This window comes from Lycorma delicatula, chromosome 1 (assembly GCF_047948215.1).
Source record: "Lycorma delicatula isolate Av1 chromosome 1, ASM4794821v1, whole genome shotgun sequence".
Lineage (NCBI taxonomy): Eukaryota > Metazoa > Arthropoda > Insecta > Hemiptera > Fulgoridae > Lycorma > Lycorma delicatula.
In genome coordinates, this window is record NC_134455.1 from 176,676,614 (window position 1) to 176,820,792 (window position 144,179).

General features: G+C 31.6%; 1 protein-coding gene across 1 annotated transcript; it reads left to right on the forward strand.

Annotated features, from left to right (window-relative positions):
- Positions 1-6,455: 6,455 nt before the first annotated feature.
- Positions 6,456-88,338, forward strand: LOC142318223 (uncharacterized). Its single transcript, XM_075354786.1, has 15 exons — positions 6,456-6,573; positions 9,130-9,255; positions 18,469-18,588; positions 26,617-26,757; positions 30,214-30,336; positions 33,885-34,013; positions 40,866-41,003; positions 41,284-41,406; positions 45,596-45,727; positions 48,089-48,223; positions 51,989-52,111; positions 56,459-56,581; positions 65,152-65,271; positions 70,185-70,310; positions 88,014-88,338. The coding sequence occupies exons 1-15, from the start codon at positions 6,504-6,506 to the stop codon at positions 88,172-88,174; spliced, it is 1,890 nt and encodes a 629-aa protein (XP_075210901.1). The 5' UTR covers positions 6,456-6,503; the 3' UTR covers positions 88,175-88,338.
- Positions 88,339-144,179: the final 55,841 nt, after the last annotated feature.

A 144,179-nucleotide genomic window follows, 5' to 3' on the forward strand; every position in this document is an offset into this window, starting at 1 on the left:
CTACTCTCATGGGACTCACCCTTGAGGGCCTACCCACTAAAACCCCTTCTTCTCTACAACATGGGATGCTGGGCTCACCTTATGGTATTATCATAGCACGGTCCATGCCGTGCTGTGATAATACCGCTGCGATAATACCCTATTCACGGTCCACACCGCGAACTTGTCGGGATCCTGCGCTTTTTGTTTAAACTTCGATCTCTTGGGCCGGGAACGTGCTCCAAGGGAGACTTAGAGGAGTGATTCACCCTTGGACATCTTCCGCTAAGCTTGGTGTGGTGCGCATGATCTTAACCAACATCTTGGACACTGCGTGCCACGATCGTTCGGTCTGAAGCATAGTCCCAATGATAACGGGGTAAGCATGCCGAATTCTCCTCTGCGTGCTTCCCTATACTACAGGAACCGACCACGCACGAACCCCGTGTTCCCCACAGTAATCGCAATCCGTGGAGGGTCTCAGCATTCATGCACACGATTACGGGCGCGCCGGTAGATCAGCAGACCCTAGCGTGCACGACATCAACGACAATTTCCGTTAGGGGACGACACTAGTACCTTCTCCTAAAGGACCTAACTCTTGCGCGCAGCACGCTAAGGTCAGAGGCCCACCACTTTTTCTCGAGTATCCGCCTGCGTTTAACGGACGGCTCTTCGGAAGTAGTGGTCACGACGACTCTAGGCACTCTTCGATCAGCGGACAGGCCAGTAACTAAGGGTCCGTCCATTGGCCGAGGCTGCCGTAGGACCCTATCGCAGTCAGTCTTGATGGCCCGGCCGAATTTTTCAGTCATAAATTTTACCTCTTCCTTGTGCTTCATGCGCCATTACAACCCCTGCAAGGTAGCTGCGCACTCGCATCGCAGCCTGTACTAATCCAGACCCCTTTGTAATAGCGATCCGAATCTGGAGCTGTAAGACCGCCTCCGTAAACGATCTCCTAGGTTATAAGCCTGTGATCGCTCACACTGGTCTCGGGCCAGACAGTCCAACTACTTGTACTTCGAAGCAAGTCGCTCGTCACCAAAGTGACGTCGATGTAACTTTCCTTCGTTCGGAAGAGAAAGTTGTCGATTGTTCTGCGTCGTTAATCAAGTAGAGGTTCCTGGTTTCAAAGAACTGTTCGAGACCAGCGCCTTTAGGGTCTATGAGTGGTGAACCCCAGGCGGGAGACTTGGCGTTAACGTCCAGAACAAACAGCACTCTAATGCCCAGGAGACCGTCCAGAATCCAAGCTGTAGGATTCCAAGCTGTAGGAATAGTTCCGTCCAAGCTGGAAGTATTCCGACACTAGTACAACATCGAGCGTACCCCTCGTGATTCTCACGACGGTGATTTGCTCATCAGACCAATGGAGCATTCAGAAGACACCCAAAGAATCTGAGCCAACCACGATCGTGGAGAGCGGTCGTCATTGACGAGAATGAATAACATCCACCTCGCGGAAACCGACCAACTATCCCCGATGACGTACCGCTCCTGGACCAAGAGGACCTCACGGAGCCTCAAGGCTTCACTAGTGGCCGCCCGGAATGATGCAGGTTTCCCCAGCAAAGTCCGTTTTCAAAGGCTTATAGCAATAGTTGTTAAAGGTGGATGGCGCAGACACTGTCGGTGGGGGCTGACTGTGCTACCGAGGACATGGTAGTCCTTGCAGCCTTGAGGTGTAGCACTGTCTTGGCGAGGGCGGTCTTCAGGTATGATGTTTATAGTGGATGGTAAGATGTAGGTCTGAACTTCGTTGTTGCGTATAACACATTTTGAACGGTATGAGTTTAGCATTGTATTGACTCGTTACTTAATTGATGGTTGAGGCATTTAGAGTCTCAAGCGTTGGTATTAAAACTGGTCTAGGCGCGGGGTTCGCGTTTCCGCGGATTCGGGTATTTAGTTCAGGGGGTGATATTGTAGGAAAAGAACGGTCAAGATGCCCGAAAGAAGCCTAAATCGTAGGCGTTGGCTGAGCTAATAATTTTTACTGATGTAAATATCTGCCGAGGCATTTGCATTGGTGGCATCCCGACTGAGGCTTGGCCGATGACTGTGAAATGTAATCAATTAGAGGGTCTAAAGACGACCTACGGTAAAGCCCCTGGGGTGGTGTGGTGATCAGAATCGCCACAAGATGGGTGTTTTCCCCTACGGGGTTGTGATGCAGGGGTGGGTTGGACTATCGTGGTTCCAATCCTAGATGAAATGGGGATCAGCTTATACCTACCCGAGTCTTCGACTACTTGGGTCTTCTCCGGCGAAAGCTTAAGCTCGATCTCCTGCAGACCTGAAATAATAATGTTTATTGCTCGTCCCCAGTGTTCATCACCGCTGACTCTGCTGCCACCACGAGTGCCAAGTCGTTTGTGAATGCAGTAAGTGCTGCCCAAAACGGTAAGCCCGACGGATAGGACTTCGTCATTTCGCAGTGTTGGCCCCAACTCTGAACCTTTGGAATACCACAATTCATCCTGATTCGTACCTCGGAGGAAATACCCGTCGCCGATCTTTCGGAGAGGTAACACTGATTATCTTCCTTAGGTATGGACTGACGCCTAACTCTTCAGTGCCCGGAATATCGTGCCTCACTGGACACTGTTAAACGCGTTTTTTTTACATCAAACAGAATCACAGCCAGAATCAAACGCGTACGTCTAGAGCCCGATCTGTCCTCCCGGATATTGGTCATTACTCCAGATATGGCATCTACAGTTGACGTGTCCTTATAAAAGCCAAATTGAAGGTCGCTAAAACCGTTAGTTGTCTCTAGTTAACCAGCACCTTCTCAAAAAGCTTATTCAGGTAATTGAGCAAGCAGGATGGCCTAAGGGATGGTGGTTCGCTGCCTTGCCGCCCCTCCTTCCTGAGGGTCACAAGCCGGGTGGACTTCCAGCAGTCTGGGAACCATTCTCGGGTGATGACATAGCTAAATATATAAATCACGCACTACAAAGCAAGTTTTACAACAAGTTCGACCGCCTCCCAGGTCACGCCGTTCAAGCCAGAGCTTGATATTACAACTAGCCACCACGAGCTCTTCTGTGGTGACGAGTGCGATGTCGACAGCAGCCATTTCTTCTCACTGCATCTAGGAAAGACAACATCCCCACAACTCAGTAGGGTAGACCTGTCGAATACGGGAAGACGCCAACCAAATTTTCTGATTACAATTTTATAACCGTCTCCCCGATATTCACATCGAGGGCATCGCAGAGTTCCCTCCACTTCTGCCATTAGGTACTCGAAATCTCGTACTTCAGATCCTGCCTAGACCTTTTGAGCTCGTCTCGCCAGTAAATACATAGTTCGATATCATCCCTCCTATTGGCTCTCTCTAGTCTTTGTCTGGTGTTCATGCAAAATCGTCTTAACCTATCGGCTACGGCAGTCCACCAATAGGCACGTTTCCTATGGTAGCCTGTCTGACCACTCGGTTGAATCTCCTTCCAGGTATCAGCAACGATGCCCAAGAGACTCTCAGGGTCCGTGAGGTCGATATTGCCGAGACGTGCTAGGAATTTGGCCTGGAAGGAAGCATTTGTTAAAAGCATCGAATGAGCTGTTCAGCAGGATATAGCAAGAACAAGGCCGTTTCTAGCCAGGCATAGCCTGGGCCGCTACCTGGCCAAATTACCAACAAGGCATTAAAGAGGTAACGGCGGCGTTGCTGTCAGCATCGCAGACCCACTGTCTCTCAGTGGCCAATTTTATATTTGGCTCGCTGTACAGCATGAAGTCGGCTTTTTTCCGTCTTGCGATCTCTGAGACTAAGTTGTAGACCCTCTGTCTCCTGTTTGTATTTTATTTGGAGGACTTTCATTTCCTATTTTTATAGCACTCTTTACTACAAGTCTTGTGGCTGATCTTTGTGCTTCTTTGCACTCGGACCTTTCATGGTCGGGCTTCCACAGTTGAAATAAAGCGCCGAGCGGTCAATCTCTTGCGCTTAGAGCAAGAAGACTCGTATCTCAGTATTTAAGCACTTGGATTCTTTCTCTTTTCTTGATTTTGATCCTGCCCATAGCGTGGAGCTTACGAGCAGCATCAACAGGCAGCGCCACGGTCGCCTTCTGGGTACTGCTAAAAGCCGGCCTGAGAGGGGTAACCGACAGCAAGGTTTTGTCCCGGAAGGCAAGTGAGACGCACTCTTGCATCATGGGACGTGATCTTGGCGTCCAAGTCCTTCACGTGGACGAAAGACTTCTAATCGGCCTTCCCTCTGAAGATCAAATCAGCTTCCGCAACCTTTTCCTTTATCGTTTCGCGTAGCGACTCGGCAGCCGTTGCCGCGCTTTGACGCGAATTTGTACTTCGTCGTTCCTGTCCTATCTTATGTGCAGGATATCTTTCGTCTCGTTATCGGGAACTTCTTACTTAACTGACTCAGGAGTTCGGCAAAGGACTTCCCGCTAGATTTGATAATACCAGTCTTAGAGGCGCCTTGCAACTGTGAAATAAAAAGGATTAAAATCCTCATGAACATAAAAATACATGAAATAATGGTAAAGATGATAAAAGAAAATAAAGGTTGGTTTCTGTCTTTTTTTATTTGGTTCTAATCGGTATGAAAGAATTTTTAGTAATATAATTTATTTACTAATTTGGCAAATTTAAGTGCTTAATTATGTAATTTTTACAGTTAGTAGATTTTTTAAATCTATTTTTATTCTTTTGGGTGTAGCCCATTTATTTGAGCATAGGGTTTTAGGGTATATTTAGTTTCTTAGGGGTCCAAATAAGGTTGGTTATGTTAGTTTATTTCAGCCTTTTAGTAATGCATTGCAGTTATTTAGAAGGGAATTTTAGTTCTTTCTTTTGGTAATTATTTCATTTATTTTTTAGTTTTATTTTGGAATTGGTTATTTCCTTATTATTCTGGTTGTTGTTCCCTTTTAGTTTTAATTTTAATGGATTTATTTATGGTGTATTATTCTTTTTATGGTGTTCTGGACTGGAGTTCATTTTATTATAATTGCTGGTTGGTCATCTAATTTTATTTATTCTTTACAGGGTTGTATACGTAGAATGTCTCAAAGAATTTCTTATAAGTTGTTTTTTTTTATGTTGTGAATCTTTTAATTTAATTGACATATATTATTTTCAGTAGGTTGTTTGGTTTTTCCTTTATTATTTTTTATTTTTCTCGTTTGTGTTTTAGTTGAAACTAATCGTTCTCCTTTTGATTTTTCTGAGGGTGATTCTGAACTTATATCTGGTTTTAATACTGAATATAGATCTTTTAGCTTTTCTTTAATTTTTTTTCTGAATATAGAAATAATATAGAACTATTATATTTATGAGATTTTTGTCTTATTTTTTATTTTTTTTTTGGTAGTGATTATAGGGTTATTTTTGTTATTTATTTTCTTGTTTGAGTACGTGGCTCTTTTCCTACTTATCGTTATAATAAGTTATGCATTTGTGTTTCAGGAGTTATTTGTCTGTAGTTTTAAATTATATGTATTTTTTTTTGTTTTTAAGGCTTTTTTATTTTCAGTTTTGTTTATTGTAATATTTTCTGTGTTTAGTACCTTTCTTAGCTTTGTTTTTTCTTTATTAATCTTCTTAGCATTATTATTTCTTGACAATGGAGTGGTTCCAAAACAACAAGTAAGAGAAAAATGAAGCTAAGAAAGGTAGGCAGTACTAAATATAGAAACCATAGTGATCTTAGCAGAAAAGATAATAGTAATTATTAACTAAAAAAAAAAAAAAAAATATATTGTAATATTGTTTAATGCAATAAGTTAATAGAAGTTTTATGAATTTTATATAATTTCATGTTACATTGCTTAAAATTAACTTATATTTATCTCATATTTTTGTTATTGGGTTTATAATAAAGTTTTTTTAATTTATTTTATATTTTTTGTAGTATTGTAGACGGACTAATTTATTGGTTTTGTAATAGAAAACAATCATCTGTTTTAATTTTGTTTTAAATATTTAAAAAAAAAAGTAAATATGCCGCATGTTGTTTTGCGTAGATCTTATTTGACAGAAGTGAATAACCCCTTATTTTACAGGATAATTGATAACTTTTTAACAAAGTTAGCACATTAGTATAGACGCATACTTACGTTTTAGGAGTTTTAATTTGCTAATTATTTACTTAATGATTCATATTTCTAGAGCCTAAATATTTATCTCACAGCCCATTTTTAACTTCCGATTTTAAAGCAATCCCCATGATATAAAAGTGTATTTTAGACGAGAACATACTAAAGTATGAAATACTAAAATAGAATACAATAAAGTAAGGTTTATTTTAATGAATTACTGTTATCATAACAGAATTAAAACAAAACGAAAAATTAGATATAATCACAAATATTTCCAAACTTTGCTGTTTGCCCTTCTTTGCTTATCATATTTATTAGTGTCATCACGTAATAAAAAATCTAATACGGTGGGTATATATAGATATATAAATTTGGCATTCATTAATTTATTCTGAACAATATTAGTTAACAACCAAATAACAGTAGTGTTTCAAAAAAAACTCTACTTCTATGTTTATTATGTATATTCTACTAATTCCAGTTTTATGCTTCTTTTTTTCACATGGAACAAATGGGAAAGGTAATTAATAAATCACAGAAATTACTCGTTATAAGTATGTATGTAAAAAAGTAACAATTTTTTTATTAATTTCATTCATTTATTTAGTGATAGGCGGGATAAAGATCGTGTTTGTAAATTTTGTCAAAAAATACACAAATAAATTACGTTAGAGGAATAAGTTTATAAATAGAGAGCGCTGTTTCAAAAAATAGGACTAAAACTAAAAACATTAAATTGTTCCATTTAAGGTGTGTGTGTGTGTTTTTTTTAAACACTCTCCATTTGTAGGCAATTGGAAAATTAGTAAAGATGGAAAATAAATATAAATGTTAATAGAAGATATTTGCAAAAATTTTAATATTATAGGTTTTTTCTCAAAAACTGGTTTTACTTTTAGAAAAAAGTATTTTTGAGTTCAGGTCTCCGTTTATTACAAGAACCTCCTAAGGCCTCTTAATTAGATTTACTGCGAGAATTTGACAATGTTTCGCAAATTTTGTTCTGCCTTCAGATAAAAATTATTAACCTAGGAATTGGAGGGCCTCAAAATTTGCAACTATTTTATGTTTGCGCTTTAAAAGCTTTGAACTCATTTTACGGTTCAAATATAGCTGAATTTGCGTATTGTTAATTAAAGAGTCAGGTAGTTTCTGAAGTTTCTTAGGCCATAGGAGCAAAATCCTCTAGAACACCGATTGTTCAAGTTTTTCTATCGGTAATGTTAAATATATTTTGAAAAAGAACGTTTCAATTTTCTGTTTGTTTGGTAGATCTAGGCTGCAAGCTATTTTTGGGAAAAGGAGTAAACATCTTTTTCGGAAAAATTAAGAAAAAATATAAGAGAATACATTTGGAAAAAATGTTTTGTACAACGCTTTATTAAGTTTTTTGTTATTATTGTAAATGGAAGACGCGAGGCAATTGCTGGTCAAAGGGCCTGTAGCATCTTGGATGCGGTAATGTTCTTCAGATCTTTCTAAATGTATAACATTACCGTGAACAGATTCGGTTTGGTTAATGCAATATTTAAATTTGTTTAATAATTGTTGAGCAGAATTTCTTGAGAGCGAAGGAAAAATATTGATACTTAAAAACAACTGATTGTTTCAAAGGTTAGAACACATTTATAAAAGGAACGATTAAAACAGCGTAACACTTGTTAATCTAGGTGGGGGAAAAGGCTTGAACCAGTAGACGTGTTTGTTTCTTAGTTTTCTGAATTTAGGACACATTTTAAAAAAGAACAGCTTAAATTTCGCAAATTTTCACTATACAGATACTATTAAGGGAAAGGATTTGATCGGAAGAGTTCTGATGTTTGAAACTCGCATCTTCGGTGAACTGACAATTCTGGACCAAAAAGAAAGAGATTCAACAGTTTTGAGGACTTGGCATATAAATTTTCTGACAATCAGATTATATTTTTTATCAGTTTTTAATCACATTATCGAGAAGGAGATTATAAATGGGATAGAATTAAGGGGTTAAACGGTAAGTTGAATAAATTATAATTTATTCAACCAAGTATTATAATAAAAATTATCATAATACAGACTACGGCATTCGGGAAGGAGTAAGCTTTAAAAGAGAGTAGGTTTTCATATCTGCTCACTTTTTCTTGAAATTACTTGTAAAAACAAGTATACGAGTATACGGACTATTAAAAAAAATTGAACCTTTTACCTTGGGAACAGAAAAAAGAAGCGACCAAACGCAAAATATTAATTATTTTAAATGTTAAATTGTAAAAAAAAAATTATCTACATGTATATATTAATGTTTCCCTCGTTATGTATGGATTAAAAACATTTCTTTAATAGAAAATCTACGATTTTTGTTACTTTACAAGGTTAATACTACTTATAGCCTTTTACTATGGTTTTCACATTCATTCTGGCCTTTCACAATACTCTGCAAAAAGTTTAACGAATCAATTTTTTAAAATCTGTTGACTGATTTTTTAATGTTGCTCTCACACATCCTAATGAAACAATTTATTAATAAATTTATTCACAACGAGATAACAAGAACACAATAATTCTCAGTTCTTTAAACCTTACCTTAATTTACGTTTTGATTAATAGTAATATATGCATGTATTTACAAGTACAAATTATATAGAAGTTTTTAATTTATTTAAGTTTTGTTTATTTTTTATCTAATGTTTTTTGTTTTAAAAAAGTCATTTTACTTCCAGTTTTAATTTTGTTTTGCTTGTGGGTTTTGTAAATCTTTTTGATAACTTTTCTTCTTCATTTTTTCATTTTAGTTTTTTTTACTTGAAGATAAAGAGATGAAGTCTCTATCTAAGTATGGTTATTTTTTTGGTGTTGCTTGCAAAAATGTAATAGAAAGAAGTAGCTGTTCATTTATTTATTTTTATCCGACTACTCTAACTTCTTTTATAAAGTTGAAGATGACAGTAATAATCGCTAACAATAACATTAATTCAAATTAAAAACAATAAATGACAACAGATTTCATTCAAAAAATATATTTTTATTCACATTTATTACGATTAATTATTTTTGTAAATATACAGACAGTATATATTTTTTTCTTTGTTTTTGCCAGTGATATTCAACTGTACGAAGTTTGAGTTTCGTTGTGATAATGGTCAGTGTATTTCTTCGGACTTAGCGTGTGATTACAATGCCGACTGTTCTGACGGAAGTGATGAAAATTCTCTCTTATGTTCCGGTAAGAATTTAAAAGAATATAAATATACTAAATGTGTTTTTAAAAATTGTGTTAAATGGACTTTCTTCTGCTGATTAGAGCCAGTGTATGTAATTCATTATTTATGTATTGAAGTGGTGTATTAATTTTTTGATTTAGAGTGTCTATATCTTTCTTATGGCTGTAAGAATATGAGGCACCTGAGGAGGCGCCAGTCAGTCTCTTTTATTGAGAATATGATATTTATAAAACAAAGAAATCCTTCGATGATCAAAATGATGATCAAATTGTAGTTCTGAATGTTACCTTAATATTTGGTTCGCTTATATGCTGATGTGAAAATATTCAGGTCATTGAAGAAGACAACGGAAAACCGATTCAATCTTCCCGCTTCCTCACACACATAAGTAGGATGGTTTTTTGGATGGTTTTTTCGGATGGATGCATTTTCGGAGCGTACGTTTCCCACGAAAACGGTTAAAAATGGCTGAAAAGGAGTATGGGTATCATGTCAACTGGTGAAACTATGAGATTGCGTCATGAGATTATGTTGTTTGTAAATCGTTATTTTTCTGGTTACAGCATCGAAGAAACTGACATCACTACAAATTCCTCGTCATTTTTATTTTAATTTCTTTTAATCTCTCATAATTTATTTCAACAAATTTCTTATTCTTTTTACATTCATATTGTTTTTCATCCGTGTAAATAATTAAACAAAACTGGTGGCCAATTACACGCTTGACGCATTATTTTTGATGTACGAATCTCCATTTATATTTATTATGGCTTGTTGGTCTTGGTAGAATTTCTATATAAAAAAAGTATTTACAGCAATATTTTCAGTTCATAATGCTGAATGGTTTGGGTATATAATTAATCTGTAACAGAGATTCATTACAAGTATTGCGATTCATCGTCAGACTGTACGATTTTGTGCGTTTTACACAAGTAAACAATCTTTACACAATTAACATATTACAGATTTTAATTATGTGCATCCATTTTTTAACCGGTAATTGTTAATTACAAACGCTAATTAATAATAATCAAGGTAATTAATCAATAATTACAACAAATAACTTGAAGCGATTACACCTAATAATAATAAACCCAAATTATTTTTCTGTCATTTTATCTCAGGTGACTAAATAAGCTATATAAAAATCATAAAAAATTAAATTTTACAATCATTAATAATAATAAAATATTTTGCGAAGCTTGTACTCTTAAAATTAGTTAGAATTCATGTAACTGTCTTTAGAGATAATCAGGTAACTATTATCAAAGTGAATAGAAAGGAAATCCTATGATCATCTTATGATTCAAGTGAAAATTTGTAAACATAATTATTTTAATATCAATTAAAATTATCGTTTCAAAAAATACAAATTTGAACAGTTAAGATTACTGACTCTCAGGATATTAGGAAGGAAAGGCCTGAGATACTTCAAACTCAGAAACTAAAATAGATATATTTAGCAGACTGAGTGAAGATGTTGCTTGTGTTCGAATAACTGTGCCTAAATGCACCTTCCAGTATTCAAAACTTATGCCGCTGGATCATTAATGTTTTTCAACAAATACCTTACCCTTACTGTTACGTTCACTTGTGTCGCCGGGTGTTGCTACCTAGCGGGGGCTAAAGCTATGATCATACGATGGTTACACCATGTCCTACGTCATAATACCGCAAGGAGTGGTCATTATGATGTAGCGACCTTCTATTCGTTCGGCGCCAGAATCTGACCCAGAGCGGTTGTCTTGTACTTTCAGTCCGGATGAACGCTTATTTTATTAATACACTTATAAGTTGTGAAGTTTAATTATATTTGTTACGTTATACGTTAGAAGTTCAATAAAATTTTATCGAAATGTGAAGACGACAAGATATTAAATAACAATTCAATAAGCAATAAGACGTTGTTTCAGTTCATCACCTATGCATCTACAGTTCATACTCGCTCTAAAACCTACCACAAAGGTTTTATGGTCCTCCACATCACTTAATCCGGCGACTTGATCCGACCTTACAAATCCTGCCTTGCGAATCCTACGACTTGATGGTTAGATGTAGTGGCGAAATCCGGCACGGAGGACCATAAAAAGTTTGTTATGGCCTTTGCGATAATAATAATGTTGTAATGAAATATTATTACAAGTGGTAACATGAAATAATGTTATCTTTGTTTGTAATCTCGACAAGTTTAACAAAGTATTATTATTACTTAATTAACAAACATTTTTAACAAAATATGTATTGTACAAAGTAAGATAATAATCTAAGATGTTGTATTATTTAAGAAAAACTACAACTAATAACATGAAATAAATGATTTTAAATGTATATTGTACAATATGGTATAAATATCAGAGAAAAAAAATTAATTATACATATCGCCTACAGTTAAATTATTGAATCAATAGTTTCAAATTATGTTCATATCTGCTATGTATAATACAACAATAAATAGTAATGAATAATAATAATCATACAACTCGGATATATAAGTTGCTTATCAGCACTATTACCTTTGTAACAAGTCAGTGCATCTTAATAATAACTTTTCTAGTAAATCGGCTAATCTATACCGCTTATTGTAGCTAACTCATATAGATATTAGGATTTCTTTAAAACTGTTGTTTGTGAGTCCTTATGATGTCCAGGTGTATTCATTGGCAAGTATCTCACTCCAATGAGATTTAGTGTAAATAATGCATAAATATCAGAAATCTATTTTGATTGGGATAATAATCCTCTAAAATAAATAATACGTTAATATCAGAATATACTATGATTGGGATCGATAATGCGTTACAATGAGCATATGTATATATATGCTTTATGTTGTGCATGTTTGTACATGTATGTACTATAATAGCCAGTCTGTAAATCGTTTAAAAGTGTAGAGCAATATGAACATGATGTAATAGTTACATTGATATGCATCTATAGCTTGTAACAATAATACATTAATCAACAGATTAAATCTAACATGAGATTACAATTATAACTTGAAATCACAATAATAACATAATGTATTAAATCAAACAATAAATCTTGAAAATATCATCACTTAAATTATCTAATTATTTATTTAAATAATAAAATTTATGTTAATTGTTAAAAACACAATTTATGTATAGGTCTCTTTAGTGAACATCTGCAACTCTGACTAAAATGTCAGAACCCGGATGTTACTGTGTGAAAACACCATCTGTTGCGCTGTTGAAGATAGTACAGATAGTCCATCTCCAAATGGATTGTATAAATTTTTGGAGCAGTTGCCATCGACCTAATTGCATAATTTGATAATTGAGTTACCTTTTGATAATTGGGCTCAGGTAAAGATGGGAAAGAACATCCAATAAGAAAATGTCCTGGTGAAAGTGGTACTGGGTGTCTATTGGTTTGTGGAAATAACAAAAATAGGGTGAGAGTTAAGACAAGCCTAAATTTGTGTCAACATTGTATAAAATTCCTCGAAGTTGAGAATTGTTTTTCCTATTACACGATGTATATGATATTTGACACTTTTGATTGCACTTTCCCATAAATCACCAAAATGAGAAGGTGAAGGAGGAATAGATGAGCAAGTAATCCCTTGTGGTGTTGAAAAGGTTTGAATATTTGTTTTAAATTTGTCTGACTTTAAAAGTTGGTACAAGTTGTACAAAATGTTTCTAGCAGAATGAAAGTTAGCACCGTTATTAGAAAATATTTTGGCAGGTGTACCTCTGCATGAAATGAGTCTTTTGAAGGCGGAAATAAATGATTGTGAAGTCAAATCAGAAACTAACTCTAAATGAATAGTCTTAGTGACTAAACATATAAAAAGTGCTATGTAAGCTTTACTCAATGCTTTAGATCTCTGCCCACCATGATGAATTATAACTGGGTCACTATATCTACTGCACTGTATATCTACTATATACTATATCTACTGAGAATGTTTGAGAAGGAATCACTCTAACAGGCTGTAATTGATCAAATTGTTGGGATTGAGTTTTTGCATCAAACTTGAAGCAAGTTAAACACTGATGAATGATTGATGAAATGATTCTTTTTGCATTTATTATCCAGTATCCCTGTTGCAATGAATGATGTGTTGATTGTACACCAGAGTGTAAGAGTCTTAAGTGTTCAGAGTTGATAATTAATTTCGTAATGTTAGCACTAGGGTGTAAAACGATAAGATGTTTAACGTGATATTATAGGAGAAAACTTTGAAGTCTTCCTCCTACACAGATTAGACCTAAATCATCAAAGAATGGATCTAGTGAACTAAGCTTACTTTGTTTATCAATAACCTGATTATTTTTAAGATTCTTTATCTTATTATTGAAATACTTGGATTGTGATTGACATACAAAAAAGTGATGAGTATGATCTAATTCCTTAGTGGTTAGAGTAATAAAGTTATGTTCAGATGGCTTTGATTTAATATTGTGAATGAATCTGAAACAGAAGCTAAATGTTCGTAATAAAGCATGTAAAGATGAAAACCTTTGTGACTAATTACGAACAACATTAGATACACATGAAATTAATATAATTTTACGCATTTCTAATAAGCATTCAGAATTTAAATTACTATCATTAAACGTAATATTACGATCTGTTGGCCAATGGGAAGAAGATTGTAATAGCCAGTGGTGACCATGCCACCACAGTGACATATCAAGTAATTTACTTGGTGAGTAACCTCTAGACAATACATCTGCTGGATTATCAGAGGAGTTGAATGTAATGCCAATTTGTAATTGAAGCGTTTTGTTGAATTTCAGAAACTCTATTACCTATAAATACTTTCCAACTCGAAGAATGTCCATGAATCCAGCAAAGTGCTATTGTGGAATCTGTGTGTAAGTGTATCTTGTCAAAGTGTATCTTTAATGTTGTAGATACCTTCATGAATAAACAATCATGAAAGTAGTAAACAACCACAGAGTTTAATTCTGTATAATGTTATATGTTTTAAGGAGGCAGTTTGGATTTAAACATAGTTGATTAGATGTATTTATATGGTTGGTGAATAAGGTGCATATAAAGGCAATAATCATAGCCCTTAATATAGGCATCAGAAATCCATGTAATTGAATAGAATGAATTTTACTATTATTGTTAAAATTAATGGATCTACAAATTAAATGACTCAAATATAATTGATTATACAGTGATAGCCATTGTATTATTAGTTTAGGTAATATTTAGTCCCAGTCAATTTTGAGTTATCATAATGATTGCATAAATTGTTTGTATAAAAATATGATAGGGCCAATGAGTCATAGACACCTGCTATGATGGAAAGATTCCTTTCGGTATAAATTTTAGAATTTTTGTGATTAATTTTTTAATTAAATTTTAGTACACATCTTAACTGAATTGAATTAATTAAAAATAGTATAATAAAGACAAAATATATATTATAAAAAAACAGCTGTTGAACTCAACTAGATTAACATATTTATATGCTTACATAAGTAAGAAGAAAAAAGTTACATAGTTTGTTTCATTAATAATGTGGACGTGAAACTGAACATGTAGAGAATATCACCTGGATTTTGGTGAACTTGGCCTGCTGATATGCGTAAGTATGTTTAATGAAAAAGCCAACGGGACACCGCAACTCCTCACTTTTAATATTTTTGGCATGGGAAGCTTTTAAGTTTGGAAAATCGTTTTTGGAAATGTTTTTAAAAATGTCGTTTTTGGAAGAGATTTGTGATTCATGTCAATTCTCCTACAACCATTACAGTTAAGGTTCTCAACATACATACGCCTGCTTATCCCAAATATTTCCGGTTGGTTGTCGATATTAAAGCTCACTTTATCAATGAGAATAAATTGGAATATATTGAAAATAGATCCCTATGCAATTATTCTACTTTTTGCTGTTTGGATTAAAGTTTCTCATTGCTCCTCAATTATGAATCTATACTTGTATACTTATGTAACAAAATTTCAGATCTTTCTTAAAAATCTCTCTGAGTGAGACAAATATATTAACCACCTTAATACCACCATGAGAGGTCAAGATGACAGAGAAAAATCTTTTGAAGAGGTAACCGTTCTGTTAAATGAAAGTCGTCTTTATATACAGAAATATACCTTTTCAAGAATTGCAAGATACAGATAAGTCAATAAGTGAACCTATTAAACAACTAGACATTGTAAAATCTAAAACACGAAGTCCTTAAAAAAATGGTATTATTTTTATTAAATTCATTTACTCAAGAAAATATTGGAGGATAATTCTGATAGGCTAATGAAATATTGTGAATTAGAATACCAGAAAGCCTCAAATTATCGATAACGTAGTTTTTTCTGATTAAGCCATTTTTGTGCAAATTAAATTGTTAATCGCCTCAACAATCACTAAGTCGATTAAAATTCTCAATGATTAAGGGAAAAAACAATAATCAATTTTCCGCTAATTTTTAAGCAGTTATCAGTGAAAAGTCTAGTATAACTTACGCTAAGTTAACATAGTTTATTTATCATGTGTTTTGGAGGTTTTATGGCATATTTAAAAAAAAATTAAAAAATTAATCTTTTCGCAATTTTGTTTATCTTACAGCTGATTTTAACAAGATACTTTATGCTTTTTAGTAAACCTTACTAATTTTAGTACGTTTCAACTAATTTTATAGCTTACATCGTTAGTGCTAATAGTTATTACAAAATTTTAATTTTGGCGGCCATCTTTAAACGATGACCGATGCCCGATCACTTTGAAATTTAACTGATATTTTTAATACAGATGTTTTTTTCGAGTAGTTGCTGCATTATTCACCAAGACATTTTTTCAGACATTTAGTTAAACTAATGAGGGTCATTTCTGGTCAGTTGTTAATAAATTTAAACCTGACAGTTTCAAAAGACAGTGAATTTTCTGTTCTTCAATAAAACTGAGTCCTTTTCGTTATTTGTATTTCCTAACATCGATTTTAATAAATTTTAACGTGAGGTTCCTAAAAAACGGATATCTCTCGTAAGAGAGAGTTATTAAATCAATTTGCATGTGGGTGTGGCCAGTGAATCTTTTTTTATTTAGAAAAACCAATGAGCTTCTATCTTTCAACATAATTAAGTCTTCAGCCAATAAGGAGAAAAATTTGACACATTTTTAATAGTTCTGACTCTTTGAGCGCCATCCCATTCTTGTATTTTAACATTAGTATAACTTGGGAATTGTGAAGTGAAGTACGCATACGTTCTGCCGGTACAATTTATTACGTTATTGTGGTATGTTATACATTCCACATGTTATCAGTATTTTTAAAGTGAAGTTATTTAAATTATTAGATATTATTTTAACATAATATCTAGTACAGTCTTAATATGGCTAAAAGGCGAAGAACCTACAGCTTTAACACTGAAGGGGAAAACCGATATTGTTTTATTGAATAAAAGGAAAAACCTGTGTGTTTATTACGTAATGCTAGCGTGTCTGTTTCTAAAAGTGATGTAGAACGGCATTTTTGACTAATCACTGTGTAATAACGAACTTCGTTTAATTTCTGAACTGACAAAACACAAAGTGAAAGACCGTAAATCTAAATTACAATTGCAACAATCTGTGTTTACGAAACCTGTTCAGAACACCATTAACTTGAGAGAAGCTTCTTATAAAATCAGTTACGTACAAGCGATGGGGAAGTAGTAAAAGAAGCAATGATCAGTGCCGCTGAATTTCTTCTCGAAGGTCAAAAAGATAAATCTGCACTTATGTCTTCCTTTAAAGGACTACAATTGTCTCACCAAACTATTGCTAGGCAGGTTGAACACATTTTCAATAATTTGGAATCTCAATTACATCATGATTTGCAATTATCTGAATATTTTTCACTCTAGTTTGATGAAAGTACTGACTGATATTGCCGAGTTGTCTGTATTTATTAGAATTGTTTTCTATGATTTCACAGTAAAGGAAGAGTTTGCCAATCTGTTGCCATTTCACGGGCAAACTAGGAGAGTAGACATATTTAATGCGTTCCTTAAGTTTGTCAAAGATTTTTCACTTTCAAAGCTTGATGCTATAACAACAGAGCCTTCCATGACTGTTAGGAGCAATGGATTTCTATCTCTTTGTGCTAAGGATGAATCATTTCTAAAATTTGTTTCTCATCATTGCATTATCCACCAGGAAACTTTATGCGCAAAGGTTTTAAAGTTTGAATATGTCATGAAAGTTGTAACTCGTGTGGTGAACTATATCAGATCGTCTTCTGCACGTCATCGATTGTTTCGAAATATTTTGTGTATATCAGATACTCAGTACGTTGACGTAATTCTTCATGCAGATGTAAGGTGGCTTATTAGGGATAAAACACTAGAATAATTCTGCTGTCTGCTAGATGAAATAAAAATTTTTTTGAAGTCATTTCCCGGACGATATTATCACGAACTTGATGATACTCGTATATCATAGCTACTAGATTTATATTTCCTAGCAGATATCACCTCAAAATTAAAAGAGTTAAAACTCGAATTATCATAATATTTTAGATATGATAAGTGTTACAAATGCGTTTGTAAAGAAAATGAAGTTATAGATTACACATTTAAACAGAAATTCCCTTTCACACGTTCCAAATTTCAAATCAATTCTAGAAACAGTAGATGATGGCGAGTTTGATCTTTCCTCTTAAGTCAAGCATCTTGAAATTCTTATATTTGAATTTGACAATACATCTAGCCAGTTTTCAGTACTTCAACCAGTGATCATGTTTGTCAATAATCCATTCGCCTCCGCTGAAGTTAGTGAACTTGGACATAGGGTGTGTGAAATATTCGGAAAGTATAAAATTGAAGAACTAGAAATAGAAATTTTAAATTTTCAAGAAGACCTTTCTTTGAAATCCTCTTATGCAAGGTGTAGCAATATATGGACTCTGGTGGACAAAGAAAAATACCCCATTCTTCTTAGTGTTGCACTGAAAATGTTTTCGTGCTTTGGTTCAACGTATTTTTGTGAAGTTGCATTTTCATCAAAAAAAAGATACAACCATTTTGCACGAAAATGGTTAAAAAGTGACTGTACTTTAGTTTAAGTCCAAAGTGATGAAACCATGAAAATTGTGCAAAACGTTTTTAGTTTTTCTCATGTTTATTTTTTAAACATATACTTTAGAAAAACAGAGAACTATTCATGAGATAGTGGGATTTCTTAATGTAATTATACTATTTTGATGTGGTAGTTTGATAGTCTATTTTGTTGTTGATTTCAGGAAAACATTGTTTTAAGCCTTTTACAGTTTCATGTAAAACTTCAGAGAAGTGTATAAGCTATTGGAATTTATGTGACGGTAAGAAAGATTGTCCTGATGAAAGCGATGAATTTAACTGCGGTCAGTATAATTGTGATTTATTTACTTTATGTTTAAATTTGTATGAAACAATGTTTTATATAAACTAAAAAATCAAAAAATCAGCAAACCATATCATTTTGGTTGCTGGGGTTTATTTTGCCTTTGATTTTTGTTATCTTTTCCTACATAACTTTAAAAGTAAAGGAAACAGGGTACTTTCTCTTTTTTTCATTTTGCACACTTATTACTGCATTACTGTGTTATTGTATTTATTTAATTATAAATAACTCTATTTTCTAAATCTCTTTTTTTTTAAATATTAAAAGTGCTGTCTAATTTTGAATTAGCAAATGCTCTTTCAAGATTTACTAATATTTTTCAATCAGTCTTCTAAAACTTAATTTAAAGGCTAAAATTGCTTCTCGTATTGCCATGTTTTCTTTTGAAACTGAAATGGTATAAATATAATATATTATCTATTTCTCAATCTATTATTCTATGAACTATTCCAGTGAATAACTCAGAAGCAACAGCTTTTAATACTTACTGTGCTTAATCTGATCAATTTTCTCACGTTTATCTGCTCCTACTTTCTTTCTAGACTATTACTCTTATCTTAATCCTTTCTTTTCGTGATGTTTTTACCTTCTTTCACATATAATTTAATCACATAAAAAATAAAGGGAACAGTTAATTTGTCAAGAAGAAAAGAATTAAATATTCTAGCATTATGCCTACCTATACTGCAGTTTGTCTTTTTCAGTACTCCAGTAAGCTTAAGTCCAGTAAGCTTAAAGTTATATTTGTGGAAGCTGTGTCAACCATCGACAAAGTTGTGTCAGTTGGCTTCGGAAAGGATTGCTGTTTTTTTATCAGTTCATGTCCTAAGTTTCATTTGGAAACCTGACCCAAGTCTTTTCTACTCTTATGGTATTTTTAATAGAAATAAGCTTTTATTTCGTGGAAGAATAAATTACTCCCTTATCCAAAGGTAGATGGTTAAGTATAAATTCAGAATAGTCTTTTCACAAATTATATGAGTAAAAAATAGTCCATATTTTTATAATGAAAATTTTATAATTATAAAAAAACCATAGTTATAAACTACGTCTTTTAATAGAAAATCGCATTAGCTGTTTTTTTACTTCCTTGTACGAAGTAAAGGAAGTATTGTGATCGCCAAACATTTCGGTTTTCATATTTCAACGGAAATATCCATTTTGACCATCCCTGAATCCATTTTGACTAGTTTCGGCGTGACTTCAGTACGTACGTATGTATGTTATCTCACATAACTCAAAAACGTTTAGCCATAGGATGTTGAAATTTTGGCTTTAGCACTGTTGTAACATCTAGTTGTGCACCTCCCATTTTGATTGCAATCGAAATTAAAATTAAAATTTTAATTAATGAAATATTTGGATCTTAAAAAGAAGGCACATCGGTTCAATTAGACTTCATCTCCTTTTATTTTTACCTTTTTTTTTTTATTTATTTTTATTAACCCTTGATCGTAAAAAAAAAAACTTACAATAAATAATAATTCAATGATAAAAAAATGAAATTAAATAAATTATTAGTGAAATAAAATGTTATGTACTTTTAAAAATGTGTAAATGTCATTTAATAGGCATTACATATGTGTATATGTAATAGATGTGGTGAAACATCTGATAATTTAATATTAATTGAAAATTATAATTTAGAATTGTATTATTTTTGGATTTCCTAGTTTCATTTTTGTTTAATTTTATTTAATTATTCTGGAATTTCTATTTAATTTTACCTAAATTAAAGTTAACTACAGTAAACTATAACAACATATACACTGAGGCATGCATGCCCGATCTTTAATAAAGTGCAAAAAATTCTTATCTTTTAGTTCATTACTCCTCCTCTTATATTGTCGGACAATAATTCTCCCTAAGTCGGAGTTGGTCATCATTTCGTTTATTTGTTTTTTGTTGACAATCTTTTAATCGCTCTTTGGTTTGATATAATTCTTCTTATCTTAATTTGTGTAAAAGTTCTCTAGTTTTCAAATTTTCTCTCTCTTTATATTCATCATCTTGTCAATCTTTTTATTCTTTCCTTGGTCTTAATGTCTTCTTTCTCTATATTTATCATCCTCTCTTAATCTTTTTATTCTTTCTTTGGTTTTAACATTTTCCTCCTCTTTATATTTATCATCTTCTCTTAATTTTTTTATTCTTCCCTTGTTTTTAACATTTTCTTCTTCATATTCATCTTCTTATCGTTTTTTGAGATATATTTCTTCAGGTTATCTTTCTTTTCCTATATGATTTTTTATTTTTTATTTTTGATTATTCACCAAATAATTCAATAATAAAAACTGAATATTTTACACCGTTAGGTCGAAATTAACATTTGTAACCAGTATACACGAGTTCACTAAACGGAGTAGTTTAATTACTATTAACTTTTATTTATACAACAAACCAGAAATCTAAAAATTTTGTTAATCAGCAACTCAGGAAGATACGAATAATACTGTTCTATTAATACGTGTATTAAAGGGGCTTTTACTCTATTCTAATATTTAATGTAAAACTGTTGAATTAATAATTGTATAAATATTTGATGTTAATGAAAACTAATATTTCAGCAATTGTGTAACTGTCCACTTTATTAAAAAATTGGAGGATCGTACTTCACTTTAAAATGAAATTAGCTTAAATGAAGTGCAGCAAAAAATGAGTATATGTAATTTAGTAAGCGCACAATGAAGTCATGTGGTATCCACATTTTTATGATAGTTGATTTTTATGCTACAGATTTTATGATACAGAACTTATATTGATTGTTATAATACAGATTTTTATGTTAGTTGCATCAAATTTTAGTTTTACTTAAATTTTTATCTTTTCTCATAACACAGTCTATGTTGAGCATCTCATGAAGATTTTGATCGTTCTCGGTAAAACAAAATCCTGCGTCATGAAAACTTTATTGTAATTTTGATGAAATACAATTGTATTCCAGATCTTATGATTTTTATGTAATTCTATATCCCTACTTTTAAAATAGCTTTCCTGAAAAAAAAAAAACATTATTCGATAATTTAATATTTAATTTTTTTGCAAAGGTACACCATAATTAAATTAAGGAATTAATTACAATTTTATTTGGCTATAACTCTGGAACCAATTAAAATGAGTACCACTTATTGAAAAACTCTCAATTAGGACTTATTACTGCAGTTAAGAAAAAGCCCAAAATCCAATTTTTTTTTGGATTTTGGGCTTTTTTGGACACTTTTGGTTCAGTCGATTGCAATCAAAATGGAAGGTATACAACTAGATGTTACAACAGTCCTAAATCAAAAAATTTCAACATCCTACGGCTAATCCTTTTTGAGTTATGCGAAATACGTACGTAAGTACAGAAGTCACACCGAAACTAGACAAAATGGATGGTGAAAATGGATATTTCCGTCGAAATCTGAAATCCGAAATTTTTCGTTATAATACTTCCTTTACTTCGTACAAGGTAAAAAGTACGTAATTAATTTTTTTTTTTTACCTCCGGGTTCGCAGTCAAGCAATTCATTCCGCAGAGGATGAGATGAATGTTTTGTAGCCTGTGTGAAAAATGCAATGCCTGACCGGAATTCGAACCCGGGACCTCCGGGTGAAAGGCCGAGACGCTATCACGTAATTTAATTTTGCCAACGATCATGTAGAGAAAAGATTGCGGTATGTAATTTTAATAATAAAATATGTAATATTTTTTTATTAAGATTTAAAAAAATCAAAATGGTTTCTAATTTTATTGTAGCCGTCATATTTTGAATTAATTTACCGAATACCGTATTTGCTTGAATCTAAGCCGCTCCCGATTCTAAACCGCAATGACATTTTCAAGAGGTTTTTGTGAAAAAAAACTTGTTAAATAAAAATAAGGATAATAATAACATTTGTTTACAATGAAATTTTTTCAAAAAAAAAAAATAATAATAAGAATTATTTCAAAGGACTGTATAAAAAATAATTTGATAAGCTAATTATTAGTAAAAATAAACTGAGACAATAATAATTATTTAAAAAAAATTGAACCGACATGAAGTCCATCATGTAATGCGATGCACGTATTTAGAGTTACAAGATTCCCGCTGTCCCTACAGATGACAGATGACAGATAACAGATATTATGAATATTTGTACATTGGGTCTGAATAGTTTAAGTCGAGATATCTCGACTTTTGATGATTTTATTAACAGTGCTTACATATCTTGTGCTGAAACTCACATTACCTGCCCTACAGAAGACCATATACGAAACATCATCTAACGCGACGCATACATATAGAATATCAAGAATATATTAGAATACCCAAGAATAACATAGAAAATCACTCGCCGGACGCCGAAAACAATTTGTTTTAAATTTTCAGACCGATTTTTTTTGTCTAAATAATATTTTAAATATCATGTTTAAAATATTATTTAATGATAACATATAATCAGATAAACACTCACTTTGATTATCAGTACTGTCTCTAGAAGCAATGTCAACGTCATCATTATCCTATATTAGGTCATCCATGGCAATTGTGCATCGGTTTTATCCATGGCAATTGTGATACATTTTTTAAAGGAGTGATATATTATTTCATTCGGGATTTCATTAAATCGGAATCATTTTGCTTTTATTGAAGAAATTGCCTGTTTTATTTTCCTGGAGGCGGTTAGAGGATGGTTTCAGAATGTAACCATTTTTCGTATTTTTTTGTTACGTGTTCTTTGAAAGGCTTATACTAGTATAACACAAACTTCGAGTGGCTAGAGTTGGCTGATCATACCTCCCGGGATATCACCAAGTCATAATTTTCTTTCTTCAATTTATTTTTTACTGAATCCGCTAATTTCCTTTAAATTCATTCATTGCAAGCATGTTTTTAGGTTTTCGAAGAGTTCCTGGCCTTCTATTCCATACGGCATTCAATAATTTCGGAGTAATCTTAGAATTACTGTGGGTAAGCATTATCACATCATTGGGGAAATTTTCGGTTTTTTTGGACAGGGTTTTCTATCTAATACTAACATCGGCGATAATTTCTGACCGACTGTCGTAAATACATAGATTACAGTTACACGTTTTTTTTCTTATCCTGTACTGTTTTAAGTTCTCTATCGCCCTTCGAAGTTACATATAATTATGCACCATATCAAAGTAAAAGTTGTATCATTACCGACATTCTTAAATTCGTATGTTTGTTTAGCACCAAGTCCAAAATATGGCCGGGCTCCTTGGCGCGAGTGGTAGCGTCTCGGCCTTTCATCCGGAGGTCCCGGATTCGAATCCCGGTCAGGTATGGCATTTTCACACACGCTATAAATCCTGCTCTGTAGCATGCCTAATGGTGGACCCAAAGATATGTACATGCCAAGTCCAAAGATATAAACGGGCTTATCTTCAAAATCCGCAGGAAGTTTCTAGCAGATTGAAGTTCTCCGTCTAAAAGAAAATCCCTTACTTTTCATAAATTTTCTCAATCAGCCTCTTGATACATTAAAATTTTCAATTTTTAATTTATCGTGGATTCTCTTCTCTTCAATTGTAACATTTTTTATTGTTAATAGTAATGCTTTAAATCGAGCAACTATTATAATTAACTATTGTAACCATAATCAACTACTAGAGCAAATCTTTTTTTTTGATCGTGTAAAACCCTTTGTCGCAGATTTGTAAGTAAAATCAAATCACGTTGTTTACGCCATCGACAACATATTTTTCTTCAATGTCAAACTTTCTGGTAGCTGATCTATTTCCGCTTTCTTCCGCGTATAAAATTACCTTTCCTGTTTACACTGGCTTTGTGGTGAAATCTTCTTTATTCCATTGCTGGTATACTGATGATAAGATTGATAAAAATATGAACGATAAAAAATACAATATGTAAAACATCAAACAAACAAAATTGGAAATAGGTAGGCTAAATGAGATAGAGTGAATTCCTTTTGAATGGTAATTTCAGTACATTTTGAATGATAATTTTTCTGATCATTATTAAAAACTAAAGAGTTTTTAACCTCTAAAATAAAAAGAAAGGATTCATTGTGTTTCCTTTCTTGCATTAATGATCCACGACCTACTTTCAATGAAAAAACTTATTAACTCTAGAGAGAGAACGTTTTTATTTTCAGTTGTTAATTTTTTTTTAAATGCTAATTTAAATCATAATAATATGCAATATTAAAGGAACTGAAAAAAAAACTAAGAGGATTTAAAAAAAATCAGTAATAAACTTTCTTTTCAAATTAAAAAAAAAAGTTCGAATCTAAGTCGCACCGGATTTTTACTTCCTTGTACGAAGTAAAGGAAATATTGTAATCCCAAACATTTCGGTTTTCAGATTTCAACGGAAATATCCATTTTGACTATCCCTGAATTCATTTTGACTAGTTTCGGCGTGACGTCTGTACGTACGTATGTATCTCGCATAACTCAAAAATAATAAACTGTAAGATGTTGAAATTTTGGATTTAGGACTGTTGTACCATCTAATTGTGCACCACCCCTTTTGATTGCAAACGGCTGAACTAAAAGTGTCTAAAAAAGCCCAAAATAAAAAAAAATTGAATTTTGAGCTTTTCTTAACTGCAGTAATAAGCCCTCATTGAGAGCTCTTCAACGATATACCATACGTGGTACTTACTGTCGTTGGTTTCAGAGTTATAGCCAAATGAAAGTTTAATTAATGAACTATTTGGATCTTAGAAGGGGAGGGCACATCAGTTCGAATCAGACTTCATCTCCTTTTTTTTAACTTTTTTTTAAATTTATATGTATTGATTAATTAATAATTATTAACCTCTGATTGTAAAAAGAAATTTACGATAAATAATAATTCAATAATAATAAAAAAAATATATGAAAAATTATCAGAAGTTATTAATGAAATAAAATTTTATGTACTTTTCATTTTAAAAATATGTATGTATGTGATTTAATAGGCATACAAGGAAATCATGTGGTGCCCCCATCAGAGTTTTTGGATATTAAAAAGAGGAAAAAAAGTGCGGCTCATATTCGAGCAAATACAGTAATACTGTAATCTTTTTCCAGGAATTATCCACCTTAGGAATACGTTATATCAATCACTTTTTATGAGTTCTGGCATCGTTTCTATTACATTCATTCTTTTTTTTAGGTATTTCTTTCTTTTATTTTTGTGTTTTTGTGTGTTGTCCACTTTTTGAATTCGCTCTCTCTTTTGAATCTTTGGTTTTCATTTTTTAATACCTTCCTTTGTCTCCGTCTTTAATAGTCTCTTTTTTTTATGTAAAAAAAAAACGATTATATGAGTATTTTTTAAATTCGTGTAATTTTTTTATTGATCGGTCAGTGACTGAAATTTTATTGAATTATTTTTTCTAAATAAAAATGTATTTATTCTTAAAAGAGAAGAAGGTGATGATGGTCAATTAAATTTATTTACTGAATATAGAATGAATTTTGTAGGTTGTAAAAATTACAACTCGTCATCCATACCCGAAATTTTTCAGATGAAAGGCAAGAAGTTAACTTCGTTATTGTAATATTTTTGCAATTTTGAAATAACTTTCGCTTTTTATGCTGAATTATAAAAAAATTTAAATAACTATGTGAATCTGTTCACAAAACTTTAATAATATGTTTAAAAAAATATTCTTGTCGTTTATTTTTGGCGGTAAGGTTTTTTAACTATTGGATTAAGATTCGCTGATTATTATTTCTGGACTTTGGGCGATATTGATCTCGTTGGTCTTCTCACTTGAGAAAAAAGAATTGGTATAGTGTACACGTTTTCTAATGTACACTTATTTTATTGCGCACAACGTCTTTGGCGTGTTGTTTTTTTTACCTTCGTTTTTATGTTATAAATATTTCTGACTTTTTCCTAATCTTTTATTTAATTAGATTTCAATGAGACTTTTTAAACTTTTACGTACGAAACTTTGGCAATAATTATTTTGTGGTTACGTGAATGAGTTATGAATTCTGTTTAACCATTCTTTTGTAATTTTACAAGTTATTGAAATTAATTTATTTTATTTTGTGTAGGTAACTTTACATGTCTTCAAATTAGAGGTGATACACCTCAGATGTTTCAGTGTAAAAATGGGCAATGCTTGTTACCCGATAAAGTGTGTGACACCATTCAAGATTGCCCGGATGGAGGAGATGAAGATCCTAATATGTGCAGTGAGTATACAACTATGTACGTACATACGAGTACATATATATATATATATATATACAGAGTAAGTAAAAAAATATGGAAACCTCTCAAAAACTTTAAAACTGTTTCAGATAGAGTACTGTAACTTTCAGGATAAGGTATTAGTCAACTATCTTATCTTTTGATGAGAAATAAAATTTTAACCTCTTCTTGGGGAGAGGGGGTGGACCAGGGGATGTAACTCAAATATTTTAAATAGTAACACAATTACAACATGATACAACATTTTAAAGATTAATTTAAGAGAAAAATGGTGTAAATGAAAAGTTGGTATGATGTTTGTAACCAAATTGGCGGCGGAATATATTTTAAGACCGGTCAAGTATGGTTAAAGTCCCGTGTGTTTTCGATTGAAAATAAATCGAGCAACGATGTGAGTTACTTAGTCGATTCCATTTTTTCCTATAGGGATCCCGTTTCAATTTGAGACATATTGTTTTTATCCTACAACTAATTCTACAGAATGAATTCAGTAATATACGAAACACAATTAAGAATACTACTTAAAAATAAGTTGTGATGCATTTTTTTCATCACATATCTTTCGTTGACATCTATTATATAAATGGTTTGCAAAAAACATCACCTCAACATAAATATGTTTAGGCGTAGAGTTGTATGCAGGAAAAAATGTCTTATATTGAAATATAAAAGAAACTTCGTATAGTAGTAAAATGATCAAATAAAAGTTTAAGATTGACAGAATGTGTTTTGATTTCATGTTTTGCATTGAGTTGACGGAATTGTCCATAGAGTTCCATGTATATAAAGTAATACTTGCTCCTATAATCTTTTTTTGCAAAAAAAAATTATCACTAATTTTGAAAGCTAATTTCTATTTACACTCAGATTTTTTCGTTATCTATAGTAAACGCTTTTGCATCAACCTCCTTCTTCCAGAATTTACTTTTGTAAGAAAAGATAAAACTCTATCAGCTCCTATATTTTTATCTTGTAAAAATTGAAAAAGAAAACTTGCTGATTCAACCTTCAGTCATTTGTATTAATGTATCTTATTTCAAACCTCTAACTTCTACTTACTTTTAAAAAAAAAATGTTAAACTTAAAATACATGTTCATTATTGGGAATAACATTGCATCCGCCAACAAATTAAAAACAAGTATAAAATGAATTATAATGACATTCTTGTTTTCTACTATGACGCTTATGAATTGTATAATTAACAGAACGAAAAATTAATTTTAAATTTTAATTATTTAATACGAGAATTTACTTAATTTTATTTAAATTTATGGCTACTATGCATTAATATGTCTTGTAATTGGGTTCAATGAACTGGAGAGATATCAGATTGAAAAACGTTTATGGTAATGCAATTTTTAACAGAATGATAATTTATAACATCATTTAAAAAAAACTGAAATTAATCGTTATTGTTACCTAGCTTCTGTAATATAAGAATTATATATGGTGTCCTTTCTGGGAAAAAGGAAATAAGATTTCTTGTTTCGTTTCTGACGTTGAGGTGATATGGCCAATGCTACCGGACAGCTGATTTTGAAGGTATCTTTTCGACTGCACTCTAAAGCTATTTTCCATCCGGTTCTTTGATCGACTAAACTGTAGAATTGAACACAAAAATTAATTGAGAAGTGTGTAAACTATAAACCGCAATATATAAATTGGGCTGAATATAAATCTGCTAAATGTGGTTTCAAGTAATTTTGTACGTCAGTGATAAATCCAACGCGATATTAGTTTACTAAATCAGTTTAATAAATGGATAGTTCAATTTTAGTCTTTTTATATAAAGGGTTTTACCAATTTTTATCTGAAAAACGCTGTCTTTCAGAATGTATAATTAATTTTTCCCAATTCACTTAACTTATAACATACTAATCACTATTAGTGTGAATTCACGTCTCACCAAAACTAAAATTGATCGTACAATGTTGTTGCAATAGGCTCTGTTCTTTTTTTGTTTCAGACGATGCTTGCTAGCCTACTGATATTTTCGTACTTTTTACAATGTTTATCAATGTACCGTAATCTTTACATATAATAGTGTAATTAATAACAATTTAATTTTAACGTACATATTTTAATATTAATTTTTATTGTACAAAAAATAAATAGAAATCAATTGAAGATTTTACCTGTTAACTTTTTCCCCAAAAATTACATCATTGTCATTGTTCGCATCTTCGCGAGGGCGCGTCATATGCGAGTAAATGCGGTAAGTGTTCATCACTTACCGTACGAACGCTTGTACTCACATAAAGATAGCATCGATCTATGTAAATAGATTGCTAGCCAGGTACTGTACAGAATGCGGTCCGGTGCTGAACGGAGTTTCTTCCACTCTCATATGTCCAGCCAGACAATAATTGATACAGGCCTCATTAGAAACTCAATTTTTTACATCATTTTTCTAAAATGTGCGCGTTGTGTAAAGACTTCCATTTATGGAGTATAATTATGTAGTAATTTTGCCTAGTTTAAGTTTTAAATATCCAGCAAACCATTAAATTTATATACCCATTAACTTATAATTGAATAAGTTATTTGCATAAATAAGTACATAAAAAAATTAATATGAAATTCTTACTATGGTTTGAGTATGTAAATAACCTCACAAATTTGTTCAATATAGTCTTTTTGAATAGAAATTAATACAAATAAAAATGAATCACAGATGAACACTTAACGTATTTACTCGCATACGACGCGCCCTCGCGAAGATGCGCACCTGAAATTTAATGGTGTAATTTTTCGGGAAAAACGATAACGCGTAAACTTTTCAGTTGGTTTCAATTTATTTTTTGTACAGTAAAGATTAAATACCAAACTGTGTACTTTAAAATTAAATTTTCATTAATTACAATATTATATACAAAGATTACGGTACGCTGATAAACACTGCAAAAAGTACGAAAATATCATCAAACTAGCAGGCATCGTCTGACAAAAAAAAAAGTAATAAAGAGCCTATTGTAGCAACACTGAACACTTATTTTAAAAGATTAGCAAGTTAAAATACTAATATGGTACATAAGAAGAAGAAATCTTACCTGTTTTTTAATCTTCATCTCCAACTTGAGAAGGGGCGTGATCGTCTTCAACGTCCCATACCGCAGAGACTTCATTTCCACCTAGGCAAGCATTTCTTGAAACTCTTATCAACCAAATCATTTAAAGTAAGATCCCATGCAGCCAAGATCAACCCGCATATTAATGTCAAACTAGTGGAAGACTATTACGTCTTCCTGTATGAGTCGTTTCATGGACTGTAGGCCCCATCCAATCTGTATAAGAATATTTCAAATAGGCTTTGAAAGGCCGATTAAGTTCATGTCTATTCATAAAACGATTTTCGAATAATAAAACGATTTTCTAATTAATAAGCTACAAAAATTTCAAATTTCATTTTGTGTGGTTAAAATAATATTTGTTCCAGCAAAACATAAGTGTCCAAGACGTTATTTTCAATGTAACAGTGGCCAGTGTATAAAATACGATATGAAATGTAATGGTGTTAGAAATTGTGTCGATGGAAGTGACGAATTAGCAAGTCTATGTGGTAAGTAAGACTGTTAAAGTATCAAATCTGTAAAACATTTTGAAACTTTAAATGACATAAATAAATCCTTCTAAACAATAATTGATTGAAGTTATCGCATTTTTTCAACTTATGGAAGTTCCGGAATTCAAACTCGGAACTCCGCATCACATGCCGAGCGCTACTTACTTTACTGGTACAGTTACATAGACTGATAAGTCGCTAATGACTTTAATTGTTGATGCGACAATAAATAAAAATATTATATTATTAAATGAAGTGCAGCAAAAATGTGTACATGTAATTTAACAGGCGTACAAGGAAGTTATGTGGTGTCCACATCAGATTTTTTCTGATGTCACGGATGGAAGTGACTCGTCAATAATGTAGTATACCTATATTGTAGCTACAGAAATATTTTGACGGTTGAAATGAATCACCTTTTCCTTTTTACCTGAATGTATAGTATAGTTCTTGTTTCTCTTAATCTTCTTTCTGTACCAGATTACTGTAAACTGAAGCAGCCACATTCAGTTGTTATTAATCTTTTACTGTAAGCGTGTCATATAGTGCGTGTATAGTATTATATTTTACGTATCCCGTGTAATTGATTTAATAGTGAAATGATGTTTTGACTTCGTGAAAAACATTCACGATAGAGGAATAGGCGCACATTATCTGGCGGTTAGAGAGTGGTAAAACTAATAAGAACATTGCCCAAGAATTATGCGTAGGTCATTCGACAATGTTGGTGATATGGAAGAACCGTGAAAAAATTAAGAAAAATTTTGAAACAAATTCTATGAAATCAAAAAAATTACGGCCTAGTCAACATAATCATATAGATCAAGCTGTTAAAGTGGTTTAAATACCAGAGAGCCAGTGATATCCTTATTATCGGCCCTATATTGCAGACTAAGGCGATCGATTTTTCTGAAAAATTCGGTAAACCACGTGAAATAAATTCAACTTGGATACAGCGGTTCCGTCAGCGTCACGATATTGTGTCGGGGAGAATAAGCGGCGGGCCCGCAGCAACTCCAAACGGTGTGTCAGAAAAATGGCTAGAAACCATTTGGCCAAAATTAAAAGAGGGCTATTTGGAGGAAAAAACGTATAATGCTCATGAATCCGGTCTTTTTTTTTAACTGACGCCAGAAAGAACCTTTCGGTTTAAAGGCGAAACGTGTTCGGGGGGGGGGGGGGAATTATCAAAAGAATGACTACCAGTACTAATTGCTACAAATATGACGCTGACAAAAATCCTTTTCGTTATAGGGAAAAGTGCTAAACCCCGATGTTTTAAAAATTTGAAATCGCTTCCTGTTATGTACGAAAGTAACAAAACAACTTGGATGATAAGTGACATCTTTACGTCTTGGTTACGAAAATGGGACTGTGAATTAAAGATTGAAAATAACAAAATACTGCTTTTCATTGACAACTGTCCGGCTCATCTACACATTGAAAATCTTTCGTGATAAAGTTAATGTTTTTACCACCGAAAACAACAGCAGTCTTACAACTCTTAGATCAAGGCGTGATCCACTCTTAGATCAAGTCGGTAAGAGTCCACTACAAAAAACACCTAATTTTACAAATGATACAGGATTTAGATCAGAGGTTCCCAAACTTATTTTTCTCATAGAGCACTTTCAAAATTTTGCTAGTTCCGGTGGACCCCCTGCAGCTACATTTCTACCATATTTCCAGTCGACGGAAAATGTGAAGATTAGATCTAACTATGAAAATTTGCGTTACGGCTGAGTTCCACGAACTAACAGCTTCCGAAAAAAGTAGGGACAAAAAGTTCAACCTTTCTCGGCTTTCTGTTCTTTTAGGGAAGTCTCTAATAATGGCTCTGTTCAGTATTTAATTTTTAATACGTACCTACTACACGCAAACATTACAAATATACTTATTACAACATAAATATATCTTTATCGCAGGTGGGTTGGAAGAGATTTCTTTTAGGAATAAGCCTCGCCTTTTGTACCTACGTATTTTTTGTAATTTGTGCAATTTTTGTTTACTGACGTGTACAATAAATTGTCAAATAAATAAATAAACAATAAATAAAATAAAAGTAAGTATAACAAAAAAGCAGGTAAGTACTTACTACTTTTTCCGACACTGGCAAACGCTAACATCTATTCACTTTACTTTTCTTTTCGAAATTCCGGAAACAAATGAGTAACGTTTATCCTTGGCAATCGTATTTATATTAGTGAAGAATCAAACAAGTTCATGCAAGATTGCTAGCACACACACCACAAGTCGTATTTCGTCCCTTTGCACGTCTGAACAAGCGTTGCGGACGGCGGCGGCGACAGCGGCGGCGCTTTGCAAGTCTCGACACGTTCGTTGTACTGAATATGGAATATGCAAGTTTTTACAAGTAACAGTCGCTGAGCTTCTCAAAACATTATTTGCCTAGATTGATACGCAAAGTCAAGCCAACATTTTAGTTCTTCACTATCGAAACCAGATGAATTTTCGTGAACCCCGCTTACGAATTGTGAACCCCCATTTTTTTGTCACGCCAACGTAGACCCCCGTCGAGTCTCCCGTGGACCCCTGGGGGTCCACCTGGACCACTTTGGGAATCAGTGATTTAGACCAAAAAAAGGATTTATAAATAACTATTCTGGATGCTATAATTATGTTAGAAAGATCATGGATGAGGTTTCTCTGCTGATTATAAAAAATTGCTTTCCACATGCAGAATTTTTACCACATGCTGACGAATTTACTGACATCGCATCCGAAGAAAAATCTTTAGCGGAATGAGGCATTAGTCTGCAAAACCAATCCTTGTTAAATGCATTGTTTCAAGATCATCAAGAGGTTGACGAAGATTCAGAAACGCATGAAACTGTACAGATGATGACTTAGTGGCTTCAGTACTAGCAGAAATAGACGGGGACGTAGGAAATGATAAGAAGATAATGAAGCCAAATCTTTACCCGCCAAATCTTCCAGAAGTTATACTGGCCATGAAAACCGTTTGCCGGTTTTTCAGTTTTACAGAAATTGCTTATGAAGAAACAAAGAGTGTTTGTTTTGATTTAGAAAAGAACCTTCAAAAACTGTATTACAATATGAAATGATCGAAACAAAGCAAAATAACCGACTTTTTACAACTTTTCTCTGTCTTATTTTACTCTACCGTATTTGTATTTATTATTGCATATTTTTGTTTTTTTTTTAATATTGTTTTATGACGGAAATAATTTTTTTTTTTTTATTTTACTGTATTATAATACACGTATAGATGGCATATTAAAGTAGTACCACTAAGCTACCTAAACAACGGTTATTGTGATTATCGGTTATAATGACCTAAAATCGTCGGTTCCTTGAAGGTATTTATAAACGATATTTACTGGTTGTTTGTACTGGTCTGAATCTTCTTATTTCAAACAGAACGTGAAGTTAAATAAAAAGGTTCTGATGATGAAATCCTTTAGAATTATTCTATTTACTCATTTTCATTAATGTTTTAGTTTTGCTTTTTTGTTAATTAGTTTATGATTTTGGCAAAGTAAATGAGAATTTTTATTTTTCAGAAACTCACGTATGTAGAGATCGTGTGCATAATTTTCAATGTAAAAATGGCACTTGTATAAATATTGGATTAATGTGCGACACTAAAACTGACTGCATTGATGGAGAAGATGAAAATCTATCTACTTGTTGTAAGTGTTTCATTCAATTTTTGTTTGATTGCTAATAATAAAAATGTAATAACTGTAATTTATTATACCATTTGATGATATTTTTGCAATAATGAAAAATAATCTGTCGAATTGATAACTATATTAATCTCCAGCAAAACTTAATTTTGGTAACAGATAAAACTCAATGTTATCTTTCTTTACTGTGAAGAAATATGACATATAATGCTTAGGAAGTAATTTATTTTTTTAATAACAAAAATTATTTAAATTTTATTAATTAACTATTAATACATTAAATTCAATTATTAGTGAGATATACGTTTTGGAAAGGATTTGTAGATAATAAACTTTTTTAACCCACCGGGTTGGTCTAGTGGTTAACGCGTCTTCCCAAATCAGCTGATTTGGAAGTCGAGAGTTACAGCGTTCAAGTCCTAGTAAAGCCAGATATTTTTACACGGATTTGAATACTAGATCGTGGATACCGGTGTTCTTTGGTGGTTGGGTTTCAATTAACCACACATCTCAGGAACGGTCGAACTGAGAATGTACAAGACTAACACTTCATTTACACTCATACATATCATCCTCATTCATCCTGTGAAGAATTATCTAAACGGTAGTTACCGGAGGCTAAACAGGAAAAAGAAAGAGAAGATAATAAACTTAAAAACAAAAAGTAAAATTAACTTTAAAAATATATAAAATAAACACTTTATATCTTTAAACAAAATGTTTGTTCTATACGTTATCTATTGATTTGAAAGCTAAAGAAAAGAGTTGATTTTAGTTGAACAGAATTTTCTGGGCCAAGTGACATTTTTATGTTGAAGTTAGCTTTACTGTATGTATTTTATGCAATGATCTGGTTATCTTGCGTTGAAGATTACGCCAGATAACTGTGTTGAAGATTACTGATTACTGAGAAATTAACTATTAACAGGTACTGTTTGTGATGCTGCAGAAAGACTAACTGCTGCATCATATATACAGTGAAGGGTGCATCTAATTAAGTTTACACCGTAGTAAAGATTTATATCCGAACTCCCAAAACAATAAAATTATTAAGGTTTCGGCGAGAGTTTGCCGTCAATTGAAAACATCGAAAATCAAAATACCACAATTTATTTATTTATAGTTCTTCAAAAAGACATTGTCCGAATAAAAAAACTACAATATGTATGAAAGGCGAGATAATAATTGTTATATAATTTTCCTTCTTCAGTTTCTCAAACACAACAATATGCACCGTTAAAAAGTTTAATCCTATATATTGAATATTAAATATTCATAAATATTAAATATTTTATTCCTCTACTAATATTGTAACTAAATGGTATAACATTTTTAAAACAAAACAAATATGAAATCATCGAGAAATAATTGGAGATAACAATTTTTTTTATATACTTGTATGTATACTTAATAACACAACTCATAATAAATATTTCGTCAAATTTGCTCAAATACCGTATTTATTCGAGTACCCCCCGCCGCCGAATAAGCCCTGCATCACGATTTTCCGGACCGAAAATCTAAAAAAAAATCGAGATATACCGGTATTTTAAAGTGCAACAGATATGATAAAAAAAATACGTAAATACGATAATATTCAGAAAGTAAAGCAATTAATTCGTTCATTTAAATTACAATATTAATATTACATTAATAATTAATTACCTTAATAATTACCCTAATTATTACATTAATAATTAATAATTAATTAGTACTAGTTTAATTCAGAATCAGTAGGCCAGTAAAACGAGAAGAAAGTATCATGTTGAAAAGGATCATTTCAATACACTTTTTAATATGGGATTTTATTTTTAATTAATCACTGTCACTGTCAGTGTCTGTAAAAGAGTTACCGGTAGTCTCCACGTCGCTCTGCCAAAGGTGATCGTCTTCACTAACATCAAGTTCATTAGATATTTCGCATTTTTTAAAACTTTTCCTTACTAATTCCGTGGAAATACCTTCCCAAGCATCTTTTATCCAAACACAAATCTGGTGGTTAAAATCTGGTGTTTGATTCTTCCTGTAGGCGTGAGAAAGAAATTTTCATCAGCCATCCATTTACTGTACAGTTATTTTAATGCAGATTTGAACGGTTTATTAATGCAGACATCTAGTGGTTGCAATAGAGATGTCAATCCGCCTGGAATTATTACTTGGTCTGTCATACCCTTTTTTAAAATGTCTTTCACTTCATCAGTCGTATGCCTCCGATAACTATCCATTAATAGGATACTGGTATTTTTTTTTTATTAAGTAAATCTACTGATTGCTTTTGCCATACACTCCTGATCCAATCTAAAATTAAAGTTTCGTCCATCCAACCTGATTCCTGTGCTCTGATAATAACTCCATCTACCTGTACGGTAGGAAGAGTTTTTCTTTTAAAAACAATGCACGGAGGTAATGTTGAACCATCATAAGTAATGCAAAGCATAACACTACACCTTTGATTTTCATTACCACCATTGCGAGACGTAACATTTTTTCACCTTTTTTGTTTGCGGTTTTGTCAAATGGCATTTCAAAATATACAGGGGTTTGATCAGTGTTTCCTATTTGAGAAGGCAAATAGCCTTTATCTTTTCTAAGATTTATTATATATTTGTGAAAATGTAAAATCGTTGAGAAATGGTCGTCTTTCGTCTTATTGACAAATCATTTCGTGCAAAAAATCGTGTTATCCATCCACAGCTTACTTTAAAATCAACTTTATTCAATGATTTAGCGATTTCACGAGCACATGATTGACACATTTTTGTCGTGACAGCATAACCGCATTTCCTTTGTTCTATAACAAAGTCATACAATTTTTTCTATGTCTGTGAATTTTGGTTTTAAGCCACGAAAAGCCCTTTTATTACCAGTTCCTTTCACCAGAAGTTGTTTCTTCTTACTTCAGTCTCGAATGAAGATTCACCTACGTCAAATTTTCTTCCTGCCGCCCGATTTCCAATTTTTTCAGCCTCTTCTATAACGCGGAGTTTTTCATTTACTCTAAAAGATTGTAGACTCTGTTCTTTTGTACTCATTTTAATGCCGTAATTAAAATAAATCACCGTATTAAACTTTACAAGATAAACTAAACAGATAAAATATACAAAACCGTCCACATATACAAACAGTACAATGACTATGGCAAATAGACAAGACGACGATGGGTAACTGATACTGTAACTGTAGTGTCATTAGAACCGGATGCAGCCTATACAAAATGAATCAGTTTATAAAAATACCGTAACTTCGTTCCCATCGATAATATGAACAGGATGTTAATAATTAAGATGTATTCTGTATAAGCGGCATCCGGTATTGATAAACGAAGCCTAATGTAACTATATTTAAGTGATTGAATAGAAAACGTTTACTTTACATAAATTATCCTGGCTAAAAGGCTATGTTTCAAATAAGCCCCGCACCCTTATTTTTTCTCTCCAATTCCAAGAAAAAAAGTGCGGTGGGTACTCGAATAAATACGGTATGTTGATTGAAAATGCAAAAACTCTTGCCGGCCCGATTTCATACTTTAAACTTCATAAATCCTAATAATTCATGATCCATAAGTGAGTGTTCTACTTCTTTACTTGCTTTTGAAAGACGATAATTCCCAATGCAAATCATATGAGTGATCATTCTAGTTCTAAATCCTAATTAGTCATTTATAAAAACTTCTATGGTATAAAATAATTTGATGTAATTCGGGAGTATCATGCAAAATAATGTGCATCTTACTTTATAGAATTATTTTCGAATTTTTCTTGAAAATACACTTAATTTCTTATCTTTGAATTTTTGACAATGTTTAAAGTTAATGAAACAAAATTTTGATCTATTATTTTTAATTCATGACAATATCAAATGATTCAATCATTGAAAATAATTATCTTAAAAAATATAAATGGTTCCGAATTTTCATGGTTTAAAAAATAAATTGTATTCTAGAAAATACTAAATCTGAAATCATGCGATTGGTTGATTGGACGATATATCAAATAACTATTCATCTGTTAATAATAAGATTCTTTTTATTTTTATGAAAAAACAACTTAAAAATTCTCATCAAATAAAGCACTCGATCTTCAAAAATGAAAATCTTTTTTTTTTTTTTACAAAAATAAAAAACTAGTATAATCTCTTTTAAATTTTACTCTCAAGTATACTCTAGCTAGTACTATCAAGTACTGCTGTCTAGCGGCGCGATTCGAAAACGGGTTAAGAAAGAACTCAGAGTTAAAACAAAAATTGTTTAAAATTGAACATTTTCAATTAAAAAAACTCGAAATAACAAAAGATTATCGAAAATAAAACCTATATTCATTAATAACATCTATTTCTGCGATGTAGCTTTATTTCATAAAAATAATTTTTTTTTTATATTTTCAACAATTTCAAAAATTTTGAATTGTCGATTTGTGAGTTGGTCAGAGTAAATAAGTCTTTCGGAAAGTTTCCGCCGTCGGAAAAACTCTCGCCGGCGTCGTTCTACGGAACGACTTGATAATGACACTAATTAAAAATAAAAAAAAAATGCATTACCTGTATTATTAAATATTTATTAAATTAAAAACATTATCCATTTCTAACTGATTTTGCAAAGTAAAATTCAAAAATAGTTGCAAAATACTGAATAAGTTTAGTTATTTTGTTATGGGCAATATTGCATGTCATAAAAAAATGGAAAAAATAATAATTGGAACATTCTATTTATTAAGAATATATATATTTTTAACATAAAATAATGTCTTATTCAACTACATAAAAAAATATATTAAGCAATATACAAAATAATCTACACTGATGTTATATACCAATAATATAACATTTTCTTATTTTTTACTTTTATGTGGAATCAAATCTCCATATACCATTGCAGGGTTCCAGCATCCTTAGCATCAGGACTCCAAGATTCTAATGTTCTGAGAAATGTATTCGACATTTTTCTTTAATTTTACATTTCTAAACATCACTACATCACTAAAATCTTGTTTGACAAGATTTTTCCTGAAATAAACCAATATGTGAATATAGAAAATATACTTTTAGTAACATTCAACATCTTGGAAGACCTTAAGAAGTTCTCATAATGGAGTTTTATAGTTCCTCCTTGTTTGTTACCACTTTCACAAATGATTTTCTGAAACAAATACTGCTAATTTTGGTTGACTTTACTTGTAAAAGTTGGTGTTTGGGTTATAAATCACTTTCCTAATATCAAGCACAGTGAATATACATTCTTAAGTTTTGGCTTCTCTTAATTGTGGAAAAAGTTATTTTAAATATTTGAAGTTTTATATTCTTTATCCATGGGCTTTACAGAATGTTTCATCAATCCTAACTTGATGTGAAGCGGAAGAAGAAGAAGGATAAGAATCTTCAGTTTAACAATAACAAAAAAATTTGATTATCTGGTCAAAACGAGTTCTTTTTGGTCAGTCTTTTTTACGAAAAATAATCACAAATGTTCTCAGGAAAATTTATATTTACATCATTTCATGTATCATCAATGTCACTAAGTTCAGAAATTTTAACACCCATTTCAACAGTAGAGTTAGTATCAGTTAATCTTCTTCATAATTGGTCAAGAATGTATTGCACGTTCAGGTATTCAATTGTATGGTCTTTTAAATACCGTTCTGTGTTTGTAAAATAAAAGTAGTAATCATCAAAATTATTTGTAGCCTTACGCCACACTATAGGGACAGCAAACAGCACACAGCTTCTGCTGCTTTTCATTCACTGAACTAGTTACATTACAGCTTATAAAACAAACATGAACAGCCCAGTTTTACAAGCAATATACAAAATTAGCTATTTTCACTCCTTTTGCTTTAGAACTACCTATAATTTTAATACAAAAAGTCCACAAATATGAAATACTTATCTGGTGACATTTTACAAAATGTCAAAATGTGTGAGGTGAAAATTGACATTTTGAACTAAAATTGCACTTAAAAAAATATATACCCAAACAAAAACAAAGGCTGTCTCTCTACTGGTAGTAAACACAGAAGAAAACATTCCTGTATCCCAATCATTAACCTGTCGAGTTGCCAGCTGTGACTCAGTGAAAATATTAAATTATGGTAAAGTGGCAATTATATAGTAATATAAAAATGTAATGAGCTGGAACCTTTTAATGATTGATATTTAAATAAAAAGCAAGATGAATTGTACAAATTTAGTTTGTTCCATCTTATCAATACATTGCTGACCAGTCTAATAAACTAAACTGTATTTAAAGAAAATATGATTAAATTTTACATGTTTATTTTTTATCTCTCCTTATTAATCACTTATAGTCATACCACTAATGCATATACACTTCAACTGATGGACTAAATTTCAACAACAAATGCACACACATGGCAATCAAATATTTCCATGCTTTAAAATTCTGCAACCTTATTTGGAAGTTTCTTAAAACTGAAAATTGTTTTTACTCCATTAAAGAATTCCTTCTCTTACTGTAGGTCGTTTCTTTAGAAAGCTTTAAGTTAAGGTTTAATTTCTGAAATACTTATGTTCAATATCCACTTACCAGGGACTGGTACTTAAAAAAAATAATGAATACTTTTTCACAAAATATTGTTTACTGACAGAGTTAAATTATTTCACTGTAAGTTATTATTACCAAAAATTTACTTTTTATCGGTTAAACCTTTTTTACCTCATACAAGTTGTCCTTTGATTTAACTTTGGTGCTTGTTTTATAGGTTACCAATCTGATTTAAGAAAATTAACTTTAGAAAAAGAACATTTGCACTTCATATAAATAATTTAATTTTAGTTTTAGTATTAACCTAATTAGTTCTTAAAATAATTATAATTTCTGAAACATTTGTTTTTGTTTTACAGCAATTCATAAATGCGACAGTGGAAGAGACAATATAAAGTTATTTCACTGTAAAAGTGGCCAGTGCATCAACGAAGAATATGTCTGTGATGGTAAGAAGGACTGTGGTGATGGTTATGATGAAGATAATGAAATGTGTTGTAAGTAGTTTTATCTGATAACATCTTCATTAAAGATTATTTTTTTATTATCAAATTTCTACTGTTACTATCTTACTTAAGAATTTTTTTTTTTGCTTGAAATTGTCACATAAGCTTGTACCTGTTAATAATCAAAATCAAAATAACCCATAAATCCAAAAATAAAAAAAAAAGAATAAAGTAACAGATATTCTTCAGAAAATTTATTTTTGTTTAATCCCTTCAAAAAAATTTTTGTATTTAACAATGAAATATTTTTAATTTAATTTTACTGTTTTAGTAAATAGAACATGTAATGAATGGGAATTTAGATGCCAATCTGGTCAATGTATTTGGAAATCTTCAAGTTGTAACACTAAGAGAGACTGCACAGATGGTAGTGATGAAGATGATATATTGTGCCGTAAGAATATTTATTTTTTATTAAATTAATGAATATAAAAATAATATATAATTCTTTTTATTATTTTAATTTAGGACCAGACCTATGCAATTTAGGACAGACATGTGTTTTACAACACATTTCAACTGAACTTGTCAGATGAAGATTTCACCAAAGATAAAGAAACAAGAAAGGTAACAGAGAAAAGTAAAATTTCTAGTGTGCATTTTCTTGAAGTCACGCATAAAGAGAAAAGTAAATCTTGTACTAAAATTTTTCTGTTTCTTATAAATAAGTGCATTGCAGCAGCTTGTGGCTCACCGAAATCAATTAAACAACTTAGGAGTGGCACCCTTCTAATTAAGGTGAGTAATGAATGATAAACAGAGCTGGAAGCTATGTACCTAGATGCATATAAAAGAACAAAGTGATAGTAGAGCCCCACAGTACACTGAATTCCAGCAAGGGAGTGATTTTCTGCCATGACTTGGTTGATATTGAACTGTCACAAGAGCTATTGCCACAGTCAGTGTACTGCAGAGGATCATAAGGAAGGAGAATAGTGTTGATATGCCAACATCTTCACTTATCCTAACCTTTCCGACTCCAACTGTTCCTGAGTGAATAAGAATTGGCTACCTATCTAACCGTGTGCTACCGTATATACCAAAACCAAGACGCCACTTCCAGTGACAGGGTTTTGATCATTACAAAGATGGTTACACCAAGAAACAAGTTTGTGTGCGTTGTGGATGTGCGGGGCATGATGATATCACATGAACTGAAATAAAAAAAATTTTTAATTGTAAAAAGTAAAAATCTACATTATGCCAGGTCTTGAGACTGCCCCCTTTATAAGGAAGAAAAAGCTATATTAAAGATTTATACCGAGCAGAAAGTGACCTAACCTAATCCTATTAAAGGAAGAAAATCTCTTAATACTGTGTCTGCAAGAAACTCACCTCCATCCACATGATGACGTATCCTTTCGCGGTTACGTCTGCGAAAACTCTGTCCATCAAACTAAAGGCAAAGGACGTAAAGGTATGGCTGTTTTCCTGAAGGAAATATTGTACTAGCTGCTCGTGTTTCGCTCGCGACAAACATCCCTGCAGTCTCAGTGAAGATAGTGGGGCCATTTCAAATGAATATCTGCAATTCATACCTTCCGCCAAATTCCGGTATCAGTGAGGATGGGCTTCCAGTCTGTTTTCACAGGTACCTTTACCCTGCCTAATAACTGGCAGTTTCAACGCCCATCAGAATTAATGGAGCTCATCTTCATGTTTTTCCGAGACATTATAGTTGAACTACTACGGCAGAACTTAGGTCTCTGTTTTTTGAATGGTGGGTCGTACACGTTTATGTCAGCTTCATCGGGTACATTTTCGTGTATCGATCTGCCCTATGTTCAGCATCCCTACTCCCATATCTTACCTGGCGCGTTTCCAAAACCTTATTTGGAAGCGATCACAGACAGGTTATCTCAGTCGGTAGTAGTGATTTGCATCTGAGTCAACCACGCTGATGGGTGGTTCGGAAAGCTGTTTGGATCGGATACAAGGATTACTTTGTACAATACAGGAGTGGTAGCTCGATCCACCAGCTTGCCAAGTTTACACACCTGATAATTGATAACGCAATTAAATTTATTCCTCTAACATCTAGAAAGTCAAGGGGGCCTACTGTTCCTTGATGGGACAAAGACTGCCGGAGTGCTCTAAGGGATCTTCGTAGGGGTTTACATAATTTCAATCTAAGGCCTACCACAGAATTACTCTGCGCCTTCAGCAATGCGAGGTCATTTGCCGTCGAGTATTTCGGTGAACTAAATAGATATCACAGCTGAATCATGTTGGTACCATTTCTCGGACAACTTCATCATTGGTTCTGTAGCGAAAACTTCGGGCCATGTCTGGATCAGGACAATCTCCGCTGCCGACTGTGCTGAAAAGCAACGGAAACCTCGTTACGCGCCAATGGATGTGGTGAACCCTTCTGGAAACTCGTTTAAGTCAGTTTCACTTAAATCATCATACAGACGTAAGTTTACGAGATATAAGTTGCAGGTCGAAAATATCCCGTTTGTCATCGTAGACTCACGAAATGAATGTTATCAGGAGCAGTCAAGATCAATTGCTTCACTAGGCATCAGAGCTTAGTGCCTTATCTTAGTTCTAAATATTCAATTAACCTCCAGTTTTGCTGTTACGCAATGTTACCCAACTTAGCGGCCTTCTCTCGTAAATTATTGCTTTAGTCTTCGTAGATATCGTAAAAAATACATGAATCTTATAAGAAGAATTTTATGCAAGGCACTCTTTCCATGAGTGTGGGTATCGCCTGCAAGGCACTCATGTAATAAATGCCTTGCAGGCGATTAGTGACGTGTGCTCCAGACACCCTGTTGTCCGTGATATACAATCTATTATTTTTTAAATAACTCAGCAAAACAGAAATATGAGCTTTTGCTGGATCTCAACCCATATTGAAATTTCAGGCAATGAACGTGATGATAGTGGGGTCGGTAAAAGAGCCTTATTTGCAGCCTCCTTTCACTAATCCCGTTGTCTTCTGATGACCTTGTCTGTTTTCTTAAGAGTGATCCATGATGAGTGGAAAAGTGAATGGAATGCTACTATCAACAATAAATTTCGTCCATTTAAGAACACTGTGGTACTGTGGAGCTTCTCATGCAGAAATAACAAGAGGAGGTTGTTATTTGCCGTTTGAAAATAGGACACTCTAAAATTACTCATGGATACCTCATGAATCAGATCGATGCACCTGACTGTGCTCACTACGACTACCAAATAACGATACACCACATCCTTGTGGACTGTTACTGTTATGCGGCATTACGTCTAAAGTTTAAACTAGGGGCTAACATCCGAAATACCTTAGGCAACAATGAATCGATCTGATGTCTTACGATTTCTTAAGGACGTGCATCTGGATTCAAATATTTTATTTTAACTGTAATGTGTTTCTCCATTTATGCCTTTTGACGTATGGCAATTTTGTTGTTTTTGTTAGCTTTTTAATATTGCCTTTATTTCGGTTTTATTTTGGATTTAGCATTCTGCATAGGTGTTTTACATCTGTTTAATTTTTAAGGTAAATTTTAATTGTTCATTTTTAATTATTTATTGTATTAGTTTTATATCCGGGCGCTGTTAACGGTATGTCGTTGCGCGCCCAAGAAAAAATCTACCATAACGTCCACTACATATGACCTCTCACCCAAATTCCACCACAATTTTGAATATTAACTCTCATTCTGCAACTTCCGTGGGCTGCATGTAATAATTTAAATACTTTAAAACAATGATTACACCAGTGTAAGCCAAAAGTACACAATAGTTCTGCCGATTGGCAAGATACAATACATCAAAAACCTTCCAGTTTGATTAAAATCATTCATAGTAATTAGAACGCTTACAAGAGACTTTCATTTCATTATTTCAATCAGTATTTCTGCATTGAAGGATAAAACAACTATGGCAGTCATTTGATTTCTGTACAATCCATAAAAAATATAATAAAATTGGAATCTTTAATAAGAGGCTCTTTTAATAACCAATTCAAAGAGAACCTTATTTTTCATATCTCTTTGATATTGAGGTCACCTTAAAATGATAAAAATGATTTCTTTTATTAGCTAAGTAGGGAATTTGACATCAAAGAACAAATCATATGTTAATATCACATTTATAATAATTAATTGTAGAATAATAATATAATTTCTAGTATAAAATGAAGTAATTAAATACCTTTAGAAGTCATATTTTCATTTACCACAAGTAAATGAAAAATGATGTACAAAAAATTATGCTTTTAGCTGATTTTTAATGCAAGCTGAATTACCTGGCAAATATATTTATTTTTTCAAATTACATAAAACATGTAAAAAGGTTTCGCATCACTAAATTTTATTAAAAATAATAACTTGATGATAAAGTTAATTTAAACTGTAAAAATCAGCTTGCTCGGTGTTAGTAACCTACTACCAATATATAAGGTGGGCTTAAAGTTATAGTAATATTTGTATATTAATTTTTGCTTAATTTTTTATACACGTGTAGCCTACTTAAAGTTCATGGATTTGAATTTAGTTCAAAGAACTTTATTAATTAAAAAATTAAGCAATAGAATAAAATGTTGAGTTACTATTCATCTTGTTAATAAAATTTTTACTTCTTTTTTACAGAAAATAAATCATCAAAAGATACATTCTGGGCACATTTTCAATGTAAAAATGGTTTTATTATCAATTCTCATAAAGTTTGTAACTTTATTAATGATTGCCTCGATAATAGTGATGAGGATATAGCTTTATGCCGTAAGTTTAGAGATTTTTCTACTTTGTAAGAGGTAAATATTGTTATTACTTTTCATATTAGGCATTGCCAATAAAAGCAGTTGTATTATTAAAATAAATTTTGACAGAGTCATCACTACTAGAAATGGATGAGCTACAGCTACAGCTGTGTTGATTAGCTATTAGGGATTTCCTGAAACACAATAAAGCTATAAAATTTGCCAATAAATAAGTAATATCCTTTTGGAAAAATAATAAACATCTCACCTCCATATACGAAACACAAAGTTGCATCATAAGTTTTTTGTTTATAAAATCATGACTTATTGTTTTTTATTTAATAAAATGTATTTTATAGTATTATTTTTACTTAAAAAGATACAGCTGTTGAAAAATTCAGTTAATGAATTTACTCTAAATGAACTAAGTAGTTTGTATGATTGGAAAAGGAAACTTCCAAATTGGTTTTTAAAAAGACATACCATTTTAGATAGTAATATTACATGATTAATAAAAACAATATAAAGAGGCCAGCAATATTTCTTTATTAGTTTCTTAATGATTAGTACTGACTGTAAAATTAGGAAAGTAATAATTTGCATCAGATTCAATGAATACAGAATGAACAGTCAATTTTCAGATTAAATTCCCAGAGCTTGTGTGTGAACCAGATTGTAGATGGAAATTTGTTGTACATATTTGTTATATTCATTTATTTAGAGTTCAGTAAAACATCATTAGCATTTTAATTTAATGTCATGGAATGTAAAAAAAATGAGAATTACACAATACACTGAAATGAAATTTGCAAAATTATTAAATCAAAATAAATCATTACAGTTTCTTAACAGTCTATAATTTCACACAGTTCTGTGCAGAAAAAAACAATGAAGTGGTTCATTGTAACATTCTGCACACTTATTATTTTCTATTTTTAACTGGAATTACATTCCAAGACTGTAATACATTGAAAACATTCATCAGAAACCAAATTGTATTTTTAATTAGCTTTGAATTTAAACTTTATTTTGTTACTCATCATCAATGATTCTCCAGAATTGAACATAATTGTCATAATCATTAATAAATTATTTGTATACTGTATAATTCTTCTTGAGAGATCATTTCCATTAGTAGGCAACACCTTACATTAGTGAAAGTATAAGCACACCTTCTGGTTGAATTCTTAGATTTATGAGTCAAAGAAAGGTCAGCACTGCTTAAAGTTATTAATACATTTTTTTACAAATTACTAAATTTCAAACAAGCTTTCAAAATTTGAACCCTTAAATTAATACATTTTCAAATTAAATAGAATGCGTACTTTCAAGTTAATGAAACTTTTTCTTCCAAAGGTCCTAACTATCAGGTCCCCCTCAACGGAGTACCTAGTAACAATCTATCTTAGAAAACACTAAAAGATCTTAAAATATCTGAAAGTTAACATGCACTTAACAAAACAGTCCAGAATTATACAAATTAAACTGTAATGTTTGTGATAAACATTACATTATACAGAATGGTCACACATAAATCCACAAGTAGAACACATACAGGCATTGTATAATATAGAATAAAAAGTTGTAAATCATAGAAACAAGTACAAATAAACACATTAATCGTATATGAAAATTTTACACACAGACATACGAACCAGTATAATACACTTGAACAACATAAAATTAATATATTAAAAAATCTGACAAAAACAACATGCTAAATGAATAAGCACATCACATACATAATATGTTATTCATGTACATTTTTAATAAATTTTCTAACTTTTTAAAAGTAGGATGACAATGATAACAATGTAGTTAGATAATCCACCAACCACTGTTGGCTACTTCGAAGAAGCCAACAATTACATTGAAAAGGCATTTGGAAGAAAAATTCTATTTATTTCAAATAGAACCATTTATTATTTTGTAATAATTTTAAAATAAATCATTATCAGTAACTGAACAGCTTTTTCACAACAGCACCTATCCTTATATGATTTATAAAATTAATTATAAAGATGTTAAAATAAATCCCCAAAAAAATTTTTTTTAAACCTTCATCATCTTACATGAAACCAGTTGTGAAAAAAATTGATCAAAAATCATTATAACATATTGTTACTATATTAAAGAAACTGTCATTAAAAGTGCATATGACTTTTGTACTAATTATTTAAAAAAAAAAAAAAACATTGGATTTTGAAATATGAATTGTATTTTAAATATGGATTTTATGTATAAGGTTAAGTTTTGTATTTTAGATTGAACTGTTTTTATTTGTAAAAATCACAAAGACAGTTTAAAATTACTAATTAAAAAGTGTTTTACTTTGAGTTGTTATTGAAGCCAGTTTTATATTTTAATTTACTATGTGTTACAGAAAATAAAACTTGTACAAATTCTACTGATGAATATCCTTTTAGATGCAAAAGTGGTCAGTGTTTAGACAGTACTAGTGTATGTGATGGAGTAAAGGATTGCACTGATGGATCTGATGAAGAAATAAACTTGTGCTGTAAGTAATATGTTTATAAGTAATTGACTCTAGCTTATTGTTATAATAAACTTATGAAAAAGGATTTTTATTTTTAATAACTTTTTATTATATCTTCACTATGATAGAAAATGTTTTAGCACAGGTATTCTTTGGCTCATATTTTTCCAAGTGCTTCATATTAAAATATTTATGAGACAATTTTTAAACAAACAAAACACATTTTCATAGTAATATGAAAAAAAATTTCTTTAAAAAACCATTACATTGAAAAAGAGTATGATGTCATGAATGCCAACTCATGAGATTATTATGTTACTAGCTGGTCGAAGCAGCAAATAGGGAGATTCATTATCGTGATCTTTGCTATGTGGGGTGGATTGAGCCATGCAAGTAGATAGAATGATCATTAGTCTGGCTTATATCATGTATTGACTTAAATAATCAGTAGTTTCTCTTTGCTGCAGGCCACAGCTATAAAAAAAAAACAGTGTGCAACCAAATGATATCTCAACAAAAAGAAGATGCTGAGTACAGCTCAACATGCAGGAGTTTGGCTGCTTCATTGTAGCTGACTTCTCCAATCAGGTCTATGACTCCAGTTCCTGGGGTAGTAAGCTAAAATGGATTTTTAAGATCACCTAAATCTCATAAGTTTTGGACTCCTGGTGTGATCCAGCTGTTTTTGTTAACTTTGGGAGCTCACAGACCAAATAGCTCTTTCAAAGCTAACCTAACATAGTTGATCCCTATCTTAGTCGCCACTGATGTAGCTACAAATGGCCTATCCATCAAAAGGACACTAATAAATTCACTACCTCTTGCTCTCTCCTCAGTGACAGTAGCATCTTCGTAATGCTATTTTTGATTTTTTCTATATATTTTGTCTTTTATAACATTGCAAAATGAGAGTAAATGCAATTAAAATTGTTGTATTTGGTGTATGTTTCTATATCTCATTTTCACTCTTTATCTTTTTATTAAAAACATCATGAATGCCATCACAAAAAGCTAAACTAAGCCATTATTTTCTCTACCTACTGATAAAAAAAATTACTGACCATATATTTATATAATTAATTTAGATTAAAGCTAAGGTAAGCTAAGCTGTGTCTTGCTAAACTAAGATACTTTATTCAGATTGCTGATAAGATTATTTTCCTCCTCATTCATCTTACATACCAAATTCCAGTAACATGGGTTTTTTGTTTATAGGGGGGAGGAAACCATTTATGTACAAACTGTCAGACTTGCTTATAGGTTCTGCAAGATGTTATTGAGTGCGTATGCATACCTGTGCCCTACCAACTAAACCTCCACCTCTGATAGTCCTTCCCCTTTCTGGAAACTGCTGTGTGGCATTATTTCAGAAAGGGGGACTTGCCATCCTGCACCGGGCATCAGAGTAACCAGGGGAGGCCCCTGGACACTCACCTGCAGTCCTGTCCTCCACACCAGAAGTCTCAGGCGCCTGTTTGCTTTCTTGATTCTTCCTCCATCTGGAGCATCTCCATATGGACTAGGCAATATTAACCACAGCAAGCCAGAGTTCTTCTTTGGTTAGCCGGGAATCCATAAGTTCCTTGGGCGAGAACATAACCTTCTTACCCAGGAGTAATTCAAGTTTTTTTTTTTTTAATTAGCTCCAGAAAGTGGGAACTTACCTTCCTTCTCTGAGCATCGTAGTTACCGCGGATTCACTGCATCCAGGCAACTTTTTAAGCAGATGGAGTGCGGTGTTATTGAACATAAATCACACATGTATTAAAAATAATGTTTGCAGTTTGTTTGACACGTATTTAATTAATTCTATATTTTGGTTTCAGACACCAATAAAATTTTTATCTTATAATAGAACAAATCTAACGCGTAAAATATTCTTCATGTTTATATAACTTAAAATCAGTGGATTACAGAAAGCAATCTCAGAAGAACAACGCACATTTTGAAGTACTCTATAAATAAATTTAAATAGAGCAGAACAGAAATAACTTTGAATTGAAGAGGGAGAAAAAAGGAATCGTAGCTTATTAATGGTGCAAAACAAAACATAAATTGTTAACTAAGTTTGCTTTAAAATTCTATGTGAAACTGACTAGTCCAATGAACGAGCAGCTTGACCAATATTTCTGAAGGTCATTTGACTTAAATAAATAGTCAGACGATTAAATGATATTAGTCAATGCTAAATTTGTTAGTTTCAATTCAAAGTGCATAATAATTTCTCATGCTAGTATTAGTACCTGATGTTATACATCGTGCCACTAGTTAACACGTTCAGCGACCCAGAAAAAAAATGTATTTGAATTTATTAGTAGTTTTATATGTTTGTTTGAAGCAACATTTTTATTAAGAAAATAACATAATTGCCAAAATGAAAAAAAGAGTTATTAATACTGTCTTCCGTTTATATGTATTAATTGCAATCACTTTACATTTTTTAATTATTTTTTTTTAGGTCATCATTAGTTCTGATCAGCATAATCGAAATAATATTTCACATTAATATTATTTTAATAATTTTTTATAAAAAAGAAACAAAGATAAACTTTGAATAAATAAAAGAAATATGGAAATGGCGAGGATAAAATGTGCACTTTAAAAAAAAGTTAAAAATTGTCGGGGTGAGTTATCCATGGGCTACTTTAACAATTTTTTTTTTGTCTTCAATCATTTGACTGGTTTGATGCAGCTCTCCAAGATTCCCTATCTAGTGCTAGTCGTTTCATTTCAGTATACCCCCTACTCCCTACAACCCTAACAATTTGTTTTACATAATCCAAACATTGCCTGCCTGCACAATTTTTTCGTTCTACCTGTCCCTCCAATATTATATTCCAGGATACCTTAATATGTGGCCTGTCTCTTCTTCTGGCCTAGTCTGTCTCTTCTTTTAACTATATTTTTCCAAACGCTTATTTCTTCATCAATTTGCCAAAACACCTCTTCATTTTTCACTTTAACAATAGGATTGAAAAAACCTTTTCAAATAATGGTTCAACAAAAATTAACCTAAGTCAACTGTCTGAGCTTGAATAATAGGAAAATAAAATATCGTAGGGATTTAAAGCGTCAACGCGTCATCACTTGCAATGATGAGATATCGAGTCATTAGCGCTCAACATGTTAAGCAAATTCATTGGTTGCAGTTTTTGAGAGTTTGTTAGAATTATTCTTGCAATCTCACATGATTGGCCAAACCGTTTGTGATTTTTTACATAAGATAAAAATTATAAATTTAGGAAAAAATAAACAATAATAAAATGGAACCTTAGCACATAGTTTGAAAAAGATTGTTTGAGATCAGTAAAGTAATGAAAACTATTAAAAATGTATTTTACAATTTGTACAACGAAATCAGTCAAAACATTTTGGTAAAGAACCATCAAGTACAATAAAATGTCTGTCTTTCTACATTATTTCATGTTGTTCACAGAAATGGGCTTGAAGTAGCCCTCGACCTCAAACAAATAATACTTTTAATAGTCATTATGAACACATTATTTTTTTGTATTAAATAATAATGTAAATAAATACTCTAATGAAATGCTAAGTATTACTAATTATAAATTAAATAGATCGCGTAATGAATGGTAGCTACATTCATATTCTATAGATAATAAAAACACTGTATATCATGGACTGTAATACAGATTGGAAATACACGTGCTTACAGAGACATTATTTGAAAGCATTGTGTTTTAGTTTTAACACGTTTATTTTAATTTTATCATGTATTTTCATATTTTATTTTTAACAGTATTTTTTATTTGTTAATTACAACAGTAAATCGACAGTGTCCAGATGAAATGTTCCGTTGCAGTAGTGGAAAATGTCTCTTTAACGAAAGTGTATGTGACACAATAAAAGATTGTGATGATGGACAGGATGAAAATAATGAATTTTGCAGTAAGTGTTATGACAGATTATTAATGTAGTCTACTTTATAGACTAATTATAAGTAAATGAATATTTTATTCTGGTAAGTATATAATTATTTATATAAATAATATAGATCATATCAGGAATAGGTAACAGCAGGGGTGCACTCATAGATTTTCCAGCACTGCAACATTTGATTTTGTATGATAGCAGACTGTAAGAATATGGTCCACTGCCACAGGCAGCTGGCTTTATGTTGTGAAGATTGCACAATATAAAATATATCCTATAAGCAAAAGGATTGATATCCTCCAAAGTGATGGATTTTGTTTGTTTCATTCAAGTCTTGTGTTTTCAGAGCAATGTTTTTACATATGGCTCTAGATCCTAGTCATTCGAGTTTGGGTCTGCTAGATATAAAAAAACAGGTCATTGACTCACAGATCATGATCGGAATATGTTTAGGCAACAGCAGTGTTCTTCGTCACATACCATTTAAGGAAGTGGTAATATCTTTCATTAAAAGATATAACAATGAATACTTAATATTAAAATAAAACATAGGTCAGACCTTTTAGTTAAAACAAATTTTATGTGAAAGAACAATTTTTATTTTTCCCAGTAAACAGTAAGGGAAGGCATTCCGGCACCAGGACACCCCTGGACACATATTTCCCAGGCAATTATTCTTTCCTTTCTTCAGAAGATATAAATCAATATAATTTAAAATAAATATCATTTTTTTTTTTATTTTTAACCTTCTATTCAAGTATAAAAGGGTGAAGGTAAAATTTTAATGTGAAAAATTTTAGATGGTTTTGCTTTGATGGAATTTCAGATGGTTTTTGTATGATGGAGTTTTTTGAAGCAATTTAATTATCTTATTTGAAATAACTCTGTAATTTCTTTATTCAAGTTTACATTAAACACAATACAATTAGGGTTCATCAATATGTATACTTTTATTTCCTTTAATGATAGCATATTATGTTATTAGTATTGTTACAGTCTTTGTCTAAAGAGAAAATAATAGAAGTATACATAAATCCTTGTATATTACGTTGAATTAAACAGTTTTAAAACATGCACAAAAATAGTGAATTGTTCTGTCACTGTCTCACACACACATACATGGGCATATCCAGAGGGGAGACAAGGGGGGCAGCTTCTCCCTTCCAAGATGGAAAAATGAAAAAAAAGTATATAAATGACAAATTTTTGAAAAATTTTAAATTAAATAACATTTTGAAATAAACTAATTACAAAATAGGGATACCCGCACCATCTGTGAGAAGGTTTAAGAACTACTGTTACACGCTGGCACCATCTTAATTCTGGCAACAAGATTTTTCTAGAAGTTTCACCATTCCTGTCTTTCACAACACGATTGGAATATTCCAGAAGCTATTAACCAAGTATATAAGAGTGTATATATTTTTGGTTAGTTGGTGCAGTTGTTACTTTCACACAAGAGTGTAAGTAGTGATGCAATTTTTTGATGACTAAAGTTTGTTTTTTCATGCTGGTCACCTGCCATCCACTTTATTATAATGAATGGATATTAGAACGTTTTTTGGTTAGTAGGTTACAGTGATCTTTATTACATGCTTTTATTTTATTTGGAATGTATGTACTATAAATTTACATAAGTGGAACTCTTGCTTTAAAAGGATGTAACTTAAAATTTGTTATTCTTCATTGTTTCCTTATCTTTGTATACTTGCAAGAGTTACGCCACTAGGGATTCTTTTGGATCTTTCAACATAAAGTTGAGTTTTATATTTAAGTTTATAATTTTTATTAAGTTCTTTTAAATAATCAATTCATTTGATGGATCATTAAAAATAATTCTAAACATGGCCTAATTATCAATATTGTTTTTGACAATTGCTCAGATTTTATATCAGTAAAATCAGTTTGTTTCTAGTTTATTTTGAATTTGTCAGTAAAGAAAGGAAAAAATTAACTACCTTGTGACAAATTGTTATGGATATATGGAAATATCCATCTTGGGGTCCCTGAGTCCAAAAAAGTAGCTTTAAAAAAATGTCTGTGTCTGGTAAACTTTTTATTGATGCTTCTTCTGTAAGTTTTTAATGAGAAACTGAAAATTATTAGTCATAAACTTTGAATTAAGCTCAATTAGTCTAGTCGTATACTGCGTAAAACTCAATTTTTACAAAAATTTCAATTAGAACCTTCATTGTCAAACCAATGCAGCAAGATGCCATGTCCGCGTCCACAGCAATGTTTGGTCAATTTAAATTTCTTTTTTGCAGTGAATTTAAAATGAAAAAAATACTAGCAGCAGTGATGAGGATGAGGACAAGGAAGTTCAACCATTCTCTGGATCTAACTCTTGTGACTGCAAGGCCTTCTTCTATGTTTAAAATCAATGTGCAACACAGTGAAAGTGAAACTGAAGACGACAGTTGTCATGAAGATGATACTGAAAAATTCATCTGCCTGGTGATCATTATGCTGGTTGATAAGAAAAACATCTCTTGGAAAACAGCTGTGTACCTTTGAAGAACTATGATTTTGCGGCAGATACCAAACACCACAAGAGGAAATTCAATCACCAGTGGCTAGATGCATATTCACCATGGCTAACTTAGTCAAGGTGACTAAAAGGTGCTTTCTGTAAATGTTGTGTGTTGTTTCTGTCGTCAGCTTGAACAATCAGAGGTGGTTGGGGTATTTTCGATCAGCATTTCTTTTGTTCTTTTTCTTTCAATAAGTACAAGAATGTGCTCAATTGTTGCAAGGCACATATACAGTCTCAGGGACATCAGACTACAATGAATCTGCAAAATCTTTCATGGTGGATGTTTCAGTGGACATCCAACTTCATCAGTCTTCACAATAAATTAATAGAAAAAAAAGAAGTACTCTCCTCAACTGTTTCCTGCGTCATTTTTTCCAGCACACATTTATCTCTCCGAGGCAAAAATCTGGATGAAGACGTGATTGTCGACTTATGCGTCGTCTATGCCGTGAGTATTGCTGCCAACCCCATTGAAAAGTGTGACAAAAATCTGGATGAAGACGTGATTGTCGACTTATGCGTCGTCTATGCCGTGAGTATTGCTGCCAAAACCATTGAAAATCTTGTGACAAACTTACACCTAGACTCTGAAAAGTGTGTGAGGTTAGGCATTGACGGATGTTCCACCATGTTTGGGAAAGTGGGAAAGCAGGTGCGCAGATGATCTTGATATAAAAGTACAAAAAAGCCTTCTACTTCCATTGACCGTCTCACAAGCTTAATCTTGTTGTAAACGACTTAAACCTTATCCTAGAAATTCGAAACTGCTTTGAAACTATCAAGGAGATAATCACATTTTTTTTGCGAGTCTGTTTTACAACGCAAAGTTATTGTTAGCATTATTAAATTGTATGAGACTAGGCGGTCAGAGAAATACAAGAGCATCCGTCATTTTAAGGATCACTTCGTTGACATTGTTAATGCATTATAGATACCTTGACTGAAGAGGAAATTGCAGCAACAAGAAAAACCGCTAATCAAATGCATGCAGCGGCGTGTAGATCTTCATTTGTTGTCAGTAGCATTAACCGCAAAGTATTCCACTACATTAGAACCCGTAGCAAATGCTCTTCAAAAAAGACACTTGACATAGTCAAAGCCAACCAGCGCATTCAAACTATTCTTGTCATGCTACGAGTTCATCGGGAAGATGCGGAGAACCTCATGACTGCCGTTTAAAAAGAAGTAGGCGGCATTGCAGTGCACATGAATGTTAATATAACCGCCATTCGCATTGCTTGGTGACAGTAGCATAAAAGCAACCATCCAGTCAAAAATACATCCGAAGTTTGGAGAAGGTCTAATAATTCCTTACTTGGATTCCATCATATCGTCTTTAGAAATCAGATTTTCTGCAGAGAGATCTGTCAGCATTTTTATTGATAAATTTTCACCCGAGTAATGTGAGAGGTGTTTTTCATTGGATGAGCGGAGTAAAAGTACTTCATCTCGTGAACTTTCTACAATTTAGAAGGAGAAAGGGAATTGTGGCTCAAAATGTGGAATGAGGTACAGGAAGCGCCAGAAATAATTGAGGTTTTAGAAAAGAGAGAATCATTTTTCCTGACTATTAGAAAGTAGTCAATTTGCATCTAATCCTCAAACTATTGTTACAAAATTAGTTTTTTTTTTAAACAAATATTTTATTCTTCCTTTGGTATTGTGTATTTGCATAGGACCCCTCTCATGGACTACCCTTCGACCGTGAAAGAAGTTGCATTCAAAAAGCTGCCTTCCCTTCCGTTTTGATCTGGATACGTCCCTGCACACATACATTTAAGTGTAGTTGCAATGTGGCATAAGATATGATAATAATCACATTTCAGGAAATTTTACGTGCCTTGATTACCACTTTAAATGTAAAAGTGGTCATTGCATTGGTGATTGGTTAGTCTGCGACACAGTTATTCAATGTCCTGATGGCAGTGATGAAGATGCCGATATGTGCTGTAAGTATAATCTTAGATTTCTTTTTTTTAGATTACATTTATCTGATGTATCTTTTTTGAAAGAGGTAAAAGTATTAAAGGTAATTTAAGAAAATATTCATAAAATTCCACGTGCAATATAAACATAAAAATTTTAATAATTTTAATTTACGAAGTCTATTGTAAAATTTAAGAATTTGCTATATGCTTATGATTATCAAATACGGTAACAGTTTTGGAAAGTATTCATTCTTTTAAACTGAAAACGTTATTAGAAATTACATATTCTAAATGATTAGCATTCTCTTAGGTAGAATCTAATTTGAATTATTTGTGGTATAAGACTGAAACGATTTTCAACAATCGTAGCATACTTCTGTTATAACACATTTACTGTAATACATTTATTCTGGCAGACCAGATAGGCCGCTACAATATTCTACAACAGGATCATCGCTGTCACTCCCATCACTATAACTCATCATTACCTTCCTCATCAGCAAGTCTTATAATAAATTCATCAATCGCATTCTCCATTATCCAGTCTTTTTCCCAGAAATCTTTTTCTATTTTCTTTACGTGACTGCAATAACTAATCCGATCTTCTTTAGACAGTTTTTATTCCTTTCTGAAGAAGTCGCTGCAATTTCTTTATTGAAATATCGTCAGAATTGTTAGCTGATCAAATGTAATGTTTTAAATTAGGTCATGCTAATTCTATTGGACTGGGCTCACATATGTATAGAAGAAGGAGCATTGTGATCGTGATCAGCGAAAAGTTTATCGACCCGAAATGGTCTTTCTTTCGGTTTTATTTTTTCAACTAATTTGTATAACGTAGTTTCTCTTTCACCTTTCATATGCTTCTCGTTCTCCGACATAAGCCAGGATCAATCGATAAGAAGCATTTGTAGTGCTCATAACTCCATAGCATCCTAACTTTGCCAGCACTTTCTTAAAGTTATATTTGTGTCTACCCATAAACATAAAATATTAGCACTACTTTCTGATTTAAATTTGTTGTACCTCCCTAAATCTGGCATTTACAACATCCTCTCGTTCGATAAAAATCTTGTTAGATTTGCACGTCTTCGTCCACTTCAAACCCATTTCTTTCAAAATTTGTCGAAGAGTGCTGGAATTCCATTTAAAATCAATCCTATTTTGTAATGCAAGTAACAACTTCACGGAGGTAGTAACAATTTTCTGCATTAATTGAAAATCGTCTATTATTTCATTTATTACATCTTGATCAAAGTCATCAATTTCATTTTTATATAAGGGTGTACACTGTTTCTTCCTGGAGTCGATAGAGTTCCATCATCATTAAATCGAGCTTCCTTTCGTAGACATTTGATTGGTGATATCGAAACATTACATTAATTTAGTACTCTTATTAAGAGGAAAATTAAAACATTTTTGTTTAGTTTCACAATACTACTCTGCATTTAGAACATTTCTTTCACACTACGAATTGTGTTATTCGTCCGCACCGTTTTTTTACAATCAAAATTGCATTTCACTTGAAATCTAAAACGATATCACATAAAATATGACAATATTTATTCAAGTAATAAAACGAATTTATACAAAGATACAGACAGTACTGCATGCTGATAGAAAGGTCAGTGACCAGACCAACCACTTATTTATGGTTGGCCCATGCACTGTTTAAGTTATCCCCCTTTTACACCTCACTTTAAACAGATTTTTTCTCTTGACTACTAACTGCATTTGATAAAATTTGATTCATGATCTAAATTGTTAATACTCAATTTACAATCTTAGAAATTATATCAGTGTCTCAAAATATAAAAACGTTTTTTTGTAGTTCAAACAACAAAGATAATTTATTCAGGTACTGAATAGCATCAATATCCAAAAAGTGAAGTTTTTATGCCTCTAAGTCTAACCGTTAAGAAGCAGAAAAAATTATGGAGTTTATAAATAAATCTCCCAACCCAAACAGTAGAGAGCGTCTGTGGACTTAAAACGGTCACAACTCATTTCACTTATCTTCGAGAGTGTCCATTATCGAGATTTGTTTCTCTAAAACAAAAATACTATTTATTAACACATCAGAAACTTAGCATTGATATATTTCACTCAGCGCGTGAGAATAGGAATAGTGGAATGTACGTACTGTGTTTCAGCTCGCTACAGACCCAAGCGAAATGAGCATACTAGTAGTTGTATCTAATAAAATGAGACCTACTCTTTTGAGCCACATTTTAGGTAGATTCATAAAAATGCAATTACTGCCTGATTTTAGCGAAACATTGATTCGGAGGATGTTTTTAGCAGTTTATTTAATTGTTTGTAAGTTAGTTTGTACGGCTTTTATTAACTATGAAACGTCATTTTATTTGGTAACAAAGCAAGCCATCATAATTGCATTATATAACCAGGCTGTAAACACAACCTACACAAACTTGCTGCAGTCAATATAGGAAGAAGCAAAAGCTACCATCTGTGTCAATGAACAGTAGAGATAAATGTATAAAAATCTCTACGACAAGGCGACACTACTGTATATCAGCCATGCTCTTCTCAGCCTGCCTTGAGGAGGTATTTAGAAAGCTGGATTGGAATTTAATTACTACTTACTGTCTTTCATCAAATTTTTGTTCAATAATTTTTAAAACACGTTCTTTTAGCTTAAAGTGATTTTAATTACTTTTATTTGAATTTAAAAACATATTTAGCAATTTAGAAAGCTGGACTGGAAAAATGAGGGCATACGAAAAAATGGCACATATCTTAACCACCTGAGATTCGCAGATGATATAGTTCTCCACACAGGAACGAGAAGAACTACAAAGACACACACAACAGGAACTGTAAGTGGCTGTTGAAACCTGTGGTCTAAGGAAGAACCTTAAAAAGTGCCGGGTCATTCCAGCAAGTTTGCTGAGAAAAGAAAACTTTTTGACTGGAGAAAAACTCGATCATTATATCTTATCTTGATCAACTGAGGGTGATACAATCAAAGAAGTTTAACGACGAGTTAAGCTTGGGTGGCAAGCATTCGGAAGACTTAACATCGTTTTCAAGAACAAACTCCCCTTTAGCCTTAAAAAGAAAGTGTTCAATCAATGCATAATATCAGTTTCTTAGTTATAGAAGCGAAATTTGTACATTAACCGTTAAATCATACAGAAGCCGTGGGTTGCACAAAGAAATATGGAACGATGTATGCTTGGAGTTACCAGACGGGATAGGAAGACCTGTAAATGGATCAGAGCAGAGACGAAAGTATATATCATAATGAAAATTAAAGAATATTAAAATGGCGGTGTGCAGGCCGTGTAACAAGAAGAACTAATGACAGACTAAATTAGCACTTAAATGCATGGTACTTATTGTTAAACGATCACGAAATAGGCCTAAGGATCATTGGATTGATGATATTATCAAGTACATTGGACCGAATTAAAGAAGATCGCACAAGACCGTATTAGGGGTAACGTGCTGAAGAAGCCTTCATCCTGCAGCAGATAAAGGCTGACATGATGATAATGAAGAAGTTAGTTTTATTATTTATGATTACATTGTTATTTTTCTAAAATATTTCGTTCTTTTGTTTTATGATAATGAAAATTTTGTTTCGCTTAATAGCTAGTTAAAATATGCTACATTTAGATATGTTTTGTTTTTAATAAACTTCAAATTTTTCGTTTGTATTGGGTTTCTGAGAACTTATTTCATACCATTTTACTCAGAATCGAATTCTCTACAAGTTATGTTAAAGACTTTTATGTGTTTATTACCCAATTAAGAAACTTATTTTACCTAAATATAAAATAGTGTGTTTTTTATCTCAATATTTTGTCTTTTACTCTAAATTTCTTGAAAACTACTAAAAATAAAGTTCTGGGACCTATTTGCTTTTCATTCAGGCTTCGTATAAAACTGCTAATTTACCTCTTAATTTGGGTTTCAAGAACTATAGACTTGCTTAATTTTTCGGAAGACGTAGAAATGAGAGCGAAATCTTACGTCAGCCGACAATTGCTAACAAAGCGTTTCTGAACGTATATTCATATAAACGTTTTTCTCTATATTCACCAGTAGAACATTTCCTGAAAACTTGTTACATTCTTCCTGATTCATTCTATCTATGAATTTTTGTAAGATTTAAGGCATCGACTGCTGTGTTCATTAGCACGATGGAAATGGAATCTTTGTAGTTATGAAAAATTCCATGCCTGACCGGGATTTGAATCCGCGACCTTTGGATGAAATGCCGAGATGCTACCACTCCGCCATGGAGATCGTGTTGCGTGAATACTGTTGATTTTCTATGTGCTTTATAAAATTTTATTTCTTATTTTTTATGGAGCATATTCTCTTCTGTTGCATTTTCTCCCTGTCTAGGTCATTCCAGTTTCCCAGTATTTTATTTCAATGGTAGGTTATGATGGTTAAAGGCGAGATGTGGAGGTGATAAAAAAATATTATTATTATTGTTAACTTAAAGAAAGCTCTATTTGTGACGCGAATTGAAGACACTACTGAAGTTCCTGCTGAACAGAGGTTACTAAAAGATACTACTCAGATTACAGACTTTGTTTGCACTAAGAGCTTGCTACAGAATGTATTTGGGTTGAAATGTGATTGAAGGATGACGCAAACTTCTTGGTTGATAATCATTATTTAAGCCCCGAACTTAGCTGTTGGTATGGGTTCGGTTAATCAGTTATTTAGTATACTAGATTGGGAGCAATATAGAATTGTGATACTAGGCAACTTCAACGTGCCAAGAGTTAATTGGGACAGTCACTTCCTCAACCCTAGAATTTAATATTATGCAAGAAAAAACGCTTTCTTTTCCCTTTTTTTGAGATTTTCTCTTTTCCCCAAGAAGGAGAGGCTTTCCCTTTTTGAGGAATGATACTAGACTTGATCAATGTAATTTCCATCTGCTGGAGGGCCATACTTTGACCTTGTATCTTGTTTTAGTTAATGTTGATGTGAATATGGGCATGGATATTGAACATCTTATTTATTTTGATGTCTCGCATGACGCCCTTGCAGGGAATGTCAAGGTTGAGAAAATTGTAGACAACAAATCTATCAGGAAAGCTTTTAACTACTCTAGAGATGACTACCTTGGTCTGCATAATGTTCTAAAAGTGATGGACTGGAGTGTAGTTCATTCTTCCTCGAATATTAATGATACTGCCTATTCATTTTGTGAAAGTCTATCTAACAGAATTAGATATCATGTTCCTGTGAGGAGAACAAGGTCAAATTTCTTTCCTGGATAGTTTTCAGACAACTCATTAAGTGTCTTAAACGTAAGAAAGTAATAAATACGCCGAAACATCAAGTTAACTTCAAAACTAAGTTTATCGTTTAACAGCTTATCGTGATGAGTTCTCAGTTAAGCAACTGCTACGGAGGGATACTGTAACGAAAAGCAAGAAGATAGAGGAAGAGCTTAAAGTAAAGCCAGCAAATCTTTAAAGTAAATACGTGAAATCTTTCACAAAGGAAGCTATAGAGGAGTACGTCCAATTAAAATTCGGTAGAAAGTTATTAAGGACGTCAAAGTACTTAGCGAGAAATTTTTAAAGTATTTCCAGTATGTTTACCAACCTGCAAATAGTAGGCATATATGAAATTATAGTGAGAATCATCGCATTACAGATACAGTAAGTATTCTTCACGTAGCTGAGGGAAACGTTTTAGAGTATATTGTGAGTTTAAGTCTGAGATCTGCAGCTGGTAACGATGGCATCCCGTGTTTCATTATAAAAGGTATTGCAAAGTTAATGCCAGTTACATTAGTATGGATTTTAGTCTTCTTTCTAATGTTTTTGCAGATTGTAAGAAAAAGGCACTAGTTACGCCTATTCCTATGAAAGCTGATCATCTAATCGTATATTATACGCCTGCCACTGTTTCAAATATGATAGCAAAAGTATTTGAGAGTTGTTGATGGCCACCTCTACAAATTTTTGAATTGAGACCCAAGTGACCTTCAAGTTCTGTTTTTAGATTCTTGAAACAATATAATAATTAACTGTTTTACATACTTCTTCGAATTGATTGGATAATAATTCAACTACTTCGTTTGATGAATCTATTAAATTATCTTCAAAATTGAAGGCAAAGTTTTTACGCCTACAGATGGCCTTCACTTTCTTCCAAATGTCTGCTGCAGTCGTATTTCTGCCAATGAATATTACGTATTGTTACCAGGATCATTTATAAGTCTTTTTGCATACTCTATTTTTTTTTTTTTTAAGGCAATTCAATTTTCTAATGTCGAACGTTTTTTGAAAGTGTTGTATACTTTTTCTTCCTTTTTATCGCGTTGCTAATTCATTATTACATCGTGGAGCGGACGGTTTCCTGCATTTTCTGGGAGTATATCTTGATGCTGAGTCAAATATGACATCAGTTATTACATCGACATTGTTTCAACGACTCTAGTTGTTTCAGAGATTTCTATGTCAGCAGAGAAACTCGTCCATTCTGCCTTATCAATCAAGCATCTTTTAGAGATGGGCTATATTTTCATTGAAGCATCAGTTGAAATTTGCACCAGAAAATGGTCACTTCCGTGAAACCTTCGCAAAACTTTGAAAGAGTATTTTGTTGGAATCGATGCCTTATAAATGTTAAATTTATTCAGGACGTTGATCCATCTATGGCATCAAAGTAAGTTCCTGAGCCGTTATTTAATATATCTAGAATTTGAAAGATACTTTTTCAACTTTCTTTTGGGATCTGTTATATCCGACCCCGAATAGTCAATCATTAGTATTATGAATATAGAAAGCTGGACAGTTAATCACAGTATGACATCTTCTTTCCAATTAAGTTTCGGCAAGTATATGCTGTAAATAGTAATCTGTATTTCATTATGATTGTGATTCCTTGCAGTTCTATATTTATTTCAACTGTTTTTGTGGTAGCCTTAGTTGAATTTAATATGGCTACATCACCTTCAACTCATATCAGGCGGTTAATCTTGCCAATAAATATTGTAATTTTTTAATTTAAAATTTTCATTTTGGTAAGCATGTGTTTCTTGCAGACATAAAAATTGTGTCCACATCGTACACCAATCAACATCAATGGATGTTTAAACATCCATTGATGTTGGGCTTCAATGTCGTTGATAAAAGTGTCTCAATTTTTATCCATAACAAACTGATAAGAATTGAGATGCTTTTATAAACTAGATGTACAAATGCATGACTTATTTTTATAACATGATGATCAATTGTTATAACTTATGGAAATTTATTTTATTTTAATTTTAATATACATCAAATTAATATGTGAAGTGAATAATTATATTCAAGTTTATCAGATGTTCCTGAAGATGGAAAAATAATTCCCGAAAGCATAAAACATAATAATAATTAATTACATTGGTTGGTAAGCTGAATTATAATTTATATTTTTATATATATATATATATTTTTAAATTAAGTAAATCTCTGCATACAATCACACTTTTAGAGCAGTCTAAGATGCCATGAGAAACTACTTCAACATTTTTGACTCCAATCATCTTCAATTTCAACAATTTGGTAGATTGGATTTCATTTACAGTTTCAATGAAGAAACCACAATATGTTTTTCTGATTTATTTAATAGGGCTTCTAGCAAATTCAGTTGCAGCTCTTGCAATGACAAATAGCTTCTTTCACCTAGCAAATCTCATACACAGATATAAGTTCCTATTTAGGCTTAGGCCTCCTTACTGTAACAATTTCCTAGTTGGATTTTCACTGCTCTTTCTTATTTTTTCTCTTGAACTGCAAGTTCTTCTTCGGAACTGTTTATGGTTATTCCTTGAATTGTAGAAAGGGTTGTAGCATTTATTTATGGATGCGTTCTTTAACTTTCATCACTGTAGCTCCCCACCCTACTTGGAGACTCAAATGAGATGCCTCACTGAGATTCCAACCAAAATAGCAAGTAGGAAAAGCAAGGGTTGAACCAGGTCCAACCTACTTCAGAGACCCCACGACTTACTAGCCAACCAGTTATAAAGCCTCAGTTAACAAGACGATTGACTGGCTGCCTGTATACTTAAAATAAGAGCCAAAATACAGTGTTGGTGGACGGTAGGTAATTTTCCAGGCTAAGCCACCAGAGAAATCCTCAAATACCAGAATCCAATCTTCAAAGGAGACAGGTTGCTGCATACTGTCAACACACCAGAGAGGTAATTAAAATGGAGACTAGTCGTGATCAGAATTCTCATTGATCACATAAGTAGATCCAGAAAGATAGTAACATTGGAGTTGACGCTTCAGCTACAGGATTTACAAAAAGCTGAAATGTGATTACTTAACATATAATATTTTAAACCTAACAAATAATTTTTATGAAGCAAATTTTAAATGATGTGAAGGCATCTTGGCTACCTGAATAAAAATCAAAACATTAGTCTGGCTCATAAGTAGTTAGTACTTTAAGTATAAGTATATAATTATTTGTATTGAAAGTTATCAATAAAATAAAAATAAATTTAGTTTATTAATAAAGTTACAACACTTAAGAAGGTAAATGCAAATATTCTCAATCGCAGGACAATAATAGAAAAGATCAAAATTTTATTTCAGTGAATAGTAATTGTTCAGAATCTTTCCGATGCAATAGTGGGCAGTGTATTGAATTGAATAAAGTGTGTAATGTTGGTCTGCACTGTGTTGACAAAAGTGATGAAGACCCAGAGATGTGTAGTAAGTGTCTTCATTTACAACATTAATTTTAACAACACTAGAGCGAATTATGCTATTTAGTAATGTGGATAATTTATATATCTGCATCAGTTATCATGAATGCAGTTATAATACTACATATCTAATCATTTTAATTTATCTAAAAATTTGTAGTACACTAACAACCAAATCAAATGATAGTATAATACCACTTGCCTGATCTTCATGATGAAGTGTAATAAATTTATTTTTTATGTGGATTTTTCTGGATTTACCTTTTCATCAGGTTTTGCACTTTTCACATTCTAAAGCTGATTTTTCATCATCACTGTCAGTAACTGTTATTGAATTTAACCTATATGTACTATATGTACCTATAATTACTTAAGGAATAAATAATTAGATTTTTACAAATGCATTTAATCCTCTAAATTTTGTTATATTACATTTTTTACTAGCAATGAATAAATAAAAGTCTTTTGTTACTGTTCTAAAATAATCATACAATATTTGAAAATAAAATCTTTTTTTATCATTACACCATTATTAGAAAATTGCAATAATGTATAAAAAAAAAAAAAAAAAAAAAACCAGCTGACTATTACATTAGAGTTGGTCTCTTGGTCTCTCTCTTCCATTCACAAGTTACCGAATTCAAATGCTTTAAGGTGACATTTTATCAAAGGCTATAAAAGTTCATTTATTGTCTTAAAAAAAATTAAATCTGTTACTTCTAACTGGGCAGATGCCTATCAGGGAGATAATCTACTTAAATTTGATTTTTAAATTTGAATTGACTAAAAACTTAATGCATTTGAAATGTTTTTATGATTCTAGTCACTTTAGCAAAAAATTCATTTTACTTGTAACTCTGAAAGTAAATGTTATAATGTTCCAGCCAGTAGTTTAATTATTGTAATTCACTACTGTATTGAGTGATTTATAATAGTAAAACAAGAAGCACAAAAATAACAAATCTTATTGCATTTGACTAACATGTAATAATACAATTTGAGACAAAGTTCACAATTTGTTACTCTTCTTGACTATATACTAAATAAATACTTGAGAAATTCCCAATCATAACTTAAACTGGATCCATTGCTAAAATAACTTCTCGCCCTTATATAATTAATGAAATATAAACATAATGCTACGGATAATAAATTAAAATAAGACATATAACTAGATATACTGGTCAAAAATTCTTTGTGCACTTTATGTAATAGCTTCCTTCTACTAAAAGATTTTACAAGAAACCTAGTTCTGTCAAGAGAAACCTGTCTTGGGATGCTTGTTATTCTTGGAAATGATGTATCCTTTTGTTAGTGACTGATGTCTCATGTTAGATCATCCACAACAATTAGATAATGGCATCTAACATATATATCTTACTTCATTTCAAGTATATCCCTTGTCCTGTTGATCAGAGACTTCTTTTTGTTGCTTTTTTGTAATTTAGAAAAGTTTACAAAAATGTTTGAACTTGTAAAACAATTGGGGAAACTTTTTACTACAATTTCAGAATTATAATTTTATTTATTACTTATTTGCATAAAGACTTCTGAAGAACACTTTCTATAATCCAGATAAACTTAAAACTGGTTTGCTGTTACATTCTAAGAGTACTTTGATTACTAAAAATTTGTTTGATGATCCATAATCTTCTATTACATTTTTTTTGGCATTCATGGACAAAAAGTGAAATAAAACTGATAAAGTGTTAACAAAATTACCTGAGTTTGATCTATTATAATTTTGTAACTAATCATAAGGAAATAACTTAATGTATATTAAATTGAATGCTCTGCTGTTTTACATTATTCTATTCAGAACTCATTTAAACAGAAATAAACATGTTTAGATTTTAAGAAAATTTTATACCATTGTTAGATCAATACAATTTCCAAAATATTTTGAATTATTTGTTAAGATATTTTTTATTATTGGCTTTTATCTACACTCTTTTCAAATTTCACATCATTTCCATTATTATCTCAGTGGTAGTGAGAGTTTTTTTCTTAAACTGGTATGTGTCTAGTTTTTATGTCACAAACGCAAAAACTATATCTTACATGGAACCTCTCATTATAGTATTCTTCATTGTTTCCCTAAACAGCTTTTTTATCACTCTCCTGTTGCAGTGTAAGAACTTGACTCTCAAGAACAGGTGGTTCTTCATCCCTTACCCTGAGGTTTCTTGTGTAAAAATCGTATAAGAAGTATCATCAGAAGAAATATCAAAAGATGCACACAGAGAAACTTTTCTTTCTTATTAAAGCAGTCATAAATCATGCTAACAAGCTAGTGAAGTGTTGTCTTTTTGGAAAACTGATTTCAATGTAATTCCAATTACCACCTTACAAACAAAAACAAAGTTCACCATCTAAATTATTATAAATTCCAACCAGGTTGTATTTAATTAGTATAGATAGCACTCTCTGTATACTTTGCAATAAGCCTGAACACATTTAAAGTTATATAAAAGAACACATCACTCGTTCTACTGCTTCAACATAACCTAGTATTATTTACATGTAAAATAGCCAGTGGAATTAGGCTACATTACTCTATTATAGTTATTAGATGACTAAAAAATATATAAAACTAAATCAGCTTATGCTGAAAAGTTAAGAAAAGTAGATGAAAACAATGTATTAATAATATATAAACAATAACAAAGTTAATACAATAAATAATAACTAATCAAGCAATCAAGTTTGTGATTAAAAATTAAATTATCTGTTAAGGATTATGGTGATCCCTAATCTGGCTCAAATATAACAAACTTTAAATTTAAGAATTCATCAAGTATTTTTCTAGTAGATTTTTTAAGTCAGCAAAATTAAAAAAAAACACCTTTATTTTATATTTTTGGTTTTATTTTTATTTAAAAATTTTTTCGGCCTACAAAAAACTCTTCCTGCATGAAATGCAGTAATTTGCAAAAACAACAAGCAAGAAATCTGCACTTTAATAAAAACAATAAAGAACACAGTAAAAGAGTGTAGTAATTAGTGGTACTACTGCTAATTATTAATAGCAGTGATTAAGTATCTTAATGAAGAAAGGATGCATGGAGTAGTGTAAATGTGAAATATAATTTTCAACAGTTGAATGTGAACAGAAAATTTTTTTAAAACTGTGATTCCAATTCCCAAAAAAATGATACCAGTAAAGTGTAAAGATCACAGGAGAAATTAGTTTAATTTAACATCCAAAAAAGATTCTTCTGAAAATTCTGAACGGAAGAATAAATTGAAAATAGAGTGAGTGGTTACACAGAAACAATATGGAATTAGGAAGGAAGAAGGTATGAAGGGCTAATAAGAACTATTGGTAACAGGAATATAAAACAAATAAATGTATTTTACAGTTGTGAAAAACTCATTTGGTTATGTCAAATGTAATAGACTAATGAAAATATTAAAAAGCCAATGAATAGGTTGGAAAGATGGAAAGCTAGAAGATTAATTGAAGAATGTATGTGAATCAAAAAACAGTTATGAAAATTAGTACACAAAGTTGTTTGACCTAGAGTAATACTGATCACCAGCCATGTTGAAGATATGTTCAAAATACTCTAGAAAAAGATGAAGAAGTTAGTAGAGAAGGAATGAGAATAAACTATATAAGACTTGTTGACTGACATGTTTCTTTTAGGAAGTAAAATACGTGGTATTCAACAGATGATTTCAAAGTTAGAAAAGATTATTACAAAATGAAAATGAAGGTTAGGAAAACTAGAGTAATAAGTATAACAGACAAAAATATGCCAATGGATCTGCAAAAAAAGGAAGAATTGAACAAGTGAAGTAATACAGATAATTAGGTACCACATTAACAGAAGACTGCAAAAGTGGATAAAACATAAAAAATTATGACACTGGCTAAGGAAGCATGAAGAGAGTTACACTGTAAGGTGGAATTAGATTTTAAGCATAGTGTGAAATGTTTTGTTTGGAATGTACTTATGTAGATGTGAAACATGAACACTAAGTATAAAAGAAAAAAGGTGAAAGAAGTTAAATTTGGAAGTGGAGGAAAATGGAAAGATTATATGGAGACAAATATAAAAATTAAAAGTTAATGGAGATAGCTATCAAGAATAGAAGCTTAAAAAACAGAATAAATCAGAATACGAAAATTAACTGGCAGAGATATATCATGAGAGGAGAAGGATTGATTAAACACATTCGAAAGCTCAGTGGAAGATGCGACGAATAGAAGCTGAAAAAGATTAAAAAATAAAAATGATTTAAAAGGAAATTGGAACTAACAAGAACTCAAAGGTTTAATTGAAAATAGAAGAAGATGGAAATGAACAATGTACAAAGAACCTGTCTCAGACCAGATTGAAATATATGATGATATTACATTATAAAGTTGATTTTATTGCAGCAGTGTATGTGAGAAAATAAAAGAGAAAAATAATCAGTCAATTTTTATATAGTCACTTTTAAAGAATAATCACTTTAAAAACCCCACCTTTACTTTGTATTAATAGATAACAATATATTTAGCATTATGATTAAAATGATCAGAATTTTAAGAAAATCTTGTTTCATGTACTGAAAGAATTATATTGATTAAAAAAAAAATTAATTAAATTAAGTCAAGTACACAAAAGGGTAGTTGTTTATAATGGTTAAAATGTTTGATAATACATGAACTCATGTGAGGAGGAAACAGATTTTTTAAATTTGAAATAAATGGCAATGACTTTCTGAAAGAGAACACTAAATTAAATAGACTAAATATAATATGTTACTTAGTAAAAATACAGGGGTATTTTCATAAACAAGTCATAATTTAAATATAAATAGTTACACATTTATCATTGAACAAGAATTTAATTTTAACAGTTTTTAAAATAACTGTGTATTCTATTGAAAATTACTATAAACTACATTAAAAATTGCATTTTGTTACAGAGAAATATGAACATGATAAAGAGAATGAATTTCAGTGTGGAACTGGTCAGCGAATCAGCAAATCCAGGCAATGTGACCTCATAAAGGACTGTCCAGATGCGCTTGATGAGGACCAAAACATGTGCAGTAAGTATTTCTTTTAAATATACAATCAGTATTAAAAAAAACATAATTTTTCTGAAAGGAAAAGAAAGATATTTATTTCACAACAGGAATTAATTCTTAACATTAATCAGACTGAAGCATAGATTTTAATCATACTGATTTTCTATTCATAATTGAAATAAGTCTACTGCGTATTTTATTTTTTAAATGCTTACAACTTTATGTTACAAAAATAAATAAATAAATTAGACTAAAAAAAAAAAATTAAACATAAATACACTATTTTTTTTGATTTAAAGAAACTATGTAAATAAAACAATAGAAATTACAATTTATTAAATATCATTGTCAGGGCCAGATTTACATGTTTTGTGCCTCGGGCCATGGCAAAATGGCCATCCCTAACATCTTCCATCTATTGTGTCCCTCTCCCCAGCTGTCCTCCAGGATCCAATTTTTAATCAGTACTATCCTATCTATTCTGCTAAATCAACTTTATAAATCATAAAAGTTTGTAATCATTTTCTTTCAAAATTTTGAAACTACATAGCCAAGTTAGCACCAGTACATCCTGCTGTATACTTACTACCTTAACTTTTTATACTTTACTACCGTAATTACAAAGGTGCAAATCAACCTTTCAAAACAAGATGTAAAAGGCATTTACAGATAACAATTTTCAAGTATCATTTAGATGTTATATCACCTAAAAAGCTAACTTACAAACATGAAGTTTCTAAAACAAGTGAAAGTGTAATAACATCAAAACTGCTATGTCTTGCTTTGATATGAGCAAAATCATTAATAACCTCCTGAAAAAAAAAAAAAAATCAAATTTGATAGTCAAATCTTTTTCAGTTGTTAAAAAGCTAGATCTGAGTAAGAGTAGATCTCAAATAATTTTCGATTCTTGACAATGTGGAAATTGTTCTTTCAGCTTCTCAGTTTGTTGCTGGTGAACATAAATACACTTTTAAGATAAATACTTAGAGATTTTGTAATTTTAGAACCCTGTTAAGCTGCGACAGTTGACATATCTTCAGCAGTGACATTGCCTAACTTGTCTTGAGTAAAAAGTACTTTTAAATGAAGACAACCAATGACAGATGATTGTTCAATGTCAGTTGCCTAAAGTTTCTGCAAAGAAGCCACTGCTGTGGTGATTTTCTCAGAATTCAAGCTGCATACATTTGTTAAGAAGGAGAATCTGCTGAGAAACTCAATATAGACAACAATTCTCTTGTCCAAGTAAGAAAGAAGTTTATTAAGGTTCATATCAAAGTGTTCTTGAAAACTACAGTCTGTGTTTTCTTCTTCCTCCTCATCTTCTGGTTCAGATGAGATAGATTCATCAAAGAACTTCTTCCTTTTCTTGGTCTTTTAGGCCTATCTTCTACACATTCACCATTGCATTCAATTTCAAGAACAGTTTGGACTCTCTTTAGTTTTTTCACCAGCCATCTTACACAAGTTAAACTTTCAGTTCATCCACAAATGCAATCAGAGATTTATACAGCATCATGACTCTAGCTATATTCATACAGTGTGATTGTACCTTTCACTTACAGAGTTAAATTTATTGAGAACATCACCCACGAAGTTTCAGTGCAAACATGTTTCCTTAAAAGCCCTATGACTTTGTTCTTTGTTTTTAATTTCCATCTTGACAGTTAATCATACTTTACAGAGCTTTTGCAATTGCCCCAATTTCTCTGTTGAGGCTTTTGTTTGCCTCTTCCCTGACCAAACATCTTATTATGCTCAGAGATTATATGGAGAGGCTCTTATCACCAGGCTTGAAAAATGATTTTAGCATTTTTTATTGATGGATCAATGAAAAAAAAAGATTGCAGAGGTCTTATAACAAGTCAAAGAATGATCTATAAAGATTATAGCATTCTGCCATATTATATCCCACTAAATTAAGGAAATTGGCAGAGCATAGCACATAAAATATCAGTGGATTTGCTTCTTTTAGTCTAGTTTGATCCAGAGTATATCACAGACGTATTTGAAGCATTAATGAATGCGTGACAATTCTGAATGTATAATCTGTGATCCTTAAAAAATTCAGAAACTGAATCAACAACTTCTTTTTCCTGTATGACCTTGGTTTTTAAAAAAAATCTAAAAATCATTCTTCAGGATATCAGGATTCGTTCAAATACAATATCAGGTGATATATTATTTTGCACCACTGAGCCTTTTGCACACATCCATTTTTTTTGTTAAAATGACATAACTAAAATTAACTTTAAACCAAAAGTATATTAAATGAAATGAACTGAGTACTTACAAAAATGCTTTAGAATATATTAGGAATACAATTTGAATTAAAGTAAGTATGTCTTTTTAAATATTGTAAACTTGTAAATATTTGTAAACTTTTTATCCACAACAAAAACTTCACTGAAGTTTCCGGTAAGAATCCGGTAAACACACTGAAACAGCAGAATAGAGGGAAAATCGTAATGATTTTTTTTTTTTTTTTTGAGGGCGAAAAACGCTTGCGCGTTATCATCGCCCGGAATCTTTTTTTTTTATATAAAAAATTAAAGGATTTAAAACTATTCTAAAAGATGAATAAAACTTACAACTAATATCACAGATAAAAACTAATATAAAATCAAGAGTAAATAGTATTTTACAAAGTCCAAGATGGGTGTAAAGGGCCCATTCTTGGATAACAAAAGACTAAAAGCCATAAAGAATATAAAACTTAACTATAAATATAAAACCATATCCTAATATAAAACTTAAAACTAGGTTCAAAACTAAAATAACAAATTAAATAAAACTTAAAACTAACACAAATTATATAATTAAAACTAGGTTAAAAATAAAAAATTAAAAAGGTGAAATAAAACTTAAAACTAACATTACTAAAATCTTACAACTAATATCACAGACAGTCTTTAAAATATTAAAAAAAATAACATATAAAATTTAACAAATTCCAATAAGGAGTGCAAAAGGCTCCTAATCGGATAAAAAAATCAAAAACTCAGAAAAAATAAAAAAAAATTATTAAAAACTCTTTCAGCATTAAAAAATATACGCAACAATATTAAATTTTTTGCATTAACCCAGCACTACGCAGAAATAGAAACATCCGGGTTAAAATTTCATTATCATTGCACGAGACACCACGGATGTTTCTGGGTAGATTAAATTTACGACGCAACGCCGCATAACATATGCAATCCACGAGTATATGGTGCACAGTCATGGGGCAGTTGCATCTTGCGCATAGGGGTGCTTATCCTCTTGTCATCAGGTAATCGTGTGTGATCATCGTGTGTCCTATCCGCAATCGACAAAGGACTACTTCCTCACGCCGAGTTTTTTTGTATGAGGAGTCCCATGGTAACACAGAATCTTTAATCTGTCGGAGTTTATTATCAACGGTAGCCGTCCAGTCACCTTGCCACCACGCTCTCAGCGATTGTTTTACACAATTAATAAAATCAGAGGTAGCAATTCGGTTGGTGAAAGGAGGCTGAAAACATGCTTCTTTGGCAACAGAATCTGCATGTTCATTACCTGGAATTCCTACGTGGCTAGGGACCCAGCAAAAAGTTACTTCTGTGTTGCGATTATTCAACTCTGCGATTGCGTTGTAAATTTCAATGACGATAGGATGTTTGGAATAAAAGTTTTTTTAAGGCTGGAGAGCACTACACGAGTCACTGCAAATAAGAATTTTTCTATATTTAGGGTTAATGATGTTTAGAGCCTTATTTATAGCGTATAGTTCAGCGGTAAACACACTCGTAATACCGGGTAGACCAAACATATAAGTTCTATCATTGACAACAAATGCACAACCAACGGTATCGTTTTGTTTCGATCCATCAGTGTATACAACCGCGTCTGGTTTCATCTTGGAGAGAACACACTGAAACATTTGCTGGAAGATAATAGGTAGTGTTGATTGTTTATTGTATGTCGTAAGGTCAAAAGTAAAATTTATAAGGTTTATTCTACACGGAGGATATGAGCAAGGATACGTAGGAAAGAATGACGGTGTGTCAACATTTATATGCTGCAGCAGATGCCGGGTAGCAGACCTACAGGTGCAGTACGACGTGGATGGTCCTAATACTTTCCTAGATTAGGATTTCTAAAGACTGACTCAAGAACCGGGTGATTTGGCTGTCCTCTGAGACGAGCAAAATAACATAATAAAAGCTGGTCTCGTCTATTCCAAAGTGATGGTTCACCACAATCTACAAGTAAGCTTGCGACAGGACTTGATTTAAACGCGCCTGTGGCAAGCCGAAGGAAGGCATGATGTACACTATCCAGCATTTTAAGCACGGTTTGACGAGCTGAAGAGTAGGCGACACAACCATAATTTAAACGGGAGCGAACAAAGGAATAGTAAAAACGTATCATACATGACCTATCGGCTCCCCAGTTGGTGTTAGTAAGGACTCGCGTCATATCTAGAAGTTTGGAACATTTTGTTTTTAATTCTTTTATATGTTTGACCCAAGTAAGTCGGCTATCAAAAAATAAACCTAAAAACTTGACGTAGGTAGAAATAGTAGTAGTCTCTCCGTTCAGAAAAACTTGCGGAATAGAAGGGTTCCGTAGCCGAGAAAAAACTACACATTTTGTTTTTTCGGATGAAAATGTGAAACCAGTAATCCTGGACCAAGCTTCAAGGTGAGATATAGTGTTCTGCAGTAGTCTCTCTGCTGTAGGTGTTGAACGGCTTGCAATGTAAATAGCAAAATCGTCAGCAAATAGAGAACATGAGACAGGAGCCTGCACACATTTGGTAATACCGTTTATGGCTACAGAAAATAAGGTGGCACTTAATACACTACCTTCGGGCACTCCATTCTCCAAGATGACACTATCTGAGAGCGTATCATCCACACGAACACGAGCCGTTCGGTGATTTAAGAATCCCCGGATAAAAGCAAGCATATTGCCCTTGCTTCCCCATTCTTTGAGAATGTTAAGAATACCACGTCGCCAGACTGTGTCATACGTCTTTTTTATATCGAAGAAGATAGCGACGAGGTGCTGGCGATTGAGGAAAGCGTTTTGTATGGCTGTTTCTATTGACACTAGATGGTCAATGGAAGATCGTCCTTGTCGGAAACCACACTGTTCTGGCGATAGAAAGCCATGTTTCTCCAAGTACCATGTAAGCTTGCGGTTTACCATTCTCTCCATTATTTTACTCAAAACGCATGTTAATGAAATAGGGCGGTAGCTTGAGGGGTTGATTTGGTCTTTACCAGGTTTTAGTACTGGTATAATAAATGCTTCTGACCAGCCGGGTGGGAAGACTTATTCGGAGAATAAACCGTTGAAAATATTCAAAAGTTGTTGTAGTGCCGAATTAGGAAGGTGTGAAAGCATGGAAAGGCGAATGTTGTCCGGTCCAGGGGAAGTGTCCCGTGAGTTTTGAAGTGCATGTAACAATTCCTTAAATACGAATGGAGTGTTTAATTCACCAACCGAATCACCAATGTTTAACGATAATACTTCTATTTGTATCTTGTACCTTTGAAAATCGTTATTATATAATGAGGTGAGAGACCCGAGCGGAAAGATTTTGCTAGACTATTTGCCACTTCCGAGGGTGATGAAAGGAGTTCCCCTTCATCAATAAGACCGAGAATAGATTGTTTCAGTGATCCGAAAATTGCACGAATTTTCTTCCATACAGTAGACGTGGGAGTAGTGCGTGAGATAGTGCTCACGTATTTCGTCCATGAATTCCTCTTAGCATCCAAGAATACCCGACGGCACACCGCTCTAGCCCTGCGGTATAAATTTAGATGTTCTGCTGTAGGCCTACGATTAAATTTGCGTAGTGCCTGCCGTCGATTTCTAATAGCATATTTGCAATCATCGTTCCACCATGGAACGAAAGGACGTCTAGGATTACCCGATGTTTTTCGGATATATCTGTTGACATTCTCAAGTATCATGAACGTAAAAGAAGAATATTGGTCGAGGATATTCGCTCCATCGTCATACTGCGATTGGAATGCTTTATGGTATCCATTCCAATCTGCCTTTTCAACAATCCATCTCCGTGGCCTTCTTTTAATCTCGCAGTCTACACCGAAACCAATAATAATTGGTCTATGATCACTGCCGTGAAAGTCAACACAAACAGACCAATTAAAATGAGGGAGCACATTCGGTGAGCATATGGAGAGATCAAGGTTAGATGCAGTACCAGATGATAAGGACATGAATGTGTGTGATCCATTATTCAGTAGGCTAAGGTCAAAGTCTTGTCTCAATCTGTTTATCATATTTCCTCGAGTGGAGCAGAAGGTTGAGCCCCAGGAAATATGATGGGCATTGAAGGCTCCTACTATTAACGATGGAGATGGTATTTGCGTGAGGAGATATGAGACATCTAGAGCACTGAACTCAGTGTTCGGTGAGAGATACAGGTTGCAGATATGCAATTTGAAGGGGATAGAGACCTTTACTGCAATAGCAGGAATGACAGTGGTTAGTTGAATTCTTTTAGCCGACACCCCATTCTTCATGAAGATAGCCACTCCACCACTCTCCCTGCTGTCTACTAGGCAGTCGCACCTCTCACAGAAGTATCCTCTGAGTGTAATTGGGTCATGTTGTAAAAGGTGAGTTTCTTGGAAACACATGATTAGTGGATCATGTGCGTGCGCCAGTACTCTAATCTTCAATGCGGGACCGAATACCTCGAACATTCCACGGAATAATGCTCATAAGTGTAAAAAAAATAAATAAAAAAATTAAATTTCAGAAATTATATAAAAATTAGCTGTACGTGATTCGGTTTTTCTTTTTTGTATTTTTTATTTTAAAGAACTCTGATACCCTAGGGTCGGTTGGTTCTTCAACCATATCCTAAAGTATATGAGATGATGGTGGAGGAGATTTATTTGAATGGGATGCTGCAGTTGACATCCCAGAGGAGATAGTTATGTCGGTTCCCTTTACGGGGAGCTTATTAGTTGGCTTACTGCCAGCTGTGATAGTCGCTACTCGTGCCGGTACGACTTTGGGAACAGGAACTTTCATATGTATCACACTGTTGGATTCACTAACTACGACGGAGGAATTTTTATTCATTTTTGTCAGCTCTGAGATAGTGGCTGTAAGTGAAGTAACTTGATCAGAAAAGCATCTGAACAAGTTTTTTAAGCTCATTGCAGGATCCGCACTGCTGATTATTCACATTTGTAGAAATTTGTTTAGATGTAGTGGTGGCAAAAGATACATCTGGTTTAACCAGGTTCCGTGAATTGTTTATCTTTTTATATTCTCTACGTGCAGTCGGAAAAAGATAGTTTTTGCTCCGTACAGATTTTGAGAATTGCCTTTTTTTCTTTAAAAGTTGGGCAATCTCGGGAGCGGGCTGTATGTGGACCACTGCAGTTTGCACATTTTTCACTTTCTTCGCAGTTAGTGTCGTTATGGCCTTCTTTACCACATCGAGCACAGATCTCAGTTTTCGTGCAAGATGTTGTAGTGTGACCAAAACCTTGGCATCTGAAACATCGCCGTGGGTTGGGTATGAATGGTCGTACCCGAACCGAGAGGTAACCCACTTTAATCTTCGCTGGTGGAACAGGGAGATTGAATGTTAGTATAAGAGACACACCGTCTCTTCTGTTCTTCTGTTCCGTTCTGCCGTTTCATTATACGTTTCACTTCAACAACATCTTGGTGGCAAAGCTCATCAACTATTTCAGAGATATCTATATCTAAGAGGTCTCGACAAAAAATTACACCCCGGTTCGTATTTAACGTTTTGTGGCTTTCTGCACTTATATTTATACCACCCATATTACGGAGACGTAAGATAGATCGACTCTGTTCATCGTTGAATGTTTCGATCAGAATCGATCCGTCACGTAATTTCCTGATATTTTTCGGGGAGCCACTTGCACCTGTTATGGTTTTGTTTATTAAGAAAGATGAAACCTTTTGAAGGGAACCACCTTCCTGACTATTTCTTAGAACAACGAATCTAATATTTTTAGAATTCGATTCTAATAAGTTGTGGTTCTCTTCAGTAGGACTTTTATCCTCGTCAGACAAAGCTGACCGAGGTCTCTTCACAAGACTGGATTTGGTGGTTTTTTCAGATGGACCACCAACCAACAATCATTATATTTATTATTGGAACTGAAATTTTGGTCCCACGAGTACCGGCGAAAAATGGACCACTCCAGCAGAGCGCACGCGTACTGGAGCTAGAGCTAAATACAACTGGGTTCGCCCTGGTGCCCAGAGGACATCGTTCGAGACTCACCTCGTAGAGCCATTCACCCATCGGCACGATTTGTTCCCACCTTGGGTTACGGTTGCGTTTCGTAAGATGTCGCAACACCACCGAGTGTTAATGTAAGAAATATCAGTGTAGGTTGTTGTGTAATTGTGTAAGTGTGTATGTTATAATTTATGTAGTGTTCTTGGTGTAGTATATGTGTATAATGTAAAGTGTTAATGCAAAGTGCAGCTCATTGTATAGTGGGAAGAAAAGCTGCAGAGGCTAGGCCCGTGGGGACGCCAACCCCCAAAGTCTTAAAGAATAAGACTCCCCGTCGGGGAAATCGTAATGATGCAACGACGACAGGACACCAGACTTCAGCAGCATTCTGGTTGGTTGAGGCGCTCGGCTTGTAGAATGTAAGTGATGAGGATCAAAGTGGTAACCCATGCAGGCGCAAGCACACATGCACCCAAGAAAGCATCGCCCTCTGTCTATGGTACCACGCTGCCCACACAGTACATCATCTGCTGTCACCCTCTACAACAATGTATGATAGATTGTACACTGACTTCACATGCTTGCTGGTAAATGACAACGTAGTGTGACAACTGATCTGCAGCTATTATTGTGATTCAGACTACTTTGAAAAGGACACATGTAAAATTTTTTTTTTTTTTTAAATTCACATTTTTACCCAAATTTGGGTAAAAATTCACATTTTTACCCTAATTTGCCACCTGGGCCTATGTGGCTTGTGATCTGGCCGTGATCACCGTCATGATAAAACTGATCATTTTTATCATGCTAACAATTTTTTCTCTTCTATGTTCTAAATGCACTTTACAAACAAATCAAAATAATGAAAATTCCATATTTCACAATGAGAGTAGTGGTTTGTTTTTTTTCCTTCTTCATTTACTGCAACAACCTGTAAAATATTTACATCAACATATGTAACATAGTTCTCTGCAAACCAGAAAAAATACTCTTGATAAACACATTGTAGCCAAGCAAATCACAAAATAACAAGATTAAGACAATCCGTGGCTGAATGCTAATTTCTCTGCCTTTCAATTGCAAAGGTGTGGCTTCAAACCAGAACCTCCTTGATAATCGTTTAGGGCTTGTTATTTTTTACATGGTGTAAAAACTCATTTATATTAAGAAAATCTAATTGGATGTAGTTTGTTGTCTGAGGGATGAATAAATAAATAAAACCGGTGTTAAATGACATTATAAAAGTGAATGTCCAAAAAGTTTCAGGATGGCAAATCGTGCTTTAAAAAATGTAGAGAAATAAAAAGTTTGACAAGCTCTTCACATCAACACGTGATATGAAGAATTAACTGTCATATTTAACCTGATTCATTAGATTTTCTCCAGATTTATTATCCCTGGATTTCTTCTAAAGTTACTTAAAAAGCAAAATGTATTTAATAAAACTAGTTTGGATATATCTGAAAATTAATAATTATGTCATAAATCAACATTTCTCTAACTGTTTTTAATTTACCACTTATGTGAATTACAGATCAATAGTGTACCACTGAACTATTAAATATGAAATATATCATAAGGATAGCGATAGAGTTATATCTCAGAGTAGTAAAACAATAAAATATTACAAACTCTTTTGAAAGTCTCTATCCATTTCATAAAAACATCATATATTACAAACAATATTTCTAATTATTACAAATTTTTTAATCATTTTTCATAAAAACATTTATTAGTTTCCAAAGAAATGATACCTTATATAGCTGCTGCAATTAACCAACCTTGAAGCCTGGATTATGACAGCTAATACAGTTCCTGTTATCAAAATTGAAAACATTCAGTTAAGTTTTCACGCACAGAAGCTTTCTTGTAAATACTACTTATTATTTTATGTTAGTCGATGATATTATGAGTTACTTTGAAATTTTTTCTAATTCTGCTGTTTATACTTTATAATAAATGATTAAGTATTTTGTCGTAAAAAGGAATATGTGTATTTTAAATGTTATAAAAATGTAGGCTTACTTTCAGCAGATTATAATTATGTCAGCAGACTAAAAATTAATTAACTAAGATTATAATTGTCTGACGTATATAAGCATAGTTTATCATTTATAATGATTTCATTTATTGTAAAAATAAACACGAACAAGCCAAGTACTGCATAACTTAGGAAATCAGTAACCTTCCTTGTAAACATATGTAGCTACATTGTTTGCTATGTTCTCATAGTTTTCAAATGCAGCGAAGCCAGTGTAAAAATAAATAATTACCCATAAGATTTCGTTATTGAATGCTTGAGTATAATCCAATTAACTAGTTGGTGGAGGAAAATCGAAAATAACAGGAAGGTTCTCAGTGAGCGACATGACTATTTGTTGATTCTGTATGAACATTTGTACAAATTCAATTTTTTTTTTTTTTTAATTCAAGTCTTGACTTGAGGAAAATAATCACATTTTATAATTGGTTGTGTGTTTTTAGTGTTTTGTAATTATGAGTGAAGGGGACAGAACTATTAAATAATCCACACCATAAATAAATAAAAAAAAAAGGGCAAAACTAAATAGTGAGAATGAGTTTATGAAACAAGAAGGTGATCGATTTCCAAAATTGATAAAGAAGATAAAACAACTGATTCACATTAAAAAAATCTGAAGAAAGAACAGCAGCTCCGTATGGGGTGTCACGGTCCCCTAATCCATAGAGTGAGAAAAGATAAAAAGCAATTGCTAGGGAAATTAGCTGAAATTCTGGTGGAGACTTCTTTCTTTACTCCTATAAAATACAAACTCTAAAAAGCCTGCAACAAGACTAGACTTTGGCAAGTGTGTGGTGAGATGGACTATAAACAAATTTTTACAAAATTCAACTGCCGACATGAAAAAGATAATGTTAATGCTTAAAGATGCCATTGGTTATTCAGGAAAAGAGGCGATGATTTTGAGAAAAATAATAAAAGAATTGGGCTTGAAGAGGAGAAAAACCAAAAATAACAGGAAGATTTTCACTGAGCAGCATGATACAATTTTAAGCATATTCAGAATCAACTGCCGTAAAATATTAACCGAAAATAGGCCAATACTGTACCTCAAGGGTCATATGTATATTATCTTCTGACATTACAACTAAATCGTAGTGTAGTGATTCAGGTGACGGGCTGGAAGTTCTTATTTAAAAAGGCAGCTGGCTAATTATAGTGTACGCCGGAGGAGAAATGGGTTTTATACCAAATGCTTTATTAACTTGGCGAGCAAGTTTAAGAAGCGGCGATTACAAAAGTCAAATGAAAGTGTAAAATTACTTAATCCAACTACTTAATACTTGATTCCAAATCTTCCGATAATTCTGTGGTCAATTGCAATGCACCCTATTACAATGCTGTTTTAGAAAATTCATCAATTTTCAATTCCAGAAAAGAGGATATGATAAAGTTATTGCAGAAGCATTCTGTTCCTCATTCTTCCCTGATGCTGAAACCATAGTTGTATGAATTGGTAAAAGCAAACAGGGAAAAGTTTACAGTTTATGTGTTTGATGAACTTTTACAAAAAAAGGGCATCAGGCATGATGTTCTCAGACTACCTCCATAACCTAGATTTAAGTCCTACCAAGATGATTTGCTCAGAAGTTAAAGAATACATAGCCAATCATAAAGTAACTTTTGATATCAAAGATGTTGATGTGCTATGTGAAAATAAAGTGGACATGAATGAAAACGATTGGAAGGTGTATGGTGATAAAGTTAAGTTAACAGAAGCTGAATGTATGCGACAGGAACACATTTGGTCAATACTACGGAATCATTTATTGTTTCTTTACCAGAAGATAGTGAAAGTGACAGTGATGATTACAATGATGATTCTGATGACAGTAACCTCGTAAATTCTAATATTTCTTGCAAAGTGGATCACACATTTAAAATTAAAATAATTTTATTTTGCTCTAACATTTAAAGATATTAGTTTCTGCTGTATTTTCCAATTTCATTATTTAGAATATTTAAATCTTATATTGCATTAACTTTTCAATATTTGTGTGAAAATAAATGGAACACCAACACTCAATGAGTATAATACATTTTGATTTGCATGTTATACCATTTTATGTGTAGACCTAGTATCATGTAATTCCTAGCTTCACATAACCGTTTCTGTAATTCTTTTCACATTTACAATTTTGAAAAATACATGAAAACAATTTTTCGCAGAAAATTGTCGTATATTATTAAGAATTGGTGAGCCAATTAAATTTGATATAATATACATACAAATAAATAATTAAATAAAATTTTTTAAATTCCCTTTCAGCACACCGGAAGGTGGAGATAGATTTCACTGGTGCTAAGTAGTGGATAAAAAAGATTTCCACCTTACAGTTAAGAAAAAATTTTAATTTACTCAATATGACAATGGTTGCATGAGAAAAAAGTTTCATATGTTTAGCATACGACATCTTCTTACAATTCCAGCAATATTTTGGTCATCCCTTGCCATAAGGGTTGGTCATATAAAAAATTATTTCAGACAAAATGTTTAGGTAATGTTTAGAGAACTAAAGATCACTTTAAACTGATTTGATACTGTATGAATTAAAGGAGATATGATTTTTTTTCAAAACCGCATTTTTTCAACCCCTGGGCCAATGGTTGGTGATATCAAAAAACTTTACTAGATAAGTTTTAGACCCTTATCCAAAGAATAGTAGGAACTTTAAACGAATTTGATATTTTACTTAATAAGAAAGTTACAGCGATATTTTGTTTTTTCGAAAAAGCCCCCACCATTTCTACCCATTTCGTTAACAAAATCAACTGAGATTTTGGGATGAGTTATCTTTAAGGAACAATTTAAAAGTCATCAGCGCAAAATTACAGCAGTTATCATGTCCACAAGAAAGTGAAATATATATATATATATATACAGAATGTATCTATAATATTAGGCACACATTCACACACACACATACACATACACACACACACACACACACACACACACACACACAGAGTGTTTCTAAAATGGTGGGCTGGCTATACTTTTTCGTATTCTACTTTTAAAACTAAACAAAAAATATCCTTAGGAAAAATGGCGATTTCTCCTTCGTTCTCCCCTGTCAAAAAATAAGGATATTTTTTGTTTAGTTTTACAAGTAGAATCCGAAAAAGTATAGCCAGCCCACCATTTTAAAAACACACACATATATATAAACTTTTGAAGTGACAGTGGTTTTGGGGTCTGGCGGATGTGAAATGTGAAGATATGTCAAAATTTTCTGGAAGTTGAATCATGGGTACCCATTACAATACGTAGCTTTCTTGTGAAATTTACCTAAAAATGTAATAATTAAAAATGTTACTTATGCATTGATATGATTAAAATCTCAAAAAAATTGTGTTATGTGATCCAATACTAACACTACAATACATATTACGAAGGCCCATTATTTGTTAGGTAATGAAACAAATGTTATGCTAATGATAGAATGATTTGAATTGCGGCTGTCGCTGCTGTGGCACCAAGCAGCAAGATTCGTTGCGCAGCCTGTACATTTAATTACGTTACTGATTACAAAAGTTTTGTCTAAAAATTCAATGAGAAGGATGGTACTGCATGCTTGAAACAAGTGAAGAAAAATCTGGTTCAGTTGAACTATACGCAAATTTGGGTTAAGGTTCATTTTATACCAAAATTTATTTTTTACTGTCACTATAGCATAAAATCCATTTCACAAAAATATGTGGCAGAAAACATTTTCTAACATGTGGTGAATGTTATTTTCCACCTTAAGAATTCCTAATTAAATTTGGACAGTCTAAAGGGCCATGGTCTACTTTCGGGACATTTAACTGAAAAAAGTCTCCTACTGCAACCGATTTCAGTTTCATTCTACAAGTTTTTCCCCCTGCTCTCTTCTGGTACTTCATATACTTTTTGATGCTCTGTTACGATTTTTTCTTTTCTGTTGCAAATATCACAGAGATAAACCTTATTATCTCTGAGTATTATCCTCAGAGTTTGACAGTTTTAACTGGAAAATGATTTTTATTGATAACAATTTTTCAAAAGTGGGAAAAAATTATAAAAAAACAGAAATTTTTTGGTATTCAGAACTAATAAAAGAAGTGTCTAAATAAATTATTTCATACAGGATAGTACTGTATCAACGATCGTTATAGTGTATTTAAAAAAACTATGATTTTTGTTTAAATCAAATTAAAATAAGGAACATTTTTTTGGAGAAATTTTCATAAGTTAGCAGTACAATAAGAGTTGTCCAACAATTGGTTTTTTTTGAATTGTAATTGTGTTATTTTGCAAGCTTACAGTTGAATTTCTGTTCAATAGTGCAATTTTCCTATTAGTACTAGTATACAGCTGTATTACATAACCACTTTGAATCTGGTTGGTTATTAAAATAATAATGCCCTACTTATTTTTGAATGAAGAATATACTGATATGGTGTGTGTGTGAAGGCGGTGACAAAAGGCTGTTTAAGAATAGCAACAATGTTATTCTAATTGCAGGATTCCAAATCCAAAACTATTAGTGTGGTATTTCATATTTACAGGAAACAGGATCTCTTTCTAGCAGTAATCGTAACCATTATGTTCATTCTCTCCAGCATGATGTCAATGTCAATGAAAGCATTATTGTTGCTGTTCAGTGTAATCCCGGTGTCAGTACAAGACATCTTCTAACCAACTGAGTTTTACAAACTAAAATATAGAGGACACTTAAAAATTACAACCTTTATCTGTATCATAAACAAAAAGTACATCTGCATGCAAGGGAACCTGCCCTTCTCTTGGGATTCTGCACTTGGTTAAATACTCACTGACAACTTGTACTAAATAACACTAAAAAATACATTTTATTTACCAATGAGTCACAGTTTGCTTGTGATTGCATAAACAACATTAGAAACCAACACTCAGGCAGAAGTGAACCTTCATGCAACGGTAGACCGTAACTTTCAACAGTGATTTGCCATTAATCTATGGTGTGGGATTATTCATAATCAGTTGATTGAACCGTTTATTTTTCAAGAGCGCTTAACTGGTGAGGCGTACTTACAGTTTCTTCAAGAACAATTACAGCTATTACTTTAAAATGTTCCTCTTGCAACATGACGTCGGATGTATTTCCAGCATGTGATGAGTCTCCACATTTCTCTCATATTGTTTCCACCTTCTTAAATCAGCAATTCCCAGATTAATGGATTGGTCAAGATGGTTCCTCAGATCACCAGACTTATGTCGATGGATTTTTTGAATGGGGTTGGATGAAATATGTTTATAAGTTGAAAGTAAATAACCGAGAGGAGTTACTTGCCTGTATTACTGATTGTTTTGCGCTGTTAAAGAACAGCCCCAGTGAACTAAAAACAGCAGCACGACCAATCCAAAAACATGCAGCAAAGTGCATTGAAGTAAATGGAAACATTTTCAAAAATTTGTTGTAAATTTTATTTTTTTTTTACATTAAAAGTCATTTTCCAGTTAAATCTAGCTTTGTATTGCGCTAAGTAAAAGTCCATTTTATTTAATTATTATTCGCTTTCTATTACTTTATTTATACCAATATGTTTAGAATTAAATTTCCTACAACTTTTATTAAAGAGTTTATGTTTATTGACAATTTAACAAAGTTATTACAAGTCAAATGTAAAAAGTGCATTTTTCGATTCTCTTTTTTTGCTGGTTTTCTAAAAAAATCTACTGAAGTTACAATTCTCAGACTCCAATTTCATACAAAACCATCAAATTAGCTTACATTTTTGCATCCCAAGAATTTCTGTGTAGTATCATTTCAATGGAGGAGATGAAATGTGGGCGAAATGTTTTGCCAGTTCGTTAACAAAGCGTTTCAGAACCTACTTTTATATGGAATTTTTCTTTATTTTTACATGTAGAATGAGCTGCCCAAGTATCTGCATAACCTGGTAAATCATCCTGTAGTACAATAAGGCCAGATAGTTGAAAGCTTCTTGAACACGCTAGTGGTAAATTCATGCCAGTCACTCTGCAAGATGTGAGGTGCACCAAAGTTCAATAATACCTTCAGCAGTTCCAACAGTTTATTTTCAAAGGATGAAGAGATAAAATTTTGTTGCATGATCTTTGTATTTCATCAACCATTTGTAATCTCTAGGGGAATTGATTGAAAATCAACTACATCAACTTGATTTCGAAGAACGAAATCTTTTGTATTGATTGATCGTGCAACAATGTTACAATATTGTTGAGATTTTTGGTATTTCACATTCTACAAAAATTTCAATTGCTGGTTTAGGAATATAAAATTTATTTTTCAACGCAAACAGCATTCTATCTCTTCCGCCATGTCCAGTGGCACAATGATACTGAAGAAGCATGTCAAAATATTCTTCAACAGGAATTATTACTACAACAGGATCTCATTACTTTTCCTTTGTTTAATTAAAATTCTTTTTTCACCTAACTCCGTTGTGTTGTATTTTCTTGTCAATCAATATTCCCTTCCAGTCTTCTTTTTCCGGGATTATTTGAATCTAAAATTTCATGGGTAAAATTTCTACAGTTGGTTTAGCTCATGCGTTACTGTATTCTTCCATTTTTTCATTAAAGTTTTCCTTCAAGTTATAAAGCTTATCTTTAAAATCACTTCACCATTATTGCTGTCTTGCGATTTATACTCCTTACAGAATTCACATTTAAAAAAAAAATGATCGAATTGAATGACTTCACCCAAAAATATGAATTATTACACAGTGCCATTAGGTTATTTAATAGGTCTGCTGTTCCACTACAATATAGAACTAGAACATGTACAGAATTTTTTATTTTTTTAATTGTTAATTTTTGATTTTTGTACTTATATATATTTTTGATCTCCATATTTTCAGCCAAAGTATTACATCTAAACTTTGTATATTAAGTATTTATCTCAAATTTTGCAACCATAGTACAACAGGCTTACCATCACAACTAGTGTACCATACCATAGCATTTAGAAAAAAGTGAGTTCTTTTGAGAACTCAATTTTAGTACTCTTAAAGTAATACTTCTTTGTGATTTGAATTACTCAATTTTTTTAATAAAGATTAGTATGATAAAATTGCCAAAATTCTTTTGGCAATTTTATCCAGCTTGGATTGTAGTCCAGCTGGCAAGCTGCAGCTTGACATGCTGAGTCACTCTAGCTTGACAGCTAGAGTGACATGGCAGCATGTCACTCTACTCTAACTGGACTGTAATTTTTAAACATAGTGAATCACTTAATTTGTGAGCTGTAGAATACTAGAAATAAGAGACTTAAGCAACAATAATCTAATTTATGATTTCAGAATTTGTGATTTAGCATTCAATCATTGCTTAATTAAATTATTTATTTTTATGTTTTTAAAAATTTTAATTTTTTTTTTTTTTTTTAATTTTAATTTTTTTTTTTTTTTAATTTTTAATTTTATTTTGTTTATTATTTTTTGATTTTATGTTCAGATAATAAAATTTGTAATAATACAGAGTTCAGATGTAAAAGTGGTCAATGCATTACAATTGGTTATTTATCACCTTTGTGCGATGAGAAATGGGACTGTACTGATGGAAGTGATGAAAATGTACTTCTTTGTGGAGTTTCTAAAAATGCTTTACAGAATTGATTATGAAGTTCTTTGGTGGTAACAATGAAAATATACGGGTAACAAAAAAAAAGTGATATAGGTACACACACATCTTCATAAAAAATGACTGTTATAGATTGATTTAATATATTTAAATAATTAATTTATTGAAAATTCTGCTTCATTATGTATAAGAATATCAAGATGACAGAAAATCAAATTAAATAGTACTTTATTTTATATACTATATAATCAATTAATCATCTTATTTTTCTGTTTTGCATATCAAAATTACCGCCACATATTTTTTTCATACTTGTTAATGATATATTTACATTTATTATTTTATTGCATATTTTGTTATTATAAATTTTTATAATTATTACTTCTATGTGTACTTTTTATTCCATTGTGATACCTTTTATCAAGATACTTTTTTTATTCTATATGAAACCTTTAAAAAACCTTTATAACCTTTGCAATGCCTTCTTCAGTATTTGACGTGCGGTCAATCTTGATTGGGGTCTAAGACCATGAGCATTCTGTATAAAGGATGTGCGAGGCTATTATGCTATACACGGTGCCTGTTTGGTTGCATAGGCTAAAATATAAAAAGTTATTATAAAGTTATTGGGGCATATTATTAAGGGCTCAACGCCTATTGTTAATGGTAATGGGTGGTTACCATACTATTACATGGGAGGCAGTCTTGGCAACTGCTGTTGTGAAACTGATAGAGACTTGGTTGAGTCTGAAAAGCAGCAGTGATAGGTTGCTAAGTCTGATGAGTTGACTTCGAATAAAGTTTGAGAAATTGAACAACATGGTAATGCCTTGTGGCAGGGCAGTTGGTATGCGACAGATGGTGGGATGATCTCTCTCCAAATACTGTAGGTTTGCAGGACGCCTCTTGGGTTCACCCTAATAAAAATATGTGATACAATTTCATTCTGGCCACCGTGCTTTTAGGGACAGACAGTAGAAATTCAGCCTGGTAGATTCTGGGATGTGTCGTCAGTGTGGACAACTGGATGACACCTACCATGTTCTTTATGAGTGCTCAAAATACGAGTTAATGGGCACAGAGACCATCTGTCAGCTTGATCTTATCAGGTCAGTGTTTGATCTCCATGTAAACTGGAGGAGCCAGGCCGAATGGACAATAGTGAAGAGTTTTGTAGTGTACTTAGCAAAGAAAAGGATTGCTGAGGGGATCTAGAACTCTGCTTAGATTTCTCTTTTATTCTATTTTTGTTGATGTTTTATAAATTATGTTTTTGTTGTCGTTCTTGTCCTTTGTTGGGTTTTGTTTCAATGTTACTGTGTTGTTATTGTTCCGTGTAATATTTATATATTTCGTTTTTATGTTTTGTGTTGTTTATTGAACTCACTTTTATCTTCTACAGGTAGGTAGTTTAATTAGCTAACAAATACCTAACTAACAAAATTCCTTTGTTAGTTAGGTATTTTCAGTCTTGCTTAAGACTCAGTGAGATGTGTTTTGTTTTGAGTCATTAACTAGTAGTACACCGATGGGAATTTCACTTGTAGCATTCGCAACCTGGCTGAGGCGGACTGGAATATGTCAAAAGTTGAGGTTTCAAAGATGACCTCCAGTTAAAGCCCATAAGGGCTCAGAACATAGGGGGTGTCGGACGGTGTCTTCCCTTATGGAGTCAGATCAGTACATGTCACTAATCACAATGCCCTCAGGAAATCTGAATAGACCTTATAAATAGCATACAGCTGTGTGATGAAAACACTGATGATAATGGTCAGGCCAAACATGTATGTTCTATTGCCAAACACAAAAGCACAACTACCAGAATTATCATGTTAAGAGCCATCTTTAAAAACTATAGCATTGGGATTCACACTATTTACAATATTATTCATTTTTTCGATATTGACAAGGACTCCACAACAAAGGATAAATGGTTTGGTTCCATTTTAATGTACCCCACACAAGAGCATTTGGTTTCATCTATACCAAAGAGATGGATGGCTCACCACTGTCCACTTGTAGACTTACCAAGGGGGCATGAATGAAATGCATCGGTAGCAAGGCAAATACATGAATTGAGGAATATATTGAGCATTCTAAGAGTGGTGGTTATTGCTAATGACTAAAGTACACAGCCATAGTCCAAACAGGTGTGGACCAGAGCTTGGTAGAAGCATAACATGCATACTTGATCAGCTCTCCAAGAAGTATTTGATAGAACTCACAGCTTGTCTAATATTTTTAGAGATTTTACCTTCACCTCCTATAAATGTGTTACTCATGTCAGTCGTTGGTCAAACCACAATTCTAAAAATCTAACCTTCATGCATGGTTCAACTGGTTAACCATATAAAAACAGTTGTGAATCACCATATTCCCTCAGGAAAAACAAATTCATTTAATTTTCTCAAGGGAAAAGATGAATCCAGTCGTTTTATGCTACGATTCCAAACGGGTTACTGTAATTTGGAGCAGCCTCTTGGCAGTAGCTAATGCAACGTAAATTGCAAAATCATTTACAAATAACCAATATATAATGGGTTTTCAGAGCAGTTTGTTGTACAATTTATGCTACAGCAAACAAGGTAAAGGTAACACTTAGCATTTCCCAGTGGTATTCAGTTTTCATGTGTGAAACTTTCAGATACCATTGTTCGACTGATTCTGGGATTGACACACAACCAGAAAAAACTTAATTGCTCATTGCAAAGAAGGATGTGATAGGCTCTGGCTTTTTTTTAACATTTTTTAAGAGAGAGGTTGACAACACACTTGTAATGTGTGAAAGATTGTAGCGTTTGCTCATAGATATTACTTTTTCTGCCTTGGTTAATATCTAATCAAGCATCATATCTGTCATAAAAAAATAAAAAGATGTTACACCAAAGTTGTTACTTCAATTGTAGACTCTAGAGTTGAAGGTAGGAGAACCAAAAAATAGGAAATTATGCCACTTTTGCCTATCATGGATCATCATGTGAATAAAATTAATCAAGGGACAATAAACACAGCATCTATGTTACAATTGTAATGAGACAGTTTGCAAACACCTCAGTGTTGTAAGAATATTCTATGAAATACATTATGAATAAGGCTGACAAGAAATGTGTGAAATAATCCTTTTAAGATTTATAAGTTATAATTTTTACCATTTTTTCAAATCATTGTATAATAGAAGTTTATTTTTTAAATAAAAGTTATAATATTACAAATTATATAACTTATACATAGTGGCTTACGAAAAAACAAAAAGAATTTCATGATGTGTTCTACAAATAGAAATAATGAAAAGAATTTATATAAACACAGCTCTGGAAATGCTTTGTAAGTAATAAATTAAAGATTTCACCCTGATTTCTGCTCCAAAAATAGCAGCCTGGGGTTTAGCATTAAATAAATTTTCAATTGCTTTGGTTTGGCATGTATGTAATATGGTTAATACGTAAAGAAAATATCTGTCTGTACCAATGAAACTCAGCTACGGTTTGGCGCACATTGTAGTGTGAAGTTATCTTGCAAAGATAGTCTCTCTATCCATACCAATGAATATTCAAAATTTACTACCTAGAGACCTACTACCACTGTGGGTAAACTTCTGTCACTGACTTCAAAAAAAAAAAAAAAACTAATATAGTAAGTCCTATTTTATTTAAAGATGAGGCAATTTTTTATGAGATGGTCATAATAGTTTGTGAAATAATCATCATTGGTGTTTCAAAAATTCACCAGTAGGAAATAATTTCTACCGTGTCATATGGATTTTTTATACAAAAATAATGATTTCCCAACATAGAAGAATTAGTAACAAGAATCATTTCAGTATTTTGGAAAGTATCTAGAAACCAAATCAATTATAAAAAATAAATACAACAGTATTACAAATTAGTTGTTAAATAATAGTTTAAAATGTGGTCCTTCACTGTTTACTCAATACTCTGTTTGATTAAAATCCTTGGGTAGCTTTTTGTAAATTTATCAGGATTGAACATTTTTTGTTACTAATTTTTTTATAGCTACTTTCTGTTCGTGTAGTAACATCTTCATATGATCCTCACATTCAATAGACCATTGGTGTTAGGGTCACATGACCTGTGAGGGCAATTCGTTTGTCTTTGCTCGATCCAGTTGTTCATAAATCTTGTATTCAAATAATTCCTAACTTCTTAACAAAAATGAAGAGGAGTTCCATCATGTTTAAAATAATTTCTTATCTTGTTAATTTGAAGATCTTTTAAAAAGAAATAGAAAATTATTTTCTAAGAGATTTTTGTGTACATTTCTCATAAGGTGATTTTCAAAAATAGATAATTTAATAATATGCTTATCAGTAATAGCACACCAGTAATCACTAGACTATTAATTGTGCTTCTGAACTTGGGAAATCATATCTGGAAGATATCAGAAAGAATCTTGTAGATACTCCAAAGATATTCTGTATTCAGTTACCTTTTGACAGGTAAGAGAAACACTAGGAGACAATTCTATCACCTACACCCTGAGGGAAATTATTTTTTTACTTTTTAATTATTGTGTTTATATATTGCATTTGTTTAGTTAGTTTTTGTGTCTTTTATAATTATGTTTGTGTTTTCTTTGCCTAATTGTTTTTATTTTTGAGAATGTCTAAAAGGTAACCTAAGTTTCCTAGGCCATCTCTGCTCATTTTGATTTAACTATTGGTGTTTATTTGACTATTGATTCATAGCTAATGATTGATTAATTGGATATTTTGTACCAAATTGTGCCACTTGATTACTATTATATCAAGCTTATGTGTTTAAGGACTTTTTTGCTGTATTTTGTACATTTTGTTGGTTGCTAAGGACTGTTTATCCATTTGTTTACCTTTTTTTTATTGCATGTTTATTATTTGTTTTTTGTTATTTTGCACAAGTGTAAAAAAAAATGATACTACACATCTTAGTTTTAGTTTAGCTATGGGTCTCTACCTCTTTTAGTTTGGTTCCTTTAATTTTCTTGACCTTAGCTAGGCAGCGTGGGTGGTTGTTCTCTATGTGACAAAATCTTCTTTGGGACGCTTAAGTATTTCCAATGTAAGGTATGCAAAATTTAATCTCATCTGAAGTGTTTAGAACTTTCGCAGAGGAAATAAATTGTATTCTCAAAGCAAGAACTTTAAATGTAAATTCATTATTCAGCAGAATGATGAATCTGATAATTGTAATGTTAGTGATTCTGTTCAAGAAGATATGCTGACTGTTGATGGTGTTAAGTGTATACTGAATAATACGAATCTTGCACCGAGTCGAGCCAGGGTGGTTGGTGGCAACTATTGTAAGCAGAGTGGTATAATTGCTGATGAAGATTTACTTTAATCCGTAAGGTATGCTATTGAGGAAGGAGTTCTGGAAATAAGTCATACTCTTTAGTCTGAACTTAGTGAAGCAGCTGAAATTAACCAGCTTTGTTATGAAAATTACAAATTTAAGTCTTCGCTAAATAAGGAGTGTAGTCATGAATGGCAGTGTGGGCAAGTGAAAATTTGCACAAAGATATTATTTCCTCTGATTTTTCTTCTCTTTTGCTAGTTAACCTTATTTCTGATCCAGTTGCACCTCGTTGTAGTAATGAATTATCTACCTTTTCAAATAACATTATCCTTTTTTTTTTGAAAGCGAGTGTATGCTTCATTTTGATTAAGCCTAAAACTAAAGCGCTTTATGTTTTGAGAATTACCTTTTTAACTGGGGTTGATGATATTACCAAGCAGCTTCAGGAACACAGCTTTTAACATGTTAAATGAGTTTTTCTGAAGACTAAGTATGTTCGTATAATTCGTTTTGAATTAAAGTCTGTGCTTCAGATATTTATAGCTTGGTTCACCCTGAGGTCTGGCCTGTTGATATGCTGTTGGTTCTATTTTATGGCCCATTAAGGCCTGATGCGGTGTTTGTAGATAAGGATCCTTTGGAGGATGGATTACAGCTCGGTAGCAATGGATAAGTTGAGGATGAGCTATCAAAATGGGTTGTGGTCTGAGGACTAAACAGGATGAAATATTTGCGTCCTAAGTTGATTTACACTTTGACATGGTTGCCTTGACCGAGACTTTGCTCAGTAATGGGCACTGTGATGTCAGTCTGTTTCCAAACTGTTACCATGTTTTTCGAGCTGAGCGGGATTATGCTGCTTCTTCATTTCAGCATGGTGGTGGTGGTTCGGTTATTCTTCTAAAATCAAGCATAAAATGTACAAGGAGGTGGAACCTCGAGACATTTCCTAAAGCTGTATGGATTGGGCTTATTCAACCACACATGAAGAATTTGTGGATTTGTATTATGTATGTTTTATGATTATTATGTATGATTTGTATTAGGCTCCGTTTTTGGCTTTATCTCCTTGATCAGTATTTTGATTTTCTGTATAACCATACAGATATTTTATGTTTTGATATTTGTATTTTGGGCGATTTTAATGTATCTTGAATACACTAATCTACTAGAAGTCTTCTGCAGCTATTGGGTTTTATGCAAAATGAAAGGCACCATCAGTTTTTGATTTCGTCGACATGATGAATTCAAAAATTTTTACACATATGACAACAAAACCTTCCTTCTACAATAATGGTTTGAAATTAATTTTTACTAACTGTATGATTTTCACTACGGATGCTGACGCTCTTGTTTATCCTGATAAGTTTCATCCTCCATTTGAAATTGGATTTTTTGAGGTTGAAACCGTTAATGTAATGGAAACGATGCTGATTTATCATAGTTACTGCAGCGATTGACAAACATGTTCCTCCTGCCTTTCGCTCTAAGTCAACCAAATTTCCTATTGTTATATTTCCTAAATGTTTCTATTGAACCAAGATGGAAATGTGAAATGAGTTATGTCTGCTTGAACCAGCATTGTAATTTCTGCATTCAGAGTTTAAAAAAAAAACAAGGGGCCCTGTTATTCATCGTCACCTTTAAATTGCATGCCATTTGCTTGTTATTTGCAGATATAAAGGAAATTAAATGAATTATACAGTTTTTCCAGCACAGTACCTCAAATTGGTAGTACTGACTACTGATTGTTATATTATTCTGAAACCTTGCTTCATCCATGAAAATCATTACATATAAAAAGCAAAGTCACCTTAAATTTATTACAGTTTGTCACATACTCCTTACTTATGTAAATTTCACACACACACACACACACACGCGCGCGCGCACTGTTCATAAAGTAAGACAATCATAACTACTTTTCAACAGTAAAACATAGAAAAATTCTTCTAGCTTGCAACAATCTATTTCTTCAGTTTGAGACCATCACACCAAGCATTTGTACAGTAAAACTAGTAGTTGTAGAGAACCAATTTTGATAAAGTTAGTAAATTTAAGTGGATAAATTTATGAACTGAATTTGCCTGGCCTGATTTAGAAGAGAGGAGAAGAGAATTATTAAGAAAGGGTTAACACGGTATGTTTCAGGTAAACAATTTAAATATGGTGTAAAGCTCAACAAACTCCGTGCCCCTGGGAGTTAAAATTGAATTTCAGATGGTTGAAGGGATTTAACATTCTACATAGTGTTGGAACTTGTGGGATCTCTAAATTCAAAATGCACATTGTACACTGATGTAATTTTTTACGATGGTAGATCCAGAAATAAGGTTCCCATCAATTTTACAAATAGACAACATTGTTTATTCTCATAGAAATTTACATCGTTGGAAAGAAGAAATTTTGCTCTATTTTTCTATACAATCGCCATATTTTACTACGCATTTTTGTAGACGGTGCTCCAATTTCTGTATCCCGAAGTCGTAGAACTCCGCCGCCAACCCGTTGAGGAAGCGTTTCACCTCTTCTTTGACTTCATCGTCGCTGCGGAAGCGTTGGATACTCAAGTTTTCCTTTAACTTGAGTAATAAATGATAATCACTAGGCGCGAGGTCCGGACTGTAAGGTTGGTGGGTCATGACAGTCCACTCAAAGTGTGTCAAAAGTTCCTGGGTTTGACGGGAGACGTGAGGTCGGGCGTTGTCGTGAAGCAGAGTTACACCAGCTGTCAGTCGTCCTCGACGGCGGTTCTGGATAGCTCGCCTGTGTTTTCTTAGTGTTGCACAATAACTGTCCGAGTTGATTGTTATCCCAGCTTCCATGAAATCGATGAGCAGTGTCCCCTTACGATCCCAAAAAACTGAGACTGGTAACCCAGAGCGACGCCACTGTTTGGATTTTTGTTTCGTTTCGGGAGTGAAATGAAACACCCACGTTTCGTCTCCAGTAACAATGGAGTCCAACAATCCTTCCTTATCTTCTTGACACTTTTGAAGAAACTGGCGAGCATAGTCAAGGCGTTTCTCCTTGTGTTCTAATGTCAATAACCGCGGTACCCATCGAACACAACACTTGTGATACCTAATTTTTTAGTCAAAGCTCTTTCTACTGTTGTGTAAGAACTCCTAGGAATCCGAGCAACAAGTTTACGGACGGCGATTCTCCTGTTTTGAACCACTTCGCGCTGGACCATCTCGATAACCGCCTCTGAAACCGACGATTTTCCACTCCGTTCTTCATCGTGGACTTCCTTCCGACCGGCACTAGACTCCCTGCACCACTTTCGGATGTGTTGAACGGACATATACTTGTCGCCATACACCTCTGTCAACTGACAATGAATATCCACAGATGGAGTCCCTTTGGCGTGCAAAAAGCGAATTACGGAACGAATCTCGCATTTGTCGGGATCAACGACTGGAACCTCCATCTCGGACGGCTGCTGAGCCAAGACTGAGCGGCGCAGCGAAGCGCGGCCGGGCGGAATCGAGAGTGAAGGAACAGCCGTGCACGGTGGTGTTGCCGGATTTCGCCTCGCCCCTTCCCGTGAGGCTGAAGCTCTTTGGGAACCTTATTTCTGGATCGATCCTCGTATACAAATGTACAACTCGCACATTATTTAGTGAACAAAAGAATCCACCTTGTGAGAATATTGCATACCCATATCAAACACAATCTTACAGTCATTGTACAATGTAAAATTAAACAGGAGGAATGCATGCTTTGCAAAGCAATAAATTTAAAATATTAGGTAAATAGAAAGAGAAAAGGGATGTTTTGTTTTTTCTACAAAATTTGAGCCAGAACTCCTGACAATGTTACTAGAAAGTAACAATAAAAGACCACACGTAACTATAACTATGATAATAAAACCTACATAGATTTATTCTGATCAGAAAAGGTCATATGCATCACTAGAACTATCAGATGGTAACAAAAACTAGCATAGAACTGATATGAAACATAACAATCATCAATGCACCCTTTCTTTTTGAAAGAGTAATAATAAAATTTAGTGTCATCAAATTCCATGAATCAATAAACAACTGCTTTATTCAAGTTTCATGACGATAACCTACCACAAAACATTCAGTTATCTAATCACAGATTACTGGACTGAAAAACAAGATAAAAATAAGGAGAGTAATGTTTGTTATGCTACAATTACTAAAAAAATATGGTAGCCTGTCAGCACTGAAAAGACAAAACAAGTTTCTTTGAAATGTGCCGGCTGTAATGAGTAACAAAAAATTAATATTCATAAAGTTTTGTTATATTTCATTAACTAAACGTTTTTTATTTATTATTACACTACACAATATATTTTGCATTTTATATTATTATATCTTTATTTTTATTTTATCATGTAAATTTAGTTCTGCTACATAATTATCTTTTTTACTGAACAAAAATCTCATTTTCAGTCTTTGATGTAATTTACATATTTTACCCAAGTTTTCATCATCTGATATTTACACAGCCTAAAATAAACATAATGTCTACAATATGATTAAAATTGGTTACATGTATCATCTAAAAAAGCAAAAATAAATTAAAATGCTATTAGGTAATGGTAATAATACAAAATTTAATAATTTTTAATCAAAAACATGGGGCTAGCCTGACTGGAAAATTTTGAAAAACTGGTACTGCGTTCAAAATATTAGGCTTAATTTTATTATAATAGTGATTTTTTTTTACTTTGAATAAAAATTTTAATTTTGGAAATAAATTTCTCATTTTTACATTACTAACTGTAGTGTTATATAATATGTAATTTGTTTAGTGGTATTCTATAATAATATATAAAACATTCATTATACATAATCTTATCATAAAAGTTACCATTATCTTATCATTAATTATCACCTAATTAATAATATTACTATTTATAATTGAAGTGTTATCAACACAAATATGTCTGTTATATATTCATTATTGCTATTTATTAGTAACATTTTATACAGTTAAATTTAATATTTCTTTGATGACATATTTAAAAAATTTTTATGTACTCAAATAGACATTATGTTCTGACAATTTACTTAACAGAAAAGAGAAATATTAAAATCTTGAAAAAAAGAATTTAGAATGATTCATAAAATTTTTCTATACTTTAATCCAATTTCACTGACTATGTAAATGTGTTGCAGTGAAGGACATCAAAAATTCTTTTCAAATTTATTTGTCATTTTTGTCAAAAGAATTTTTGAATATATATATTGAAGGTTTGATTCAATTATGAACATTGTGATTATTATTGAGCTTTATATTAAGTTTGAACTTTTATTATTATTTGCAAAATAAATGGTCAGAATTGCCAAACAGAAAAAAAAAATTTGTCTGAAAAAACATATTTAAAACAATAATGATAAAAAAAAATAGTTACCCATAATAATAAGTTTAATAGTTCATTATCTTAGTATAATGTGTTGGTATTTCAAATTAGTAAAAAATTTATTTTAAGGAATTTAATAATTTTTATCTTTATGATGTAAGTAACCTCCTACATTACCTATTTAAAATCGGCTTTTTTGGTACCATTTTCACACCTTTTATTAGAATACTTAGTGAAATAGAACAATTAGGTTTACTATCTTTCCTGTGAGTTACATCATCTTGCAAATAGTTCAATACGCTAATACAAACAGGTCATATTACATATTTATTTAAATGCTATAAATTTTTCAAAATCTCCTTTGGATAAAAATAAAATTTCCAAGTTGTCTGTACTTTTTCAATTTAAAATTATTTAAAAATTATTTAAAAAAAAAAAAATAATTTTATGATTATGTAAGTGTCTGTGGTAAAGATTTGACTGAGGAGTAAAGTTGTAGCTTACTATCTATTCTTCACTGTTATATGCTGTTGCATATTAGTATGATTAAAACACTAAATGGTACTTTTGCCAGCAATACCTTTTCTCTATTCACCACAGGTATTGGTTGAATAATAAACATCATTAATTTCAGCATAAGCAAATTGAGAGAGACCTCACCCATAAGAAAGACTATTACAGGTGGTGTAAACTAAAAATTAATGTTACTCTTTCTGATAAAAAAAAATTACATTATATACACTGTAAAAAAAGGATAAAGAGAAGCATAGGATGAAACAAAACTTGAAGCTGTTTGCGCATGTGCAAATATTACACCATATTTCCAAATACAGCTTGTCAATAATAAAATAATCAGCTATAGTATAAAATAGTTCATCATTTGTAGGTGAACTGGCAATGTCAATAAAAATTTCTTTGATGCCTTTTTAAAAGAATTTCAAATTTCATAGAGTTTTTGAATTAACTGAACCATTATTTATGATAAAGTCTTCTCAGTAATTTTAAAATTATGTTTTAAAAGAATGAAAGTTTTTTTTTAATAAGACATTTTACATATGTAATATGGCTGTCTAAGGAGCTGACAGAAAGATTATCCTTTCTACTTAGGAAGCCTATTTTCATACTTTCCACGAAACACTTTTTTTCATTCCCTTTTTATATTGTTTCGTTCTACTTTTTTTTTTTGATTACTTGGATGCAGTTTGTTGTTAACTTCTTTTGCCAAAGGTTCTTAATCTGTTTTGTTAACCTGTTATTCATTCTATACAAATGTCCAAAGAAAATCAATCTTCTTTTTCTCATTGTTAATGAAATTTTTTGTATGTTCTTATATACTTCACCATTACTTCTTATAATACAGGCCTGGCTTAAATTACTTGCTGATTTAGATGTTAATCTGTGGGGGCATACAAAATTGTCATGAGCAGGTTTGGAAAACCTGTTGCCACCCTAAGCAGAAATGATGCGCTTCATACTATTTTGAAACTGTTTCCAATGGTTGAGTTACCTTGGAATCAGATTCATTTGGCTCATAAGCATCGATTTACCATTGAGGAGGTGTGCAGAGCTGCTTTGCGGCTACATCCAGACAAAAGCTCGGGCCCAGATATGGTCTGTTTTAAGGCACTCTTGGAAGCTTGTTGCTTCCCTGTACAGTGGAAAGAGTCGTTGTTGATTTTAGTTCCAAAGAAAGCCGTAATGAAGATGGTGCCTATCGTCCTATATTGTTGCTGAATACGATTGATAAGCTAATGGAACAGTTAATTGTTGACAGGCTTTGAAAGGAGGTGATCTATGACCCACATCAGGCTGCCAACTGTTTTGCTTAAAAAAAATGATATGATCAATATTGTAAATTATTTAAATATTTATTCACTATTATGCAATAGATGGCAGTGAACATGCCCTACAATGAAATGGAAAAAATTATAATTAATTTGTTATATATTTATTTCCAAAAACATTAGAATTTTACTGACTCTGTATTGATTTCTTTTTTTCATGACATTTAATAAAATTTATTTCAGATTTACTTAGTATGCATTCTATTTTGGTAGTCGAAGAACTTCTTTCCTATATGGAGCTGATCCTTTCTTAATATAATTAATTATGTCTTCTTTGTTAATAATATCACTGATTTCATTAGAGTAAGTCTTACTTGGAATCATTTCAACTGAAATATTGTTTCTTTTAAGTTTAAAACTACCTCCATCAGTTGTTTCTTTCAAGGTAATAATATTTTTTTCAGATGCTAAAGGAAGTTTATTAATACCAAAAAGTTTAATTTTATTAAGCTCATCATTTTCATTTTTACTAATTATGCTGTTTTTTGACATGTTTTCCCAAAAACAGTAATTTTTTTTAATTTGGTCGGAAGATGTTGTTATGCTTCCTTCTTTATCAGTAGTCTCTGTTTTATTTATGGTAACAGTTTCAGAACTCTTATCCTTTAAATTATTTATGTTATTTTTACTCTTAACACTCTTATTTGCATTTTTTAATATAATACTGTGTTTTGTATCTTTAATATTATCACTTAAGCTAGACAAAATTTTACTGTCTGGTAAATGTGTGGCACTAAATTTATTCCCTCTTGTAAATGCTATCTTCCTGTTTTCTGACAAGTAATTTTTATTAATTATTCTAGTAACTTCATTATTGGTTTTTTTACTCATAGAATTTTTACTACACCTGCGATCTGCACTCAAGTGCTTTTCTTTAAAAATGTTTGGTAACAAAAGATTTTTTCCATTTTTTGCATGAGTATTAATACTTTCCTCTACATGATTCCTTGAAGAATTGTAATCTTTGTTGTAGAAACAATCAGTTTTTGGATTTGCACCAATATCCTGTGCACATTGTTCTGCAACAAATGGATTAACTTCACAACAATTATCATCACTCACACTCCTACTACCAGTTCCTAAATCAATACTTTTTATTTCTACTTCATAGCTATCACTTGAAAAATTATGAGGTAATGATTTTTCATCAGGTTTTGATAACTTGCAGTCAATAATTGCTTTTAATTTATCATGCTTATGAATATCACTGTTTTTTGCTTCACTAGCCCTTTTAATAATAATATCCTTTAGATTAAAAATTAAACGAGACAGTCTTGATGAAGGACTTTTTAAAAGAACAGAAGGCTTTCCCTCCTCAACAACCTGTAAAAAAAAAAATAGTAACATGAATTAAATTTATAAGAATGATGTATTTCCAGATAAATGCCATGAAAAAACTTAAGAGCTGGACTTTTTAACCTTTAGGACCAACATTAGATATTGCTTCAGAAGATGAGGTGAATGATTTGTTGTGTGTGAAAATGCCATGCCTGACTGGGATTCGAACCCAGGACATCCAGATGAAAGGCAAAGGTGCTACCATTCATGTCACGGAGTCCATTTCTTGATTTCCAAATCAATAAATGCACCTTCCTTGAGTTTACCATCATTCAATTTAGGAGAACTTATTTTTAAATGATTCCTGGTCCAGCTTTATCTAGTGCCTTTACAAAATTTTTCATGAGTCCCAAGTTTTATGTGAAATGGCGACAGTATGAGTTTACTGCTCTCAATTAATGATAAAATGCTTAACATTTTTTTCACCAGCCACAAAGTTCTGTAGCAATAGCCAATTCTTTACATGGTAATGACTTTTGTATCATGACTGTTTCAAAGACAAAGAAAACTGCAGTATTTCTTAAACCCATCTTGTAAACCAAGACGTAATGAAACAACTTTCAGGTCACTGCAAACTTGCTACATATGCTTTTTGTATTTTATTGCTTTTAATATTGATGCCTTAGTTTCATAAGTTTCTTTCATGTTGATTGTACTAGCTAATCAAATGGATGGCTGTTTGTTACCATTATGCAATAAAATTGCATTCATGCTGAATAGTGAATAAAAAGTTGCAATTCTTTAGGAGTATACTGAATTCCAAACTTTCATCAGGCCATCAATGATGGTACAAACAGATAATGAATTTGTCATTGTAAAATAAGTTGAAAGAAAGAGTTTCATTTTGTGTTCTAAATGTAATAACTTTTTTTTTCATTAAAGATTCTACTCTTGCAGTCTAGACACCAGAAGTTCAGCTTGCTTCTTAGATGACTTCAAATTGCAAACTAAATCATTAAGTTCATGTTGTTAAATTATTTGAGATCTCTCATTAGATACAGGAAGAAATTCTTCAACATCATCTGCTTCATTTTCAGATTTTTCTTCTAGCAATGTCAGATTAGATGGTGGTACATTTACAGGTAACTCCTCTCCGTCTGTTACTAGCTTTAGTGCTGAGGATAAATCTGCATATTTTATGAACTTTCTACTTTTGAATGAAAATTCAAATATATTTGTCATACAAAAGTAGCAGTTGATGAAGTGGTCCTTAGGTTCATGCCAAACCATCAGAACAGCAAATGGTACGGCTTGTCATTTCCCCTTCAATCTTTCAGTTACAGTTAGAGCACAATATGTAAATAACATGAGGCGCCCAGATTTTATCTTGATCCCTGAGTGCACAATCAAAATAAAATTTATAAGCTGTTATTATAAATTCAGAAATAGTCTTTCTTTGAGATTTAGGAGTAAATTTACCACTGACATAACAAAAATTATCTGGATGATTTGAAAATCCACAAACTTTTACAGAGCCATGTTGTAGGAAATAAAAACAAAAAAAATCACTTTTGTATTACAAAGAATTTATGAAAATGTTACAAAACACTAATAACTATATGAAACACAACATCCATTATAGACAAGAAACCTACTCATCTTGTCAGTATGTCATCTTACAGACATGTTTGTACATGTCTACGTCCCATGATACAGTGTAAATGTATATTGTAAATAAGTTATATCAAAGCATAAGTGCAACTGGAAAGAAAGAACAGACACAGACATAGCACTCAGTATTTTCTGTATTTATTTCTGCAATTATTAATACCTTCTCAGTTACTTTGGGATTAACAAACTTAAGACATATATTACTATCCACTTAAGATTCAATATAAAGTGTAGTGTGAGTCAGCAAGTTAAAACTAATTCCCAAACCTATCTAACTTATTTATAATTGATTGAAGAATTTTCAATGATGATATTTTTACTTTCTCAACTAGCACTATATTAGGGAAAATATGGTAAATAGTCCAATTTGGGCATATGCGATTTTCACAGGATCTTTACGTTTTGACACCTAAGGAAGCCAAAAAACTGGATGTTCATGTGTGTGTGTTTGTGTGTGTGTGTGTGTGTTCAGTGTTAGGTGTCACACCTTATATCTCCAGAACTACTTGACCGATTTTGACCAAACTTGAACAGATTACTTATACATATTGGGCATTGATTCCATTAAATTTTCAACTTAAAAGGTCAAGGAGGTGAGGCTGTAGAGCAAGGTCACCTTCAATATCTCAAGATTTTGTCTAATTAAGGTCTTATTTTTCTTGTACCCCACCCCAAAAATTGTACCCCACCCCCAAAAAATGCTCTAAATAATAAACTAGTGGGTACAGTAGTGTTATTAGTACCCCCTCTCACCACAAGGAGTACTAATGTATCACTGATGTACAGCTGCTTGTAGACTTCTGCTATGTTGTAACGTCACAGGTAAGCGGTAGAATTAAATAATGAATAATATTTAAGTGTAAAAAAGTAAAGTGGCTGCTAGTACCGCCACACCCGCGCAAATGAAATACAGTATGCGCACGCTTTAGTTATAATCATTGAATTAAATAAACAAAACATATTATATTTAAATAAAATGATAAATATTTTAAATTAGATGTTTGCCATGCATCAGTAAAAAGCCACATGACGGGAAAGTCCTACAACTGTGTTGTTAGCTTTTTCAGTTAAAAATTTTACATACTGATGGTCATATAGTAACGTTGACATGAACTTTAGCCCTAAAAAGATTACTTGTATTTAAACAGCGTGGTTCTATAAACTTCCACTTTTTGTTGTTTTCCAGTTCTTCTTTATGTTTATCAGTGTTTAAATTTCTTTTTAAATTTGTCTTTCTACAGTTGATTATTGCTTCATAATTAAGTAATGAAGGAATAGTAAGTAATTAACTGTTTATCTTGTAAATATATCACATTTCCTTATTCCATCTGATTATCTAATTGATTTTTTTCTGTTTTATTTAGATGATAATCCTTAAAACAGTACAGAGAATTGTATAATAATAGTAGAAGTGCCTTTATTAAATATTGGATGGTCATTTGACGTTCTAAGGATGACACTATAGAATATTCTAGACAAAGATTTGTCAATCTGTCTAAATTTCTCTCACAATTGAAGAGCTACATTCCAAACTCTCCTAAGTCATTTTTTAGAATTGTTGGAAAACTAATAAAACACTAATAATAATTTGTGCAATAGTGAAAAATTTCAGCTGAAGATTTGTAAATATTTTCTATCCTAATAGAAAAAGATTAACTAATTTTTTTTTAATTCTAGTTAACGTGTTGTTAGATTTTCAAAAATTAAAATGAGAGTCACTTCTAAATCATCCTAAGTCACTAACTTAGAGTAGTTTGGAATAAACTAAGTAATATTGTTTAGCTAATGATATACTTAAGACTAATGACAAGGGGAAAATAATGACCATTTACAACCTTCTATTGCAATAAATCTATTAAAAGAATTTCACAAAAAATACCTGTAGATGTAAGAGCTTCTGGTGAAACATGAAAACAACAAACGTTAAATACCAGTAATATAACATTTAAAAAAAAAATTACAAAAATGGCTAATTTTCTTCACTGATCCTCCATAAACCACTATCATTTTCCTTACACTCTGTTCCCAAAGCATTACCATAAAAATATTTTTCTTAATCATTAAGGGATACATATTGCAGAAGTTTAAGAACATCATTCTTTTTTTCTTTGCTTATGTATCTGACAGGCTGAATATTTGAAATGAGATCATATATATGTGTTTGGACTGCTAAAGTAAATTTGTTTAGTTTCTACTTTTAGAGAACCCTTGCTATAAAATAAGTACTCACTGCTCAAGAAGTTTACATGGAAGTTTTTGTTTAGTTGCAGTTTTTGAAATTTGTTTAGTCATACACTTGCCAGTCTTGACCTAGCACTTTCTCAACAGCATGATCACGGAACAAGTTGTAATATTGATTAGGAGACAGAATTGTTTCATTATTTCTCATAATCTTTTCAATGCGCCTGAATAACCTATTTGAAAGCATAAATTTATGACCTCGAATGGGGAAGACATATTATATTCTTTCAAAAAGATTACATGAATTAACATACCACAACAATAAATCCAAAACAATAGAATTCTTGTTTTGGGAAGGATATGAATCTGAAAACAGATGAAGAATTTTTGTCCCAGAATTTACAGCCATCAAATTTAGATGAGGTTCTAAATACGTTTTTAAAAAATTTATTACAGCTGAACTTATTTCATTAGTTCCTCGACTGGTTTCATTTTTGATCCATTTATAAATTATGTGTTTTCCTTACTCTGATTTTCTTCATGAACCATTATTGTTAAGGTATACAACCATATTTGGTATTCATAAAAAACTTCACCGATGTTTAGTTTTTGCAGTGGCTGAGTCTGTTGCATATCAAAACAAACCTTTACTACAATAACATCAAAATGTCTTAAAATACTATAATTTTTTTTAACATAATGTACGTAATCTGTACTTGGTTATCAAAACTTGATTTTTAGCCACATCATTTTCTTTTATTATTAATATATTTATTAATTCGCAAAATGAACACATATGGGTGTTCTCCGTGCAATCTGGGTTACCAAAACCCAGATTTTAAAATGATTACACTCTTGAAATTGTTTAGAAATTCATCCATTCTGTTAAAGCAAATAATTCAGTAAAACTAATAGTACAAAATATAACAACATACACATGTTATTGTGGTTATTGCATGGTACATTGTGCTTAATGTTGCAGCCTCTCAGTCAGCTGATTTGTTGACTTACACTTCTTTGGAAAACACCATATGACTTTTATTAAGGCATTATTCAAGAAATTGTGCCATTTGAAAAAAACAGAACAATGCAGTATATTCCCATGTGACTTGACTGTACGAAAAACACTCTAACCTATTTTTGACAAAAAATGAGTAGGGATAGTTTAGAATGTAGCTCTTCAATTTATCATCACCAAGCCTAGTATTATTATTAAAAAAAAAAAATTACGTCAGTTTCTTGTAAATGTAACCTGTAATATGATATAACATCTTAATTTTTGTAATCTCAGGAATAGCCAGATTTAGGAAGCCACTAAAAAAAATGATAGTACGAAACCATGTGGTTGTAGGAGGTGGAAAACTCACCACAGCTTCTCACCATGCTCCAACTGCTACATTACTGAATAAAACACTTGAACCTTGTTAAATTAAATTAAATTGTTATGGGCAAATTTTCATTTAAGTTAATATTACATCAAATTAACAGCAATGACTCAAGAGAACTCATTAACGTGAGATTGACAGAACCAGTACTAAAATCTAATTGGGCTTAAAGACTGAGCAAAGTTCAACTACTTCTGATATTATGTATAGCTATCTATTAAGATTGAATGAAATATTAATTTACTTCCTCATTATTCTTCTTTGTGTCATATTCTATTATCTTTGCTTTATTCATTTTTGAACTGTATTTTTGAGATAAATCCATGATATTCAGAATTTCATCTACAAGTACCTCACTTTTGATTTCTGCCAAAAGAACATCATCAGGAAATAACAATAATTTATTTTTTCTTCTTGGAGAGTTGCTTCATTTTTAAATTTGTCTTTCATTTCTTGTTTGTTTCTTCTACAACTATGCAAGTTGAAATGCTATGTGGGATAGTCTTGACTCACTCATTTCTTAATTAGAGCTTAGCTGTCTAGAGAACCAGAATGGCCCTCTGATTAATTTGTTTCCCATGTTCTCGGTTATCCCTTTTTTATTCCATGTTTTCTTACTGAAACAAAGTTGGGACTTTTAATACACCTGCGACATGTTAGAAGTGTATTTTCAATACAAGAGACATTTAACTGATGGTGGAATAATTCTCACATTTATCTGCTCCTGCTTTCTTTAGTAATTTAGTAAAAATCTGTAATTATTTCTCGTTTCATAAATTTTACATGTAAATGTAAAAAAAATATTCAATCCTACTTCTTCCAAAGAACATTGTAATTCAAATAGCATATAATCATCTCTAATTACTCTATTCTCATTAAAAAATTCTCATAACTCTTATAAAATTCAGATAGCAGTCTGAAGGTTCCTTTAAAATCAACAGCATATAAACAAAAGAAAAACACACTGTCAACATAGTTAATTGTAAGACTAAGACCAAGATTTATACACAATTGTCTTAAATTCCAAAAATTTATATATCTTCACAAGTTAGTACATCTATTTTCACAATTCAGATACTAAGGAATATGATTTCCTTACATTATTATACAATTCATTGATATTTGTGATCTGAATAAACAGAAGTATCATCACCAATAAACAATGAAAAACACAAGAGAATGCAAGTTGATAAAATGAGTAAAAAGGACCCAGAACACACTAAAAAACACAAATTTTATTGGGTAATGCCATAGACAAATTCTCTACCAAAGCAACCTTTTATTTCAATTGTCTGTCAATAAAGTAGAAATGGAACAAGTTTAGGACTTTACTAATTCACATAAAGGCCTTTATCAGATCACAAAACAAGCCAAGTACTCATTATGGTCAATCAAGGGCATTAGGTATACGTACACAGAATTGAGAAACTGCAGACAGTTTAACTGTAACTCCTCAAGCCAAATTATTCAGGAGAAAAAAATATTTTCTGTTCATCAAAAAGTTAAACAACATAATCTAAGAAACTCTCAAAATATTTCAAAAGATTAACTGATCCATGATACATATGAGTTTTGTTCTAAAAAGAATGTTTATTGACCTATTTCCAGAACTGATACTGGTACAAGTGCAAAACTAGTACAAGTAATTTTCTTTGCTACTAGTACATAAAACTACATATATAGTTTCAAACAGAAGCTTGAAAAATTATTTAAATAAAAATTCATGTGCATTAAAGGGCTCTGTAACAATATTAAGATGATACATATTCATAAGGGTTAAAATAAATATATATATAAGAAATAATATATTACTGGGGAAAAAAATCAAAACAATATAAATTAAAATATTTAAAGTAGACTTAAAATCATTTTAGTAACGTGAAAATTAATATAAAGAAACAAAATAAAAAAATAAATAAATAAATGGCTGAAAATTATTCATAAAAGTTTTTTAACTTTATATTTAAAGAAATACAGAATATTAATAAATATGGATTGCATATTGATTTTGCAATATTTGACAAATTTTACATTTGCATTAACATATCTAATTCTTTTATTTGAAAAAGTGACATTTAGTATATAATTTACTTATTTACTAGTGTAGAATTTACTTATTTACTCTTTTCATTAATATAAAGATAACATGCAATATACCATTACACAAGCCTGAAATTGTTGTGTTTATTAGTTTTTGATAACTGATGAGGTATTTTTTAGTGCTGAATCTAAAAATATCCTTCATTTTTTTTACATCATGTCAGGATTTTTCGCAAATCGCAAATTTCAAAATTTGTAAAAAGTTGAAAAATTGTGGAAATGTGATACAATGAAATAGATCAAAACATTATATATAATAAATATATTCACTTTTTTGGCTTATGCTATGCATACTTATAGCTAAACAGTTGAGTGGTATGAGAAGGAGGGCAGGGATTCATTGACCCCTTAATTTCTAATGAAAATTGCCAAAAAATAAGCCTAATTTCTATCATAGTGCATTTTTAAATTAACTTATCTTTATGAGGTATGTCATACCTTTGTAAACCACTCTTCAGCCATCCTTAATAACAAAGTTTTTTTGGATGGCTTATAATCTGCTTCGCACTTTTCCTTCTATGTTCTTTGTAGGGTTCATCTCGGTGTAACATCCATCAATACTCTGCCATCATTGCAGTAGTCCATTTTCATTGATACCTGCTTTGCATTTCTTTCATGCCCTGATAAAATCTCTCAACCATCTTTTCACTAATGGCACCCAGATTTTCAGGAAAATAGTCCACAAGTGAATTTAGGAAGTGAACATTCAAGCTCATGGAACAGCCTAAATTTTTGTACTTCTGCAGCATGTTCTCAATGATTGATTTGAAGTTTGGATCCTTCTTGTTGCCCAGAAACTTAGTTACTATGTTTTTTAAGGCTCCCCAGGCTTCTTTTTCTGCAACTTTTTTAACATCAACAAGTTTTTTAACATCAGGACAAGTAAAGACACCCTCTTTTAGTTTGGCGATTGATAAGACTGGAAATTTGTCACAGATATATTTAAAACCCTTGAAAAGCCTTGGTAAGGCTTTGACAAATTGCTTCATCAACTTGACAGGCAGAGGTGGAGGAAGAACTTTATTCGGATATATGAGAGCTTTTGGGAGCACATTTTTGGTTTCAGGTTCTAATGAAGTTCTTTTTTGCCATTCTTTCCTTATCAAATTATTTTCTCTGTCTCTGCTTCTCCTTTCACACAAAAAACAAGGAAACTTTGTGTATCCTCTTGCTGTCATAAGAACATCCATATTATTTTGATATCGTCGCTTGTAATCCACTTATGATTGTCGTATTTAATTTTATCCAGAATGAGTTCCAAATTATCGTAATCCTCTTAAATGGACAAATATTTGACAGGTATCAACAGATACATATTTCCATTGTGAAGAAGGACAACTTCGAGACTTCGTTTGGATGAATCTGTGAACAGTTTTCAAATTGGTACTTTCATACGGAATATTAAATCCAGTCAAAAGTTTATGTACATCAGTGCAGAAGACTAATTTTCCTTCCGAAAAATATGGATAAAATCCTTTACTCTGTACCTGGACTAGGAAAATGAGGTGCCAGTTGCTAGCAGGTTCTTATTTTTAAGCCTTGAATCAAGCAGTTCTGAATTTTCTTTGATCAGATATAAGTCTTGAACCAAATTGTTTTGTTCAGACTGTGATTAAAGCTCTGGTGCACAACTATCTCTGGGTTCGTACTCCTAAATGTTATCTTCATTTAAATCACTTGTTTTCTTGTGGAATTGACACTGGTACATCTGAACTAGGCGTATAGTGGATGGCATATTTGGATAGATGATTCTTTCTTTATTCTTCAAATTGAAATCGTGAACATCATTTGAACAAAAGTAACAATCATTGGTGTGATTTCGTGGCTCTTGCCACACCATTGGAACCCTAAATCTGAACACTTCTTGTTCACACTTTTACTGCCATTTAAGTCCTTCAACACATGTGTAGCAAAGATACCGAGGTGCCCAATTTTTGTCTTGATCTCCTATTTTGAGGTACACTGTCGAAAGAAACTTGTAAAATTGATTTTTCCTTTTCACCATTAATTCACCACAAATGTAACAAATAGAATTTGCAGAATTTTTGCAGTCTCTTGAAGCCATTTTTAAAATGAAATGTTTGTTTTATGGGGTGAAAATATATTTTCTACAGACAAAAATGCGTTTGATTACAGATAGAAAAAAACTTGATTTACACACACTGACGGTTGAAACAGTATTGATGGTAGTTGCACGGTACATGAGTGGCACATGTTACATCTTGTTAATTCTTGTCACAACCTGTCGGCCAAGCTCTCTCCCATCGTTTCATCATCTTCAACCTAAAACCCCCTCTGCCATTCTCTTCAGGCCAGTCAACTGTTTAGCTGTAAGAATGCATAGTATAAGCCAAAAAATTGAATATATTTTATGAATTTATTATAAATAATTTATAAAAAAAAAAGTTTTATATCTATTTTATGGTTATCAAATTTTCACAGTTTTTCAACTTTTACAAATTTTGAAATTTGCGATTTGAAAAAATCCTGACGTGATTGAAAAAATGAAAGTTATTTTCGGATTCAAAGCTAAAAATACATAGGAATCAATAATCAAAATTTAAAAAAATTACACAGCCCAAATTTTACAGGTTTGTGTATGACCAAATGTGGATGCAATGCTGATTTTTTCTGTAGCCAGGCCTGTTTTACTTTTTAACATTACGTATACACAATCAATTTTTAATTTATACCATGATTTTACTTAGAAGCAACATAACTTCAATTGGAGAGCTGTATTTATTTTCAAAGGTATGTAATACTGTAATTAAAAAAAAAATAGAATTAGATTAGATTAGATGGGCATTATTTATCTGTATTGTGGCACATCCTTAGCAGCATTATTCAATTAATAAGTAATAATAATCATTTATCCCAGTGATTCCCAAAATGTGCGCCGCAGTGCCCTGGAAAGCCGCAGCCTCTTCACAGGGGCGCTGCGAAATATTATAAAAGCTTCATAATTAATTGAACTAGGACATTTATAATTATTAATTTAATGTTAATAAAGTAAACAAATAATGAAGATACAAGAGTTTATTTTTTATCTCTTTTTTATACAAGTAGTAATTAGGGTAGTATGCCATACTTGTACTTAGGGTAGAGCGCCATGGAAAAATTTTAATTGAAAAATGGCGTTGTGACTCAGAAAGGGCGCAGCGACTCGGAAAAGTTTGGGAACCACTGATTTATCCAAATCAACAAGAAATTCAATAAATCTTTTCTTTTGTCTGTTTTTTATCATTTAAATACAAATTATTCCAATCATTATTATTATTATTATTATTATTATTATTATTAATATGTAAATTTGTAACCTCTCCTTTGTCTAAATATAATATTTTATCACAAGAAGAAATAGATTTCGGATGATTGGCAAGAATTAAAACAGTTTCTCTCTCAAATTGCTCAAGAATAATTTCCTGCAGCACATTCATCTGCTCTGGATCTTGTGATTCTTCATTTTCTTTAACAATGAGTATCTAAAATATAAATGAAACAACCAGTAAATTTAAGATGTTTTGCACTTTTGTTAAAAAGTGTATTACAATTCACTTATACTTTTACTAATTAACTTTCATGCAGTGTTTACGATTTATAAATTTATTTTTCAATTAAGACTTAAAACTTTTCAATTAAAACTACTGGTACTTATTAATTTTCAACCATAATTAATTAACGAGAAATATTAGTAATTAAAAATAATATTTTTTTTTTCAACAAAATATTAACCTCTACCAATCTGTAAACCAAATTAACAACCTCATTGGCACCTCTACCAAACTGTCTACTTAACAGAAAGAAATTGATTACGGTGCAACCCATCCACAAAATAGAATGAATACAAAATAAAATTTTTAATTATTTAGTATTCTAGGAAAAAAATTAACAAAAAAAAATATAAATTGTATAGCTAAATAAAGTAAGATTGAATCTTAAAAAATTAGCCTACATATCAATAATCACATATTAGATATTAAACAATATACTGATTAAAAAAATAATAAATAACCAGTACAGTACAGTACAGAGATGCCTGTAAAGCATACACTTACTTGTATCCCTTCAATGCACTGTAGTCTTTAACTTTAAAGAATACTCTTAATAATGAGAACCCTTCTTTTTAATAATTTGATTATATAAAAATTACATCTATGAAATACTTTTTACATTCGTTTAATTTTAAGGTATTTAAAATAAAGAGTAATGATGGAATCTCTCCTAGCATCAAAATAAACTTCACAGCATGATTCAAGGCTCATTGAAGTTTGATACAAAAATGGACTAATCAATGTTATAATAAAGATAAGCCAAAGAAAAACCTGAAAAACTTTCTTCGTTACTCTCCTTAGTAAAAAAGAAACTTTTCAGTTTTTAGCTGATACAAACCAACAAACATCCAGTTACAAAATCATACCAACTCATATATGTTATAATAATACTTGTTCAGATTTAATAACCACTAGCCCAAGTAAGTTTTGATGGCCACATCAAAATTTACCTTTTTTACTGTATCCAACAAATTTCCAACTATATTATTCATAAATATAGATTAAAAGAGTGACTCAAACTTTAAGTCTGGTATCACCCCTTCAGGCAGGGGCAAAACCTTTTTACTGATGGGCAAAGATTTCCTCTGAATTTCAAGTTTCAGTATATAGTATAATGGAGAAACACTGTCAAATGCCTTGGAGAAATCAAGTCAGTTAACTTATGACGGTCCATATATAGCAATTGTCATCAGCCTCCTTCAGTAAGGCAGTAGTAATAATATTAGTAGTTTGGCGAGAGAATAACTGAACTGAAATTTTAATAAAAAGATAAAAATTACTCAAGATATTGTACAGTCTGATTCAAGACAACTCTCTCAAACACAAAAAAATAGACATGATCGAAAGTCAAAAGAAACAGAAGAAATGGAAATTTTTGGATTAGGCCGGAAGGAAATACTTCCATAGTCAAGAAAAAAGGCAAACTGCACTGAATAATTGAAAATATATATTGGTACAACAACAGAAATAATTACTAAATTTAATGAAACAAAGGAAATAACAACTCAACTAACTGAAGAAAAATCAACAAGAAAATTTTTTAGATAAAAATATAAAATATTTTTCCAAGATAAAATAACCAAAATAATCCTCTATAAAAATAGTAGGAAACCCGTTAACACTCTTGGAATTTTTCCCTATTTCATTAGAATTCTTTCATCTATGTTATTTTTCCCCTCCATCAAATAAATCATGTGGAGTAACAAAAATATACAAAATTTATTGATGAGTAGACTGAGAATTAATCTTGGGGTAATCAAGTCGTTCGGTAGAATGACGCCGGCGAGAGTTTGTCCGACAGCGGAAACATCTAACACTTATTTACTGCGACCAACTCGCAAAGCGACATTTCAACATTTTAAAAATTGTTTAAAATATAAATAAAATTATAATTTTAATGAAATAAAGCTACATATCATCGCAGAAATAGATTTTCTTAATGAATATAGGTTTTTTCGATAAATATGTGATAACTTTGTAATTTCACGTTTTTTAATTTGAAAATGTCGCTAGATACCAGTACTTGATAGTAGTGGGTAGCGTATACTTGAAATAATAAAATTTAAAAGAAAATTTTACAGCAATTATACTAATTTTATTAAAAAAGAAATAAAACAGAAATAAATTGGTAAAATTTTTATTCTACAATTACAACTATTTGGTGGCGCTGGAGTCATGATATTTCAAAAAATTGTATTTATGGTCCGATTTAGCTCATATTCGGAATATATATTAGTTACGTTAAAAGACATATTTTTGCAAAAAAATGAGTGCTTTCTTTGATGAGAATTTTGAAGTTGTGTTTTCATAAAAATAAGAAGAATCTTATTATTATTAACAGTGAATAGTTATTGACTAGACATGGTATATCGTCCAATCAATCAATCGCATAATATCAGATTTAGTATATTCTTGCTGTTCGACTTGAGTGGAATCTTTCTCTTTAACTTAAGTTAATTTTTTTTTTCTGTGCATTTAGTAAAATCTTTTCAACTTGATCCAGCTACATAGTATTAGTTTCATAGGTAATTTGAATTATTATTCTGATGCTCTCATTCTTAACAATATTAACATAAAACAAAAGTACTTTTTAATAATAGCTTCAGTGCAACATACCCGATCATTTGAAGTTTTAACGTTTGAATAAATAAGCAAATATTAACAATGAGTAATATTTAACGTATTTTAATTAAGTTGATATTGTACATAGTATACGTCCAATTCATATTTTTTCAAGTAAAAACTTGATTATAATTTTAAAAATCAATTTAGTAATATAAGGCTAAACTAAAACACATTCTTAAAATAACAATTATAAAGCTTAATTATAACATAAAATTATAAGCTTAGAAAACTCTAGATATAAAATTATGGTTAGATTTTATGAAGCATTTAACATGCCAAAAAGATGATGTTTCAGAAAGTGTAAAAAAATAGACGTCTGATGAAAATTCAAGTGTACATCTAAATGAAAATTTACACAAAGATCCGAACTATATTTGTGACTATTGTTTAAAAATGTTCCGCAAAGTACCTTCAACATTCATTCTAAATAACCTTACTATAAAACCCGTACCAGAAGAATTATAAACTTTGAATGAATAAGAAAAAATTCTAATCCAAAGAGGAAAAGCATTTCAAGTTGTTCGGCGAATGCAACCAGTATAAAAAAAAAAAATTTCCTTGAAAACGCATGATTCCAAAAGTCAAAAGGTAGAACGTTCCATTTACCATTACCTTTACAGGAAACAATTGAAAAAATTTGTCAACCTTATATATAACCTGTCCATCCTGACCCAGAATATTATATTTTAGTAAGAGTATTGCCTACCAAATCAAATGTTATATGGAAGAAATGAAAAGTACTCGATGCATTAATATGGTTGAGAAATAACGATCAGAATATCGTCAAATAGTTTCTACAATATTAACGATTTGTGGAAAAAATTGAATTTGGATAACTCTGTATACAATATTGATGAAAAAAAACATGATAATGAAAAAGGTATTGGTGGTAATGGGGAAGAAAACGATGACAAGAAAGAAACTGATAAAATTCGTGATAATATTCCAAAAAAATGCTATGTTAACACAAAAATCCGATACAGATGAGTATTACGATCAATATACAATTTATCATATCAATGAAAAGAAAGTAAATGATACTGCAAGGAACTTATATCAATTTGTCAAAATACACGATGATCCGATGGACAACCGAACAAAATCGTTAGATTTATTGTGTTTCCCTGAGTTATACTCACACAGAGATGGTGGTCAATAAGCAGATCGAAATACTTGATTAAGTGATTTGGAATTCATAAAGTGTAAATTATTGTCCAAGCATCCACAATTTCGACTAAATTACGGTGTTTGTTTTACTTGATTAATGATAACAACATTCGCCAATTAAAATCTGGAATTTATCATAAAATTAATGTTACAAATCCTGGAAGAAAATTCACTGCAGCATCTTACTTGAAATTACTCTCTGAAGAACAATTAGAGAGTAATTTAAATACTGTTTTTCTAGGCTAGGTAATACTGAACAATATTGGAAAATACTAGAAATAATCTTTTTTTTTTATGATCTGTAATTATGGCCATGCTACATGGTTTTTGACTAAGTCCAGCAGAATGATTATGGCATGAATTGAAAAATTATGTTCGTAAAGTTAACAAGTTTCACATGGATAAAATGTCAGGTACACACAAATTGCAGATGATCCAGTATCAGTTTCAAGACTTATCGATATTCAATTTCATGCTATTCTGGATTTCATTTGTTCGGAAGATAATCCTTAGGAAAAATTACGCACAACTTTTGGCGGCAGGAATATCAGAACAGAGGAACAGCATTTTCATTTATTGTTGTGGGTGGACAATGCTCCTATCATAGGGGAAACTACGAATGAAGAAGTTGCTGAATTATATAGAAATATGTTCCAAGTAATATTCTAGATAAATCTTTCACAAACTTTTTACCGACGTGTTAATACGCATCAAAGACAATCGCAATTCTTATCGTCAACGTAATAAAAAAACGACAAGAGGTTTCATCAAGGTTTGCAGATTTGGATTTTCATGACCTCAGACTGACATTCTTGTTTTGAGGAATGTTGTGTCTTCCATTGCGGGCAGGAAAACCTTGAAAACAAGAAGTAGATTATATGATTTACCAAGAAATGAAAGTGAAGAATACATTATGATTATAATCCATCACTTATATTACTTGAATGGGAAGGAAATATGGATATTCAATTTTATGGTGATAAAACCATCATCATCAATAGATACATTACAAAATATGAAAAAGGAGAGAACAGCAATATTGCCCAAGATTATTTCGACAATATTAAAAACTCAACTTCATTGTGCAGTCGGCTATGGAATTTCGCTCTTAGAGCATTAACCAATAGAGTGTGGAGCTTTAGAAACATCTGATAGTCTGATAGGAAATTCGCTTTATGGTACGGACCCTAAGACTACTGTCAAATGAGTTAATATAAACGAAGACCGAGCCAAGATATTGAAACCTAAGAAACAAAGTGATTGTTAGATAAAGATTCTAATAATATTTTCTACTCCAGTATGATAGACGGCTATTATCCTATGAGACCAAAAGAACTGGATAACTACTGTTTGTATGATTTCGTTAAATGGTTCGATTATACAACTGACAGACTAGCAGATACCAATGAGAATGTTACATGCTACCTAATGGAAAATTTATCAAGAAACGTTTAAATCCAATTTAATTCATTATAGGTACAATGTGGATGTTCAACCTGAAAAATACTATTACAGTTTATTGTTGTTATTCAAACCCTGGAGAAAGTCAGAAACTTTGAAAGACGGATATAGCACACATGCAGAGTCATTCTAGAGTCTAAAACATAGTTTACCAAAAGCAATAGCATACCATGAGAGACTAGTGGAAATTCAAAAGGTATTTGCGCATATTGAGGAAATTATTAAAAATAAAACAGAGAGTACGAAAAAGATTCCGAAATAATCGATGAATCATTAGAATGTTGCCCTATTGAGGCCGATGAAGCAGTGCAAGATTACAGAGAAATTCACAACTTGACAACAAGATTTTGAAATCTCAACAATATTGATTTAACGCTACGTTTAATTAATTAAATTAGTTTAAATGTAGTAGTAATTAAAAACAAAATTAAGGATATTGTGATTTTAATTAACTCTAAGAGAAATTTTGTAAATTAGTTTGTTAATGTTAATTTTATATTTTTCAGTTATCATAGTTATATGTTACTGTATGTTGTAAAAACATTCTTTTTTGTATATGTATTATGGAATAAAGAATTATTATTATTATTATTATTATTATTATATTCTTGCGCAATTAAATGAAGATCAGAAACGCGTACTAGATATAGTAACAAAATACGCAGAAATTGATAATGATTAAATTTTAAGATTTTTCGTTACTGATGAAGGAGGGACTGGTAAAAGTTTTCATATCCACGCAATAAGGTGTTGGGTTAAACAAAAATTGAATAAAACTGTTTCTGTAGCTGCTCCAACTAATATCGCTGCGCACAACATCGATAGACTAATAATCCACAGACTTTTTCAGCTGCCTGTAGAACATGATGTTTTTTTTTTTTTGTCTTCAGTCATTTGACTGGTTTGATGCAGCTCTCCAAGATTCCCTATCTAGTGCTAGTCGTTTCATTTCAGTATACCCTCTACATCCTACATCCCCAACAATTTGTTTTACATACTCCAAACGTGGCCTGCCTACACAATTTTTCCCTTCTACCTGTCCTTCCAATATTAAAGCGACTATTCCAGGATGCCTTAGTATGTGGCCTATAAGTCTGTCTCTTCTTTTAACTATATTTTTCCAAATGCTTCTTTCTTCATCTATTTGCCGCAATACCTCTTCATTTGTCACTTTATAGAACATGATGCTACTCCAAAATATAGATCAGACATGGCACTGAAATCAATACGAGAAAAATTGAAAAACACGCCTTTAATACTTATGAATGAAATTTTGATGATATCTAACATAACTTTCATGTATATAAATCTTAGATTATGTGAAATATTCGACACTTCTGATGAACAAGATGTTTGGTTTGGAAAACGACACATTTTATTATTTGGAGATTTGTTGCAACTTCAACTAGTGCGTGACATTCTAATTTACATCAAAATTACTTCAGATGAAACAAACTAATACTTAGGATTATTTGGTTCTTTTGATTTATGCAAGATTCTTTTCCATTACGATGAATTAACTATCAATGTGCGACAAAAAAACGATTTAGAATATTCAAAAGTGCTTTCTCGAATTAGAATCGGTTACTTGAACAATGACCATCTAAAACAACTATAAGAATTTGCTCTGATTGTGCAATTAGTATAAAAATTAGTATTAAAATCATGTTGATTAGAAATATTGACGTATCTCAAGGATTAGTTAATGGTGCTGTAGGTATTGTAAAAAATATAAAAAAAAAAAACGTTGATAATAACAATGATGTTCACAAAATAACGATTACTTTATTTTTTAGTTGAAAGAATGTGTTAAATTTGAATTTATGAACAAAGTTTTCGTCATGCGGAGACATTCACCTATGTTTAAGCTGAGATATCACCGTATATAAATCACAAGTAATGAGTATAAAAAATGCATTCGTAGATCCTGGTAATAATATTTTTAGAGTTGGTCAAGCAAACGTCGCTTTTTCAAGAACGTCTATTGAGGGATTGCATTTGATCAATTTTGATAAATCCACGATCAAGGCCAGTTCTAAAGCAATACATGAATACAATAAATTAAGAAGTAAATATAGGCCTGATCATCTAGTTCTTGAAGAGGGAAAAATTAATTTAAAATAAGTCGAGGTTGATATTTGGGTTATGCGTAAACATATCCATGAGTGCCAAGAATCGAATGAAGCAAGTGATATAAACCACGCAAAAGATAGAAAATTGCACGGATTATATTATCTAATGGTGATTCAGTTCATGTTATGCTAATTCAGTTATTCAGTGTTTGTTTAATTTTGCATTATTAAAGAATAAGATCCTGAAATTACCGAAAAATCATATATTACATAAGTCACTAAAAATTATATTAGCAGAGCAAACGTAGACATGACAAAAATAAGAAAATTTTTATATGAGAATTTCAATATTGAAATGATGCTGTTGAATTTTTCACATATTTAATTGAAAAAGTTGAACCTTTCAAGAACACTATCCAATACACGATTATTTGTGCAAATGATAAATGAAAGTATCTTCAGAGCACAAAGATAATAATTTGATTTACACTTAGATATTAAAACTTGTAGTTTACAGAAAAGTAACAGTTTAAGTCTCCAAAATTTAATTCATAATTTTAGTGATAAAACTCATGTCGAAGGTAGATGTGCTGAATGTGGAAACACAGATTTCATACATAGAATGGAAATTCATTCTTTAGGAAAACTGTTGATCATTTAAATAAAATTATTCGAAAACGACGCAGTATGCTTACGCAAAATAACTGAAACCAAAGAAATAAAAAGAATGTCTGTCTATTGATGCTTGCAAACTATTCGGGAAAAAATATAAGTTTTTAAGTGCAATATTTCATCACGGACAGTCAATGAAAGGACATTATAGTAGCATGATCAAAATTGGGAAAGATTGAATTGAAACTAATCATTTATTAACTCCAAAAACAGTTAGCCACGAAATTCCAAAAACGCGTTCATGCTCTAGTTTTAGAACAAATTTGATTTTTTATTAGATCCGGGAATCCATTCGACGAAACGTTATTAGCAAACACACGACAGATACGAGAATTTTTATATTTATAAAAACAGTTTCAAATTTAACGAATGAACAGAAAACAAAAAACAGATGATTTCCAAACTCCCTGAGTTTTTGCATTTTCAATCAACATATTTGAGAAAATTTGACGAATTTTTTATTATATGATTTGTGTTATTAGGTACATATACAAGTATATAAAAAAATTGTTTATCTCCAATTATTTCTCTATGACTTTTTATTTTGTATGAAAAAAGTTCTATCATATAACTGCAATATTAGTAGAGGAATAAAATATTTAATATTTATGAATATTTAATATTAAATTTATAGTAATAAAATATTTAACTGTGTATATTGTTGTGTTTGAGAAAATGAAGTAAGAAAAATATATAACAATCATTATATCTTGCCTTTCATACATATCTGTACTTTTTTGATTCGGGCAATGTCTTTTTGAAGAAATATAAATAAGTAAATTGTTGAATTTTTATTTTCGATTTTTGATGTTTTCAATTGATGGCAAAGAATTTTATTGGTTAGGGAGTTTGGATTTAATTAACAGAAGAAAATAATAATTTATTATTAATATCTGATTTAATGACAAATTTAATATCAAATATCTGATTTGATGACTGAATCATTAAGCACTCAATTTGATGATCGACTCATCAAATACTCTATTGCAAAACAGATAGAAACTTATTATTTTGCTCACTATTTTATAATTAGAGTAGCATACAGGGGCACAATCTAAGTAATTATACACTGTGCATAAATATACATAAATTATTAACATATTAAGCACATGTGTGAGCTCAATTATACTACACATGTACTGACACAAGATTACAATTTTATGATTCTGTTTTATACTAGTGTGGGAGGAGGGTGTCTGAAAAATGGTGTGTTGAGGGGGGTGAGAGAGTGAGGAATATTATTTTATTTTAAATGATAAATATTAAAACAACTATTAAAAAGTAATGAATTTTTTTTTATGTAAATGCATGACATTCCCAAATTCTAAATTTTGGAATTCATGACATCATAAAATTTGGAAGTCAATTTCAAAATTGAATCATGATTTTTTTATTCCACGGACAACTTAATTAAACCTCCCATATGATAAAAGTTGTTATCCTGTTGTTTTAGTTTGTGCTTTTCATTGTAGAAGTTTCTATAGTAAGATCTCTTTCCCTTTTATTGTAAGCAATCTATTTTGTAATTCATTGCTTCCTACGCCAAATCTGTTTGATCCATTGTTCTCAAAGTTTATCTCTGTTTCTGTTATTTCTATAGTTACAGTTTAATACTTATACTATAAGTTTTCTTGAAACATTGATTACAATAATTCAGTACCTGTACAACTATTTTAACTTCACTTTAATCTTCAACAATCTGAAAGACATGGAAGCTTGTTCCACAATTGAAGAAGTTTCAATAGAAAAATAAATTCCTTTATAAGTAAATTCATAAATAATAAACTGTGAGTTGATGCACAAAAATGCAACTTTCATGCTTGCAACACTGTCAAAATATTAAAGTAACATAAAAAACAACACAACTGAAATCATAAGACTTAACTCAAAAGCTTTAACACAGCTAAATTATTTCACATATAATAGTAAAATAATATCCTTAATCAAGCTTACCAATGAGTTCACATACTTTCAGCCTTGTGGCTAAAAATTTTTATGTTTTGAAAATGCATATATATGAATAATAAATAATGAAAAACAAACACAAATAGAATATTGAGCATCACTAAACTGATGACAACTTACTGTAATACAAAATAGCTCAAGACAATGTTATACATTTTTCATGTCAATTTACCATAAAATATAAAAAAAACAAATCCTCAATTTCTTAAGCATGTCAACATCCATATTTGACAACAGGCACACTTACAAAATGCATAGAAATACCACCACAACTGACACTTTTCATCTATAACTCGCATCAGAGAAAAATTTGATATAAAATATGTGAATCATGTTACTGGCTGCACACTTGCGCACGCGCGCCCACCCACACACACACACACACACACACACACACTTGGCAATGTTTGACAAACACTAGAGAATGTTTAACATAAAATACAAAACAAAATCAAAACATCCTAGTGATAGATAATACACAAAGCTAATACACCACCTAAAATTCACACAAAAACTGTGAACATTTTAAGGTAATAAGGTTACCTTAAAGCATTGCTTTAAGTCTTGTAAACTAATAAAAATCGATATAAAAAAAATCCCTTTCAGCATGTCGGAAGGGGGAGGTAGATTTCACCAGTGCTAAGTACGAGATAAAAAAGATTTCCACCCTAAAGTTAAGAAAAACTTCAAATTTACTCAAATACGACATGGTTGAATGTAAAAAAAGTTTCACATGTTTAGCATATGACAAGCCCCATCTTACAATTCCAGCAACATTTTGGTCATCCCTTGCCGTAAGGGTTGGTCATATCAAAAATTGTTTCAGACTAAAGTTTTAGATAATGCTAAGACTACTAACGACCACTTTAAACTGATTCAATACTGTTGCTATTAAGGGAGGTATGATTTTTTTTTTGTCTTCAAAACCCCATTTTTTCCACTCCTTAGACCAGTGATTGGAAATATCAAAAAGCTTTACTTAGATAAGTTTTATGCCGTTTTCCAAAGAATAGTATGAACTTTAAACAAATTCAATATTTTACTTAAGAAGAAAGTTATTCCGATATTTTGTTTTCTTGAAAAAGCATTCCTATTTCCACCCCCATGGTTGTTCGACTTTGCTTATTAATGAACTCAACTGAGATTTTGGGTTGTTATATTTTATGTATAAATTTGGAAGTTATTGGCGCAAAATTACGGCAATTATTGTGTCCACAAGAAAGTGAACTATATATATAAACTTTTGAATTGATGATAGTTTTGGGGCTTGGTGAATGTAAAACGCAAAGTTATGTCGAAATTTTCTGCAAGTCGATCATAGTACCCATTAAAAAAGGTAGCTCTCTATGAAATCAACCTAAAACAACAATCCAGGGATGTATTCAGATTCAAATGGAATGATTCTACTACTAGTTATAACAGGAAAAAGTACATTCGTCCACAAATCCATATATACAAAGAGCACATAAAAACAATGAGTAGTACATGCATAAAAAAATTAGTATTTATAAATCATTTTTGTATGCTTATAAATAAATTTAGCAACTTAAACATTCACACTTTACCTGCAAGTAAATGCCCAAACTGTAATAATAATAGATTTATAAATATTCATAATTAAAAAATCCAACAAATTAAATAAACATCACCAACCAAATACATAAAAAGTGTTCCCTTATCACTTGAAGATGATTCATCTGCTACACCACTTGTTCCATAACATAACAGATTAAAAAGATTTAGAAGGACAATTCTGTGCATTTAAAAAAATAATGGTTTTTTTAAAATTATTTTTAAAAAACCTTTAAATGTATTTTAATATGCTGGTTATCTTATTTCAAATTAAGTTACTTAAAAAATAAATTAATTTATTATTTGCTCTTGATTTGTTCAAACTTCAGAAACTTTATTAGTGCTTTCTCCTTAAAAAGTTTTAGGTTTCTTCAAAAACATTTTCAAAACTGAGACATAATTTTCATAATTAAACTGATTTAAAAACTATGTTTATTATTTTTTAATTACTTTTCTTTGTAAATTGTTTTAAAACTCTGATGTCTTATTTATTTATATTAAAACCCATAATAAGTATAAATTTATTGATTGTGTGCTATATTGGAGATATATAGATACAATGAACTAGAAGTCATTGCTAAGTTTGTGCCATTAGCAATATACATTATACACTTCATATTTTAAAAATGACAATAGTAAACAGTGCTTGAAAAGTTCTATACATAAAACCAAATTTATATCTCTGTTTATGACATAAGAGTTTTTGCTACTGAAAGGAGATAAGCCCTTATAACCACCATATTTTTTCTAAAACAATTCTGTTACAAATATATACTGTTTTTTTTTTTTTTTGTAAAGTAAAGTTTTAATAATAATTTTTTAAGTTAAACTACTTTAAAAAGATTCTACAGTTATTGTATTCTATTTTAATTTATTGCATTTTTATTTATTGTATTGTATTTTTCCTTATAGCTAAAATCTAGAACAGACCTTTGGTTTCTTAATAAGTGCTTGAACTAAAAATAATAACTGTCTTTTTACAGATGACAATCTCATAAGATTCACTTTTGTATCAAGATCTATCTTCTTCTTGTCCATTAAATACTTTAATCTAACCTTTTCTAATGCATTCCAAATATCTGCATCACTGAATTTGTTTGAAAGATCGACAATTCCTCTGAAATTTAATAAAAAATGCAAGACTACTTCATTATGACATACTCATGTTATATTTTACGGATAAGTTTATACTCTCAGATTTTACGGTAAGTTTGTCCATTAATGTATAAAAACAGAAAAATGCTTCACAACAGAACAATTAAAATTTGAAATAAATATTTTTATATTAAAATATAAGTTCTTTAAAAATTTAATTTTTTACCTTTTCTTTACTTTCCTGGTTACATATGCTCCTACAGCAGTAATAACTCTAACAGGAAAGTATACATATATAGATCTGTTGAAAATTTCAAAAAAAATTGGTCTTTTTTAAGGTTTGTGCCTTAAGGAGGCAATTAAAAAAAAGATTTATATAAATTGTCAATAAATTGTGAAACAAAATTTTTTATTCCAATGCTCCTTAGTCCAAAAAATATATTTTTGTCAGAAAGATGTTTTTGCATATGTAAGTATGTATAGACATCTGGTATGTATGTTGGCCTGTATTTGGCCTTATAACTCTGGATCCTATTGACTAGTTTTCATCAGACTTGGTAGTACACCTTTGGGGAGAAAGAATGTATTAAACTTTTGCAAAAATTTGAAGAAGGGGTAGGGAGTGTTTTGGCAGAATAAAATTTCAAATCTTTATTGGGGCCCTATAGAAAAAATATTTTCTTATAAAAGGAAAGTTTTTTTATCAAGATCACCTCACCAAAAATGATTACATTTCTTTTTATGTATATCTTGCTTCAGAAAAGAAGTTAGAGTTAATATTTTCTAATCCCACTCAAATGACCTGTGGAAACGGAAAATATTTGTTTAATTCATTTTAAATTTAAATCCAATTCACAAGTTATCCATTGCATTAAAAATGTAAAAAACGTAATTTTTTTACATATCTTGAAAAAAAATTAGCCAAAACTTTTCACCTCTTCGTAGAAAATTACAACTTTGTTTATTTAGAATTATGGCTGTTTCTTTGTATTATTTTAAACAATTAAAAATAAATAATAAATTTATTATCAAAGATTATTTACTTAAAAATTAATTTTACCTGAATTCTTCTTCTTGAGTATGGGTGCCCCCCAGAATGAAAGACGTTTTTTGCAATTTCAAATTTTTTATGCTCAAAACATGTTTTGTTAAACAATAGTCACTAATATAACTTAATACCCCTTCCTTGATGGAAGAACTACCAAATTTTTAAAAATAATTGAAAAAACATTTTTTTAATTTATTTAAAATTAATATTTAATATTTAAAAATATTTTACGAGTATATCTTGGGTTCAAAAATTAAAAGATTTCAAATATAATCCAGCAAGTAATTTTATATTTAATAATTTTCTTTTTAATCAATACAAATTTATTACGAAACGTGTGTTTTTTAATACATCAATGAAAAAATAATTAAAGCTGGCTAATTGAACATTTTTGTTTAATATTTTGTAACACGTTTGTATGTTGTACTATTTTCTTTCTTTCGGCTATTGAAGTTTACATTTTTGGGCTTTTAGGATATTCATAAACGTTTTTGCTACTAATGTTTTACATAAATATTGTACTTTTGATTTGTTATATTTTTCCTCTTCCGGTTTTTTTCCAAAACATAGACGTCATAAAGGCCATAGCAAAGAATCCACAACCGTGAGAATTGATTTGGCTTTGAACTTCGTGAAAAATGTTGTTTTCATATTTCTACAGCACAACTAATTTGGATAAAAATTTGAAATCTATTTTCTTACGGCAATTCTATTCAAACTGTCATATATACGAAGTATTTCAACATCGTAATATGAAAAAAATAATAAATCCATAAAAATTCAATTGAAGATGAATTATGAAATCAGTTAAATTGTATAATGCAATGAGTTTCATAACTTTCCCAGTCAAGCTATGCAATTCATTGCTGCCTTCTTATTTTTATTAAATATTAGACAAGTAAAAATTGTCCAAGTAAAATCTCAAGGACACTCAGTCAGAAACAGAGTAAAAAGTTTTGAACAGTTTTTAAAAATGGATTAGACACACGAGGCTCGGCTGATAAATTTTGCCCATATATGCGTAACGTGGGAATGAAAAGAAATACTGGAATGAAAAAAATTAATAAAAAAATACAGTACTGTAGCTAAAAAATGCAGTATTTATTTTTCAATATTTTTGCCCATATATGCGTAACGTGGGAATGAAAAGAAATACTGGAATGAAAAAAATTAATAAAAAAGTACAACACTGTAGCTAAAAAATGCAGTATTTATTTTTCAACATTATCCCTCTCTACACGGATACACTTTTTCCCAATGTGTGACAAGTGTTTGCTTTCAGTCACTGAAAAATTCTGGCGATCTTTCTCGGATCCAAGCGGCCACAGCTTCCGTCACCTCATATAGTGCAATGATTACGTTACGTGGATGTCGCACGGAGCCAAATCTGACGAGTATGGCAGATGCGGAATAAGCTCAAACTTCAGGTTACGAAGAGCCATCAGAGAGATTGCGTAAAACCCATCATGCACAGATTTTACGGTAACCCAATCGCTTGATAATGTGGTCTACTCGTTCTTTCTACCTAACTGAATAGCGATGCGTTGCTGGGTGACTCACTGGCCACTTTGAAGCAAATCGTCCACTTCCTTTCGATGTTTCTTGTCAGTCACTGAAATTGGTCATCCGCTGCGAGATACGTCCTCAATTGTCGCTTTACCAGCTTCACATTCGCGAAATTTCAACGCCTACATATTCACAGTATTCCTGTCAACAGTTTCACTACCGTAAACCGCTTTTAAACGATGAAAAATATTCGTAGGATTCACATTTTCTATTGTTAAAAGTTCGATTACTGCGCGCTGTTTTAACCGTGTTGACATATTGGCCGTACTCGGCTATATTTTAACTTCTACTGAAAACAAACCGGTAAACGGATTTCAACGCATTATCGCAGGTTTTTGGAGGGAGATTTTAGCTATCATGGCTGCCACGCCCAACTCGATAGTATCTTTTGTCTCCATGTAGCACGCTAGTGTGCAAAATTTATCAGCCGAGTCTCGTACCATTCACAATTTCTAGCGCTTATTTATTTTTAAAAAAAAGTTACAAATATGAAGGTAACTGAACAGTATTGATTTTGTTAAAGATTTTTTTAAAAAAAGGTTGCAAAAACTTATTTACTTTTTCCGATTCATTTTCATAATTATAAGTTGATATATAATAAATCAAAATGGATATTCATAATATTAAATTTTCTGATCCAAAGAAACATCCTAATGAAAAACACACTTTCTCAGTAAAAGATATCAGTTTTTCTAATGATTAACTTCTCTTGTAATCATAGCTGGTGCCAGAACCAAGACTTACGATATCATACTAGAACTAAAGTGTGGTGGAACTGGTGCTGCTGTCGATGCTACTAGTTTATATCAAATTTCCTTCAATTTATTTACAAATAGCATCATGAATTCTCTTATAGAAGTTATTCTTGATAAACAAAACTTCCAATAGTATTTATAATAAAGAATTCATAAATAAACTAGTTATCTTATATAAATAATTTCATAATCATTTACAAACCATTTATTTTTGCATACTAAGTCATAATAAAACCGCAAAGCCAAAATATGAAATATATTTAAAAAAATCCTCTATAATTAAGATCTTGTACTTATTGTTAATAAATATGAGAAATTACATCAAACTATGTAACTATGCTTCTTTAATCAGCATTTCTACTCGCTTTAGTATTTTTACTTTCACAATTTTTTAATCAGCCTTCTCATAGATAGTTTTTCTTGCCCCTATATTGTATTAAAAAATTATTATTCTTATGAATTGATCTGTGAGCTGTCTATGTATACTATGTCTGTTACTTGCATTATCTTGATAATTTTTTGTACAGAACTTAAACAGTCTCTTAATAAAAAGATTTTTTTCAAAAAAAGTGGACCGATTATTAACTATAAAGAAACTGATTCTGTATGATTTGCTGTTACTAGTTTTATGAGTCAGTTATTCTCAATTCTGACATATATATGGCAGGTAATTATTATATACTACCATACGATTAACAGAAAAACAGAAAAGAAAATTAAAAACATACCCTGCTCACCTTATGGTATTAGAATAAATGATTGGATCCTTTTGCACAATGAAAATATCTCCAACAATGTCAATTGAAGACAAATCCATATCATCTATCATTATAACACCATTACATATATTTCTTAAACGATAAAGAGCGATAGCAACTGAGTTGGAATCAGCATTTTTCTGTCCGACCACTCCTACAGAAAAAAATAAATTATCTAGAATGAAAGAGATTAAGAAAAAACTTTTCTTCCACAAGTAACAAAAATTAACAGGTATATCGTAATATAATTTATAAATGGTCAGTTGAACTGGATTCATAAAAGGAAAATATTTATATCTCATTATCCATGGAGAATAAATGAAATAGAAATCCACAACCACAGCAATGTTTACAGAGAGGGCCTTAATTCAAGATAAGATTTGTTACATTACATTTGTTTTCTTCCTCATCTTCATGCATTTAGGCAACTGCCTGTTATGTCATCCAAAATCTGCTTCTTTCACCTCTGCTTGGGTTGTCCCAAACTTCACTGTCTTTTTGACTTGTAATCAGCGACTCTTCTTAGCAATCTCCAACTTCTAAGACTTGTTTGCACAGATCCACTCCACTATGTATAATTGTTACATTACACTTCAAAATAAAACACTTTTTAATTAAAAACTTGATTGAATTCTGGAAGATACATGTATTCATACTGTAATGGTTATACTTGAACATTCTCAAAATAATATTCAGGAAACCATTCATCACTTTATGCCAATTACAATTTTTATCACATAATTTAATTCAATGCTCACTCATTCATTTCCATGGCAGGAAATGAGAAACTACCATGACTTGTGACATAGTCCTTCAGGTACTTGAACAGCTCTGAAATTTTACATTAGATTTTTAATAGTGACAAATATGTTACTTCAAAATAAATATGGTCTATTTGGATTTACAACTTGACCTATACACAATAGTGAATTTAAAAAAAAACAAATTGCATTTTCATTTTTTTTATGAATGCTTTTTTATCACTTTGTTCCAAATCATTGTAATCTTGAATATACAGTATTTTAATGAAAACTTTTGTTCTAATTTTTCAAGCTTTTCCAAACATCTATAAAATGATTCATGAATCTGGTGGAACATTTATACGTCATATTAAAAACAATATAACATTCTGCTATTAACAGGTTTATTAATAAACTGCTACTAACAGAACAAAGCAAGATCCTGTTTTGAATCAACCTTTTAACATTTACCTGTTTATAGATTTTTGATTTCAGAATTTAATGAAATTTTACAATACGTTTCCTTGCTACTATGTGAAACCCTGTAAATATAACCATTTTTCAAAAAATTCTCTGTTTAAATTTTGGTCAATACAGCTTTCACTATTAAAATTTAAAAGACAATGACTTATCTGATTAAATTTCAAAATCAATTTTTAGTGTAGGGAACTAAATCTTTCAGTGAATACTTTAAATGGTAATTCTCTATCACTAATGGTCAGCCATTATCTACAGAAAATGATAATCATGAAGTTAGAAATTATGCATGTTTAATATTCATTCGTAAACTTTATTTTAAAATCAGAGTATGAAATTAAAATCTATTGTATCAGTCATTTGCTATCTTTGTTAGCCAGAGGGAAAAGAGAGGAGCAGTGGAGAAAAAGTTTTTATCACAGATTTACCACTCACAGAATACGAACATACGATCTCTCTCTTAGATTCCTCATCCAACCTTGGCTACTGGACAACCTTCTTTACAGAGCAGCTTGCGTGCTATTCATTGCTCATAGTGGAATTTAGTACCTTAGTAGAAGTACCAAGCATTTTGTAGAAGTACCTCCACTTAGCAATCTTAATTTACTGATGTCCATTACCTTAATAGAGCTACAATGCAGCTAATACAGCTATTTTTGATATCGGCTAAACATTTGTATATCTTACAGAACTACTTACAGATCAGCAATTTTTTTTCACATCAACTAGCACATTCAGTTTTCTTTACCTTGAAGATTGAATTTTAATTAAAATCCATGTTTGAAGAATAAAGAGAAATACCTAAGAGTGCATGACATTGTGTTTTTTGCAATCAGAATATAGAAATTCTTTCCTATTATTTTACTAAAATCTTGAAAAAGACAGTTATAGGTAAGCATAGATAGATCTAGGAAAGGAGCATCCTGACCACTATAGGGGAAGACATCCTTCATCACCCCCTTCATTCTTAGCCCTTATGGGCTTTACTGGAGGTCATCTTCGAAACCTCAGCTTTTGACATATTTCAGTCTGCCTCGACTAGGATGCCACTGATGCGAATGCCATGAGTGACATTCCCATCCGTGTACTACTATTCAGAGTCTTAAAACTGAAAGGACCTAACTAATCAAAGGAATTGAACTACCTACCCTTAGAAGGTAAAAGTGGGTTTAACACACAACACAAAATATAAAAACAAAACATATAAATATTACACAGAACAATAACAACACAGTAACATTGAAACAAAACAAAACGAAGGAAAAAAACATAATTTAAAAAAAAAACAGCAAAAACAGAACACAAGAGAAATCCAAGCAGGGCTCTAGAAGATCCCCTCAGCAATAATTTCCTTTGCTAAGTACACTATAAAACTCTCCACTATTCCCCATTTTGGCCTGGCTCCTCCAGTTTACAAGGAGATCCAACGCCGACCCAATAAGACCAAGCCTACAGATGGTCTCTGTACGCATTAACTCGTACTTCGAGCATTGATATAGCACATGGTAGGTGTTGTCCAATTGTCCACATTGAGGACAATTCCCAGAATCTAAAAATCCTAATTTCTGCAGTCTGTCCCTAAAAGCACCATGGTCGTAAAGAAATTGGTGTCCCGCAAATCAACAACATTTGGAGAGAGATCATGCGTGTAACGCCAACCATCTGTTTCATTCCATCCCGTCTGCCACAAGACAGTCCAATTCCTCAAACTTTATCTGAAGTCAACTCATCAGACTTCTTAGCGGCATATCGCTGCTGCTTCTCAGACCCAATCAAGTCTATCGGTTTCATGCCTGCAATCACTAAGACTGCCTTCCGTGAAATAGTAAGATAACCACCAGTTACCGTTAATAATATTAGGCATTGAGGCCTTAATAATATGTCCCGATAACTTTCATATTTTAGCCCAATATCCGCCCAAACAGGTGCCGTGTATAGCATAATAGCCTCGCACGCACCTTTATACAGAATACTCATGGTCGTAAATTTAAGACCTCAATCAGGATTAACCACACGTCGAATACCAAATAAGGCACTGCAAGCCGTCTCCGCTACGTATTGAAGGTGCTTCTTAAATTGCAGTTTCTCATCAAGAAACATTCCGAGGTACTTCTGAACCTGAACATGCTTTATATGCTGGCCTGCCATCAAAACACGGACACGCCGACTCACTACCAAACGACCTTTGAATAGAATCATCATGGTTTTTTCCTAGCTAATCATCTTGAAGTCCGAGTGTCTCGGAGTTCAACCTCCCTCCGTGACTAGCTTCCTTCGACCAGCAGGAGCCCATCGTCAGCATAAGCCACGATGTAACACCCGCTGAGCAACCGACGCAGGAGAGAAACAAACTTCACCACCCATAATAATGGATCCAACACACTGCGCTGGGGACATCCCTTAGACAGCATCAAGGCCACCATAGATTGTTAAATACTTCGGAAATGTACAGGAAAATCCCCAGGATATATTGCGTATCGCTGGTCGTTACCTCCTCAGTACCCTTTCCGGGAAGAAACCCGTACTAATTCTCCATCAACAAACTTTACGAGGTTAACCTTTCAACGTACAGGGAAGTATCCTCCAAATAAAAATTTATTAAATACATGTGTGACAACTCTCACACTCACCCCAACTGAGCGAACAAGAAGCTCCATCGTTATTCCATCAAAGCCTTGGGCCTTACCCCTACCTACACTAAGATAGCTTGATGCACCTCAGCCTCAGTAATGTCCAAGGACACTGCACCCCTGTGGAACTGAGCGACCTCTTGCCATACCCATAGATTGTATGTGTCTCTCTAGCTTCACTATCATTAGGCAGTAAATCATGTAGTCATTTGTGTAAATATTCAGAAGTATCCGAAATTACATCCGGTTGTGTATTCATTACCAAGAAAGCAGACAGAAGATTGTCCTTTTGTTGTTTATGTCCCAATACCCTATATACTATGCTCCAGGAATCCCTTTTTGCAGTTCAAATTTTATGAAAATAATGACATCTCATTCCTGTATTGAGTCCTGTATTCAGCAACAAGGACTGCCCGTCGTTCCAGATCACCTTCACATTGAGAAGCTCTCAATAAATGGCAAACCACTCTCTTCATGCCAGACAGCTCCTTATTCCACCATGATGCAAAACTCTCTTGAACAGAACTTCGAGAAATTGAACACTCAGCGATATCAAGAAAAGACGCTGACAAACCAACCGCCAGATCTTCCAATTCCAAGACATCCAAACTTCAATCCAAAACTTGATCCAAAAGTAAATCAACAAATTTCTTTCAGTCTGCACACCTGTACTGGAAATGACCCTGCTAAAACCGGAACATTACATTGGTAGCGCTCACTCAAGCCATCAGCAATCTCATAGACAATCAACCAATGATCACTTGAGCAATTATCAACTACCTTCCAATTACAAACACTAGTAGGGATAAACCTACCAATGGTAACATCGATGTTCATCCACCAAACAATCGACGCCCATCTACCTCCATAGTAACATAGTCAATATTTTAAAAAAAAAACATAAAAGGTTGCCTGTAAAAGTAAAAAGTAACAGAAAATAAATTAAAACTTTGATAAAAGTTTAACTGACTTCAACAGTTAAAAGAGTTGCTGATTCTCTTGCACTATAAAATTCTGACAGCATCCAAAACTTCAGTTCTGAATGATAATTTAAATCTATGTGATGAAGCTACATAACATAATCAATGAAGTTGAGAGTTGAAATTGATGCACAATTTACACAGCACTTATGTACGGAAAATATATAATCATTAGCAGATGATGAGGTACTGTGAGTTAACCCAATGAGCCAGCTTATTGCAAATGACTGTCAACCAGTCATTCTGCAAATGCCTACGTATGATATTTGGGAAAGTGTGTACAGTTACAATGAATAACCATTATACTCAGAAATCGTGAAGCAAGCTTCCTTAGTACCTACATCAGCTTAATCGTTGGGACTCCTACATCACTAGAAACAAAGTAAAAACTGATACATGTATTTTAGTCATTTTAGTATTTAGTTAAAAAATGCATGAATATCTACAATGACCGAGAAGAGAATATTGATTCTCTTGCATTTGATTTTCTTACTGAATCACTCTAAAAGTAGAAGTCATGGTGGAATCCACTAGAAACATGATGAAAGCATGACATAAGCATGGAAAAACCAAATAATATAACTATTGTTATTATAGTGCTTTGTCAAACACTGTACATGTTTTGCAAATTGCCAGCTGCTTCATGTACCACACAGCATGCTGGTTTTCATTCCAGTCAACTGGTCTCAGGTTCAACACTCAGCTGGGTGCGTAATATTTTTCACATCTCATTCTTCTGAAATTACTAATAAAAAATGTGTAAATAAAATTCCAAAATCCTTCATAAAAAGATTTGTGTAAATTAAATTTAATGGCAATTATTATCAACACCAACTCTTTATTAATGAAAATTATAATTTTCTGATGATTAATAGTATAAAAATTATTGTTATACACACACAAAAGTTTAAATTTGGTTTAGTTTATTATTAAAATCTATAGATAAAATTTTATTAATCTTTAGAATTTATTATATAATTTTGTCATGGAGTAGAGAACTTACAGCCCTTTAGTTTTATTTTTTTCAAGTTTGCTGAATAAATTGTTTCGCAGTTATTTTTATTCACTTCTTTAACAGCTAGTTATATTGTTGTAAAATAATCAACATCAGTATTTTGTATTTAATAGGAGTGTAGTATATTTAATACAAGGTTGTACGCAGAATATCCAAATTAACAATTCCAAAAAAAGAAGCACCATATATTATATTTTTAAGAAAATATATAAAAACTTTATACAAGAAAAATAATTATTTTCTAACTGAAGCATAAAAAAATTACAAAAATTACCTCAAAGTAAAAGTAACTTACCAACTTTTTCTCCTGGTAGAATTTCAAAAGAGACATTATTTAGAATTTGAGTATAATTATCATATTCTAAGGAAACATTTTGAAAGACAATGTGTCCTTTTGTTAACTTCTTAAAACCTCGGTGGTTCTAAAATTTTATAAGGTTAAAAAATGTAAATACATATTTGAAATGTATGACATGACTAATAATGTTAAATTAAATAAAAGAAAAAAGGTTTGTAGAAAATTTATGTGGAATAAAGATACTCATAAAGATCTCATTTCATGAGATTCCTACATAATTCACAGGCATACTCACTAATTAAAAAAAAATTATTTCTGAATTACAGCTAATCTTTTTACTTAATTGTTTTTGTTTAAAAAAAAATAATGCAATAGTTGTGAATCTAACTTCTACAGTTTATGTGAAAAAGATATGCGATTTTATATACAAGTTAACTTAAATAATAAGATGGTTCAGCTTACAGAAATTATGTTTTTTAGAAAACTATTAAAATTTACAAAAAAAGACAAAATTAAAAAATTCATGTATTATTGTATAAAAAGCAAAATAAATCAAAATAAAATGTGTGGCGTAAATTTTCAAAATATTTCTAGAAGAAAAAAAATAATGTAAAGGACTGGAGTGAATAAGTTATGAATTTTCAATTTGAATAATATGAAAAACTTTGTTAAATATGTTAATAATTTCACAAAACAAACATGATTATTTAATAAATCATTTAAAAATTAAATTTCTTTAAAAGCTGTTAGCTTATAAAATGGTTATAATGAAATAATTTATTGCTAGATAAAGCAATTCACCAATTAGTTCATTAATTTTTCATTCACCACTTGAATCCTCTAACATGTTGGATTTCATCCATACAGATTTTTTCAAACTGACAAACCTAATTTCCAGTCTATATCCTTGCAGTAAGCATTTTAGGAAGAGTGGACCATGTACTGTCTGAAAATCAGTATTAAATGATTTAATTATGCCAAGTAGACATATCACACCATACTCTCTGATAGTACAAGTATTTATTGTACTAAGCTTCACAATAATTTTGCAGATCTTCATATTAAGACTCCTACAGAAATTCCTGTCGGAACTTATGTTCTCTATGCATTTAAAATTATCTTAATTATTACCTCTTAATTTGCTATACCAGTCAGATTTTCAAGCTGTTTCATCAAAACAAGCATATTAAATGCTCAGCTTCATCCAAACTGATATCCTTAGATATTGTAATTGGATGCTGCCACGCTCTTGTGTGTTGTGATTTATTCACCCTTCAAGCACTACCAAGAGTAAGACTATGAATCTTGTAGTATCATATTTATGGGGAAATATCTTAGTTCTTAGAAACCTCAAAATTCATATCAGTTTTTTGAGTATTCCTATCCAAATAGAAGTCTTAGGTAATGAATGAACCAAAATGGTTACAAAAGAAGATTGCACTCAAGAAACCTTCAGAGATCAATCTAATTATATAGCTGTTTCAAGAATTGTTATTTGACTGCAATACTGCAAAGTAAATGTCACTGTTGACAAACTACAAGAAATTAAGATACTGTATTGTCATGAAAGGTTTTCAGTTGGTCTTTATTGTTTGCTAGCCCTCACAAAATTAATGTTTAAATTTTTCTTGTTATAGTTAAATTTTATGTGATAACTTTTTTTTTTTACAAAACAGTTAAATATTAATTTTTAACAATATTTAAGGCAATATTTACTATAAAGGAATTTTATACGAATTACCCATAAAAAATTTATATTAACACAACTTTATATTAGTTATAATTTTTAAAATGGAAGTTTTTCAATATTTAAATGCTTAATATGTTACATTTTTTTAATATTTAATACTGAAATTTCAGTGCAGTGGTTACAGGGAGGCAATCTGATATGCAATCAGATTTTTGTAATAAATGTAAATATTACTTTTTTGTACTTAACAGGAGTTAATTGTTGTAGAAATAATAATAATAAAATACATCATAAAGGCAATTTTCTGTTCTTTCTAATGTTGAAATTTTTATTAAACGTGAAAAAAAAATCCTAAGCTGAATTTTTATTAAAACAGAACTAGGAAAATATCATCCTACGTTTTGGAAAACAAAACCTGTGAACAAAATTCAGTTTTTGCAATTTCATGCAGAGCCAAATAAAGATAAATTCTTTAGGTTTTTTAGTTTTATACTTTTTTTATCCAATACGTTCATTCAATATTTTTATCAACACTTTCAAAGATTTTTCACATGTCAATTAACTTCATATTTTTGAAAGAAAGAAAATTATTTTGAGATATATGTTGTTCAGATTATATGTTAATATTCAGATGTACAAATTTTCTTTCTTTTTCCTGTTTAGCCTCTGGGAATTACCATTCAGGTATTACTTCAGAGAATTAATGAGGATGACGTGTATGAGTGTAAATGAAGTGTAGTCTTTTACAGTTTCAGTTCAACCATTCCTGAGATGTGTGGTTCATTGAAACCTAACCACCAAAGAACACCGGTATCCACAATCTAGTATTCAAATCCGTATTAAAGTAACTGCCTTTTGTACAATACACAAACTAAACTAACTAATCAAACTAAATTCACATTGGGCAAGTTAATTGCCTAAATTACAAGACTCAAATGCAGTTTAATAATAATTAGTTATTGTAGGTTAATAATTAGTATAATATTTATTATAGAGATGAAGAAGCTACTCAGAGTATTCATAATGATATTTAAAATAATTTAACTCAGAGAAGACTGGACCTACAATTTTTTATAATTTTGTGATTTTAAACTACTTCTTTTAGTCTATACATCTTAAACTACATCTCCAGTGACGTTTCATTAATTAGCATAATACAATGTAAAATATTTCCTTAAGAACTTATCAGTTGTTTTGTTTTTAAATATAGAGGCATTGTCATCATTATCAATATATGGGCAAGGTGGTGGTTGTTATAAACTACAGAAACCTGTCAGTTTGATGGCATGATCTGTGCAGAAGAAATTTATTTTTCTCTTAAAATGATATTCTTACAATACGTTTTTCAATTTAATAACTTAGACTTGGTGTGAAAGAAATTTGTTATTGACCTTCTAAAAGCTGTTCTGCATAGCGGAAACTTCGCATCTTTACATGTTGGTCAATGAATATACTTAAAAGTTATGTTAATTTAGGTGCTTACTAAAATAAAATATATAAGAAAGTAACTAGATTGTTTGTGGAGATATTAAGATACTGAGTACATTTCTAGGTCAGCAGGGTGGATGATATACTAAGTACCCACACCTTCCTATGTGACTGGGACAGCCAAGCAATGACAATGCTATGTACAAAAACATTAGCCTGAAATGTTTAAGCGTTATTAAGAGAACAAAACTTCTTTAGTGGCTGTGCCAGAATTTCCTTCACCTTTCAGAAGCTAAGCCCAGTGAAGACATATTTGTTGTCATATACAAATGCATATGACAAATGAAAACTTCCTGCCCATAATGAACAATGGTAGAAAAGGTGATCGAATTAGTTTTTAAAAATGTTATTATTAAATTCTTAGGAAACGCCAAGGGACTGGCTTCAAAAACACTGTTGAAAGAAAAATTCAAAATATTGGGATGTTCTAAGAGCATAAAAATTCACTTGACATGTTAATTAAACTTCTTCCCTTGTCAGGGCAATGTGAAGTACAGGGTGAATGCTTTCACCAATATTTAAAAGAGTTGGAAACAAAGAAGGTAAAAGGTCAATATAATTACTGTGATTACTGTTGGATGCAACATCGTGACAATCAAGATTCATTGCACAAGAGACAAAGCAGCAGAGAAAATTTCACAAGGAAATGAAAAAGGCATCATAAAGCTTTCAATTAAGGTAAAATCTATACATTGCTTTAAATAGTAGTATTTTCCAATAAATAAATTTAAAAATTAAGAAAAGTACATTTTCAATGAAGCTTACATTCCCTTTAATAATTTTCATACACAGTCAAAATGACTCACTTGGCAGCTTGTGAAAAAACTCTATGCAATGTAAATAACTGAGATCATATTTAGATTCAGCACCCTTAAATCTGTCTGTATATTCAGTACAAATTGTTAAAAAAACCTTTTATGAACTTAAATTTTGCTGAGTTAAGTAATGTAAATTTGCAAAATTAATTTGTGATGCAAATTTATTCTAATACAAAAGATAGAGTGGGGGATTTCCTTAAAATTCAATAAATTTAATCTTATAATTATGTACATCAGCATAATCTTATTTGTAAAAAAACTGGAAATCTGATTTTTTTAATTAAAATTCTATTACAAAGAGATATGTTATTTATACACATATGGTTCCAAATAATACTCATAATACTAAAGCTAATCTAATGCAAACCTCAAATGGCAGTACTCTTATTAATATTATTCTTATTGTTAACAAACTGGTTAAGGTAAGAGTTGACTACTGCAAAACAGTGCAGATAATACTAAAAAGACTGGAAAAATAAAAACAATAAAACAATCCTAAATAGAAATCTCTGAAATATAGCTATATTACATTTCCAGTATCTGCTGCTAGTCAGCCACTGAAACTTCAGCTTTGAACTGAAACTTCATTCTCTTATTAGAAAAAATTCTATACATTCACTTAATTGCCCTGCTTTGAAAAAAACGTTTAGGATATTTAATATTTAGGTATTATTGTAGATGAAAATTTACAATGAGACCAACATATTAAATTTCTAAGTAATAAATTGAAATTCATTTCATACAAATTTTATTTGCTGAAAGTAACTTTAAAATACTAAGAAGTTTAAAAACTATAAACCTGGTGTCAGTTCAATCAATTGTAAATAGTTTAGTTGCTTGGAGAGGTACATCAGATTGCCAAATGTCATTTCTTTTGTTGACAAAAGTAATCATAAAAACAAGTTTTAAAAACTGAAACATCCTAATTTAATGTATTATAAAAATTTAATGTTAAATGAAAGGCTTATTGCATTTTCAGGGACAAGATGAACCCAGCATTTTATAAAAATTATAGATATGACCTTTGAAGTATTTAAAATAGAAATTTTAAGATAATGTTATAAGTATGAAATTTGACTGTGTAAGCACCAAAAAAATAAACATAATACACAATTATTTTGCTAAAAATTATATGAATAACAAGTGAATAGAGATTTGTTGAAACTGGGTTATATAAAGTTTTTACGTGAAACTAGATTTAATTTTTATTTTAAAAATAATAGAAATTTCATAACTTTACCTTAATTATTTTAATTAAAATTTTTATATCTCTATAACTACTCATTATTGATTACATCTGTTTTATTTTATTTATTTGCATTATTTTTGTTTTAATATCAAGATAGTGCTAATAAGATTAATATATATATATATATATATATATATATATATATATATATATATATATACTTTTATTGCTATTGGTTATCAGGCAAAATTTTTTTAAAGCCTCACTAAAAAAAGATGGTTCTGGACCTGTAAAATGTTTTTACTTCCACTTTTAGAACATATCCTGAATAATTTCATGAGACGCTGTGTAAAAATTAGATAAATATTAACTCTAGTAAAACAGTTTAACTTCCAGTGAAAGTGTAATTTATTTTTGACGCTTGGAAATTGTTTACTATTGAAACTTGTTACACATGTAATGCAAACCTATCCTTTTGGAGTGCTGCCACAAAAAAAAAAAAATGTTTTCGAGAAGAATACAGCAATTATAAAACTGTTTAGCTTTTTATGGTTTACAAATAATTACTAATCAATTATTTAACAGTTGATATTTTCTTTGAATATACACATATTCATGTAGCCAGTTGGTTTCACACCAACTGTGTGAAATATGAAACTTGGTTTCATATTTGATACACCTAGGCACAGTAAACACAGCTTTCATATTGCAACAAGACCGTTATAACGGACCTGAGTAATGGATTCCTACCAATTAAGAAGAAAGTAGTAGTACAAAATATAATAATGGGAGAAATCCAGAAAGGAACTAAAAGAAACCCTTTTAGTAAAGGTAACAGGTCTGTTTAACAATCATCCTTTGTAATACTGCCCGCTAACACACCTAACAGATGTTGTTCACTGAGATGAGTTACCGGACCCAGGCTAGGAAGGCATACACACCAGGTTGGTCTAGTAGTGAACACGTCTTTGCAAATCAGCTGATTTCAAAGTCGAGAGTTCCAACATTCAAATCCCAATAAAAGTAGTTGCTTTTAAACAGATTTGAATAATAGATCGTGAATACCGGTGTTCTTTGGTGGTTGGGTTTCAATTAACCACACATCTTAGAAATGGTTGACCTGAGACTGTACAAAACTACACTTCACTTACCCTCATATATATCCTCTGAAGTAATAGCTGATGGTGATTCCCGGAGGCTAAACAGAAAAAAAAAAGGTTAGGAAGGCATGGGAATAAAAGGACTGTGTCGATTGTTCTCACGCTCAACTGGGGTCTGGTCCTACAGGTAAAGAGGATAGGAGTATAAATGCTCCAGGGAAAATGAGTTGAAATTAGTTATGTGTGATGTCAGTCTGCGAAATCAGTTCTGCGAGATGAAGTCTGCAAAAGAGTGCTATGATAGTTTTAAGTAAGGATTTATTATGTGAGTTTGAAGTGAGAGTATTCTGCGAGGAGGTAAATGAAGGAGTGAATTTCTAATGCAGGTTCGATGCAATTAAGGTGATGTCATGAGTAATTCCGATATTCAAAAACAATAAATGGTTCGGTAAGTTACTGTTAGACTATAAGTGAAAAAGTTAATGTACTAAATTTCATTCATAAATTGTTAGGGTAGTTTTATTTGTGAACAGCAAATGCATTTGCAATAAAAGAACTTTACATACTTTTCTTATCTATTGTACTATTATTGTTAATATAAGACTAGTGGTTAACCGTGTTAAGACTAGCAGTCATGCTAATGTATTTTGTCAATGGGACTGAATTATATTTAACATTCTGTAAATAAATCCTGATGATTACTTTAAATTCTGTTTTGTATGTAATCACTGTTTATTATTATTATTATTATTATTAATATTGTTGTCATTATTATTGTTGTGGTTGTGATTATTATTTGTTTATTATTGTCATTATTATTATTTGTTTATTAATATTACTGTTTGCTGTTGTCATTGTTATTATTGATTTGTCTTATTTTATTTATGTCCTTAAATTAATAAATTGTAATTATATAAGCATTTCTAATTGTCAATTTCTCAATATCCTGATCGAGCCGCAAACACGGGATGACATTAATGCATTAAGTTTATTTGCATAAATACATGCTACTGAAAATTTCATAGTTTTTTTACAGACATAATGATGTAAGCTTATCAATTTGATCTTAATATTGTCGACTTACTGCTTTCAAATTAACTGGTAATTAACCATTTCTCCCTCCACTTTTAGAGGGTCAGGCTCTGCAAAAAAAGTTATTGATTTAGACTTCATACTCTTGACCCTGAAAGTACTGAAATATTTGTATATTTTTATGAATCCTCTTCTCTAAATGTTGACCTAATGCAGATTATGTTACTAAAGATGGATAATCCATGAACAAGGATTTTACTGACAAACGAAGATGAGATAAAGAGAAATTTGTGAATAATGTCTCCAAGAGTTGTGCCCAGTGTCTGGATGACTTAAAATTTTAGCAATGATTTAATAGAATTTTGACAAAATTTCACATTGGACAACTCAAGCATACATTAATTTAAAATATCATTACTTGAAAAGTTAGATTTGTTGTTAGATGGATTATCAATGTTTGACAAGAAAAGAATTTTCTCTGATACGCTGAAAGTCATTTTTACACCATTTTGACACTTCTTATAGACTTATTGGTAGTAAGCTAATTTACTCGTTTACTAAAGGACTAAAATATAAGTAATCTTACCCAGATATTTTCTATTTCATTTTCACCAATACTAACTTCACTGGAACTTGATTTACTAGTCACTGAAGGTAAATCATCTTCTAAACACTATTAAACATAAAAAAAAATTAGACACTAAAATGGAAAATATATAAAGTTAAATACTCACAGTTAAAAACAACTTTATTCATAGAAAAGAAAAAACTCATAAACACCAAATGAAGATGAAAGTAATTAACTCTACTATCAGCTATTTAAAGTAAAGAGCAGTAAATACAAAGTGTTATGATAAACAGGCTTGGCAGAAAATTAAAGGCAAATTTCATGTAAAACTCACCTTTCTAAAGTAAACTAGAGTTAATTTTTTTCTTTTAATTTACCCTAATTTTTTTAAACTCCTGAATGGTGGTTTTATTACATCCAGTTTGTTAATTACAGTTATAAATTGCATTAAAAAGAAAAACATCTTAAATTGCTTGTCTTAATAACTTGCATGCATAGTTAACATAAATTAATATCTCAGTAAAAAATCTAATTTCAAAACTTCAATTAGGCCATAGTAATAACAATAGTAGTTTGAGTACCAGCAGTCGTAGAAGTAGTAAATATTGATCACAGAA

Bases quoted from the DNA above. Each gene is read 5' to 3' on its own strand.
- LOC142318223 (XM_075354786.1), top strand. From the start codon at position 6,504: ATGTTTATTATGTATATTCTACTAATTCCAGTTTTATGCTTCTTTTTT. The intron at 34,014-40,865 runs GTAAGTGTTTCA...TTTGTTTTACAG, and splicing joins TGAAAATCTATCTACTTGTT to CAATTCATAAATGCGACAGT. The intron at 52,112-56,458 runs GTAAGTGTTATG...ATCACATTTCAG, and splicing joins TGAAAATAATGAATTTTGCA to GAAATTTTACGTGCCTTGAT.